This window comes from Megascapheus bottae, chromosome 13 (assembly GCF_031878675.1).
Source record: "Megascapheus bottae isolate mThoBot1 chromosome 13, mThoBot2.hap1, whole genome shotgun sequence".
Taxonomy (NCBI): Eukaryota; Metazoa; Chordata; class Mammalia; order Rodentia; family Geomyidae; genus Megascapheus; species Megascapheus bottae.
In genome coordinates, this window is record NC_143521.1 from 48,284,592 (window position 1) to 48,428,770 (window position 144,179).

Sequence of the window (144,179 nt, forward strand, 5' to 3'; positions counted from 1 at the left end):
AAATGGAGTTGAAAAATGTGAAGCAATCAGGTAAAGTAACAGAAAACAAAACCGTTCTTGCATAGGTTAACTGATAATTTCCTGTAGTTTTTAATTTTCTTTGCTTTTCTTGTTTCTTTTTGTTATTAATTCCGGTGCAAAATAGGAATTACCTATTACACATCATTGAAACTATCTCTGAGCTATTTGAAACTGGTTCTTGGGAATTATTATGTCATGAACGGATGGTAGTCTCCTTTTAATTTGATAAATTCTTGAGTAACTGAATCAAATCTCAGCAAACAAGGGGAAAAAAAGTAATTCTGGTTTTGGAAAATACCCCAAATCAAAAATGAAATGTAATTCCCTCTTTAAAGATGTAGTTGAACAACTGTATGAAGTTACATGTATTTGTAGAAGAGATGTTCATTTAAACAATTTTCTATTTTCTACCCCAGGGACTCATGAATCACAATTCAGCAAATCCAAATCCACTTTTCAAAGGATAAACTTTGGTACGAGGAAGGGGTGGCAGGCAGCAGATTAGATAGGAACATATTACTAGGAAAGTCTCCCTAAACACAAAATAATATCAAACAAGGATACAATGAAATTTAAGAAAAAGATGTCAACATGAGCTATTTGGGGCTAAATTGGTATAAAGGGTGTTATTTCCCTGTTAAGTAGGTTAATATTTAAATTCATATTTTAAAAAGTGTAGGGGAAACTTTTGAGGCTAAAGCCTGTTGTGTGCTCATCTCCACGAATAAGATTATAAAGAAGTATGCAAGTGTTCCATCATAAAATCGACTCTATTTAGAGGACCTAGATTCCTGTGAACTCCTGACAGCCCATGAGAGAAATAAAAGTTCAGATTTAACTATTTTTGTAGAGCCAGAAACATTTTCCAACACATTCCAAAAACCTCTTAATGATTCTTTACCCAGTTCCGCCTCCTGAAGTTTAGTGCATAATTAATGAGGTGGTCGACATTCTCCAGAATGAGTGCCTGATGTTTATCTGCAACCTTTGTACTCATTGTTGCCTTGAATATACTGAGCTTCCTGTTGGTACAGGGAACTATTGATTTGCTGACTAATCTTTTTATCTGATCATTATAGATTGTAACTCTCAGTCTATAACCTTTATGCCCAGTACTATTGTGGTTAAATAACAGACAATGCAAAATAATTAACATGTTCCATAACAATATTTCTCTCTCAGGCAAAAGTAAAATTAAGGCTTCAATTTGACAAGTGAATGTCTGTATTTTTAGAGAGAAGTATAAATAGAAGATGAATATACAATCTTTAGTTCCTTAATATAAATTACTCAGGAAGAATTCATATGTAGCCTTGGGGAAATCAACAGCTCCTTCAATTGGATTGCTCTGTCAGTGTATGGACACAGTCTTGTTTGATGTGCTCCTACCATTTGTCTTGTATGGAGTCTTTTATCTAAATCCAAAGCAATGCAGTCATCAGGGCTGAGATTCAATAATGGCTCTGCAGGAGCTGTCATCCACAGTTTGCTATTCATCTTGTAAAAGGCTTTGAGTTTTCAAAGTACCAACTATGGTTGGCATTTCAATGCCGCGGACAGATCACTTAAAGTTCCTTTATGCTCACAAGAAAGGGAGTGGAATTGAGAATGGGGGAGAGTAAATGGCCAACCTCTTATACTACCTGACAACCTCAGGGCAAACTCCAGCTTCCCAAGGGAAAAGGTACATTGGTTGAACTGACCTGCTCTGCCACGGGACTTGGTCATGAGTGGAGAATGAGTGCATTTAGTGGTGATTACTTCACAGCGAGTTTTGCTGCTTAAAATGAAGAGGTGAGTAGAATGCAGGAAGGGAACAGAGAAAGGAAGTTTAAGAAAAGGAAAAAATGATGACGAAGAAAATGTTTTCACAGTTGATGAGTTTAGGTATGAATAAACTGAAGGTGTGACTTAGCAATCTCAATTATTTCCTGTTCCCCACGGGGACACATTGGACAGGGGCTGCCGTCATTCAACCGGGTAAACATAATCCCTTGTTCAATTCTGACTCCTGTTCCTGGCCTTGTTTAAACATGCTATTCTAATGAAAATGAGCAGGGTAAGAAACAACGGTCAGGTGGCCAGATGTGGTGACATGCACATATCTCCCAAAACTCAGGAGACCAAGGCAGGAAGGTTGAGTTCAGCACCAACCTGAAATACTGAATAAAAAGCTATCGAGATATTATGTTGAAAAGGAACTATACAACATGTGGGTGAGGACAAGAAAGAAACTGGGAGAGAGGTAAAGATGCAGTGACATTGCCCGAAAAGAAATATACTCAAATTTTAGGATATGGAAACAAGAGCTTTATCTTGTATGATTGTTGTTCTTAATGTACTATATTATTTTTCTTATCTTCTTTTGCCCTTAGGTTAATCTCATACTGTTACTGTATCTGGCTTTGTTACCTGGTATATTGTCTATATGTTTGTTTGTTTATTTGAAAAAGAAAAGGGAAAAAACATGATAATTGGGAGGGGATGGAGAAGGGAAATGGGGACAAAAACATGAGAAAGGGTATCGTTGTGTGTGAAGTAATGTACCTTCTATCTGATGAATGTAACTGTAACCCCTCCATACATTATCCTGACAATAAAAAAATAAATAAATAAGATAATATATTCATTACCCAACTTATGAAAGGGAAATCCTTTGTATATCACCTTATAATAACCATGAAACAATTTCAAAGCCAAGTCTAAATAAAGGGGAGGGAGGCTGGTATAAAAGTCCCTTGAATCAGAACGCCGTTAAATTCAATAAAATTTACCAGCCTCCTGAGACTCAGTTACAGCATTTGTTTGACTGTCCTTGAACTCAGGAACATGATGACATTGACATAGGGTGGAGGCTATGCAAGTACTCTACTCCCCCAACTGCTGTGACTCCTGATAAATAGATAGCCACACTTCCAAATGAATTGCAGTCCTCCATTCATACTTTTGGAATGCGCTTGTTTGAGAAGAACTAAAACACAAAACAAAGAGTACCAGGGAGCAATGGAGACTCTGATTTGAAAGCTAGCTCTCATTCTGATTAAACAGATGGTCTTGGTCTTCAATTTCCTTACGATAACCAATTTTAAATCAATGATTCCAAACACATATTTCTTCCAAGACACAGTCAATTCTGTAAATATCATATGTGACTGTAGCCCCTATATAATCAGGGATGCATGTATTCATTTATGCATCAGCAAATATCAATAGGTATGCATCAGTTTGCCTTTATTATTTGAGCTTTAATGGTTCAGACTAGAAATCATTTATAAAAGCATATTTTTTCTTGACCTCATAGAACTTGCAGCAGAGTAAAGCAACTACACATATTATTAACAATGACATCAGTTTCCACCTTTGCAATAGTGTCAAATGCTTAGAACAGTAACCAATGCACAAGGCAATGCTATTTCACTAATGAGTAAAATTAACCTGAATGAAGAAGTCGGGGCTAGCTACCTTAGTTTTAACTAAGCAGAGTCAAGAACATTGATACATGTCATGATCCTCCAGCAAGGAATGAGGAAACCTTGACATCTGAACACAAAGAATTGTTCTGTCTCTGGCTTTAGAGAATATTCCTAAGCAAGGAGATTTGAAGAGACTAAAACCAGAGGTAAAATTATCTAGCCCATGAGTGAGGAGGACACAGAAGTTGATTTGTAGCAGGGCTGATGGGAGATGCGATAGAGCTTGAACTTTGGGTATCGAGAAATAGGAAACATATGGGCAGACTTCTGAATGATTGCTCTCTCAAGTCTCTCTGTCTCAGGACTCAAAGTTTGAGTGCAAGTTATAGAGACACCCATCCATTCATATATGTTTGCTTAAAGAAAAATAAGTTAACTTTAAAGCAAAGAAAAAATCATTACCTTCTACTCAAGCATCATTTAATGATTGGTTGCTAAGGGAAGAGATGTCAATACATGTGGCACTAATAAATAATCCCACTGCATTCCAAAGCTGAAATCCTCACACTGGTGACACCAAAATAGGCATTCCAGGAAGTTATGCCAGTCCTGAAGTATGGCCCACAATCTATTAAAATGTTATTTTATGAGCATGCTTCTCAGAAGGCTCATGGTGACTGATATATGACTAAAAATGAGAATTTCCAGGCAGATCATAACATATCATTCCCCACCTGGGTTTATGTGTTATAACAATAACATGACAAACATCTCCATATTCTAGTTCTGTGTAGGAAAGCATGAAACATTTTCTTTCTGAATCTAGTTTATTTTACTTATGATAATCTCCATTTCCCTACAAAAACTAATTTTACTCTTTTTTATGGGCAAATTATATTCCAATATATACTGTACCACTTTTTTTATCCATCAGTTGATAATTAGCTAGATTGCTTCCATAGCTTAGTTATTATCAATAGTGCTCTTGTAAAACAGGTGTGCAGGTGTCTCTATTATAAACTCTTACATTGTTTTCACTATAGGCCCAAGGATATTTTAGGAGATTTATATTGAGTTCCTACTAGAACCTCCATATTGACCATCAGATTGGTTGCACTAATTTATATTCCCACCAATCGTGTGTAAGGGTTTTATTTCTGACACCACCTCCCCAGAATTTGATGACCGGTGTGAGATGAAATCTCTTTATCATTTTGCTTTGCACTTCCTTTATAGCCAGAAATACCAAACACTTCCTCATGGGTAACTGACCATCTATACTTCTTTCAGGAATTGTCTGTTTAATTTATCTCATTAGTTGGATTATTAACTATTTTTGAGTTTCGGTTTTTATCTTTAGATACTCTGGTTACTTAGCTTGACAATGTTTTTCTTCCATCCTGTAGCTTGAAAGTTTAGTTCCACAGTAAGGCTTTTGATCGATTTTGAACTGACTGATTTTTAGTACAGGATACAAGACAGGGGCCTAGCTTCAATATTCTCCAGGTACATAACTGGTAGAAAGATTTAGCTTGGTTCACAGTATCACAAAGTTCTGTCCATGATTCCATAGGTAGGCCAACATGGCAGTGGAAGGTAACAGCAGTAGAAAGCTGTTCATCTCATAGCAGTTAGGAAGCAAAGAGAAAACCATGAAGGGCTTGGAAACCAGATACAAACAAGGACCTCTTCCCCCATGATTTACTTCTTCTTCCCCATCCCTAAGTTTCCCTAAATAGCACCGTAAGTAAAAACAAAGTATCTAATAAGAGCCCAAGAGTAACATTTCATATTCAAACCATAAGCCACAATAGATAGAGCATATGTCCCTGTATTCGTAAATTGAGATATTGTTTAAGGAACTGTGGCAGAGTTATTTACTTTTTATATATTCATTTAAATAGTTGGGGAGAGAGATTTATCTGAAGAGGTAGCCAATGCACATTTGACAATATCGTAATAGGTGATAGACAATTAGCCATTAAAATAGTGCCTAATAAAGATTGCTTCAAATTCTTCCAAGAAAATTTGAATGTCTCCGATATAAAATAAAGCTATAATAATGACATTGTCAAGGAAATTGGTGGTTTTGAGTTAATTTTCTTAACACAATGCCAAAGCCACAGGACAGGTTCTTATATAAGAATACATAAAATCTACAGTTAATAAGGTGAACAGAGAAATAAAAATAGAGTAGGGATTTTTACGTCCGGCAGAAAATATTATACTGCTACTCAGGGCATTCATGTAGTGAATACAGCCTTTGCTAAAATTAATGTTGTGGACAATTATGAGTGACTTTATGGGATTACTAGATATTAATAAAACTAAAGAGGCAGTCACATTTTTGTCTTCTTAGAAACCAACCAATAATTGTTTCCATGACTTTCCTTGAATATAGCAAGATGAAAAAGACAATGGGACCTCAAATTTATTGAAAGCTTGGAAAATTATTGTAAAGCTTGAACAGAGAACATGGAAAAATGCATCCACTGAGCTGTGTAGCTTCACCTTGGCTTGTGAGACTCCTGCATGATCGTGGAATTAGATTAATTTCAAATCTCATAAAGCAAATTCTACCTTGCTCCAGACTCCCTGCGTATCTTTTCTGTACTGCAAGCATGCAGAACTCCTGTATCATCTCAGTGTTTGGAATGTTCTTTTCAGAGGTACTCAAAAAGATGGGTGTGCTTATTATTGTCAGCCTATTCTGACCTCTCAGAGGGAGGTAAGGCTCTTCCTATGAATCTCAATCTCTGTCACCAAGATTTGTTTTCTTTATTCTTTGTAATATACACCAAAAAGCCCATATTTGATTCTGTGGAATCACTGACAAATCCTTTTCTTTGGAGTGTGAAATTTCACATCTATCTCAAATACCTCAGCTTTGGCCTATTCACTAGCTCTGTGGTAGTACATGCATGCAGAATTTTCCAAATTTCAGATAGCATTGAATGTGTCTTCTTCAAAATCTAGCAATGTCATATTTGGTTTATCAGAATACAAATAAGGCCCTTTCTGCTCAGAAATATTTGGAGAGAAGTTACCTTTCGTCTCTTCTTGAGGGCTGCATGAAGCTTCTAATTCATCTTGCTCTGTCTTTCTGATTGACCTATGGATGTTCAATATAAGAGAGGAGCTGAATTTGCTGTTGGCTCTTTGGATCTTCTATAAGTTTTATGTGATGCTTTGTCTCTGTTTTGTTTACTACTTGTTGGTAAAGTGTTGGTATATGAGCTCAAATCTTAATCAAAATCTTTAAGAATTTGTCACGCTGCAACATTATTATTAACTAGCACATTTTATTCTTAGAAAAGTCTTCAAAAATTCTAGTTTATTCATGAGGGAATAAGTGAGAAGGGTAAATAATATTTGTTGGCATGAAAACAATGTTTGACTTCATAATCATCTTCAAAGGGTCTTCTTGAGTACCTATTGACATTCTTTTACTACATTTTGACAACTGTAAAACTAGGTGGTAATAATTATTTTGACTTAAATTTATAGGGGACTTGCTAAAATGCAAATTTGAACTCTAACTTCTTATCAAACTTTCTCCTCAGGCAACTATTTATAAGGTCAAACCTTCATGGAATTCTCAGCTTGTAAAGTCAGACAAAGAAATTAAACTAATAGAAACAAGCAGAGAAAAAGCCTTTAAACAATTCACCACCTATTAGATTCCATGTCTTTCCTACTGTACTTTCCTCATTATGCGTGCAGATAATAAGCATTACAGTTTGTTGATGTGATCTCACCACTACTCCAACCTTTTTCTAGTTGCCCTCCACAGATCCTGCTGTCCTGTTTTGTAAATCACACTAGGAGATGTTGCAAGTCTAATCGTCAGTATACATACATAAAAATGGAACTAGGAAACTTGAGGGTACAGGTAGAGTTAGGAGAAATGGGGCAGAGAATGATGACCAAGGTGACCGAGGTGAATCATACACGGATATTGACATGTTGCCTTGAATCCCTTTGTTCAAGTATTTAAATATCTAAAAATAAGTTAATATTTAATAGGTTCAGTACCTTTGATATAGACAACTAATTAATTTATCTCTGAAATGTTTAACAGCTTATCACATTACAATATTGTTATTAACCAACACATTTTATTTTCAGAAAGTTAGAAGTCTTAAGAATTTATCCTCCAATAATTATTTTTGCTCTATTGCACAAAAAAATCATCACATAAATACATTTGAAATTAAGTTTTAATTTCGCTGAAGGAGGCTTGAGGAGAGAAGAGAATGACTCTTCTATTTAGAATTCAAAGTGTTTAAAATGTTTCCTAGAATTTTTTATGATAAAATTTCAAGATTAAGTAAATCTTCAATAAGGAAAAAAAACTATTCTTTTCCTCTGAATAATTCACAACTTAATAATTTTGGACAGTGGTACTTTCAATATAATTATTATAAAGATAAACAAATGTGGAATTTTCTCATGTTCTATGACCTTACAAGAATTATGTGCATTTTGTTTTTTGTTTTGCCAGTCCTGGGGCTTGAACTCAGGGCCTAGGCACTTCCCTTGAGCCTCTTTGTGCTCAAGGCTTCCATTTGAACTATTACACCATTTCCAGTTTTTTCTGAGCAGTTTATTGGAAATAAGATATCTCAGGGCCTTTCCTGCTATCATCAGATCTCAACCTCCAAAGCAGCTATAATTACAGGCATGAGCCACCAGTGCCTAATAGAATTATGTGCTTTTATGAAAAGAAGCTTAAAGTAAAATAATGGAGTGAAGTACATTTAAAAATGCCTAATGTTATTTTGCAGATAACATATATGAGTTATATTTTACTTAAAATATTGTATCAAACTGTTAGTACTCTTAAATATTTCTTCTTAGGTCTATCAAAATGGTATGTTCAAAAAAGTGAAACACTTTACGAATTTGTCACTCAGGTACAATTTTGTGGTGAGATTTTTTTTTTGTGTGTGTGTGTGTGTGTGTGTGTTTTCTTTGTATTGCTCTTAGGAGTCTATTCTCAGTATATTATTCTGCCGTTGCCTCTGTCCTCTTTGGGACACCCAGTTTTGGATGCTATCCTTGGGATCTGTACTGCTGTTATGTGAATGATAGGATGTAAGTGACCATTATCATAAGGGCTCTTTGTAAAAAATTTAAAAAATTGAAAAAAATACTTTAAAGAAGGATGTTGTATACATTTTTTTAGGCTGGCTATCAGTTTGATACCTTGCTGTCAAGTATGTTTCTCAATCTGTATTTATCCATCCTGTCAATAAATGTTAATGACAAAACATTTTAAAAAATGGTATGTTCATTATGACAAATTTCAAATACATTTGTCTGCCTTCTAATGTTTTTTTTTAATTGTAATGTATAGAGGGGTTACAGTTATATTTGCCACATAGTAGGTACATTACTTCTCACACATTGATAGCCCTTCTCATGTTTTTGTCCCTATTTTCCTCCTCCCACCTGTCCCCTCATCTTGTTTTTCCCCCTTCCTTTTCCTATTTCAAATAAACAAATAACCATATAACAATATACCTGGCAACAAAGTCAGATACTGTAACAACATGAGATCAACCAAAAGTCAACAAAAGAGAAGAGAAATAGCATAGTACATTAAGAACAACAATCACTTAAGATAAAGCTCTTGTTTTATATCCTGGAGATTCTTTCATTTAGCCTCATCCTATATGGCCTTATATATCTAGGTTTTGAGGTGCTTATTTTTTCTGTAAGATCACATATCCTCTCCTGGAAGGTATCACAAAATCACCACCACAATTTTTCATTCTCATCTAAAAAAGTAAGTAGTGTTTCATAGAATTCCCAATAGCTCATGAGAGCCATTATAACATTCAATATTTAGATGCATTTTGACTATTATTTCATGTTACTGTTGTATGATCACTTCTCATGAAACCTACCCACAAAAGTTTGAAATATGTGATGCAAGGATGGTTGGCCCCAGACTGTTAAAACGTATTTATTCTGCTGACTCCAATTTCAAACCTATTGACTTAATAATTCTCTGGCATCCTCTCAAAGTCATTTCCACAATTTCATGAACTTCAAATCCCCCTTTCTTCTCTCTCTTCCCTTCCCTCCCCTCCCTAGACCTTCCCTGCCCTTCTCTCTCTCCCTCTTCCTCTCCCTTTCTTTTTCTCTCTCTCTCTTTCCTCCTCTTTCTCTCTTTCTCTATCTCTCTCCTGCCCTCTTTCTGTCTCTCACTTTCTCCATCTCTCTCCTTTGATTGTTACTGAGGTATCATCCCTCTAAAAATGCCAATTGAATAACCCAAATATTTGGGGACTTCTTCCATATAATCTGCCTTACTTTTTAGTTATGGGCTATATTAGCATATCTATTATGTGAATATTTGACTTTGAGATGGATATTGGTCTAAGGATACAAAATTCAGACAGGATGGGAAAGACAGAATAAAATTTCCAAATAGTTAATGCCTAAATATATCATTATTATGTATGCTTCATCTGAGCAGCAATTTTCTTATTACTGAAACTATTACATATTTCCACATACTATTATTATACATGCATTGCATGATAGAAAAGCAAAATGATCATGTCATATTTAACTAAAATATTTTTAGTATTCTGCCATGCAATCATTGTTTGATCTTGAGTAACTAATACATCCATATAAATCTAAACCTTCTGTCATTTAAGAATGTAATTGGCACCTGGCATAAACAAGTATAAAATATTTTACTTTCTACTTTATAATTTTTTGTTTTACAGTATATAAATATTCAAATTTGTATAGTTTACTACACATTTAAAAATGTAATCTGGATACTGGTGGCATACTTTACATGTTTGTAAGCAAAAGTATGAATTCTTCACTAAACATTGTGAAAATTTTATGTACATTATAGAATAAACACACTGTAGTATTAGATGGAGAAATGGCGTATTATAAGAGTATAAATTCTTCACTAAACATTTATGGAGATCATTCACATTTTTAGGTATGGTGTAGCTGAATAAAGTCACGAGATTGTCTTGCCGGTGCTGAGATTACACAGGACCTGTCTTAAGAGCAGCATAAAGTAGCTAATCAATAGCTCTCTAGCAGTCTCTTCTTCTACCATGCTGACGGGATATATTATATGCTCCCGATGATATAGGTATGGAATGATGGAGCCTTCCTCAGGCTGGATGACTGCCATAGTTAAGTGGAAGACAGATGCCCTCCGGCACAGGCCCCAAGAGACAATTAAATTCTAATTTGTGAAGACAAATTTACTTCTCCCCTATGCATCTAGAATAATAATATATGTGACTCCATGGAAGAATTGCAAAAAAAGAACTGAACTGTGACAGGCTATGCTAAAACACTGCCTGACTGGTAGGTGTTTTGGGGTGAATAAGAAATAAACTTTATTGAGTTAAGCCACTGAAGTGTTTCAACTATTTTTTTTCTACAAAATTATTATGGCACCCTAATGAAGTACTGTTGTTTTAGGAAAAATCTTACATAGCCAGTACAATTTGTGTCAGCATGAAGAACAAGAAAGTCAAGTTCATTCATATGCATATAATTCATTGTAAATGCCTTGAAATGGATAAGGTACATGATTTTGCTCTATTCTCTGAGACCTACAGACTACACCTCTATGTTCTTATAACATTTAATTTTACTATTCTTAGTATTTGTATTACACTTTTCTCATGAAACACATGGAAATCTCTTAATACTCATGCTTGAAAGAGCTATGGTACAGGTTATAAATAGGGACTATAACTGCAATTCTATTCTACAAAATTTCTACAAGTACATGCATCCTTATCTTCATCAGGCAGAAGCCCAGCTTTTTCATGTGATTTGCTTGGCAGATATCCAAGCTGTGATAAAACCACTAGTGCCAGCCTCCTTGATATTTGCTAGTCTGAATCTTTTGCATTCTTCCTTGTGACTTCACCTTGACAATGCTGCTGAAATGTGACATTGCTACAATTTGCTGTCTATTCTCAGCCAACCCAACATTCCTTGCTGAATACCTTCCAGTATTACCAAGAATGATAGGATAAGCAATCTCAGTGGTCTCTGTGAGATAACAAGTGGAATTGCCCTTAATGTCCTTTCATTACCAATGACCTACTGGCTTTAGGACCAAGAATATGGTTTCAGCTGGATTTGGGACATAGATTTTTTTCCAGTACATAGTATATCAGGCAGGCTTATGTCACAAATGAACTTGAACTAGTGGACTTAGAATGAGAATTGGGGTCAAGAAGAAAATAGATGTGGGAAAAATGAAAGGAAGGAAGGGAAGAAGGTGAGATATATCATTTCGCACATGAGTTTAGTTTTCTATGGTAAATATGAAAATGGGAACCTTCTTTGTTGGGAAAGTTAAAAAAAGGCAAAAAATGTAATATAAGGGAATGTGAGTATAAACATAAGGCTACTGTCCATATCAGATTATATACAAAGGAGTAAAATAGTCCAAGAAGAATTGTATTCATAATGTGTAGGAACTTATATAAGTGAAACCCCTTTGTACATCTTCTGAATAATAACAATTAATAAAATTTATAAAGATAAAACCCTATTCCTTTGACAATATGCTTAACTAGATACTAGAAATGACTTCTGTACAATCTATGAACGTTGAACTGTGATATAATAATCATCTTTAAAAATATGTAATTTAATTTTGAAATTGAAAAAAGTGTCTCGAGGAAAGGAAAAGAAAGGAAGCCAGAAATCAGGTGATGGGTGGGAGAGGGACCAGAACCCTGTCTAACAACTTCATGCAGAGTTCCCTCTATTTGCTAGAAACTTGTGTTTTAATGAGATTAATCCTCACTCAACCTGAGTATTTAGACTTGGAAGCCTGAGCCCTCAAAGGCCATAAGTTTAATGAAAATATAGAAAAAAACTGTAATATAAAGGCAAACAAAAATAATCAAAATAATCATAAACATTCAACTCAGTGTTAAGTGAACATAAACATTTTTCAGAGAATTTGTAAAAATAGGTTATTCTACAAGACTTGAATTTTTTTATTTTATTATGTCTGAAAAACTACATGCTAAAATTCAAAACCATCTCAAAAAATTAAATCCTGGAGATGAGAGATAACATAGTACATTAAGGACAACAATGACTCATTGTATGGCTTTTGTTTCTATATCTTGGAGGTCCTCTCATTTAGCATCATTCTATATGGCCTTATGTATCTAGCATTTGTTCTATTGTAAATCTCTGCTAGGAGAGCCCATCTCTTTTGCTGTCCTTGGTTATCTCACATTGTTACAGTATTTCACCTAGCTATCTGATATACTGTATATATGCGTATTTGGTTATTTGAAGTCAGATAGGGAAGGGAGGAAAACAAGCTGAAGGGTGGGGGTGGGGGGAGGGAAATGGGGACCAAGACTTGAGAAAGGGTATCAATGTATGTGAAGTAATGCACCTTCTATCTGTGAATATAATGTAATCCTTCTATTAATTACAATAAAAATATATGAAAAAAATTAAATTCTGGAATTCTACAGAGTTATGGATCTATATATAAAATATATGTGTGCATATATAATATAAACATATGTAATATATATTATATGCATATGTAAGCATATATGTATATCATAGAGAATACATGAATATATGTCTATAAAATATATGTGTATACACATATGTATTTATAATGTATAAAATATAATAAACAATATATGCATATATAACAGTATAACATACACAATAATAATGTATTATATATTATACATAACATATATTTTATATATTTATATATGCTATAATATAGAGCAACTGTAAGATATAGAATATATACTAAATATATAATAGGAAAATATAATATATCATATATTTTACATTATTATGTATTATGTAGTATATAGTATATGGACAATAGCCTAATATCATATATATCATATATGTGATATATAGCATATATATCATACATATCATAGGTGATATATAATTATATATACTATATTTTAAATATACAATGTATTATGCTATATAAAATATATAAATATTATATGTATTTTATATGCATTATATAATATATAATATATATACTCCATATATTGAAAATATTGCAAAAGTTCTAAAGATAAAACCATAGTATTTTAATAAACATTCATGGACCAAAAATAATAACACAGAGTGAAGTTGGAAAATAGAATAATAGTAAGAATAGTTAACAATTAGTGGATTTAGAATTCCCAAGCATTTCTGATGCTGAAATTTATAGATACAGTACTTTTAAGCACTGTATTTTTAAAGATATGTAAAGTAAAAGTAAAACACAATGGGAAATTTGGACCATTGAAAGATATACAAAAATTCTCAGTAAAACATTAAATGTAGTATTACTAAGAGTTGAAGAGAGAATTAACAAAGTGGCAAAAAGATCTCAAAATAAAAAATAACCTAAAATCCAGTACAAAGAGACAGAGATATCTAATATGAAAGTTTCAGATATACACATACATCAAAACAGCTATCCAGATGGAGAAAAGAAATAGAGAGAACAGAAACAATGTCTGAAGGATTAATAACTGGAATATTCAGAATGTGGGAGTCCAACCCTCAATGTCGGAGCAGGTGGTAGATTGCTGTTAGCACAAAGATACACTATTCTGCTCCAGCCCCTCTGCCTTTAAATGAGTCACCTGATCTTCTTCGCAACATAACAGAAATGAAATAAATTGTCTCTCTTGCCCACATGGTTTCATACAGGCCTGTCGTCTGCATGCTCAATCTCTGCCTTCACGGATATGGCTAATTGTTGAGCTCATGCAAAATTAGAGGAATGTAAATCATGAAACACTGCTTATGTGATATTAAACAAAGGAAGCCACTAATGAGAGACCCGATGCACATCCAACTTTAAGTGTATTAAACCAGTGACTCTGAGGGTTATTTGTTCTAGGAGCTAGAATTAATTACACTTAACACACCGGTAAACACAGTCAGTCCAAATCACGAAAAATAAGAAATACTTATTTACATCAGACTAAGCTGATAAGTGTGCAATGGAATAGAGAAAAGTCTTAATAAGAAACAGAGTTCTGACAGGTTTTGGTGGCTCTCAGGACGCTGAGATGTAAGGTTTGCAGTTTAAATCCAGCCTGGGCAGAAAAGTCTGTGAGACTCTACTTCCTGGCTCTTACTGTGAAGGGATTAGGAAACTCTCTGAAGGCTGTTTCATAAGATTATGAATCTCATGTATGGCAGCTCTTAAATTGCCCATCATAGAAGATACTCAATGCCAAACTGGAGGAAGAGAAGACTGGTCCATGACACCTTCAGGTAAGGTATCTATCAATGTTGACTACAGTTTTGCCTACCTCCACTCCCATCCTATCTTTAATTTTTATCCTGAGAAAGCATGAATTTCAGCAAGTACGAATCCTTTGTTGCCATGTTCTTGCTGCAAGCCTCTGTGGAATCACACTTCTGGGAGATACATCAGATCTCCCTAGAAGACTTCCATGGAGCTCACTCTATGTACCTTGCCAGCTTCAGCCTCATCTCCAGCCATCCAAGTCTCATTCTGTAATGGGTCATCCATGTCTGGGTGTTAAATGAGTAACTAAGAATGAATTACTTAAATTCAGGAATGTACTTCTTTTCAAGATAGTAATTGGGCAACAGACCATTATTTCATCTTGTTCTTCAGTAGAAGAAAAATAAAAATTTTTCTGAATAAAGTTACAAAATTAAAAAAGCTCTTACCAGTCATCATGTTCTGTAATGTAATTTTAATGGACCTCAGGTGCAAAGAAAAAACACAATGATCACAAACCTTGGTTCGTTTTGAATTATAATAATTTGTGCGAGTATGGTTCTTATGTATTATTTATGTATGCATTGTTTTGATTGTTCATATGTTCATTTATTCACACACTCATTTGTTCATCCAATTGTGGTGAGATTATAATGAAGACACGCGAATACACTATTTAGCCTGATGATTAGAGCATTTTCCAACTTCCTTATACCCAATCACTGAGGTGAAGATTATCATAGAATTATACTTTTCTCCTTTCAGTGATGTAAAATTACCTTGTTAAGTACAAAGGTAGGCCTTAAATACATGCTTTTACTTTGGGTTCTTAGCTTCTCTTATGCATGGTGTATTTTCTGCCTGTTGCCTCACTGAGCTATTTCCTTTTTATTGTTCTATATTCCATTATTAGGATTTATTCAAGTTTTTGCTGCGAGCCAAATTTATTTATTGCTCCTACTTAATATTTCTTTATACAAATATACCACAATTTCTATCTTTCTCTTGTTAGTGGACACTTGATTTTTTTTTTCCATCATTTGATTCTTTCTGTTTGTGTGAACAGGTCTCACAGACATTCTTACACTTATGCCCTCTAATGATGCAAGTCTGTGAGATTTTCTCGAGGTCCTGTTTTATGGTGTTTTTTTTTTAAGCTTGCTTTGCATTCTAATATTACATAGTACTCAAAACTGAAAGAGCTTATTTAAGACTTGGCTTTTGAGATTGATTGAATATTCCTTGAATAACTCTCTTTATTGGACAACAATATCTTGCACATTTACAATTTGTACCATATTGGAACAAGATAAAGGGGGTTGTTATTATCTTGGAGCAAGAAAGACGCTCATAGTCACTTCTTAGGGTGGCTACTGTCAAGCAGAAATGGAATTAGATACAAAATAAATAATGGCAGGGTATGAGCTAGTTAAAAGATGAAAAGCATATAAGGAATGCGCCCAACAGGAAGAGATCACAAACAGCTTAAATGTAAATCACACATGATGTCGCCAATATTGTGAAAGGAGATTTGTTATATAATGAAAGAGACATTCGAAAGAGCAAATGTAGCCTTCCCTCCCACTAGAAGATTGCCTTAGATATGTGCCAATATCTTTGCTTTCTCGTGGCTTGAACGGACTTCTACAAAACAGAGCATACATTGCTGTATGAAACAAATTTTGACGCCCTCAAATTTTCCTTTCCCTATCCAGGACTCTGTTTTGACAAAGCATCTCAAATGTATACTGGATTCTAATTACCAAGCTGCACATTGATTTAGCAGCCACAAGCACATGGAGCCTCTCAAAGGGCATTCCCATGTCAGGTTAAAAAGCAGCTTTTGAGAATTTTGGAGGAAGAGTCTGCTCTTCAGAAAACAAGAGCTAAGAAAGAAGTCACTCACAGGGTAGAGTACTTGCCTAAAATACAAGGACCAGTCTCCCTTCCCCACAAACAAAGAAATCTATTAGAAGAAATAGATCTTGTAAAATATTGGCTCTCCCATGAATTTCCGCTATAAAATGAGAAATTTCAAAGGTGTTTCTCCATCAATATTATTTTTCAATAATATAATTATATACATTGGCTCTGTTTTCAAGATAGCATACTGTTGTCTTCATTTCTAAGTTATTTTCAACACAGATTGCTGAGAAATTTGAAGGCATAATTATGTATTATACAGTTTTTGTGTATCTTCACATCAAACAAAATAAGTAAGAAGTGATGTAATAATTAGTGGTCTAAAATAAATTAGATAATAAAAACCTAATGAGAATGAGGTAAAACACTTAAATAACACAATTACTGTCCATGTGGATATATGAATAATTCATAGATATATCGAGAATTATATATTAATATATGGGACTTGTCATTAGTATTTTTACATGTAATTCTCATCATTTCCTTCTGAAGTTTTAAGTCAGGAAATGGAATTTGTTCTTTTCCATTAGGAAACCTATGCATGGTCTTCTAATATTCTTTCTGAAAACTATTTGACAATAACAAACTCGTTCTCCTCTAATCCTTGGGACAAACAGTGATTTCTATTTATTTAAGTCTTAGTTTTCTGACTATTAATGTGCAAAGGGTCATGTTGTTCAATGAAGGCTTAACAAATGTCCTGGTTGGAATATCAATGAGTTACTTTTAGTCATCACAAAGAAAATGAAAGATTCTTTTGAAAGGTAAATACTAAACTGTTACAGAACTCATTTGGAGGCAATGAGATTTTATTTTTAGAAAACATTTGAAATCATTTGGCTTGCAACTGGTTTTAAGTGTAAGCTGTCAGTCCTTCACTTCCAAGGGGTAGCAGAGCTTCTACGATAGTGAAGTTTCTTACTTCCATCCCCTTCCACAGATAAGAAAATCAAGAGAATGGGAAAATCAGAGCTCAAAGGAAACCAAACAAGATATCAAGCATCCATGCCTGTTGACTACTATTCTATATTCTTTTCACCAACCTCTACCTATTCCTGATAAGCAATTTCATCCTAGGAGAGTGTTCATGCCTATCCTAAAGCTGGTGAAAGATAAAAGATATTAGGCTGGTGATTTAGGCTTTTTTTTCATATATTTTTATTGTAATTAATAGAAGGGTTACATGATATTTGCCAGATAGATGGTGCATTAATTCCCATACATTGATACCCTTTCACATGTCTTGGTCCCCATTTCCCTTCCCTCCCACCCCCACACCTCATCTTGTTTTCCCCCCTTCCCTATCCAATTTCAAATAACCAAATACAAATATATCCAATGTATCAGGTAACAAAGTGAGATACTGTAACAATATGAGATAACCAAGGGACAGCAAAAGAGATGAGAGATAACATAGTACCTTAAGAACAACAATCATTCATTATATGGCTTATGTGTCTGTATCCTAGAGGTCCTTTCATTTAGCGTCCTACTATATGATCTTTTGTATCAAGGTTTTGTTCTATTGCAAATCTCTGCTAGGAGAGCCCAAGGTTTCTACTGATTATGACAAATGAGGGAAACCATTGAGCCTAAGTTCCTTTGAGTTTGACTTACTTCACTTAATATGATCTTTTCTAAGTGACTCAGGCTTTTAAAAAATCTTTTTACTTAAGATGGCTATCACCCTCCTTTCCCAACACAGTGAAAACACACATTCTTTGTCTCTCACACACATACACCCAAGTTAAAGGACACGCACAAATGGTTGTGCGATACTTGAACATGAGTTTCTCATGCTTCTTTATCCTAAAGAAGAAAAATAGTTTTCTGAACAGGATTTAAGTGAAGCTTAATTTTCAAGGTATATTTCGGGATTCATAAAATATCTCACATAGCTATTCTATTCTGTTCACTTCAGTTACTTCCTGTCTAGCTTTGACTGTTGCGGTGGGTGTCTATGTGGCACAAAAAAAGGACTCAATCTGAACAATTAACTAAAATAAACAGACCTTGAAGGATGACTCAAGTGGCAGAATATCGCATGGCAAGCATAAGGCCCTCTGTTCAAGCCCCAGTACTTCTGACCTTGCAAAAATGTGCGTTTTAGTATATATGCTGTTTGTAGAGAACTTTAGATTACAACCATCTTAGGATATAACCTGGTGAAGTGTGTGCCTATGTGTTTGGGCTTCATGTTTCTGTGTGCTCCTGTATGACTTCTATTACACAGCCTCATCCTTTGGCTAAGGATTTATTCCAGAGGAATAGTAACTCTTTGGAAGGGACAAGGAGTTATCTCCTATCCACCAACTCTCCAAAACCCACTGGCAATCATTTCTCAGCCGCTGACTCGTGGTTGTTGCATGTCAGTCTTCTACAAAAATGTTCCATTGCCAATAGGGGCAACTGATGTGATGATATACTCTTCCTATTGATAGAAAGGTGATTGTATCAAGTGAACTTTAGGGAAAATGAAAACAACTTAAGAGGAAGGGGGGGAGCAGGGAAAGAAAGGGCCCGGAGGGAAAATCCAAAAGGAGTCTCCTTTTCGCATTGGGAGTTACAATTGAAAGCTAGCTTTGATGAGGCCTAGAGAAAACTTTCAGTATATAACAATAAGCATCTAGGACTTATATGGGTTGGGATAGAGAAAGCAGTAGAGGAAAGGCATGGGGAAATTGGAGGCAACTCCATATTGTTGGAAAGAGGAACAGGCAAGAAGAATGGGCTTTACAGAAGTGTCTGGAATGTGTGTGGATATGACTGTGCTTGACACCATGAGTGAGTGGCCCTAAATTGAAAGCTACTTGAAACATATTTTTATTTTCTCCAAATGTATTACATGAAAAAAGCATCTCTGTGTTAGTAAACTGGAAGAGAAAATTATAAAATAATCATTATGCTTAGTAAACTGTAAATTATATAAGCTATATAAATACCACATGAGTGGAGACTGTTGTTTCTATTTCTTACATGAAATTTGGGGTAAAATTTTGTATAAGTAACCCAAGAGCTCACTGATAATGACTGATAGAGTTATGACCCACGCAAGGGAGAATTCAGGCATGTGTTATTTATGAATCTATCCCTGTAACACCAATTTGTGTGTGTGTGTGTGTGTGTGTGTGTGTGCGTTTCAGCTCCTTTCTTCTCTACACTGACATCTTACCCCTCATATTTAAAAGGGGATTCCTTCAGAGTCAGCTATGAAAAAGACGCCAAACTGTTGTTAATGGTTTCAAACCAGCCTTTGTTGTAGTGCCTTTTATTTCCCTCATGCAGTTATGATCTACTTCAATTGTTTGATTTTAATGCTGAAATTAAAATAAATGCCTTTGTCTTTGTCAGCAGAGATGAATATCCTCCCAGGAAAGACATTGAGATGTTTTAATATTCACATCCATGGTTCTTTTGTCTATGTTTTCTCTTACACACATATACATATACATTCAGCGAGAAAAAGAGAGAGAAGTAATCTTTGTTAATCACAATACTTACATTCTATAGTATTTTTAAACAATGAAGTAATCAGTACCGAGTTGAACTATTCCTTGTAATGTTCCTGTCTGCCTCTGGTCTCTTTTCTGCCAGTTAATCAATACATAGCCATATATAAAACCATCTTACTTAATATTATTGTTGATTCATGAATTAGAGCTCTATAGAGACCAAATACCAATAGAATATATTTATATAGAAGCATGCAAAAGGGAATTTAGCAGGAGAATAGGTTTCTGTAATCATCACAGCCAAAATGACCAAAAGCCTGCTCACTCTCTGGAGTCTGAGATGCTGACCACATATCAACTTCAAGTCCAAAGGCCCCAGAATCTCAGATGCCAATCATTTAATTCTCAGTTACAACCTGAAAGTCTGAGACATGAGCCATTTGTGTGAGTCCTGGACTCCCAACACCTCAGATCTGGATTTCTTTCTTTTCATTTTTATTTATTGTAATATTATAGAGGTGGTATACAGAGGGGTCACAGTTACATAGATCAAATACTCAATACATTTCTTTCTGAACAGTGTTACCTTCTTCCCTCATTTTATCCGAATTATTTTCCCTCCTGGCTCCCATTCCCCACAAGTTATCTAGTTCATTGTCAACACTGTCTACTGAGTATCATCACTTTCTGCATCATCTTGGTGCTTCTCCTTATCCTCCCCAAACAGAGCAACTTATATACAAGACAGAAAGTACAGAAATAACGAAACACTTCATGAATCTGTGTGTGGTCGTTGCACAGGGTCCATACTAGTTTTATCTGTATTGTTCCAATTTTAATATGTATGTTGTGGAAGTGAGCACTGGAACACTAGATTTTCAATATCAAACTTTAGTCAAAGAAAAACAATTTATCACCCTGGGGGGGCGCGGGAGACAGACAGACAGACAGACAGACCAAAACAGACACAGAGAAATTATGAAGCATCTTTTGTCTGCTGTTTTGTTGTTGTTGTTGTTGTTGTTGTTGTTGCTGTTGCAGGATTTGGAACAAATCTAGGCACTTACAGGAGCTTTTCTACCACTGGGCAGGTAGATTCATTCACAAAACATGGAATCTGTGAGCATATGTATGTTTATGACAGAAAGAAAGAGAGAGAGAGAGAGAGAGAGAGAGAGAGAGAGAGAGAGAGAGAGAGAGAGAGAGAGAGGGAGAAACAGAAAAAGAAATGCTCTTTAATCAGTAGCTGGAAATTCATAGTAATGGGTCAGAAATATACTCATACATAGAAGAGTCTTAAATGAAATCTTAAGAAAGACCCCTTAGACAACAGCTAGCATTAGACTTAATGGCGGAAAGCTAAAGCCATTGCCTCTAAAATCAGGAACGAGACAAGGATGCCCACTCTCTCCACTCCTCTTTAACATAGTATTAGAATTCCTAGCCACAGCAATAAGGCAAGAAACAAGCATAAAGGGGATCCAAATAGGGAAAGAGGAAGTGAAACTTTCCCTCTTTACCATATAGTATGACACTAAATATAAGGACCTCCAGGATATAGAAACAAAAGCCACATAATGAGTGATTGTTGTCCTTACTGTATTATGTTACCTCTCATCTCTTTTGCTGTCCCTTGGTTATCTCATATTGTTACAGTATTTCATCTTGATATCCGATATATTGTATATATGCTTATTTGGTTATTTGAAATCCGATAGGGAAGGGGGGAAAACAAGATGAGGGGCAGGAGTTGGGGGAGGAAAATGGGGACCAAGACATGAGAAAGGCTATCAATGTATGTGAAGTAATGCACCCTCTATTTGGTGAATAAAATGTAACCCTTCTATTAATTACAATAAAAATATATGGAAAAAAAAGACTAAACATACAGCTACCCTATGATCCAGCCATCCTACTTCTAGGCAACTATCCAAATATCCAGAAACAAAGCCATACTAAAACAACCAGCACAACTATATTCATTGTAGCATTATACACCATAGCTAAGCTATGGAACCAACCCAGATGCCCCTCAGTAGATGAATGCATCAAGAAGATGTGGTACTTAATCACCATGGAATTCTGTGCTGCCATCAGAAAGAATGACATTGGCCCATTTGTAAGGAAATGAGAAGACTTGGAAAAAATTATATTAAGTGAAGTAAGCCAGACCCAAAGGAACATAGGCTCCATGGTTTCCCTCATTTGTAACAATGCATTTAGGATTCTCCTAGCAGACGATCACAATAGCTCAAAAGCTATGTATTTATGGCCATTTAGGATGAGAGTAAGGGAAATGAATTCCAGGATATGGAAACAAGAGGTATACCTTAGTGATTGTTGTTCTTAATGTACTATGTGAAGCTATTGTTTTTTCTTCTTTTCCCCTTAAGATTTATCTCATGCTGTTACTGTTTCTGACTTTGGTACTTTGTATATTGTATATATATTTATTTGTGTATTTGAAAATGGGAAGGTAAGGGAAAAACAAGAAGAGCGAGAGGGGTGGGGGGAGGAAAGTGGGAGAAAAATATGGGAAGGTGTAACAATGTTCAAAAATAATGCATCCACTATCTGATGAATGTAACTGTAACCCCTCTATACACCACTCCAACAATAAAATTAAATTTTTAAAAAAAGAATAAAAAAGAAAGTCCCCTTAGAAAAGCATGTAAAGTCTGTGAGCTACTGGAAATAACCTCTAACAGTTGAACTCATTTCTTTTGGTTGTTGTTGTTAATAATAAATCTCCTGTGAACTTCCTGCCTTCTTTCTCTTATTTTTTTATTTCTTTGCATTTCTCTCATCAGTGGAATGTCAAAACGATGTCTATATTCTATGCACATAAAACCAGTGTACAACCCCGAGCTAGAAATACCTCGAAATTCTTTTCAGAAGCAATGTGGCTTTTGCCAGAACACTGGAAAGTAGTTTTTGACTTTTACTCCTTAAGTACTGGTTGTCAGGCTACACTGTTATGTTCTGTTGGCCAACCTTTTTCCCTGTGGCACTTCAATGCCTTTCATATTTCGCCTCATGAACTCAGTTTTCTGAATCTGTCACTGCAGAACCAACAGTACATAAAAGAATAGCAGGTAAGAATTTGTCAGTAACAAATGCCCTTCTCTTGGGGGAAAAACAGTAGAGAATCTTGGAGTATATGTGCCTATGGGTTATAATTTTCCTAATTAATCATATTTTGTGTAAAATTGTAATGATTGTTTTGATGCTAGACAGTCACAGAAACGGTAAATGTTTTGAGGCTCTCAATGAGCGTTCTCATCACATACTCAGAATTGTTTTACTGTCTTCTAGAATTCCTGTTCTGCATGCCACTATGCAGCCAGATTCCCATCTTTTGTTCCATCTTTGGGGAGACCAGTCAAATTCCATTCATCACCTAAGTTGTTTCATGAAAGAATTACTTCAAAGAGGACTTGATATTCAAAACTCTTTTCCCAGAATACTCTAACCTTTAGCTATCTTCACTGAGTATATGTACTATGATTTTTAAAAAAATCAACCTATTTTTGAAACCCACATCATTATATGCTATCAGCTATTTCTGTCCCCTCCTCAGACACTGAGGTCTTTTTCTTCAAGAGCAATTCACCCTCTAGTGGAAAGATCTAGTAACTACAGTATGGACTCGGATACCTCTGCTTTAAGGATGAAACAGCAGTTACAGATTTTTTAATTATCATTTCAATGACCTCCCTTTTAATGCTGGTTTGTTATTAAATATAGCCCAATAGAGAAATCTCTTTAAAATGTTAATTTCTTTCTTATACATATACACGGAGAAATGCCCAGAGCTATAAAAAAGTCCTAATACTAATTGATTTTTTTTTTTACACTCATCTCTATCTTCCTCTTTTCTCAAGCCAGAGTAATTGGTTGGAAAACAAGAGTTTGGAGTATATTTTGCATAGTTAAACAATAATAGAAGGTTGTTTTCCCCCATATCCTTTGTCATAAGTGGTAAGGTTATTTTAAAATCAACTATTTATGACCAGAACAGAAAACCATTATTCACTCAAACTCACTCACACGTGAAAAGTACCCATGAGTACCGGCACTTATTGATGGGAAAGAATGTGGTACAAAAAAAAATCCTGATTTCAGTTTTGTTGTTATGGTGTTCTTGTTGTTACAGAGATGGAAGTTGAAAGAAAAAAAAATCTGCCTTCAAGATTTATTATTCAAAGTATGCTGAGAGGAGAAAAATAATGCACCCAGATGCACACAGCTAGTTAGTAACCTAACGCGGGGCTAGCTTGCTGGCACACACTCCTGATAATGATGGCCGCCAGGAGAATGAGCCTGGAATGGTGGTGGATGGTCCACCGTGGAAGGGGTCCTGGGTGACACGACACATCCAGCCCCTCTGCCCTTCCTGCTCTCTTTTAAACCATGGAGGGAGCTGGGACACCCCCCTTGGAGAGGAGTTTGCAAGGCTGAAAATAAGATGCTGTGCTGAAATTGCTTAGCATAAGACATGATGCATACATAACAAGTACTCAGTGTAGATTGACAATCATTCCTATTAGCATTATTATTACGATGAGCTTTTTTTTTTCTTCCTCTGCCATTTTGGGGGATATTCTAAAAACAGAACTTCTTTTCACTCCCAGGAGTAAATGAGTATGTAAATTAAAGGAAATTTAAGTCTTTGATTTTTATTCCATTACTCATAAGTATTTCAGGACTCAGAGAACATTGCTAATCTTACCCTCCATTTATGCAGTACTATAAGAGTGATAACAGCTGTTTTAAGAAGTGTATTTTGATTTCTTTTTTAGAACATCATGTTGCACTGTCTCTATTAAGGCAGATTTGTAAAGTAGTGCTAGTATCATTTAGATACTATGGCATATTAGAAACCAAAGAAAGATTATAAAGTACAAATGAGACTTTTTTTTCTTCCTTCTGCTGACATCATAAGAGATTTTAACAGAGCCATTATCATCTCATGGATACGGGTGTCATGTGGTCATTATCCTCAGATCATAACGAAGTGAACTATTAATGCCTCCTTTGGAGACCTTATGGTCTGAGATGTTAATGAGCCTTCGGGGAACCCTAAATCCTCAGATGGTTGGCAGGGTACTTCAGACCATAACAGAACCTTCTTTGCAATGACAATGGATCCTGTCAATTTCTATTAAGGAGCTTCTTAATTCCCCAATCATTAAAACAGTGGAAGGACTTATACTAGCCTATAATTAAGAAAGCTTTCAGCCATAAATCCCTTCTGAAGAATTTGTCCCTCCTTTCTTTCTTTTTTTCCCCCCAGTATGGCACAGACAAAGGCTAAGAGGAAGTATGGGGATGACCTCCTTATTTTGCTGGATGGGAGTTCTTCTGGATTAACCCTCCCCTCCATTCTTCCTGTAGCAACTCACTCATTCCCAAAGAGCCAGAAGATGTGACCTTGCTTTAAGTGAAGAGTAGAGGGCTCTGATGGCTGCCTCTTGCTAGGATAGCCATCTAAAGTGTTGGTGTCACCAAATGCCATAAACATGGCAGGCATAATGATAGAAAAACACAGCTGGGAAGTATTCTCACTGCCCACCAGTAAAGTTCAATTTATTTATTTATTTATCAAGAGAAGGAAAGTAAAAGATCAATCTTAGAGTGATTCCCCCACCCCCTGAAGAAACTGGTTTAAAGAGAATATATTCTGAATTAATTGAGAAAGTATTTCCAAAGTAGGTGGTTAGTGAAAATCATATGCCTTTCTCGAAAACTTCTTAATGTTTATGATTATTTAGTTAGCATTCATTAGCTGTTCATACCCTGATACTGCCATACATGAATACTATGTGCCCTGATCAAACTCACCCTCTCAATCATTTTCCCTCACTTCTCATTACTTTCCTAAACAGTTTCAATGATCTATTTCCATATATGCAAATAAACTGTGTGGATTATATTCATCCTTATTCACTCCTTTGGTCCATCTGCTTAGTTTTCTGATACTTGTTTTTCTTTCTTTCTTTTTTCTTTCTTTCTTTCTTTCTTTCAGAGTATGTTAACAGTAGCAAGGTTTCTCACCATAGTATTTCATGCATACATATATTGTATTTTATCAGAATAATCTTCTTCATTGCTTTCTCCTTCCTTGCCTCCGCCACCTCCCTCAATTAGCAGCAATTCTTGAGATAGCTTGTTCCATCTTCAAGTATGTGTCAAGATTTTTCATTATTTACCCTCCATCTCTCTTGTCTTTATTTTTTTTTTGCCAGTCCTGGGCTTGAGCTCAGGGCCTGAGCACTGTCCTTGGGCTTTTTCAAGGCTAGAGCTCTACCACTTGAGCCTCAGCACCACTTCCGGCTTTTTTTCTATATATGTGGTACCGAGGAATCGAACCCAGGTCTTCATGCATGCTAGGCAAGCACTTTAACCACTAGGCCAAACTCCTGGCCCCTCTTGTCCTTATTTTAGAAGAGGATGTGTCAATGTGAACTATTCACTACTGACTCTCCCCTAACAGTGAAATAACTATTTAACATCTCCTCCTGAAGAATGTGACTAGAAGTAGTATGTCTATTGTGTTTTACAAAGGGGGTAATCGATTTCCTGCTAAATGATGAATGCCCCAGAAATATTCAGATATAGAAACATACCAGCTAGGTTACAAGTAAGGCGTACTCTCCTAACCCAAAATTTATTGCTTTTTTTAAAAATATAAAATGCAGGGAGCCAAGGAAGAGCAGAAAATTATGTCCTGCCATAAAAGTCAAAAATGAAAGAACCCAACACATTGACCTTGAATATATAGAAACTTAAAGTTCCCTCATTCTTTTTGATAATCCTGGATTTTTTTTCATCTAAATTTCATTCGACCTCAAGCAGATCTGAATTGGGCTTATTACCAAAATTTCATTGCTGAATTTTTCCAGTGTAAGAAGTTTTCTAATCAGAAGTTAAATTATAGGAAAATCTCCACTGTATTGGGGAAGAAATAAATATCTGCTCCTGCATTTTGTGCTTTGGGAATTTGAGTTAGTTTTATTGTAGTGTTTCTAAATCAGGTCTTCAATCGTAAGAGGGGAGAGAATCACACAGGACTCCAGATCTGAATCAAAGCTCTGAATGATATGAAAATTTATGAAGGGGATCTGAGCTCTGCACTAAGTTGTTAATAAGAAATTCCGGAGTTTCCAATTCCCTCTGCTCAGATAATTGGTGCTTTAAGGGCACGCAGAAGCCAGGGGTCAATGTTATTACGTTTGAGATTTTGCATTTTTTGCTTGTTCTCCTTTGTTTATAATCACTTCCCTTTTGACTATCGTGTCAGGGAAATCTGAGAAGCTTCACTAAAACCCAAAGAAAGATGCAGTCAGAAAGCAGGGATGAACATTTTCAACTTCCTTGGACTTTCACTTGCTTTTCCTCCAAGTTCATTCATCATAATCCTCTACCCCTGGTTCTCTGAAAATGGAAGACCCTATAAAATACTGACCGCTCTTTGCTGCACTTCCAATTCCACATGACAGCACACAGCCTTAAAGTTGCTTCGAATGGAATGTGAAAACAATAACAACAAAAAGAAGAGTATAACACAAGGTAGCTGCTAGATCCCTGATCCCTGTGTGTTTCCTGGATACTGCCACAAGCTATCTCTCTGTCTCTCTGTCTCTGTCTCTGCCTCTGTGTCTATCTCTAACTCACACTCATACACATACACACTTCACATGTTGCTTTCTGTTCCCTCTGCTTATGTTTACTGTTCCTTTTGGGACAGCTCTGTTATGAAAGCCTTTTATTTAGAAATTCAGATGGTAATTGAGAGTTCCAGTGGATATGGAATATCCACCAGTTTATATAAGCCCTTGCTCAGGAACTATACATCTTCTTATAAAACAGCTTTGCAATCTAATAACTGCACAAGCAACTTTTAACTGCTATATCTTAGATCATTCACCCTTTACATGTGGGGTTCTAAGGAGTAGGTAGCAGAGTTGTGAAAAAAAATGATTTGACATTAGTCCAAGATCAAATTAGAGTTTAAAAGAGAGAGAGAGAAAGACAGAATTAAATATAAACCCTTGATGTAAATTGGATAAGCCTCCATATTAAAAGATGCAAAGGAAGGAATTGTGAGACAAGAATGAAAAAGGGAAATCTATGCAAGGCAGGCAGCTGCTGAAGAAGACAGTGTAACCTGGCTTCATCAGACACTTGCTCTTGGAGCTTTCCCCAGAAATGCCATGCCTGGGTGCTCATGGGAGATGACAGGGATGAACAGTAAGCGCTTTATCTGCCCCAGGGAGTGTCCAGTTAAACTGAGAACAAAATATGCTAGATCAGCAGCATCGACTTCGCAATGGAAAGAGAGCAAAAAATAGAAGGTGATCTCTGGTACAAGTGGCTTCTGACTTGGCTGTGAAGGAAGCTGTTTGTGTCCTGGCCTAGCTGTGCTGCCAGACAGAAATTCCCTGCCCCACTCAGGGATGGGAAATATGCAGCCCGAAGGCCACAGGCAACCATGGGGTACAGGACACACAGGCATCTCCTTGGATACTTCTTGTTTGCTGTGAATGGTCCATCTGCCTATTTTGATCATTTCAGGTGACAGGTGATCGATGTTATAAATACCCAAGTGGCCCGTGGCAGAAAAGTATTCTCCAGGCCTGTTAGGGACTTTGGGTCTTAGAACAGAGTATTTAACCTTTCTGGGTCCTGGATTTTTTGTCTCTAAATAGCTGTCATAATGCCTAGCTCTTGAGGTTGTATGGGTCACAAGAGGATACATAGGGGTTGGTACTCAGGTTCACACACACAAAGTTCCAATGCTTGCTGGAGTCTCTTTTGAGTGGTTCTTTCTCTAAATTGTGTCTTGCACTTTCTAGTAAGCCCTTTAGAATTTTTCTTTATTTCTGCTTGAGGAAAAAGAAACTACAATTCACCACGTTATTTGCCATTCCATAGAACATTTCATAAGTATGAACTTATCTCTGTTTCTTCTAAGAAAAGCCAATCACTTTTAAGTTACCAATAAGCTGAATATGTGGAGAAAAGGCAATGTGAATTTAAAGATGTTAAGATGCCCTCTAATCCCAAGTTCTTCTACAAAGATGATTCCCAATACATGGCAAAGTCAACTCCCATCTCCCACCACTGCAACAGAGTCCCCCCCCCCCTCCCACCTACCCCGTGGTCTCATCTGCTGTTTCCACAATTCAAACCTCAGAAGGAGATTGTCTTAGGATACTGCAGACCCATCATAGTTTGTCACAGATCCTACTTTCCAAATGTACTTATTAATTCTTTCACTTTCCAATTAAGAAAGGCATGCTCATTCAATCCTAGATAGCACAGTAGCACATCAGATATGGGGGCATCACCTTAGACAAGTTATGTTGCTATTATCTGCACTAATCTCAGGTTCTAGAAAGAGAAAACCTGAGTACCTCCCAGCACATGTGGAAAAAATGGAATCCAGGCCCACGGAGAACACTTGGGGAAATCCATCACAACACACAAGAAAAAGGAAAAAGAGCCAAGAAACCTGGATCTGAATGTCACATTACTGGTAGCTGCTAAAAATCTATGTGAGTTTTTCAGCTAAGCTTATTTATGGGGCATCCTGTATCCAAATCCCTGGAAATAATTTGCATGCAGTGAAACTTGGAAGACATAGTTAACAATAAATCATCATCCCCGATGCAAACTAAAGTTTAGTATTTGGGGCTAGCTAAGGACAATTCACAAAAGGTAAGGACACACCAGCAGTCAGATCTCATGTTCCTGTGTCCTTCCTCAGCTAATGGAATTTGCTGATTCTGGGACTGGAACAAGAAAGATGCACAGTGTAGTTGAAAAGTATTATTAGACTATGAAGTAAGGATAGACTCCAAAAACAAATGGATAATGGCATATTAAAGAAACACAGAGGTCAAACGAATGAGGTTCCCAGATGGAATATTCTAAGCAACAAATTAATAACATACTACTGGATTACAACCTAATGTACTAAACAAATATTTATGTGTCTATATTCACATAAAAATGGCTGAATAAATAGAGAATAATAAATCTCCCATACAATGAACTCCAAGTAATTTATGCACATGCATCACATTCTAAAATGAATGTTTGTTCTATTTTAGATTTGTGGTAGATTTGCTCACTACTATGGCTATTTGTGTTACTTGTGGCAGTGGGGTAAAGAAGTTGGTGTGGTATCACATTGGGTCTTTTTTAAATCAGGAGAGGTAACTGAAAATATGTAGATGAATCAACCTGAATTACTATCCAAGGTCCAATCAATTAAAGGGATGACTGCATAGAGAGAAAACAGAAATTAATATTGATATTGATAAAAATCATGGAATAGCAAAATGTTATGCTTCATCAGACACTCAGGTCATATATAAGACTTCAGCTATAGAAATGAGCTCGTCATTGGTGTTGCCATTTTCGGGACAGTAGTCAGTTTTCAGTTACTGTGACTACATGCCTAAATTTTTAAAGAAGAAAGATTTATTTTGACTCACTGTCTCAGAGATTTCAGTCCCTGGTCGCTGGATTCCATGGCCTTTGGACTGGTGGTGAGGTAGAAGAATGTGTTGGTAGACAGCACATGGAGGAACAAAGCAGTTCACCTCATAGTCGCTGGAAAGAACTTGAGAAGATAGGACAAAAGTCCCCTTAGCACCTTGAATGGCATGTCTCAAATTCCTTCCCTTCCTCTACTCTACCTCAGCTTGTCATGGTCCCATCACAGCCCCCCCCCCCCCCCCCGTGGTTTAAGCCTTCAAATCATGGCCTTTGTGGGCCTTGAAAGATTCAAGTCATAGCATTCAGCAAGGAAATACACGGATTTAAGAAAATCGATTGGTTTTGTTTTTGTTTTTGTTTTTTTGTTCTTAATTTTGTTGTGATTCCACTTATTTTTTAATTAATTTATTTCTTTTTACAATGGAAGAAGCAACTATGTGGAAGATTTCTTCCAAGAATATAAAATCTTTTCAAACTCAACTCCATTAATCTTCGCAGCAGCTTCTGGGTGAGAGGGCAAGGCACGCTTGCTATTTTAGAACAGCTACTGCCAGAATCAGGGTGATGAACTTGTTAGGGCCATCCCGGGGAGAGACCACATAGGTTCCAGAGCCTCCATGGAAGCTGTGTCTGAAGATTTCACCCCAGTAATGAAATCTGCTTTCATCTGAATCCTGCACTGCTTGAGTTTCATCCCTGGATTTTTCCTAATGAGTCTAGCCTGGAGAGAGGCGTTAAAGGAGCTCTCTCTGAATGAGTCAGCAGAGTTACAAGGAAAGAAGCTCAGAGACTTTTCTAACGTGAGAAATCCAAACTCAGGGAAGTACATTAAATGTGTTTTTTCACCACAGGCTTCAACATCCTCAGGCCTCCCTTGATTCTTCCCAAGTGTGAGCCAAAACTTCTGTCTAGATCAGAAAGATTCTTTGTGATCTAGAACTATCCCTGTAGACTCCTCTTGGCTTTTCCCACTTCCTGTGTGTCTCACAATAAACCCAGATGTCCTATTTTCCCTGCCTGAAGTGTACCCCACCCCTCACATGCTCCTCCACTTCAGCACAGCCTTTCAGCAAGTTCCTCTTACCACTTCAAACTCTCACCATGTCCGAGTGGTTGCTGATATAAGCATGGCAATTTCAAGGATAAGCCACCATCTTACAAGGCTTTACTTTAGTTAAGCCACGTGACCTATTCTCAGAACTTGTTTTACTGGAGCTGAAAGAGTGGCTCAAGTGGTAGAGAACCAGCTGAGCAGGAACCTGCTTTGGTCAAGTGTTCCGGTGTGAGTTAATGGCTTAGGTAAGCTTTTGAACTGTTTTCAACTAGTCACTGGTGCAAGATTGTCAATCTAAATTGTGGCCAATCGGGATGAAGAGCAGTTAGGGTTAAAACCCAGGGGGTGAACTGAATGCCCAATCATTTGCTTAATTATCTTCCTGTTAGCAACACACCCTTCTGCAGAGTTCTTGTCTTTTGGATTTCTTTTCCAGTTGGTGGCCTTATTCCTATGCAACAACTCAATATCCAGAGACATTTCTAACAAGCAGAAATGTCTACTAGCATGCAGAATGACCAGGCCAGCGTGATTCGAATGACACTGGAGGCTTCCAGTGGACTCTAATTTCAGTGACTAAAACCATGCAAATAGCAATTAAGCCTGGTCCACCTTACCTCAGTCCTCATGGACAGAATAAGTCCCTCTCTCCTTTAAGTCTCCTCTACTTTGGATGTTTGTTACTTGACTTGCATGCCACATAGCATTTAGTCATATCTTCCCTCTTCCAGTGTAAAATCAGAAGACCACGACCTTGTTTCATTTATCGTTGAAGCCCTAGGCAGTTTTCCTAAGCTTTTTGTTGTTTTTGTTTTGTTTAAATACTAATGTTCAAGTCTCCAACCTCTCAAGATTCTTATTTAATTGACCCAAGGTGAGGCCTGGGCATGGGTTATGTTTTGAAGCTTAACCAAGTGATTCTAATGTGCAGTCAAGGTTGTTAACACCTGCTCTAGGGTAATGGTTCTCAGCTGGGCGTAGTGTGAACCTCAGATCCATACATATCACCCTAGGCTCAACTACCCACAGACTCCAATTTAATTCATCTGGAATGGGGTCCAGGCAGCTGTATCATTAAGCATCGGGTGATTCTAATTCATGGCTATAGTTAACCACTGCTGAAATATGTGTGTATACTCTGACTACATTCTAAGCTGTATCAGTTCCATGGAGGTATTAATACAATGCTGATTCCACACAGCACCTGAAATCACTGCCCTCGGGCTACGGCTTGTGCCACCCTGGAAACTTGTTTTCCTCAAGCCTTTGGAAGCTGTGCCTTCCACACTCACATTCGCAATGTATACCCTTGGCTACTTTTAGATCCTTAGTGGATACAGATCTTTCCCAGAACTTTTTTTCCCCAATCTTTCTCCCTTTATGGTTTTGTTTTCTTTCCTTCCAGATAGCTCTTGTATAAATGTAGTTTTCAGCACACCTCTGTCATCCTCCCCTATATTCAGTATGAAACTTAACTGACATGTTTTCACACAGCCTGGTTCTTTTACGGTGCTTACATAGAAGCTCAAATCACCCCACTTCTCTTTTCCACCCACCTCACATTCACTTCCTCATAGTCCTCACTTTCTGCCATGCCATCTCCCATTCATCTCCCACTTACAATTTTCTGAAAGTATCTAGTTCTTGTGTTTGCTTTTTGTGTGCAGATCCCTCCTGCAAACATGTAAGTTCAAAGACGAATGACTGCTTACGTGTCCCATTTTTCTGCTGTGTCAACCAGAGCCTGCAACAATACCAGCCCAAGACTATTTCTTGAAATGAAATACATGAACATTCAGAACATAGCTACAAACTCTGTATTTTACATCACTGAGTCGTGCATTCTCAACTTATCTGCCACAAGTACCTATTAGGGGCATAATTTAGACACCTTACACGATCAAACAAATTTATGTCTCATTAGCCAAAATGTGTCTTTCAACATATTCAAAGCAGTGTGAGTCCATGAAAATAGAACACTCAGTGGAAAGAATTCTATCACTTTTCAACCATACCATCTTCAAAACTTCGTTTGGTAATCGGTAACATTAGGGATTACCTGTGTTGTTGGAAATGCAAAAGTTTAGATACCATTTATAAGCTGATGAGACAAAGTGTGTGGAGGTAGGACTCAGCAAATGGTGTAGTCAGCTCTTCCCATGATCTGCAACCTCGTTATACTTCGAGAAACACTGAGTAAAGTTAAACCAGAAAACTCTTTTTGGTGGCAAGAAATGTCAGAGAATGAAGAGGAAAAAGGCAATGATTATTAGTAGTTGGGATGTTCTTGAGACAATGATTTGCTTTACTTTTATTTTTAAGAAACCCATGTAAATGTAATGCTTTCATCTGGGCAGAATTATAACTATCTTGGTTTTTTTTTTTTCTGGATGTTCAACCCACTGGAAGAAGAGAGGGATAAGCCTGGGTGAAAACCGTCTCTCCATAAGGAAAGAAACAGAAGAGCTATCTGGGGTCATGGAGGACACGGCTAAACAGTCCTTCATACCTCAGTAGCTCATATACCACTACAGCCCCGTTCAATAATTGATGTCCATAAGGATGAGCTTGCATTATTAAGTAAAGCTGAAATCCTTCTCCAGAGCCTCTGGTCAAGTGTGTTCCAATTCTATTAGAAAGATTTCCATTTCAAGTATTTAAATCACCTTTTGCAATGGCCAAATGGGATATGCTTTGGCTATTTTGAACATTTTATTAGATAAAGTTATCGTATTATCGGAGGATTCCAGAGAAATTAGACCTTGTCAACATAGTTTCCTATTAGTTAGGGTATTCTCTATTGGAGGGTCGTCTTCTTTGTCCTTGGAAACACTTGTGCCCACCTTGCACAGTCTGATGGGTTTCAGTAGCCAGCATTTTCCAGTGGGAAGAGAATGGTCCATCGGTGCCCTCTTGGATACCCTTTAAGCTTGTGCTCTTGCCAGATAAGCTAAAGGGATAGCAATTCTCAAAGTCACTGGCATTTATTGAAAGCCAAAGAAATTAGTGAGCTCTGACATTTATAGGTCTTAAACATTAAAGAAGTTAAAAGTAGTTGGAGCAAGGTTCAAGTCTTAAATGTAATAGCATGAGAATTGCTGTTAATTCGCCAATAATTACTCTGTTTATTATTTCAACAGCCAGATTTACAGTTCCATTTCAACCTGAACTTTCACAATGTGGTCTCCTCACCTTCTAAAGTTTGCAATTTCCCAATGACCTTAATTGTCTTGGATTGGGTCATTTCTTAATAGTCCAAAATTTAGATGCCTTATTCTATGTCAAGATTTGTTACAGTTAGTTCAGCTATGTTAAATCACTCCATCTTCACAAGGACCCAATAAGGTCAAAACCCAGTTGATTGCTAAGGATTCAAAAGCATAAGGAGGCCAAGGAATGAATCCAAGGTTGTAGACCTAGTAGGTAGCATGAGAACTGGTTCTACTCAGGGTGTGTGTGTGTGATGAAGACCCCAGCCATTCTACAACTGGGGTAAAGGGTAACGAGTAACTCAGGATTCTCTCACCTTTTCTCAGCAGGCTTTGGGTCTGCATTTTCCAAGGACTGGGGTTCAGCTGACTCAGAATATTCCCAAAGCCTCATGTAGAGTGCATGGACAGGCACTGTCCAATAAATCTCCTCACCTTGCCTGGCGTCTTTCTGTGGCCTGCCAGACTGGAGGAATATTTGACACCTTGCAGCTCAACTTGTGATACAATAAGTTTCAACCTGAGCTAGAGGCAGTACATTCATAATTATTAGTATGTGGGAGAAAAGTCAGAAAACTGTGACTCAGGGTAAGCTAGAAAGCAGGGAAGCCTTTCCACCCTCTTCATGTTCTCCATGTGTCTTCACTCCAGAACCCACATGCCTACAATCAGCAGAATTCTGTTAATGGATAGAACAGATTTTGAAATGCATACTAAGTCAGTGCTGAAAAACTGCCTGACTTTGCTGTGACATTTCCTATTCTCAACTCCATTTGGTGATAATTCCCTGTTCAGCAGAGAATCTGAAAAAAAATCTCATTTTTAATGTGATTGAAATTATTGACATACAAAATTTGAAAAAATATATTTTTTTTTATTTTTGTGTTGTCAATCTCATTCTTTCTAAACATGATTCCAAGTATATTTCTTTTGAAATTACATAAGGCTTTGCATCATACACCTACATACAGAGAGACTATATTTACACTGACATAAATTCATATATAAAACCTCTATTCACTTAAAAACCTACATCACTGGAAGAGAGCAAGAAAGGGGGTAACATTGTCCAGACAAAAATGTACTCCTTATCTGATTTATGTAACTGAAATACATTTGTACGACCCCTTTATAATAACGGATTAAAAAAAACTCCATACATATACTTATGTCATGTTCAGACCTCTGTATATAGTACATACTTATGTGTGCGTAGCAATCTTTACAGTTATTGCCATACTCTGCCAGAAAAAGCAATGGAGGTTACCACTGGAACCAACCTAATTCAGAAAGGAGGTGGGCATTAGCTTAGTTATGTGGATCAAAGCAAACAAAAGCTGTCAAGCCTACTTGAATTCTGAAGAAAATAAAGCTTCTGATGAGAACAGCAGATTCTCCTCTGAAAGAAGCCATTTTTTCCTCGGCAGGTCTGAGGCTGAAGTCTGATGCCAGAGCAGATAGGATCAGTCTCTTTCACCTCTTCTCGGGAAGATGCAGGGCTCAGTCGGTACGGGTGAATGAGAAAACTCTTTTGGCTTTTCAGTGAATACAGAATAAATGTCACTTTCTTTGGAAATGACCTTTCTGCTATTCTCATCTTTGTACATAAAGTTGCTGTGTGAGAGAATCCAGGCCTATGAATTTCATTTCTGAAGGTACAGCAGAATTGTTCCATAGACATTTTCAAGATGGATGGACTAAAATGTATCAGAATCAGAGATGAGAGTGGATTTCTTCAGTGATCTTGAAAGAATCATCTAGTTCTCATCCAGAGTGTTTTTGATTCTCATCAGAGGAGTGGAGAGATCCAGACATTTAATACATTTCCTTAAAAAGGGATCAGGGCTTATTATCCAAAGGATATTCACCCCCAAGATCTCTTCTTTCACCTTTCTGTTTATAAAACTTGGGGACTCAAAAGAACTCTCTTAAAAATGAAAAGGTGGGCATATTCATGATGATCTGAAGGAAAAAATAGATATACTGTTATAGAATTGCCAGTGGGAGAATAAAGTACCTAGATCTAACATGGTTAGTGCTTCTAAGAAGTGAGTTCTTTAGCCTGTACAAACTGACAATGGCTGCAAATATGTTGCCTTCTCCCAGGACTAATAATTTAATGCCAAAAGCAATCAAGCTTTCAAGAAAATCTCAGATGTCCAGCATCATCATTATAGCAGATCACTGGGCACCTAAGAACAAATGAAGTTTAGCATTCAGTGTAATTCAGAGGTGAGTTTCATTGCCAGCTCTCCAGTGTAGCATCATCTCTCTTAGTAGTATACCAGGTAATTTCAGTTTGAAGAACTAACAGAGATCTAATTAAGCAACAGTTGTCATATCTACCCATTCATCTGTTCCCCAATCCTCCACTCCTAAAACACCTTCATCTTAGCGTAGTTATTTGCCTTAAATGTCATTTGCAGAGGGCTTCCACAGTTCTCATGCCTTCTTTTCTTTTTACCCAGATATTACACAAAGATACTTGTGGCTTTCAGAGACAAAAAGAAAAGTGCAGAGGTATGGTTTCTGGTAAGTAGACTCATTGAAAGAGCTGGATCTTTTTCACCAAAATGGAACCATTTTAGACCTAGTGCAATGCCTAGGTTATAACAATAAACGTATTACATAAAACAATAAACCAATGTTCTCAATCCAAAAATTTATTAATATAGGATTTGTGTTAACTCCTATAAGTCTCAAGTTTGGGTTCCCAGGAACCTTTCATGATGAAAAGCCAGATGTTGTTTATATATTTAAAAACTGATATATGACAGGGCAGGTCATAGGTACTGGTTGTAAAATAGAAGCTATTTTATAAAGCAGTGTTTTAAATGCAGTATTGATACACAAATAATTATTATGCTAATTTCACAGCATCTTGATCTACTCATTAACACAGCTACAAAGAATCAGCATGGTGTAGTGGAAAAGCATTCAAAGGGTAATTAGGTGCCTTGGGCTCTGATCCCAGCTCCACCACTCATTAGCAGTGTCACCTTGGCCAAGTCACTTAACCCCTCTGAGCCTGTCTCCTCACCTGTAAAATGAAGAGATTGAACTAGAACACCAGGATTGCCCTGGCCAGCCTTAATATTTTATGATTCTATGATCTTCATCAACACCTGAGTGGTAGCCATACACTCTGTTCAATGGTTTCTGTAAGTAATTCTCCCTGTGATGACAGGACTGGCTTTTACACATGCTTTTTCTTAGGCCTGAGATGCTCTTTCCTCCCAGTGCCTGTAAAACCCTTCTAGGAATTATCTCCTGCATTCTCCAGGAAGAGAGGAAGACTTTGATATCCCAAGTCAAGCTTTATTATGATCTCACTGAGCTATTCTCCATGCTAGCATGTATCACAATTCCTCTTTATTTTTTTGTCCTCTCTTGCCATTATATTGTTTGCTCCATGAAGACAGGGATGACATCTAGTCCTTTTTTCTTTATTATTTTTTTTAAATTTTTGTCCATCATGGGGCTTGAACTCTGTCTGGGCGATTTTCCTGAGGTCTTCAATTCAAGGCTAATGTTCTACCACTTGAGCCACAATGCCACTTCTTGTTTTTTGGTGGTTAATTGGAGATAAGAGTCTTAGGGATTTTTGTTCCCAGGCTGGTTTTGAATCAGCCTCCTCAGTAGCTAGGATTACAGTTGTGAGCTACAGGCTTCCAGCCTCGTCTTTCCTTTTATAGCCTCATTTACCATTGTGCCCGTCACAGAGTAGAGGTCCAGTGAGGAGTTATAGAATAAACAATTGAAGGAGTGAGTGATCCTCCCCCACAATGCACTGATACAAGTCTGAAAAATAAAAGAGAACCGTGCTGACAAGTTAACCAGGCTTTGATTTCTGTGTGTGTGATTTTTAAAATTAATGTAATTGTCACTGTTCAATTGTGACTCATTTCTTTCATTAGACCATTTTCAAATTACCCCCAAAAGATTTTAATTGGCTTCAGTCTCCATGCCAAAGTTGAAGTGATAGATATTGTACCAAATATTGTTTTAAATGCATTAGCATGATACCATTCTGGTGGGTGTATTGGATAGTCCTGTAGTTAGTTCCAACATAAATTTCAAACTATGTAATTTTTTCTTGTATAAATGCTGTTATTATCCTGTTTGAATATGTGTATAATTTTAACCTTAAGTTTTACTATCATGATTTCCTTCACATAAATATGTATAAGATCCAACTAAAGTGACTTAATGCCAGCTCATTCCTTTGATTTGATCTGGTGTTTCTCTTGTTTTTCAAGCCTGTTATGTTCATAAGCCGTTTTTTTCCCCTTTTTTATGATTTTAAACCTTGCCATTGGTAATGAGTTTTGATCATGAAGCACAGAAATTTTGCATTTGCAGAAGTTCACTGTATGAATATATTTCATGCTATTAACTTCAGTCTCAAATCATATGTAACTAAGCACAGGTGTTCCCCTGTCAACTTTGTCTGCTACCCTTTCTTTTTCTAGAGAAAAGAAAAAAAATGGGGATTTTTTACTAAATCCTGGCATTTAAAGAAATATTGCATATTCTTCCTTTGGTGATTGTTGTGGACTTGAAGGATGACACCTAATACTAAACAGCCGGCTTTAAAAAATGACAGCATAGAAATTCCAGGATGAGGATTGATGTATCAGATAGCAATGCTATTATAATTTGTATGGTTAAATAGGTGAAATCAAATTTATTTATTTTCCTTTCTTTGTATGGGACTCTCTGGCTATAGACCCCCTAACTGTCAATGGGCATTTTCCCAGAGAATGCAATTTTAACCCCTAGAATCATTCCGGATCCTAATGTCAATTCGCTTAGACAACACAGACTTTCATTTGTGATTGCTTTAAATTTCTAAACCTCAAAATGTTAGCACCCTGAATTTCATGAGAACACTCTTTGCATTCCAAGTCCTGTCTTCACTTAATTTGTAGACGTGATAGTCAAATTCACATGGAAACACAAATGAAGCCACAGAAATACTGGGGAAAATCATTCCTTTCTTTTTGTAAAATTTTTCTTTCTTCTATGGACATGAACTTTACAGCTGAATTAATTTTGATCCATCTTTAACAGTCCACATTGTTAATTCTGGAGTTTATAACAAATTCGATGTAAGTTAGTGAGGCCATTTATTGGTTGGCCTTTTCCTGAATAATTCACCACCCAAAGTTTTTGTGGCTCAGGTTTCATTTTGTCTGTGCCTGGTGTCACTTACATTCAGCTGGAGGCTCAACTGAAACTTGGTGACCTGGAATAGTTTTAATAACTCATCAGGCACTCGACAGAAATCTCAACTCCTGTGCAAGGACTACACTCATTTTTATTTTTCACACACACAAAAAATTGTTACCACTCTTATTGGCTTAATGAAATTGAGTTGTGTAACAAAGATCATGTGGGCCCCACAAAGAATAAAATATTTGTCATCCTTCTACTAAGAAGGGTATCTTCCTAAACAAGTCTGATCTGGTACAACTATATTTATCCTATATCAACTAGAGAGAGAGAGAGAGAGAGAGAGAGAGAGAGAGAGAGAGAGAGAGAGAGAGAGAGAGAGAGAGAGAGAGAGAGAGAGAGAGAGAGAGAGAGAGAGAGAGAGAGACAGAGACAGACAGAGACAGAGACAGAGACAGAGAGAGCTAATGTTTCTGTCCTTTTTCCTATGAATAAGTAACCAGCATAATCACAAGCTCATCAAGTGGCTTGTACAAAGGGTGTCAAGAATTTATTGCCACTTTTGAAAACTTCCAGCACATACTAGAAGGAATCGTTATGTTTCCAACTTATGAGTGCAGTAAAACAACATAAGCAGATCTGGTTTCCTTCTAATTTTCAGTATGTAACTATTAGGGTAACGAAGAATGGAAAAAGGGTAGAAGAGACACTTATGAAAGAAAAGATGACATTGAAAAGCAGGGAGCTTTCTGCAGAGGAAGAAGCAGGCAGCATGCTGTTCAGAAGAACTGGTTGTATCTTGAGTGATTATTTAGTTGATCTTTCAGTGGCATTCAATCAAGGTGGTTTCATCCCAGTGTGATTATACTGTCGTTTATCAGCAGTCCTTCACATGTTTGTTGATTTCTCATTTGGAGTACTGTTTCTTCGCTTCTTGGTTCTAGGTAGCTAACTCCTCTGGAATGTCACACATCCAATGGACCAACGAGAGAATGGGAACAGATATAACAGTGGCAGGTTGAAAAAGATATTTTTACTCCTTAACAATAGGAGAATAAACAGAAGAAATAAAAATCTAATCAGTTATTGAAACAACTCACATGATGCTTTTTAGGAACTAATACGAATATTTGTTTGGATTGGTGCATGCATAGCTCGTTAGTGAAGGTATCATGATACTTGCTTTCCTCTGTTTTCCTTTATTTACTCAAATTTATAATATGCTTTGATGCGAGTACTGTTATGTTTATTTACTCAAATTTATAATATGCTTTGATGCGAGTACTGTTATGTTTAAAATTTTATTTGGCAGCCTTTTCAAATTCTTTGGGATAGTTAAAAATTGGATTTAAGACTCACTTTCCAAGAATATGTTACTTACAATCATTATGTCATCATCTTCTAGCATGCCATGAGATGTGTTTATAGATCAGACATGCAAAAGGCATTTTATCACAACCATTTTTTACAGGTTTGTAGTTAGATTGTTTACTTCAATTTCTACTTTCATTTGTTAAGAATCTATATGGCTGACTTTTCTAATGTGTAAAATCAAAACGCAGACACAAACTTCTTGTCAGTGCTGAAAAGAAATGTGTTTGAAACAAATTTATGGTTCAGTCATTTGGAGAATAGAGGGGGGAAAATTGCCTAATCACCAGAAGAGCTTTTTCTCAGAGGCTTATAATTCTCTTTATAATTCTCTCCCAGAGCTAGGTGAAAAAGAGGAGGAAATCCCTGAAGACAATAAAAATGACAGGCGAATGACATTAAAGGGGAGAGGAGAAATAACAGTATGGCAGACAATATCCCAAAGCAGTATCCCAAGTCTGATCCAGAATGGCTCTTGCTAGATAAATGCATAATGAGCCTAGAAACTGTGGTAGCCATCACAGCAAGGTCTACCCATCACTGAGAAGCAAAAGGACCCAGAAAAAATGAAAGGACCAGAGAAAGAAGGACCTAGAAGGCCTAGTCTCCCCTACCCCTTCCTATAATATTTTCATGGCATTTGGTTTTGCATTGAGGTCTTTGATCCATTTAGAATTAATTCTGGTGCTCAGTGAGTTCTAGCTTCCATTTTCTGCATGTGGAGAGCCAATATTGACAGTACCATTTGTTGAAGAAGCTGTCTTCCTTCCATCCTGTGTTTTTGGCTCCCTTATCAAATATATGATAGCTATATGTTTGTGGGCTTATTTCTGGGTCTTCTGTTCCATTAGCTTTTGGGCCAATTCTTTTGCCTTGTGCTTTGGTTTTCATTTCCTTTTGTCTTGTTTGTCTTTGGGAAGGTAAGGGGGGTGTCACAGAAAAGGGGAAACAAAGTATAAACAAATGCAAGAGTGGTACTCACTAGATACTGTGTGGAAAATGAACTGTCCATTCTGGGAGAGGAGACAGGAGGGGAAAACTGAAAGAGAGCAAGGGAAGGGGAAATGTGCTTCAAAAAAGAATTGTGTTCATGTTTTAATCCTTCTATGAAGATCACCTCTACAATGACAATAAAATATTTTTTAATGCTCAGTAACATTTAAAAAAAGAAAGAAGGACCTGGTTTCCAGTACCATAACAGTTGTTTTGGAAAGCTGAAAATTCAAGGGAAGTGAAGAAAGGGAAGGAAGCACTGCTTTCTCCACTGTGATATAAAACAACGGCCACACATCCAATTTGCCATGTTCAAAAAGTTCCCTTTTGAAATGATACATAATAAACCCTCATAAATTTAGACTCTATTACAGGTTCTCTTTTCCGAGCAATCACAATAGTTTCCTGGGAAAATTTTATTGTCCCCTAAAAGTCAAGGAACTTGGTAGGAAAGAATGATATGACAGCCCACGTTTGTCTTGTAGAAGTGCAGTTCTATCCCGGTTTATTTTAGTCACAAAAACCTCCTGTTTCTTTTACATGCAGAAATGTAGGAAAGTCCGCCTTTTTTAAGGGACTTTATCTCATTTGGGTGACAAGATTCTGGGCATGAACAATCTCAGCTCAAAGTCAGCTCCTCATTAGTGACACTGACAACCCAAACTGCTTTCTTCATCCGTTTTATTTTACTATCTACACATGTCAGGCAACTTGTTTAATACTGGTTTCCCTCTTGAGAATGGAAGTTCCATGAAAGTGGGAATATATTTGGAACTGTTCAGTGATGCATTCTTAGGTTAATAGAGCAATGCCTAGAAACAGGCATTTAATAATAAACAGAGGGTGGAGAGGAGCTGGAGAAAGGGTAAATGAAATGGATTCTGAGGCAGAGGAGAGAAAATGCTGAATCCTACATGCCCTAGAAAGCAGTTTTATTCTAAGTAAAATGAAGATCTTTGGTTTTCTACAAAAGGAGTTATTTTCCTTATTCACTCTTAACAGCCTGAATGTGGTTGCATTCTTGATTCTTGTCAATCTGAGTCATTTCATATATATATATAATATAGATAGATAGATAGATAGATAGATAGATAGATAGATAGATAGATAGATAGATAGTGGGTTGTGAGGCTTGGACTCTGGGCCTGGGCACTGTCCCGGAGCTCTTCAGCTCCAGGCTACTGCCCTACCCCTTGAGTTACAGGACCACTTATGATTTTCTAGTGGTTAATTAGAGACAAGAGTCTCAGGGCACTAACCGTTATCCTTAGATCTCAGCCTCCTGAGTAGCTAGGATTACGGGTATGATCCACTGCACCTGACTCAATCTGAGATATTTCTAACTGCTACTTTTCAATGGCTAAGTAATTCAAAACCTTAGATTTAATACCTGATGCTATAATTTGAAGTTAAATGCCCACCCAATTATGCCTATGTGTTAAAAGGCTTGGTTCCCAAAGTGTGCTATAAAAATCATTAAGAGATGGACCCTAACCTGTGCTGGTAGCTCATGCCTGTAATCCCAGCTACTCACAAGGCTAAAATCTGAAGACTGTGGTACAAACAGAGCAGGAAAATCTATGAGACACATCTCCCCTTAATCACCAAAATGCCAGAAGTGGAGTTGTGACTCAAGTAGTTGAGTGCTAGTTTTAATCATAGAAGTTCAGGGACAGTGAACAGACCGAGTTCAAGACTCAGAACTGGCAGAAAGAGGGTAGGAGAGAGAATCTGGTCAGTGGACTTTAAGTAATTGTACTCAAAAGAACATTCTGAGACCTCCAGCTCCTGCCTCTTTTGCTTTCTGATCTTGAGATAAGACAATCTGCCCACCACAAGATGTGCTCCTTCAAACACAGGTTCAAATCAACAGAATTAATCATCCATGGACTAGAACATCCAAAGCTGTCTGGGCAAATAAACCTCTTTTGTTTATAAACTGCTTGTCTCAGGTACTTGTTCCAATTGTGTCAGAATAGTATCCTCACATTGAATCCATTCAATCTAAAATTCCCCTAAGCAAACTAAAAGCTGTGGCATGCAAGCAATGCTCACACCATTTGTATTTCTTAATTGTCATGTGAAATATACACCATTTCAAAGTCAGGCATTAAAACGGGTCTCCCAAGGGGCTCCGCTTCACAATACTTCAGTTGGTCTAGTTTGAGTAATTGCTCGTATTCCAAAGCAATAAGGCTGTGTAATCTATGCAAAAGCTATTATTTCTTGATAGTATTTAAACATGGTAATTTTTCACTAAGTCAGTCTTCCCTCAAATCAGTGAGGATTGTTTTTTATACAACTGTGGAGATTCAAGGAGGACTCTTGTGGCCTTAAGCTCCCAGAAAAGCCAGGATAACTTCAAGCTTCATACCTTTCAGATCTGAAGATAAGGGCACATCTGGTTTCATTGCTAACAACAGGGGCAATCATTTTTTCTTTTTCTGTTCCAAATAAGTTTTTCTCTGATTCGACTTTAGACAGTGCCCTCCAGCTTTCCACCTTCTCTACCGTTATCATTGACAAAGCCTCTTCACTTTTCTGTAGTAATTAGTAGGCTTCTGTTCCTTCTGTCCCCAAAGGGGAAATGCTTTGCACCAATTTCCTCCTCTGCTTCTTTCAGAGTTCTGGATGAAATTCTGGGGAAGGCATGACAAAAAAAAAAAAAATGTATGTGGGTGTGGCTTCATCAACTACCCACCCCTTATCCCAGAGCAAACCTCTTCCTCTCTCCCCAGAGAGTGTGAATCTGTTTAGCAACACCTGCTAACAACTGAAAAAAAAAAGGAGAACTCCCTCCTAGAGGGATAATCCCACCGATATTTTTTTTTAATCTAATGTGGCAGCCAGAAAGAAGACTTACCATGGGGCCTGAAGCATTGCTGTTCCAGGCACCACCCGACAAACATCATCTAAGCCTGAGGGACAGAGGAATGATAGAATTGACAGGAGACTCCTGCAAAAGGCTGCTGAAGCATTGTGATGGCTGCTAGGAGCTATTCTTGCCCCTCTGAAATACCGATTGGAAAGTGCCCTTGCTTCATTTAAAATATCTGATTGAGAAAGAAAAAAGCAGAGTAAACTTAGCAAAGCCTTCCTGGACTATTGCCTTGCCAAATGACAATGTCAATGGACTGTCTGCAGAGCTCACTCTTCAGACGAGGTCATCCTTTTGAGGGAGAAGTTCTAAGCTTTGTGCTAGTGTCTCCTGTCCTCAGCGTAATTTTCCAGGTGGCTATCAGTGAAATCAGAGGATTTGTCAAGAAGTAAACAGACCAGGTGCAGAGTCCCCAGGATACCAGACACGGCCTGCTGCTAAAGGATTCAAGCACTTAATGAATGGGGGGCTTTCCACAGACCCTGAGGGCAGAAGCCACGAGGAATGGTTTCACCAACATCTTTATTAGGCAGATGTGTACAAGATGTGCTTCTCTAAAAGAGTCTGTCTCACATGTGTTCTCTTCTATCGAAGGATTCTAGGAAACAAAAGAAGAAGAAAAACAGCCTTTAATAAATTACTCTAGGATAACTTGCTTAAAACCGCTTGGCTTTGAGGCACTACCTTTAAATAACCTCCAAAGATGATTTGACCTGTGCAATTTTTTTTATTTTCAATTAAGGTCAATTTCTGGGTGTACCTAGAAATTACAAATGCAGGGATACTTAGCATCTGTTGGAGAAGGACTTGAGCATGGCCAATGTTATTATATCGTGTATGAATTTAAGAGCCAAGTTTGCAAACAGTTTCTAAATGACTCAGTTCCAGTTGTAATTGGCATGTAGTAGCTTCATGTAACCACATTCTGACTGCTGTGAAGACATCTAATCATAGAGAAGAAACGGACTGTCAGCATTTAACAAGATACAAAAAATAAAGACCAACTTATTGCTAGACTTATAATAACTATTATCAACAATGAGATCAGTAAAAATGGAAAGTATAAAATATATGAAATATATAGCAATTGACAAGAGCTATTTTTAGTACAAATGATTTATCAAAAGTTTCAAAAACAGCAATCTGCAGGAGAAAAATACCAAAATGCACATCCATAAAATTATTAAACCCATGAGAAAAAAATGGAATCAGAAGATGTAGTTAAAAAATAACTACCCTGAAGAAACATTAAAAATTGTATCAATGAATAAGGAAGAGTGTTAATATACAATATTCATAGAATGATAAAGTGCTTCTACAGGATAAATGTACAATTGTCATGATTTAAAATTATTTAAAATAATGGTAAATAAACTTTTAAAAGAATAAGAGACAGGAAATTAAAAAGATATGTGATAAAAGCTGTAAGATATAAATACCTAGATTATAAATACCTAGACTAAATACTCTAAAAGCAGACAGCTACAGAAGAGAGCACATGGCATTAAAACTGGCAAGAAAATTAATAAAAAGAAAACCACACTAATTAATGCACCATCTATCTGGCAAATATCATGTAACCCTTCTATTAATTACAATAAAAAGTATATATAAAAGAAAACCACACTAGACTTACCATTGTAAAAATTAAGATCCTAACAGTAAAAAAGGTTTCAAACATCTAGAGTAAATTCATATGTCAGGGTACTAATACCTAGCATATATAAAGAATTATAAAGAACTCAAAAAGCTAAACATCAGAAAACATGCAATCAGATCAGCAAATGGGAAAACAAATTGAAAAGCCAGTTCTCAAAAGAAGTGCACATGGAAACAAATATAAGAAAATAGAAGAAGTTATCTAGCCATCACCAAGAGGAAAGATGAAGATGACGGCACAGATCTATGCCCTTAATCTCTACAAATAAAGAACCAGGGATGAGGCAAAGATGAACAACATAGATTCTTTTGGTTTTCATCTTTCAATCCCAGATTTATGACCACCATCTGACAAGAAATCATTCACATGAAGCATTGTCTATATATGGCTTGACATGGCATGTTCTGCAGAAGATCCTCAGACAAGGTTGGGATGCATGTAAGGCTGATAGGAGAACATACCAGGATGCTATCACCAGGGAGAGAGAAAGTGACAAAAGGGAACTAAGGCTGCTGAGAGGGATATGGTAACAACCAAGCTGTGATCTGAAGTTCTGATTCTCAGACCTTCTGTAGCCCTCTATGAGAAAGAACAGGACATGTCTTAGAATTGGGCAACTCTCATTCCACCACGGAGCTACTCCTGCAAAGACTACTCCCAGGAATGCCAACTCTACAAACTTTTGTAATGACCCTAAGCATACCAAAGAGAACCTTTATGGATAGAGACCTAAGAGATTAAAGTATGCCTCATAATGTACATGTGAAGGGATAGGGATAAGGCAAAGATAACACTATGTATCTATTTTTAAAAAAAGCAATGAGATGACAAAGTCATTTAGTACAAATTCAGGCTGTCACCACAGATATGTTTTGGACAATGTTTTAAGAAAAAGTGAAAACAATAAAATTTTCATAAACAGGGGAGAAGGAAGAGGAAAAGGAGGAATAGAAGGAGAAGGAAGAGGAAGAGGAGGAAGAGAAAGAGGGGGAGAAGGAAGAGGAAGAAGAGGAGGAAAAGGAATAGGAGGAGTAAGAAGAGGAGGAAGTGGAGGAGGAAAAGAGGAAGAATGAAAATGAGAAGGAGAAGAAGAAAGGGAGATGACCAGGAGGACAAGGAGAGGAGGATGAGAAGGAAAAGAAGGAAAGAAGCCTTGAGAAATCCTAATATAAAATCTAGTGAGGCTGAGCCTGGACTATGGACCTGCAAATAATATAGGGCAATAACTCTTTTGCTTTAAGTTGCTAAGTAGTAATTTGTTACCCTGACAGAACCTAATGCAGGGTTAAAAGACTTGGCAACTTGCAGCCAAAGAAAAGAATAAGCATGTTTATTCTGGAAGAATCTTTGTATTATATATAGGCAGAATTTTGGTATACAAATGTGAAAAAGAGAAACAAAACCAGACAAAAAGCTTTCCTGCATGTATGAACAAAATATACTAGATTTAAAAAAATAAACCTAGACTGAATTTCTGGGGTCTATGTGGTTTCAGCTACAAAGATGACGAAATTGGGTAAAAAACGTTTTCTAGCATACTTCCAGAATTCTTGCAAGCAAACACAAAAGCATCATGATACATATTCAAAGGCAATGAAGTTATTATTGGTGTGTGATATATACATATTCATATATGCATACACAGAGATAGATTTGTATGCACAGAGACAGATGCATTGCATGATCTAATAGTTTCTGAATTGTGTCTTTAGATATATGTATATTTGTATCTAGGTATATCTTAATAGGTATATGTACTTGTTGAACAAAATGAATACATCAGTGGTGACAAAGTTTAGCTATCAAAGGTTGAGATGTTTCTTTTTAAAATATCCACCAATCCACTAGCTGCCCTGTGTACCTCAAAGTCTTAAAAAAGAGCAACGATTTATATGACTAATTTGACTGCATTAGTCCCAATAATGAGTCTGCAGGAATACCTAGGCATAAATGATATTTCACAATATAATCCAGAAAAAGTCTAAATGGAAAGAATTTCATTGTGATTCATTATCTTTAATCAGGAAAACAACCTGAAGTGGATAAAATAGACTTTTAAAATTCTCATGTGCATCATCGGTTTTTGAAATACAGATAAATGTCATCCCAACCTTTAAAAAGCCAAATAAATGTTAGCTATTCAAGAGTAGGGGCTGTAGGATGAACATGAGAGTGAGAGAAGAAGGAAATACAAGTAAAATTTCAATGTAAAATACATTTGCTAGGGGCTGGGAGTTTGGCCTAGTGGTTAAAGTGCTTGCCTAGCATGCATGAAGACCCGGGTTCGATTCCTCAGTACCACATACATAGAAAAAAGCCGGAAGTGGTGCTGAGGCTCAAGTGGTAGAGCTCTAGCCTTGAGAAAGTCCAAGGACAGTGCTCAGGCCCTGAGCTCAAGCCCAGGACTGGCAAAAAAAAATACTTTTGCTATTCTTGAGGAAATAGAATACTGCATACTTCCTAACTAAAAAGAACATATGTAAAATTAATAAGTTTTTGTTTAGGAAATTTCTTTAAACTGAGTACCAGAGGTTCATGCTTATTGAGAAGGCTGAGAATAAGAGGATTAGAGTTTAAGCCCAGTTCTTGCAATAAACAAACAAACATACAAACAAATTAGTGACACCACTTGTCAACAAAGAGCTGGGCGTAGAAGTCCTTATGCCTCTGATCATAATTACCTATAACAGAAAACCTAAAATACATGTATTTTGAACCAGGTATGCATCCAGGCAGGAAGGAAGACACTACCTCACACACAAAAGTAAAAGATATGGGTAAGTGGTAGAGCATTGCAAGCTGCTGGTCCTGGCTACAAGCCCCATTACTGGAATAAAATGAATTGAAAATAAATAAAACAAATTGAAAGAAAGAAGAACTAGAGAAAAAAAAGAAGAAAAGAAACCTTTGGAAGAGAAGAAATCCCGAGAAGATTAGGTTCATGCAGCAGCAATATACTATATGGTATTGATCTTGTTTAGTTTGAATTCCTTGGCAGCACAGAATTCTCTGATCCTGTTTTCATATAAGGCTATGGCGATATGACTATGTTCCTGTGACACCTTCCAGCCCTAAGGTACCTGCTTTCAATGCTCAAGAAGGTAAGATTCTTCTTAAAAATAGTTTTATCAGGGGCCTGGAATTTGGCCTAGTGGTAGAGTGCTTGCTTAGCAAGCATGAAGACCAGAGTTCGATTCCTTGGTACTACATACATAGCAAAAAAAAAAAGCTTGAAGTGGTGCTGTGGCTCAAGTGTTAGAGCTCTAGCCTTGAGAAAGCCCAAGGACAGTGCTCAGGCCCTGAGTTCAAGTCCCAGCACTGGCAAAAAATGTAGTTTTATCATCCAGACACAAGTAGCTCCCACCTGTAATCCTAGCTACTCAGGTGGCTGAGATCTTTGGATCATACTTTGAAGTCAGCCCACTCAGATATGTACTTGAGACACTTATCCCCAGTGAGCTACCGGAAGCTGCGCTGTGGCTCAAAGCCTGGAGTTCAGTGCCCACAATGGACTAGACAAACAAACAAACAGACAAATAACAACAAAAATCCCATCACATGCCTGAATACAATATTCACTAAATATTGACAAAATGAAACCTCAGAATTGATCTTTCTTCCATCTCATGACCCTTAGTTTAAACTATGAAAACACCATAAATTCTTATACTTGAGATAATAAAATATCCTGTACACCCCCTTCTGATGAGGTCTAATACATTTTTCTTTAAAAAAATTATTGAACTTTGAACTTTTCTTTCAAAAAAAGTTGAACTTTGTTGGGCAGTGTTCTTCTTCTATGAACACCGAGCTTTTATATAAAACAGTCTAAAGTCCAAGTAAACTAAAGATAAATAGAATTATTTATACAATTGAGCTAGTAATGTGCTTTTAGGAATTCATGCTAAGAAAATTATTAGAAATATAGTCAATATATGACGCGGGATTTAGCACAACATTATGTATCATAAATTTGGATGAATTCTTAAAGGAAATTAAGGGTTGGGTTTGATTATGGCAAATTAGTGGGCAGATACATATCACAGAAAATTAAAAAAAGAAAGAGAAAAAATGTATTTTATCATTTGTTTTCTTTAAAACTATTTTAATGCATAAAAGCAAATAAAATTATGACTTAACTCTATTTTTCTTTTTTTTTGTGTAACAATTTTATTTATGCCTTGTGGGAAGCTCATAAAATAGAGAAATGTAAAAAGAAATAAATTGCCTATAATTTACCACATAGTGGCTTTTGCTGTTGACTAACTAGCTTTATCCTGTTTGCTTTTAAGTAATAAACATAGTTGTGTACCGTTCTCATTTTATTGAGTAGTTTGCCAAGTCTAAGTTCTAGAGTCAGAATGACTGGGATCAGATTCCACTCATACCAAGTATGAGTTGTCACCATCACATCTATGGTTCTTTATCTGAATAGTGGAGCCAATGACATTATTTCTTCATACTGACAATATTTTGCCAAGAATTATTACAAAGAATAATTGAGAAATAAATATTCAGTACTTAAAAAAAGACAAACCTGAAAGGACAAAAATAGACATATCCATACAGTTATTTGTAGATTCCAATATTCCTAGGAATATCTTTAAAAACACAACTGGATTAAGAATCACTGAAAAATTAAAAGACATTTGAGGAACTGCCATACTGCTTTCCATAGTGGTTGAACGAGCTTGCACTCCCACCAACATTGTAGTAGTGATCCCTCCTGGCCACATCCCCTCCAGCATCTGTTGTTATTAGTTTTTCTTGATCCTGGCCATTCTAACTGGAGTGAGGTGGAATCTTAGCATTGTTTTGATTTGCATTTCTTTTATGTCCAGAGATGTTGAGCATTTCTTCATGTGTCTATAGGCCATTTTTGTTTCTTCTTCAGAGAAGACTCTCTTTACGTCTTTGGCCCATCTTTTACTGGGATGGTTGTTACTTTGGAGAGTAGTTTTGGAGTGATTCAATTTTTTGAGCTGTTGATGTATTTTAGATATGTCTGTTGTATGGTTGGTGAAGATCTTCTCCCATTCTGTAGGCTTCCTAATTAATTCACTAACTATGTCCTTTGCCATACAAAAGCTCTGCACTCTAATGCAGTCCCACTTATCCATACTTTCTCTGATTTGTTGTCTTTCTTGGTCTTTATTAAGAAAGTTTCGACCTGTGGAAGGAGGCCTAGTGTATCTCCTATTCCTTCTTGTAAAGTTTTCAGTGTGTCAGCTTTTACCTTGAGGTCTTTGATCCATTTGGAGTTAATTCTAGTGCAGGGTGACAAAGAAAGATCCAAGTTTAGTTTTTTGCAGGTGCTTAACCAGTTCTGCCAGCACCATTTGTTGAAGAGGCTGTCTTTCTTCCATTCTATTTTTTTGGCTCCTTATCAAAGATTAGGTGGCCATAAGACTGTGGTTTAATATCTAGGTCCTCAGCTGTATTCCATTGGTCTTCAGGCCTGTTCTTGTGCCATACATAGAGCTCCCCTATGACCCAGCAATTCCACTACTTGGCTTTTACCCAGTCGTCCACAAACAAGCCCATACTTAATCCACTAGCACAATGATGTTCATTGCAGTACTATTTACCATAGCAAAGATATTGAACCAACCCAGATGTCCCTCAGTTGATGAGTAGATCAACAAGATGTGGTATTTATACACAATGGAATTCTATGCTGCTGTCAGAAAGAACGACATCGCCCCATTTGTAAGGAAATGGAAAGACTTAGAAAAAATCATATTAAGTGAAGTAAGCCAGACTCAAAGGAACATTGGCCCAATAGTCTCCCTCATTTGTCATAATCAGTAGAAACCTTGGGCTCTCCTGGTAGAGATTTACAGTAGAACAAAATCTAGACACATTAGGCCAAATAGTATGACACTAAATGTAAGGACCTCCAGGATAAGGAAACAAGAGCCATATAATTAATGACTGTTGTTCTTAATGTACTATGTTATCTCTCATCTCTTTTTTCCACCCCTTGGTTATCTCATAGTGTTACAATATTTCACATTGTTATCTGATATATTTTATATGTGCCTAATTGGTTATTTGAAATTGGATAGGGAAGGGGGGAAATCAAGATAAGTGGGGGGAGGGTGGGAAGGAAATGGGGACCATGTCATAAGAAAGGGTATCAATGTTTGTGAAGTTATGCACCTTCTATCTGGTGAATATAATGTAACCCTTCTATTAATCACAATAAAAAATAAAAAAAGAATTAAAAGACATAAATTTGGGCTGGGAGCATGAATCAAGTGGTAGACCAATAACGTAAATAATTAAAAAACAAAACAAAACTGAGCTTGAGCTTAAAGCCCAGTGCTAGCACACACACACACACACACACACACACACACACACACACACAGACACACACACAAATGTTAAAGAAAATTAGCAAGCAAAATTTTTGGCCAGTCCTGGCCTTGAGCTCAGGGACTGAGCACTGTCCTTGGACTTTATCAAGGGTGGAGTTCTACCATGTGAGCCTCAGCTTCACTTCCGGCTTTTTTCTCTGTATGTGGTACTGAAGAATTGAACCTGGATCTTTGTGTATGCTAGGCAAGCACTCTACTAGTAGGCCAAACTCCAGGCCCAGTAAGATTTTTTTTTTTATACAAGGAAGAAGGTCAATAATAACAGAGAGAGAATTCAATGAACATTAAAATAAAAAATAAAATGTGAATATTATGATCACTGCTTATATGACAGATTAAATATGATGGAGGAATGCCTTGAAATATATAAAGGACCAAAGTTTATTCAGAAGAAATGTAGTATAAATAGACATGTATTTATTGATAAGTTAAAGAGTGAACAAAATTATCACTCATATATATAAATGAAGGACGCTTCCCTGGTGGAATTTAGAGAAAAATAACATCAACTTTGCTATAAACCCTCAATATAAGTGGACAAAAATGGAACACTTCACACGTCATAATGTTCATGCTATCCTGAGAGTTAAAGCAGATAGAAATAATACAAGAAAAGGAGTAAGTCTTAAAGCATAAACAAAATCTTCATTCCCAAAAATGAATAGATTAACCCTAGCAAAACATAGAGATAAAATGAATAGTGAAATTTGTAGGAATTTGTTGGCTTCCTTTATACCAACAATGAGAGGAATGAGGCAACAATCAGGAAAGCAACTCCTTTTGAAACAGCCTCAAAGAAAACAAAGTACCTAGGAATTAACTTAACTAAGAATGTAAAGGAACTTTTTTTTTTTTTTTTTTTTTTTTTGCCAGTCCTGGGCTTGAGCTCAGGGCCTGAGCACTGTCCTTGGACTTTCTCAAGGCTAGAGCTCTACCAATTGAGCCTCAATACCACTTCCGGCTTTTTTCTATGTATGTGGTACCGAGGAATCGCACCCGGGTCTTCATGCATGCTAGGCAAGCACTTTAACCTCCCGGCCCAAGTAATGCACTTTTTATCTGGTGAATATAATGTATCCCTTCTATTAATTACAATTAAAAATATATGAAAAAAGGAATGCAAAGATGGTTCAATGTTTGAAAGCTCACTAATGCAATCCATTATATCAACAGACTCACAGAGAAGAAAATTATGAGACTCTCATCTCTGTAAATGTAAAAAAATAACAAATTTATCATTCAACATGGTAGAATTTATAGTGATCTCAATTGTAAAGGATCTTACTGATGACCTATGTAGAAGCTAAATATCACACTCTGATACAAGACTTAATGAGTTATATTTTTAAAGATATAAAACTATAGCATCTCCAGACAAGCAGCTCTTCTGTTTAAAAATATCATAAGAAAATGTAAACCCAAACACTAATACTTGAGTGTAGAATAGTTGCAGAAATAGCAGAACCAATATTTTGAAACAAATTACATCTTTGTATAATAAAAATAATCATTTGGAAAAAACTTCTAAATATCACATATATTAGCATCAAAATCATGGAAAATGTAGTGAGTAAAAACGAAAGAGGTGCAAAACACAGTTGAGAAAAATTAAGGTCTATACAATTGTGGACAAATGAACATTCAGAGATTGGAAGAGTTGGTTCTGTAGGATGTTGACTCTTCCATAGAGATTCACAGATGCAGCTTCATCTCTCTCAGAAACATAGTACAATGGATTTCAAAGTACATGTGGGAAACAAGTTCTTATATGCTAAAATAATTTGGAGAAGAGAAAATTGAAAGCTCATGGAACTTGTCTTCAGGATTCACTGTAAATTGATACAATTTTTTCATATAAGGATGGAAATATAAATCATTAGAATACAGAAGTTAATTAGAAGTCTGACACAGAATACTTGAAAGTTCAAGTCCAGCCTTCAGAAGTAAGATCCTGACAATAAACAAACAAAACAACAAAGACCCATCAGAATTCATAGAGTTCTAAAAGCACAACTAATAATTCCTTTGAAACCAAAATTGTAATTCAGTTAGGAAAATACAGAATTCTAACAATGAAGATAGAACCTATGGATGAACATATGCTTACGACTCTTTCCTTACAGTATATACAATAAAATAATGCCTCAGTGAATCAGGCCTACATGTAAGGGCTAAATCTATAAAATGGGGCTGTTGATTTTAAGGTACTATGTGAAATTATTTCTTTCGTTTTTGAAAAAACAATTCCCTATGGTTTATCTTCTATTGCACTGTATTTGATTTTGAACCTTGTGTATTTTATATACATTTATGTGAATTAGGGAAGGGACAGGGAACAAGAAAATAGTGAGACACAGGACAAAGAGCAAGCATTGCAGCAAGGATACCCATAAGACAATACCTTGGAAATGAACCTTACAACTGAGGGGAGGGGAAATTTGGGGAGAGGGGAAGTGGCAGGAAAATGAGGGAGGAGGTAACCATGTTCTACAAAGAATGCACCCACTACTGTAGGTGTGTAACTGCACCTCCTCTGTACATCACCTTGACTTAAAGTTTTTTTTTAAACTATGAAATATCTAGAAGAAAAGATAGAGAAGACATTTACAAGTTTGAGTTAGGGAAAATTTCCCTTCATATTTCCTGAAAAGTGGACCATAAAAGAAAAAAAATATAGTAGGTTTTCATTTGAATTTAAAATTTGTCTCTTAGAGTCATTAAGAAAGGGTATATACACCCTACTCAGAGGAGAAAAAATGTTTGAAGGCAAACCACATATAAAGGATTTGTGTCAGGGGATAAGAAGACAATCTTTTTCTCTTCACTGAAACACTCAAAATATTTAATGAAGTATCTGGGCATCACTAATCAGCGATGGATTAGGTACCTAAAATTAAAGAGCCTGATAATGCCAAGTGTGATTAAATGTGGAGGAACTCTTACTTTCATATGCTTTCTGGTAAAGTGAAACCAACATTCTAGGAAACATCCGGCCCATTTGATAAGTTATACATACTTTCATTACATACTTCTGCAATCCTACCCCAGAAGATCTGAAAGCATTTGTCCATTCAGAAAGCTGCATGAAATTATACATAACATACACACTCAGAACCACTAATAGACGAAATAAAATATTTTCACATATCCTCATAATCCAACAATTCTTCACAGTAAAGCAAAGTACATGAGGCTATTTATTTGACATACTAGCAAGGATAAACTATAGGAACACAAAACACATCACCACCAGTAACTGACCTTGAAGGAAAACTGGCTGCAAAAGAACTCAAGAAACTTTTATGACAGAAGAAATTGTTCCAATTCTTGATTAGGAGTATGGGTCCATGACAGCACACACACACACACACACACACACACACACAGAGTCATGAGTCATACCTCACCAATTTCCCACTTCAAGAAGATGTATTTTATTAATGCAAATTATAGTTCGACAAACTTCACTCTTGAAAACTGACCAACAAATTCATGTATTAATTACCCAATTAGTTACAAATATTTAAACAATCATGTTCATGTAAAAACATGAGATCGATTGGAGTTTCAGAATCATTTTTTTTTCCTGTAAAGAGATATTAGAGCAAAAGTAAAGACCCTAAAGCTGGCAGGTAAGATGTACAGCAGTGTCAATACCAGCCATGATGGCAGGATTCTTGGGGAGCAGATGCAAAGCTGGAGAAATGCAGCCGTTGCCACACAGAGATGAAAATTACACGTTCAGGATCGCTCAAGAGGAAACCCCCAGGGTCTTCCATAAATAGTTGATAAGATGCCTTCTCTTCCATGGCAGGTAGGTATATGCAGGAAGACACATTTGACACTAACTCTAATGAGTGCCCAAATGTTTCAAATCCTGATGTTTTGATCTTTGATGTAACAGAAGCTGTTCCTACACTCAACCTTCAAACAATCTGAGAGCAAAAGGATCTGTGATGTTTATGAATGCATGGGAATATCAGAGCCACATGTTTATTTTAAAGGCAGAAGACATTGTCAACGTTTGAGGAATGAAATGATTTTCATAATGGCTTGCTATTCGGAAGTTTTGTTTCTTACTCTGCCCTTGCCTCACTGGATTTGTGCAGGGCATTTGGGCTTTGTCTTTATCATTTTTTCCCTACTGATAAAATGAGGTGTTTTAAACAAATCAAAGAAAGTAAAATGGTAGAAGTTAGTAACTAGAGATACTTTGAACATTTGAGAAAAATCAGACCTTACATGACATACAAAAGTAGAGCTGTTTCAGAACACCTTGAAAAGATTGAACCTTCAGGAAGCATGATGCTCAAGGCTGCTCAGGCATGGTATACTCTGAATGAACCACAACCCCTCTTGTGCTTATGATACCACCTATTTGGCTCTGGAAGCATGGGAGTTCAAGGTGCCCAGGCCATCATTTAGAACCTTAATGTGCTATGACAGACATTAAAGTACAACAAATAACAAAATGAGAGCTATTAACAAAAGGCTAAATGTACCAATTGTTTATTATGCTCACTAGACAATACCCATGTTGGCTACAGTATCTTAAATATCTTTCTTCTGATCAGAGTAAACCACCAAGGAAGCAATTTGGGGAAGGAATAAAAAAAACCCAGAAATCCAATATAAGTTACAGCACAGTTATGCTGGTGACCAATAGCAAAATACCATTAGCTTAGCAACTGCCACACTGTACCTTCTCCGTTCAGAAAGATTAGCCTTATCATTAAATTTGAATGAACATTAGTCTAGTCTTCATGAAAATTAGACTGCACCACATAATGAGAATACATTAATGAATAAGAATGTCTGCCTTCATAAGCTTAGACATTTAAACGCAGAATTCAAAAATATCTGACTTATAAATGCACTTAACTTAAACACTTAAGAATTATTAACTAAAATGTTTTTTAATAGACATACTGATAGAAATAGGTATGGCGCCCTGAGAGTATAAAGAAACATGATTTCTAGTGCCCTTACATATGCTCATTTCTCTGCCTGGACAATATCTGCCCAGTTTTCCAGTAGGTCTGGTCTTATATATTTGCTCAAATATTGTTTTTCTGTTTATCCTGTTAAAATTGCAGGCCCCCCCTGCAACTCAAGGGTTCATATTCTGTATCTTTTTACCTTCCCTCTTTTCTCCACTGATGACTGTCTCTAATTCTACATATCTTCTTTACTTTGATTTCCATCCATGTCCTCTAATAAAATGTGAGCTCCATGAAGGTAGGGATTTTAATTTGCTTTGTTTTCCTTACAATAAACTTTCATTGACAACCATACTTATAGCTTTTGGAATAACAACTCGTACTTAAGAAACAATGAGTAATATTGGTTGAGTAATTCCACTTATAATGTGATCCATTTTCCTCAAAAGATAAGGGCACACTTTCCGAAGACCTGGTGTTTGAATCTATAAGTTTTAAAGAAATAATAAAAATGTGTTATGTAAGGAAATAAACTGAGAGGGCTTATTTGGGGAGGGGAGAGTGATATATGCCAAGCTAAGGAAGTAAGAGAGATTGTCACATATTTGAGAAAAAGCATTTACTTAATTATTGTTTCCATGTTATATCCAGTAATGGGAGAAATTGCACACATGAAATTCACAATTCTCAGTGGCAAATACTTTCTTATGTCCTTTGAGGACACTGTTTCACTCCACTCTCATAAAACCCTTTCAGAGGATTAGAATTCACCTCCTTCTCCAGAAGAGAAAATTGGAGCTCAGACCAGTTGCTCCTTGCCTAAAGCCAAGTGGATAGTAACAGGCAATCTTAATAACGTATTGAAAAATTTTGTAGTCATTTTAAGCTGTATAAAAAGCCCAAGACAGTAACTTTGAGCTGAAGAGCTCAGGGACAGCGACCATGACGCTCCCCCCCCCCCACAAAAAAGCCCAAGAATCTTTTACTCATTCTCAACATTTTCCTAAGCTAAACAAGTGTTCATCTGTCCGAAGTGCAGAGACCGTTCTCACAGTTTTGAATTTGAGGGTAATATTTTCTGAAGGTCTCCTCGTTTACGGAAGCGCTGGGGGGCATTACAATTCTCTACTTCTTTGGTGTAAAAGGAAAAATGTGCGCATGAAAGGAATACTTTCCTTTCCAGATTTCCTGGGTTTATATGTTTGTCTAAACTCACACATGCAATCTCTAATAAAATGCCAAAAGTTTCAGCCTACAGTCTCTTTTGTTAGTTGCAAGAATCTTTTTAAGGTGCTTGCAAAGAAAAAAGAAAAAGGAAAGGAAACTTAGAGAAAGTGGGAGAGATAGCTTCTCATTTCAAAACATACTAATCTTGTGTCTCTAAAGACTGCTATTTGGAATTTGTTTAGCTGGTGCTGATTTAGAAACCAATTGAATATACAGTGTTTATTTCAAAGCACTATTTTCCTCTGCCACTCTGTGATTTTTCTGGGGAATATTTGCATTTAGATGCTATCTGTATGAAGTGAGGGATATGACCATAAACATTTTGAAGACAATGAGAAAAAAATAGTTAAATAAAAGTGAAATGAAAGGCAGGTGCAAAAGAAGAGAGTGTAGAGATAAAGATGAGAAAAAGGGGCTCATTGATTTAGCTTTACATAAAATAATGAGAAATTGAGAGACATGAAATACTAAGGACAAGAAAAAATCAAAAGCAATGAGAGTGCTATTTTTGTATATTAAAACATAATTAATATTCATCATACTCTTTAAAGGGGAAGTAGAAAATTGAGGAAGACAGACTAGCAAAAGAAAGGAGTGACTAAATGGTTCAAGCAAATAAAGAGAAAAGCAGAGCAACAGAGATAATTTGGAGGACTAGGCAAAAGAAAAGTACAAGAAGCCTAGCAAAGTGCTGTATTTGTAATCTTATGAAATTCATTCAGCCAGTATTAGGCCATGTCTAGTATATATCCAGTCTATTTTTGATACTGGAAGTATTTAGATCAATAAGTAACTTTGTCTTTTTCTCAAGAAAATTAGAATTAGATCTGTGACTATTATTAAATCTTCTGAATGAAAGTCAGAAATTTAAAAATAAATTTGTATTGCACCACTTTTAGCAAAAGGTATTGCTTTTATTGCTCCACACTAATCAGCACAGTTTTCATATCTTGCTCAAAATTACATTTATAGACCTACCTGGCATTCTGGGTAATTATTCTACGAGGGTATCATGGATTTAAAGGACAGAAAGAGAGGTCACAGAGAAAGAAAAAAATAATGAAAGGCAAATTTTATAATATAACTAAATTTTAAAAAAGATTGCAGATGTAATTTAAGCCATGTTTCAACACAATAAATGATTGCATACCTTCCGTGAAATATTCTCAGTGCTAGAGAAAAGTGGATGAGTATAAGCATATTTGCATGAATATATGCATGTCCCTATACAAACACTTTTAGAATATACATTTCAACACGGAGCACAGCTGAATACATCTGTGTGCATGGAGATCTGAATTATGTGTATGACAAAGGAAATTAATAAGACACTTTAGTCATAAAATCAGTCTAGAGCATGAAGATACACTGGGCAAAGCAAGCTGTAGTAGGCAAAATGATTCTGAAACAAAGTCAAGATTACTGTAATAGCTTCTTAATATGCCATTCATTTTCAGTCTTTTGATATCTCATGCATCTTTTCCTTAGTGATGCCTAACTACCTCTGTCAGGCCCATGGATCTAGTCTGGTTCACAGAGAACCAGGCATTCAAAGTCTGCTAAAACTTGACCCTCCCCTCCCTTTCCTAGTCTCTTAGTTTATCTCTTGACAGACCAATCATTCCTTAATCTTAGAGGTGATTCCACTTTCTGCTACTAAGTTTAGCATGTTCTGTTGTTTCTGCCTCCCTTCCCTATCTCTTCATGTTCAATTGCTGTCCATTCAAGACTCATTTCAAATGTTGCTTCTAGAAAAATTTCCTTTATGTTGCCAGATGGAAATAAACACTTCCATCTCTGAACTCCAGTACCATACATTCTGCTTTTTCCCCATAATCCCTACTGGTTTTTTCCCATAATTTCCTGCTCTTTTTTCTAGATTATAATATTCTTAAAGGAATCATCTGTTTTTGAATCAGATTTTTATTGCCTAAGTCATACAACACAAAATATGCCTACATATGAATAAATTTGAAGTCAAAAGGTAGAACTAGTTGAAAACCATAAAATGGGCCTAGAAATAGAGAGAAACAGAAGTTAATAAAATCTAACAATACTTAGGAGATGATCAGGAATTTGGAGAATACAAATATGCAATTTGCTTCCAAATAATACTGTAATATTTAACTATAAGACCCAATGCATTGAATAAAAATGTGGCATTAAGCTGAGAATACATATCCCACTTACCTAGTCAATTCATTAAATCGTATCCAATTCAAAATTCATGTTTTTCACTTATTATATATCTGTGTGACAACATACTTGTTGACGTTATCAAATGTGTTTATCCATTCAGAATGCATCAAAAACTTTTTTTTACCACACAAAGGATATGTTTAATCATATTTTTCATGACTAGTTTTATAACTGTGTTTGAAAAAATTTGCAAATAATTATACCATGTGGAAAACCTTTACCATAAGCTTAAGAATATTAAGATCCACTGACAATATAGATTTTATCTGTCTATAGAGCTTCCTCTGTATCTTTGAAATATTCTAGAATCTGAGGCAGTTAGCCTAGCAAAGGCCACTAATCATACCTGAACTCCTTTTTCAAGAGGTTCATTCCCAGAAATGCTGTTGTGTCACTTTCAGTATTATATAACTGTAGCACCATGGTCTTGCAAGCCTTGTAAGCCTTGTACATATATACATACACTCTTTCATACTTGTGATAAGCATTTACAGTGATTTTATAAACAGATATATGATTTTACAGTACCTGATTTACAGTACATGATTTTATAAACTGTTATTATAATTACCATTGCTTTTCTAAATGCTAAACTTTCCTCCAACAGCTAAGTTTATCCCTTTTGAATTGTCATCTGGAGAATGTCTACCATTCTGGGATTGATGTCTTTGCTCATGACCTCTCTGCCTTTTGAGCTTTTGAGGGTATTAACTTAAGGACCTCTTTCCCCTTGGACTCATGTTTCCTCTGAGGCTATAGTAGCAGAAGTAAAGCATCTAATTGCTCATCCCAGTGCAAGATCTCTTAGGGAAGAGGAGTGAGCTTCCTGTTTATTAGATACCATTACTTGGTCCATGTTTCTAATTTGCTTGTAATGAATTTACAGGTCCTAGAAGCCCTGCAAACTGTCTTCTCATTCTTCTTTCTCCTCCTCAGATTATTTCAGGCCTGTCCAAGATGGACATTTGTGTCAGGTCACCACCAGACAGAATTCTGCTCCTGCGCAGAAAATGATGGTAGGCGAATAGTGTGATTGTTAGACAGATCATTCAACCTTATCCTGGGTTTTACAGATTCACAACCCTACATTTCCATGGATTTCAATCAGCATTAGCACTGTAAATGTGGTAAATTCTACAACTACACAGGTCACATATCCACCTCTAGATGAGTTCTGAGTTCAGCCAGGGAAAGTAGGTATTACCTGCTGTCACCCTAAGATTCCAATAATATTGCTTTGATCATTTTTATTGGCACTAAATTATCTAATTTATATTTTGATATAGCCAAAGGTTATTTGGTTATTTTTTGGATGATAGGAGTGCAGTGGTAGGGGAGGTTGGTGATAAACTTCAGTGATGGGATTTATGACTACAGAACAGTGATAACAGTAGTGCTGCCGGAGTCCTCAAATTGACAGCAAATGCTGGTTTTCAGAAATACTTCTGAGTGGCAGTAATATCGTAGCATCATTAACACAATAATGATTTGGTGGGGGGAAGAATTTGCGTTTGCCTACTTCCAATGTCCTTAGTAACAAGCTAATTGTACTACTTTATAATTACTGCTTTATAATTATAATTACTTTATAATTGTGTGACTTTTTCTTGTCACTGTGTTTGGTTTTTATATCAAAATTTATTCTTGTCTATACCACAGAGTTAAGAAAAATAATGGAAAGTACGGGTCAAAGGGGGCCAATTCAGATCAAAATGCATTGTATACATAAAATGCTTTGTTAGATGGCAGAAAATGTATTAAAATATCCTACAAAATTAAGGAAAGTGAAAGAAGGGATGAGTTGGAAGGGAGGGAGGAATGAAAATGCTGAAAGGGTGACACTGATCAAGAAGCATGGTACTCATAAACTGTTTTGTTGAATATCAACTCCTGTTTACAACTACTTAAAGACAATAAAAATACTTTAAATATTTATCACATATCATTTTTAACCAAATGGAATAGAAATAATTTAAAAAAGATGGGAAAATCATTTTTAGTTGAAGTATTTATTAACATTATTGAACGGGCTTAGAAGAAAAACCTTTGAATATAAGCCTCTGGGTGCAGAGGCAAGATCTAAAGACTATGCTCAAATATTAAAAAATGCAACAAGACCATTAGTGAAGCTGTGTCAATGACTATTAGGTATGTGTAGGGTAAGTGTGTGTGTGTGTGTGTGCGTGTGTGTGTGTGTGTATGTGTGTGTGTGTGATAGTCTTGGGACTTGAACCCAGAGCCTGAACGCTATCCCTGAGCTTTTGTGCCCAAGGCTAAGGCTCAACCATTTGAGTCACAGACCAGGCTTTTCCAGATTTTTTAGTGAACTGTATAACTCCATCTCTCCCAAAATAATACAACATGAAACTCCCCCTTCTTATTGCTGAGAATAAATGAGTTAAAAAATGTACAGAACGTCTGTCACTTCAGTCCCCCGGGATGGGGGATATTCATTCATTTTATAGACAAGTAAGTCAGGGTACCTGAGCGTTATGTGCTTGTATAAAGTCATACATTGCAACTGGTAGTCAGCAACAAAAAATAACTGCAAAAATGCATCTAAAGGAAGAAGAAACTTTAAGAAATAGGGTTTGGATATTTTAGTGGAGTTTTCTCCTTTGAACTAAGAAGAGAGAGTTGGTCAAAGCAGTTAGTAAGATACTGAGAACTATAGGGGAAAAAGACATGTGCAGAGGGAATCTGACAGAGGACTATCTGATGAGAGACTCGGAGATGGTTTGCTCTAAGAATGTGACCTAAGTCCTTTCTCCCCGCAGCATCGCCAATTCATATATGGAAGATGAACCCTGTTCTCGATTCTTTATGCCTCCTGTGACACAACTGCATCTTGACATCATTGTCATGTCCTCCTAGGAGGAATGGATTTACATTCCACACATTAAGTTTTAAATTTTTCATATTCAAATGACATAAAACAAGAGTGTAAAAAGTACTTGTGAAGTTATTCTCTTCTCCACACCATCTGTGTCATTGCCATGGAGAGAACATATCCAGGTGTCTATGGCCCCTGTAGCCCGGGGTCCAGGATGAAACCCAGGGTTGAGATCAACCGTTTGGCACTGAGCACTACCCACCTAGCCTGTGGCAGAACTGTCTGATTGACCAAAAGGTCCAGGTTGGAAAAGAAATGGAAAGACTTGTATTTGTGGGTATAATCACTTTTGACACCAACTATCAAATTGATCTACATTAGGCCAAACGTCATAAGTGAAAGGCATAGGCCTTGTTAGACAGCCACCATTTCACAGGATAGGTGTCCCCTGGCCACATTCATTTCCATCCACCAGCTATGACGTCAGCCCTAGGATATAAGAGAGCAGTATAAACATAAATACAGGCTTTTACTCTTCATGGCAGTGCTGAGATTTCAATTCAGAGTTTTGCATTTGCTAGGCAAGTACTCTACAACTTGAGCTATGACTCTAGAGAAAATATATAAGTTTTAGTAAAATAGTATTATAGTCAAATGATACAAATCAGAACCAGCCACAGGTATTGGTTCAGAGAAAGGATGTGGAGGTTCACAAGCATGTAGCTTGTTATCAAACTCCTCTGCAGCCCGGCTGAGTTACCTTCGTAGTCGTTTGACGATACCGGAATATTACCAATCTGCAGGAGTTATTTATCAAAGTTTCAGTTTCCATATCTATATATATTTTGAGCTCTTATTGGAATACAAAAATTTGGACCTTTTTCGTCTTTTGTGATATTTTATCTGTGTGTCTTGCTTTGAGGTAAGATGTGATGTTTCTTGGAGCTATAGACAAAATATTTGGCTTTTAAGGGACCATTGCCACTGCTTACCTCTATCTTAAAATAATTTTAAAGAAATATTTGATTTATTTCAAACTCAAGGGTGTGGAGGGCCATGTTATCTAGCTGGTGCCAGCATCCTCCAGTCAGAAAAGACTTTATTTGAAGGCTCTCTCAGAAAATGCCTTCATTCATTCTTCTCTTTTATGTTAACAGATATTTAAATCTGGCTCAATTTTAGTATTCAAAGCTATGGAAATGGTAGACAAAGACCTACTTAGCCACAAGTTTGAAAATCTACCATAGACACTCTGCTCAGGCCCTGAGTTCAAGCCCCAAGACTGGCAAAAATAAATACTTCAACATATATTCAGAATTCCCCACATAGTTCATCAACTCTATGTCCTTATTCATGTCATTAATTGTGTCTGGCACGAAACATTACAATATCAAAATTATTATCTTGATATTTTACATTATTCTTATAAGTCAAGTTTTCATATTCTTTTTTTCTGAACTGGACTATTGTGAAAAACTCTTTAGTACTCTTCTTAGGTAGCCCTACCATTGTTCAGGCACTCAGCATTTGGTTAATAGTGATTTTTTTATATAGCACAAATCTAGACTCAAAAGTACATTCTCCAGTCTAGCAAATGCCCTGACTTTAATGATGAAAGGAAGCTTATCTATGATAGGAGATTATCAATGACAGCCCCCCTGCCCCTGCTAGGATCTCTCACTTTATGTCCCATTATTTGAACTGATCTGTTACTCTTCTTCAAACCAGTACTTATTGCACTTTTATAGTGAACACTCCTTTGATATATTTATAACTCCACTAAGCAAACTGTTACTGAGCTGTTGTTATCACTCTCTTTTTTCCTAGTCATTTCTTTCCATATGCTGGCGATGGATAATTATTACCAAAATGTATCATGGATAACCAATGGTAAAATGAACCATGATGTTACAGTTGAGCTACCTGCGAGGCTAAGAAAGAAAGAGGAGAATTTAAGACACAGATGTACATTTCGTCTTGTCCCTCATACTTTTGCTGCTTATACATTATGTGATTCTCTTGAGGACTTCGCAAAGTAACAGATTCTTCCTGAAGTGCAGAGGCAGTGGAACCCCTTAGATAAAAGGCCTACCTATTTCCTGCGTGACTTAAGTGAGCATTTGATTGCAACTTCCTTTCCAGTCACTAAAAGCTCATTGCGTTTTCTACATAACAAGAGCCATTGCACCTAGTTATGAAGCATAACACTCATTTAGAAATATTTCTCCTAACTCTGAGGTTTCATAAGCATTGGATGGTGGAATTTGAGGGGATTCTTAGAGATCATACAGTATTCTCATTCAATTAAAAATGAATGTGGGTCATGAATGGTGAGTGATTTTTCTAACACCATGAAGTTATAAGGGAAAGTACTTATATGATACATTTATATTTGGTGTTGATTTTTTTATTTCTTTGGGCAATGAAAATACTGAGTGATTTCTCTTTGTTCCTTGGTTCCTGCTGCTCTGAGATCTACATCTTATTGAAGAAATGAAACATTCCTATCCTAAAAGTAGACATTATACTCAAGTAAGCAAGTAACCTCCCAAGGGACAGTAAAGTTTGTATCTTTCCCATAAGCGTATGAGAGGTTGAGAGGTCAAGAGAAAGGATGTAAGTCTAGCCACTGGAGGGCACCAAATTATTTCTTTTAACTGGAACTGTCTATCCACTTCTGGGGAAGAGAAAAAGGCTTCCATTGACTAGCCTTGAATACAGAATTGCCACAATGCTTGCCTTTAAATCATTAAGCCAAGAGCAATAAGAAAGTGTAACGTAGGCCAAGTATCTACTGATAGGTCTTAGTTTCTGGGATCAGAGGCCTGCTTGACCAAAGCCAGATCTTCAGGTATTCACTACCAAGGGAATTGTCATATTCTATATTTTCAGTGATTCTTAGAACCAAGAAAAGGTGATGTCTGTAGGTTTGACTAAGCCATGATGATTTTTCACCTTGGTTTGCAAATGTTCAGGCAGAGTCACTTGCCAATAGCCTCAGGACAATATAAGATGAATGTCCATCTGCTCCAAACCTACAGAATCATCTGTTTTCTTAGAGATAGGACTCTTGCCAACATGATGTCTTCCTTTTTATAATTCACCCTCTTTGTCCTCCAGTTGATTTGGGTAGTACTTTTGTTGGTGACACTCAAAGTCCGTTAATGAGGTTGCTATTCCTTCTTGCTATACTGGTGCCACTTCTATTATCTGAGAGGCACAAAGAGCGATGATAAGTTACCTGGCACCTCTTTTCTATAGCAAGAGGTGAGGCTCCCATGCAAAACCACAGGCTTGTTTTGGAAGGGAAATAAACTTCAATAAGATGTATATACTTCCGAGAGTCACACATTTCCAGCACCCTTACTACAAGTCCTTTGTTTCCAATGGCCAGGTTAGCCAAAGAGAACGTCCAGTGACAGTCCAGTCAGATGACCACAGTGGGTGACCAGAACCATGACAGTCCACCAAGTGGAACATTTGCCAAAGCTCTGGAACATGCTATGTAAAATAAATCCGTGTAAGACCAAATATAATTTGTTCTTCCATATTACTGCCTTGTAAACAATATGGTTGACCTCTGAGAATAGAAATCATAGGAACACAGGCTATTATCTTCATATCTCAATATTAAAGCAACCAGGAAGTAGACCATCCAGGATTAACTGTTACTCTACTATTGGATCCATCACAGGGAAGGTAGGGTATTAGGCTGTGATTAGATTTAGTTCTACCATGGGCTTTGGGAGTCTTCTAATAACATGCTCTTCCTTTCAGCCAAGAGGGGTTAACCAACAGAATAATAGTAAAGATTGCCTAGTGTTAGGCTGGGAATGGAGTTCAGTAGTAGAGTGCCTGCCTGTGCACTGGCCCGCAAATCAAAGTTTTGATGTTTCGTGTGTATATATACATAGTTGTACTTCTCAGGGCCTTCTAATAATGCCACCTCCTATGAGTGTGTATATCCCTGAAGGTCTGGGCTACTTTGCTCAGGTTTGCTTTGGCATTTATGTTCATGGTCCTGTGCGTTAACCACGATGTTCTGATTCTATTCCATTGTGAAAACAATGCGCTGTTGAAATTTCTGGTTTTAAAACTTGTCTGTGCAGTTTGCGGCTGGATTGTGGCAAAGTCTTTAAAACCCAGAAGGTTCTGACAAGTTCACACCCCATTGTTCACCAATATTTTCCACTAGGGGCTTGTGACAGTAGAGACTTACACATTTTTTGTTTCGGAAGAGAACTGGAAATACAGAAGGAATGTCATTCATCTTTTAAAAATCAATTTAAAGTAAATAAATATAAGAAAACTTCAAAAATGTTGCTTTTAATTTCACTTTTTTAGGCACATGTGGCTCAAGCCTGTAACCCTATCCATTCAGGAGGCTGAAATCTCAGGATCATAGTTTGAAGCAATTTGACTCTTATCCCTACTAAACCATCAAAAAGCCAGAAAGGGAGCTGTGACTCAAGTGATAGAGATCTAGACTTGTGCAAAAAAAGCTCAGAGACTGCACCCAGGCCCTGAGTTCAAGCCCCAAGACTAGCACAAAAGAAAAAAAAAATCAGAATCTAGAAAACTTGAGAAGTATTCCTGACCCAAATTCCTGTATCTTTGTCTTACACAAAACAGGAAGAAAGTAAATATCACTGAGTTTTCTCTTCCAGGACCTTGCAGCCATAGAATTATGTAAGATATGCATCTGGTCAGTTGCAAGAGGAAAGAAGCACTGAGCTGATGTTTCCTGCGAAAGGTGGAAGCACCTTAGCCCTTAAACACCTCCAGTATTCTCCAATGCACAGTTACCCAGCTCAAAAAATGCTACCCCTAACTTTCACCAATGCTCTCAAGTTGCAAAAGTATGCCACCAGCAACCATGGCTTCACTGTGTTTAGAAATCACTGTCCCTCTTACTGAAATAGTAATACCAACCTGCTCAAGATATTGAAGTACCTGTTGTTTCTCAGATAGGGTCTCATATTTTGGCAGGTATAAATCTTCCATAGGCCTCTTCTGTAACCAGGATTACAGAGGTGGAAAGCCATGCCATGCTTGTTTACTGACATGGGGGAGAGGGTGGGCTTACTCCCACTAAATGTTTGTGGGGGCTGAGCTCAAACCAAAATCTTTGCCTTGTGAAGATATGGTATTAGAGATGTGATCCACCACATCCAATCACTGAATTCATTTTTGATCATTTTAGAAATTTAACAACAAACAATGACTTTAAGCAGAAAAAACATCAATAAAAGGAATTCTGCATTACTAACATCTCCATACACTTATCTTGATTATTCCCAAAACTTCTTGAACACGTCAGTTTCATGGTATTTATGATGCTTTTGGTCAATATCTTATCCCATAAAATTGGCCAAAACACTGCAGAATGCCTGGCATATGTCAGTCACTTAATAAAATATTTGTCAAGTGAAACAATAAGTTGACAAAAATTTAAGGACAATGGAGTAACATGTGTCTAGAACACAAGTCTCCTGAGCTCTATTCCATTGGCTGTTATTAATGCTATATGACCTGGGAAAAGTCACTTTACATCTTTTTTGTCTATATTCATCAGCTGTACAATGGGAATGATAAATTAAGTGACTCCTATGGGCTCCCAGGTAGAGGATGCTAAGATTTCTTGCCATATAAAATAGAAGAACAACTCTCAGATCTTATTACAGCCTCCTATGCCTTCTTGTGACAGATTATTATAGTAAAAGCTACTATGGTATTGAGTAGAAGACTCAGCACCTCTCTAGTTTCTCACAACTGCATTTCCCTTCAACACACCCATTCCCTTAAGGAAAAAATAAAGGTTCCTTTGGCCTAGCTCAGACCTCTCTTCTCTTGAGAAAGCTCACTCTTCACACATCTTTTCTCTCTTTTTGGCAGTATGCTATTTCTGGTGTTCTTTGGTCAGTTAGTTTCTCCAAAGATGCAGGAAACTTCTGGAAGTTGTAGTTCATGATCCTTGATATTCTCTTCTGATAGTCTCTTTTCGTCCATCAGAAGAGAATATCCACTTGTCTTTTTATCCACACTCCAACGCTGTCCTTTTTCCTTTTCAAAATAGATCGTGATTCAACAGTTCAATGTGTCACTCAATTTTGATGTTTTAGGCAAGGGTTATAAATATATCTGTGATGATGGAAGGGTTTTCTAAAAGAAAATCCATTTCATTGTTCAAATTTAGTCCAGCCAGTGTTAATATTATTTCTTACTACCTAGCATATATATTTTTCTCTCTCTTTGTTATCTTATCTCTTCTTGTCTTTTAGGAAACACTTCATGGTAAACTAGTTATGGTAGATGGAAAAGAAAATTTGAATGGCCTTTTTTCAGAATTACATTTAACACAGTAACCAATGGGAATCTATACTTATATATACTGATTAACACTGGACAGTATCAATCACTTTCCTTGAAACATGTGATTAGAAGATCATCTAAGTAGTGACCAAAGTCTTTGACCCTGTCCAGTATATATGAAAGGTCAACTAATAACTTGAAAGTCTGTCTCCAGATACTCTACAGCTGTGGCTTAACACTACATTTGCAGATGTAGAGCTGTATTCAAAAAATGATTTCCTGCAAATCAGAACCACGTTGAGATTCCACCTCACTCCAGTTAGAATGGCCATGATAAAGATATCTAATAACAACAGATGCTGGCAGGGGTGTGGCCAGGAGGGATCACTACTACACTATTGGTGAGTGTGAACTTGTTCAACCACAATGGAAAGCAGTATGGTGGTTCCTCAAAAGACTAAACATGACCCAGCAATCCCACTTCTTGACATTTACCCAAATGTCCAGGAACAAGGACATACTAAAGCCACTAGCACAACGATGTTCATTGCAGCACTATTTACCATAGTAAAGATATGGAACCAACCCAGTTGTCCCTCAGTAGATGATCGGATCAACAAGATGTGGTACTTATACATAAAGGAATTTCATGCTACCATTAGAAAGAACAACATCACTCCAATTGTGAGGAAATGGAGACTTGGAAAAAAATCATATTAAGTGAAGTAAGTCAGACCCAAAAGAATATAGCCTTAATTGTTTCCCTCATTTGTAATAATTAGTACACATCTAGGACTCTCCTAGCAGAGGATTACAATAGCTCATAATCTAGATACATAAGGTCATATAGGATGAGACTAAATGAAAGGAACCCTAGGACATGGAAAGAAGAGATTTATCTAGTGTGATTGTTGTTCTTAATGTACTATGTTATTTCTCTTCTCTTTTTTTCCCCTATTTTTAATCTCATTTTGTTATTGTATCTGACTTTGTTACCTAGTATATTATATATACATATTTGTTTATTTGAAATAGGAAAGGAAAGGGGGGAAATAAGATGATTGGGAGTAGGTGTGATGAGATAAATGGGGACAAAATCATGAGAAGTAATGCACCTACTATCTGGTGAATGTAAGTGTAACGCCTCTGTACATTATCCAGACCATAAAATTAAGATGAAACAAAAAAAAACAAAACAAGTGATTTCCATCAAAATTAAAACATGAGTTAGTTTAGAAATCCACTGTATGACTGTGACTAGACCTAAGGGAAATAATATGCTGGCCAGGAAGTGGTGAATCTCCAGACCATGACCGTGAAGTACAAAATATAAAGACATTCAGCTTTCTTTCACATGCAGGCAGATGACTACAATGGACCAGATTACATGGGACGTTACTTCAAAAAATTCACTGAGATCAAACAGAAACTTAGGATCTCATCTCAATTTATGGTGCCAGGAGAAAATACATTAATATCTTCTTCCTCTGAGAGATGCCTGCTAGAAGGATGTTCTTTTGAAGACTAGAAGGGTTCTGTTGCCCTTCATATGTAGAAAATCTGTATGTCTGGGCTGGAAGGTGGAAAGTCTGGTTCTTTCTGGGGAAAACATCATGACTCCAGTTCTCATGTGATATGGGAACAGGGGCATGCACTATGAGCAACAGCACAGAAAATAAGGCTAGTACTCATCATTGGATACTTGGGGATGTACCAAAGTAACTTAATCCTTCTTAGTGCCATTGTATTTGTCTATATATAGAAAACAAAACACCCGCTTGCTACCTCAAAAAGCTCAGCTTTCCTGGCCCATTTCTATAGCTTCTTCCCCTTCTTTTGCAGTTTCCATTATGTGTCCCTCCTTCCATATCCTAAACTTGACATTCAAGTGTCTGAATTCATACAAGGCACCCTGCGAAGCCCTCTTGGTTTCTCTACCTGCTTGAGTTCACATTTTCAGCCTTACATTTTAACACGTGCTGCTGGATCCTTCATGAGCCATCTCCTCTCACAAGTTCTGGTCACTGGAGCCTATTTCCTCTTTGCCTGTGTCCATATTAACTGGCTTGTTGTAAGGACTCAGTAACTTTGTTGAATGAAGAGTGAATGAAATCTGATGCCTAAAGTATCCAGCTATACCCTTCCTTCCTTCACTGATGAAGCTCTCAGAGGTTTATTATTCACTGTTTCCCAAGGTCCCTATCTCCTTTGCATTATGAGAATGAAGTTCAGGACAGTGGTTTTCAGGTTAGCTTATTCCATCTTAAAAATCAAAGAAATTGGAGGCAAGGGAGTAAAAAAAGGTCATTAGAATATCTCCATCCCTGAGAATGATCTTCCTCAATTACTGAAATCTCCCCTTCTCTCCTCAACTCTTTACCTCAGTGCCTTGACACCTACACAACCATAAGAATTGTCTAGACAGATTACTCAGGATAGATATCCAAGTCCTTTCTTATGCAAGCTCTGAATGAAAGATACTCAACTCAGACATCTGCATTTTAAATAAAAGTTTCTGTCAAGTTTTTCTGGTCTGGATCCAAGTTTGGAGACTCACTGCATTAAAGTAGTTTTCCTTCTACGATGCTGAAAGGAGCAATCTGAGGCTGTTCAACATAGAAATTTGAGTCTTCCTATCAAGCTTTACAAGACAGGGAGATTATTTTTTTTTTCTTTGAGCCTGTGCCTGTACTTAAAAACAGTCTTGTCACAGAGGTGAGATTGGTTTTCTAAGATTGTCAAAACAAAACAGCACTAACAAAGTCACTTGTGAACTGTCATATTGTAAAGAGGGATGCTTCTGTTTCATGTGCTCATGCACTGCTAATCCTTTCAGCCGATGAAGTAAAAATAGGTAAAACGTTCATGGCTCTAATGTAAAGAATGGGCAAGATGGTGCCCTTCAAAAGCAAAAGCTACAGAATGGAAGATCAGCTTTAGAGACAAGACAGACTGATGGATGTATGAGGGATTTGCAATATAATTGACAATAAATTGTAGCTTGAGCTAAACTGACAAGTGATTAAAGGAAACATCGGAGAAAATAAGCCTAAAATCATACTGTTTAGAGGGGAAAAATAACACCAAGAAATTTCTAACAAATGTGAACATGGGATCAAGAGAGAGCAAGAAAGAGTGTGTGTGAGGGGGGAGGGAGAGCTTCAAAGCAGTGTTGTGGTGACAAATAACAAATGAAAGAGGATTCAACCAGAGAAAGAGAAAGCAATATATTTCAGAGTTTTTGCACTGGAGTTATGAGGCAGAGTATCTGTAAAACTGGCCTGGTACACAATGTCAGGGCATGTGACCAAGAACAAGGGATTTCCCAATTAAAAAGCAAAAACAAAAACAAAACGCCACAGGTGCCTTCAACCCCCTGGGTTCTATATGGTTACCTTGAAAAACCTAAGTATTCACATGTAAAAATTTGAGCTTACACAAACTCAACATTAATGAGGCCTTTCCCCTCTCTTATAGCACACTCTTAAATGATCTGCAAACAAAATCCCACATAATTTATGCAAATAATAGTAAGATCTGTGTCTCAGAAATTCAAATCGTGCATTAAAGTATACTATCCCAAGCCATTTTGGTGTAGCCATACAATAACATTTTGCTGATCCAGAACTCAAAATTTGATCTGTATAAAACATGGCTCAGAATAAAAACATTAACACTGGAAGTACTACATTGAGTGGAAAAAGGTGTGGCTCATGTGTGTCATTAAATCTGGTGTAGTTTCCTTTTAGGGAGTCACTTGTCATCTGGAAGCAGTTGTACATAGCCAGGGCATGTTGTGCTATCTGCTTTCTCAAGTATGGCAGATGAGCAGCAAAGGATTGAAAGGAAAGTATATCATTTTAGGGTGCTGCACTAAGAGCTGTGAGAAATGACATCTGACAACAAATGGAAATGACAGAGATGATAAAAACAAAATTCAAGAACAAGAGTCACAACAAGGATATGAATTTGTTTAACCAAGGGAAACAGTTCCATGTATCTTAATTATTCCAGGAACATCTTTGAATGGTAGCATGCTCTTTGGACAGATGATGATAAAGATGACCACGAGCTGTCAAGAAGAAATCAATTTGGTTCTACTTGTGTCATTTAAAGTGGCTGAATAATTTATGGTAATGTTTTAGGAAGATCTCTATCCAAATGATTGTCTGCTTTTCTTTTGATGTCTATGGTAGTAAAGCCACATTATTTCAAATTATTAGCTCTTGAAACCTCTCACTGTTTGTGAGATTCTGATTTACATTTTAAGTTCAAGTCCAGAGTTCAAGAAGTTCATCAACAATAGTTATTTATATATCTCACTAGTTCTTCTTCAGTCCGTCCCAAGATGGAACGCTACACACCATCAAAGCTTCTCCATTCATAAGTTGAATGCTGAGATCCATGAGGTCCTCTGTGTCAGAACTTCACTACATAATTTTTATTATTGTATTTGCTTCTCCTTACACTTGATTAGTTAATTTTAAAGTTTTCTCTTAACTTAGAAGTGCATGTTATATGTCCTCCAATTTTCACACTCTATTATTAATTGTGAAGCTGCATTCTAGTCTAGCACCAGCCTCTCATAATCATTCACTGCTGGAGTCACTCAGATGATTGGCTATTTGCAATCCTGTGTGTCCCCTTCAAAATTCAGGTGCTGGAGCTGTTGATATGGTGATATGAACACATTTGGGCCTTGAAGAAATGATTAAGTCGTGCCAGAGAAGATCTCACATGAATGGGATTAAAGCTCTTAGAAGAATAAGTTGCATGTAGGCTCTCTTGCCTTTTGTCTTCCATCATGTAAGGACAGAGCATTCCTCTCCTCTGGAACATGTGGCAATGATGTCTCTCTTAGAAATAGGAAGCAGGTCCTCCCCAGATAAGGAACCAGTTGAGTTATACTTCCATCTTTAAATTCAAGCCTCTGCAAGAGTGAATAAAAAACACGGAGGCTCTCTATTATCTACTCTCTGGAGGTTTTTTTTGTTGTTGTTGTTCTTGTTGTTATAGAGACACTAATAGGTACCATGAGCAATGACCTAGTGGTCTAGTGCTTGCCTAGCACTCATGAAGCCCTGGGTTCTATTCCTCAAGTACCACATACACAGAAAAAGCCAGAAGTGGTGCTGTGGCTCAAGTGGTTAATACCTAGCCTTGAGAAAGCTCAAAGACAGTGCCCAGGCCCTGAGTTCATGGCCCAGGACTGGTAAACAAAAAAAGAGGAGGAGGAAGAGAAGGAGAAGAAGAAGGAGGAGGAGGAGCAGGAGGAAGAGGAGGAGGAGGAGAAGGAGGAGGAAGAAGGACTGTTAAAGAATCATTGCCCTCTGGGCTCACAATGGCAATGTATTTAGGGAATTTGCTTTGTATACATATATTTGCCAGTCTTTTCTAGGAAAGAAACATTTCTTAGGTCTTGAATAAACTCTTTGACTATTTACTGAGCAGCTAGTATCTGCCGGCTGTTTCTAAGCTCTAGAGATATAGTAGTAATTACGATAGTCCTCTAGACTTTTGGAATACATGATGTAGAGAATTAAATGGCCCTTATAGAAGGTTATTATAGCACTTCAACATCTATTACTGATTAAAATACACGCTCTTTGTGAGTAATTATTCAAGATTAAATATTTCCTACATGGCTCTATTGAATATGTTTTTTTATTGGATCATCTAGCTTGTTCCTCATAATAAGTTTCTCATAAGCATCCTTATTGTCACAGCCCAGTTAAAAAAATGTCAAGTTCCACTAATATTGTGTGGAATTTTCTGACACACTTCAGGAAGATATAGCCTACGTAAACACCAACCCAAATAATTTGAACTCAATTTAGTATTCTTTTCACTGTTGCTTCTTCTCTGCCCAGTTGCTCAGACATCAAAACATACTTTGATCAAATATATTCTTAATGCACAGGAAAGCAAACATTTAATAAACAGAACCTACATTTGATATTCCCTGCATCACGGGCAAGTATTTTCATTGTACATGTGAAGGAAAAACTATGTCAGCTACTTGAAAGAATTAGAAGGACTTCTCCAAGGGTTAATTAAAGAGATTTCAGTGAAGGCATTGTGAAATGAAAAGAAGGTCAAAGAGAGAGAGAACAAACGGACCAATGATAGTGAAAATCTGTAGGAAGCTGAGGCCTGAACTAGAGAGTTGAGGACAATGTACTTGGGATTCAGAAAAAGTTGTAACATGAGAGGGAGAATTCTAACTGTGACCATAGACCAAGAGAAACACTTACTGCTAAAAACCAAGGCCCAGTGAAAAGAACAGAGGTAGAAAAGATTAATATCTGTCTTCATCTTTCTACCAGTCTGTCACTAGTACTTTCCATTGGCAGAACCCAAGTGTAAGCTGGAGAAAAGGGGGCTAACATGAAGTGCTTGCTGGATTCAGATATCAAAGGTAATGAGCTAGAGTACAGGGCAGAGAATGGGTCTGAGAACAAAGGGACTATTGCAGAAGTTCCTAAAGTGCTGGAGGAAAGAAATATAGTGCTTTCCTGTATCATCCTTGGAATTCCTATGGGAATAGGCTATGTGTTATTTCTTCAGTGGCTTCTTAATAAAGTTAATTATGTCAAGAGATCTCTGGCTTAATGAGGCCACAATGAAGATTATGAACTTGAGATTCATGCCAAGGAATTTCCTACACTCAGCAATATTATAGATCATCAAGTTAACTTTCCTAAGCCTCAAATTCCTCATCAGACAAATCAGAGAAACAGTAGTATTCATCTCATCGGACATTCTGAAGAATTAAATGAGATAATAGCAGTAAAAGGGTGTTGCTGACACACATGGTAAGAATCCACATGTGTGATTTTATTATCTAATTAGAAAAAGTTAAATAGATCTCAAAAATTCCATAAACTATCATCCACACCATTAGGCACTGAAGATATGTGGAAAATTGAAATAAAGGGTTGACCTTATTTTATGATTTTTTAATTCAGTAGATTATTGATTTTTCAGTCATTTTGGGGCCATCCCCTTGCCAAGCTGATGACATTAACAATTGAGGGAATTAATGATTAATTAGCAGAGATTATTGGGAGAAAAAAAACCAAGGACAAAGCAAAACAAACAAACAAAAAGTAGTCCTTCTCAAGATTCCAGTGGTTTTCAGGATCTACAGAATGCCTTTCTAGAATGCCTAGCAAGTGTCACCATGCAGAGTCAGTATAACTGTGTCTTCAGTATCTGCCGACTGTCAGGCAGATTGAGGCATGAGCTTGCACACCGTGGAGAGAGCTGAGGCAGCAAGCTGTAGATGAAGGGAATCATGCAAGGTGCGATTAAGGCAGGCCGAGATGATGCATGTGCAAGAGCAGAGAATGGTCAAGTAAAGTCTAGTACACCTGAAGATGGCTGTATGTGGTTCTTGTTCATGCCCTTGAGAAAATAAGTATTTCTATGCTTTAAGCTGAAATAGGACAAAACATTTACATTCCAAGGCAAGCAACAGTGTATACAGATAATCAAGGTGAATGATACCTAATAGGCATTAAACAAATGATGATTTTTTTTCTTGCAAAGTATGTTACAGGCAGCTAAAGTGGAGGTATGGAAGATTTGTGTCCCTGAATGAGACCTGTTGTCTATATGGGTTGGGAGGTCTAGACTAAACCTGGGGAAAGCCTCATGAAGCTAAACTGTACCCTGGAAATTTCTTTAGGAAATTGCTGACCTTATCATGTCTCTAGAAGTTAAATACTCAAATGTAGAAATATGTTACCATTGCTTCTACTAGTGTCGTCTTGTCTGTGCCCCCTTCTTTTGTTTGTGTCAGTCCTATTGAAGGACTATAGCTGAATTCACATAAATTGAATGAATATAGAGGTTAAAATCTTTAACCAAAGGAGAAGGTGAATGATGTACTTTTAATTTGTGAGAAGGTAAAAGCATCTCTGAATTAACTAATCTATCATTAGCTAAGCCAAAACACAGACCATCACATGTGTACATTACGTGTGCTGCATTTTAAATTCCAGATAAAGTCCAATCATACAAAAGTTATTTCTCATTCATTATTTCAAAATTTATTTCAGACCCTGGAAGCTGCTCCATTGTACAGAAGACAGAGCATACTTAGAACATGAAATTGACTTATTAAACGAAGTGGATCGAGTCAGGATTAAACCCAGTGATCCTGCCATGAAAAGTGGGCTATAGCCCCCTGTATCTTAACAGCATCCTCTCCATTACTCTACTTCCTACAGCAGCGTTGGTGCAAAGACATTGGGTATTTCAGCATATTCCTTGTAAGAGTATTGATAGGAATGAGTCATGAAGACTCTAGAGCTAATAAAGAAGAAAGTGAAAGAGACATGGATAGCAGGAGGCAATAGATGACAATTTATCCCAGACCAAAAGCTTTCATCGGGAAGAAATCAAGGAACCTTAAATTCAAGAATCAAACTCAGCAAATGGTCAGAAAATACCACTGAACTATTTCTTTCCCATGTAAATGGGCTGGTATAAACAAGAGAGACAAGCTATATAAACAAAGACAGGATATCACAAGAAGGTTGTGATAAATGGCCGATGGTGAGGAGATAGGAAACAACCCATCTATCCCTCCAAAGATGTTCCTGGTGGACTCTTGGGAGCATTTGAATGTTTTGTTTACTTTTTTTGACTAAGTGATTAGATCTATAGGCTGAGAATGGAGTTGAGCTGGTGCACTGTTGATAAAAATATTTCACACAAAGAAATAAAGCTTGGAAATGTCCTTCATTTAGTATTTGTAATGAGGCTATTTGAAATAAATCAGAGTTTGGAATATGCTTAAATAATTTTATAGGGATTACAATGTACACACATTTGTCTCTAGTGAAGGCAAAATAGAAATTGCAAGTAAGCCAAAGTATTTGCTGTGTTACCACCCTCAGAGAGGCTCCAGGGAACTTTCCTGGTCAATCGTCATGCTGCAAGCAAGTCACAGAAACAGGGTTGAAAGCCAGATCTAAGTCCCTCAAAAACTTCTCTGAACATAATACTGCAAAACAAACAATTGGCTTCAGTTTATATAAGAGGATGGGGAAACAAATATGTTAAGAGTAAATTAGTAAATAAACACAAACTCCTATCTGAAAAGAGAACAGGACTAAAATAAAATAGAGTAAAGGCAACTGTCTTAAGGGACAATGTATTTTTCCTCATTATTTAAACTATGTTTTGTTTTCTTAAATCCCTGTATCCAAAGAATATCCCATTCTAATGGTGTCAGAGAGGTATTAAACCCATATTCCACCGGCTTACAGACAGATCGAGTTCTCACTGAGTTCATATGCTACTGTGGTTTGAGGCATGATTCCATTAGCAAATTAATAGTTAACCCCTTGTCAAACCATACATTTCTCAAGCATTGTCTCAGGGAAAAGAATAAAAAATATCAGAGGAAATTTGAGATACTTCTAAATGGTTCTACTGGAGTATAGCCTATATTAATAAATTCCATCAGTGGAGGAAAATATTAACATTGCTACTGGAAGGACCAAGGATTAAGGCTGTGAAATCACTGCATAGGAAAGAGAGGTTTGAGAATAAAATCTATTCAATAACCTATTCTCCTAATCACAAGTATTTGCTTCCTTGCCGAAATCAAATTCCCTCAACTTCTATCTGTGGAATAAACTCAGAAAGGCTCACCCAATCACAACACTGGCATGAAATCTAGAGTTGTGTGATTATAGAACAGGCATAGATATAGTTCCCCATAGTTCTAAAAGCTGGAAACTTAGTAACTAAGTACAGAAACTAGATTACTCACCACATATCTGAATCAGAGATACCTAGAAGAGAGATAAACAGCAAATGTAATCCTAATAGGCTGGACATCAGTAGATAACATCTTGGGAGGCCAAGATGTGAAGGACTGTAGTTTAAAAATCAGCCTGGGCAGAAAAGTCCCGGAGCCATTATCTCCAAAATAATGAGTAAAAATGCAGACCTGAAAACACAGTTCAAGAGCTAGAACTTCAAAGCTGATATGCAGCAAGTTTTGGACCCTGAGTTCCAATCTGAGTACCAGAACAAATGAACAGGTACGTACATATGCACATACGTTTGCAAACAGTTCAGTCTCATCAGAAAGGGAAGTCATTGGACCCACACAATCTGACATTGATTTAATGCAACTCTGAAGTCAGGAAGGTCCTTCTCTCATTATCCTTCTATCCTTCTCATTTTTTATAACTAAATAAGAATATATTTTGAACCATTTCTCTAACTCCACAGAGAAGCACAGAGAAAAGTCATTTGGTGTTTTGAATGGTAAGTCTCTGCAAAACTGGAGTCCAGACCATCAGCAATTTTGAAATTTGAACTTGCTGCAAAATATTGCATTGTTTTGACTTCAGCCATCTCTACATGTCAGTAGCTGCTCTGCATCCTGTTCCTGACCTTCCTGTCTCTAGACAGAGGGCTAATTGAACCTTCCCCTAATCTCTTTCTTCCTGTATCATTTTATGGCTCCGAAGGAGTTACTCTTTAGCCCATTCAGAGGTCTTGAACTAGACTGCCACTGTGAAAGCTGTCAATTTACCGTTGTCATTCAAATCATCATCTATATGTTTTCCTTTTACCCACAAGAGACACCTGCTTTCCCAAGTTCTTAAAATCAGTACTTATATTTGTTTAGGACTGTTTAACTTAGTTTTTCCATCTATTTAGGAAAAAACACATTATAAAGTACGTAAGGTCTTATTTCCATGTGTTTACTATAATTATTTTCTGTGCAATGAAAAAAATGAGTTGAAGCTGTATTTTCATTTGTACTGCTTCAACTTTAGGATTTAGTAGCTTTATTATCCTATTCAACATGGTCAGTAAAATTTTATGTACACAAATTAGATTATTTGGAATTAAAAGCAATCTTAAATCCCCCATCTGTTGCTTCTTTCACCCCTTTTTCAAAGCAGATAATCATTTTCTGACCTCAGATTTCTTCAGTATATTTTGTATGTGTGTGTTGGCAAATGTAGTTAATTGCAAAGAAGGTCCTTCATGTACAATTTTTGAATTTCCTTGCCAACAGGAACAACATCATGGCCCAATAACCTGTCTGTTCAGTCATGATAAAGGAGGATTGTGCCAAATGTTTTGCCTTTTCACAACAGATGAGGCCATTTTTCTAGCCTCTAGTAATAATTACTAGAGTCAGTTCGCACAATTTAGAGTTTTATTGTTGATGCTGCCATTGCAACACTTGACTTCTGGTAATTTATTTATCAATAACTTTTCCAGAAATAGGAAGTAGCTGTAAATGACAGTGTCTTGATGAAAGAAATATGCATTCCCTGCTCAGTTTACATCTCAATGACCATGGGTCTATTGCTATAGGTTGACTTAAAGAAGTCTTCCCATTGCAGGTCACAGGGTAAAAAGACTAGCTATTCTTTGGGACATGTCATTTTGAAGGGACAGAGAGAGAGACAGAGACAGAGAGAAACAGAGAAAGAAAAGAAAGAGAAAGAGGGAAAGGAAGGATGTGAAATCATGGGACTGCTGGAAGCAGTAGTGACTCCAACTCAAGGCTCTAGAGCTATGATCAACACCATCCTTGGATCATCCAATCAAGCTGCAATATAAATTCAGTGAGTGGAGCTGGAATTCTGTAGAATTAGTTAGAAACACACCAAAATGTATTGGTTATATCCTATATACTCAATCCTGGTGACACAGGGATGTCTAAATTACAGCTTTTCCCTATTCCCTTAGACCTTTCATCTAATGTCAAGCTAACCCTGGGGAGTTAGCCACAGCTCAACTCCCAATCATCTTTACAATAGCAGGATGGTATTTCTACACTGACTATTTCACCCTGAAAACAACAATAATTCATGGCACAACTGTCAAGTAAAAATATAAATCCTACCTTTAGATCACTCAATTACTCTTTCTATACCAACAAATCAAAGAGGGGTATTGACTTTAATCTTGAATTTCTTTCATTCATTGTGTCAGAACCTTAGTCTTATTTAACCTTTCCTTTCTGTGCTTAATGGACAAAATGTTTTGATAAATGCAATTCTGTGGTCAATAACACAGGAAAGTCTGACCATAAATGGGCTAACTTAAGATGCTGAGAAATACAAGAGTATGGCTTGCTGAATCATCTATAATATAATTTGGCAAGTGTGTACATAATTAAAGGTATGTATGTGTTCAAATATCACTATTGTTAATGGGAGTTATAAATTATCTCCTCACTGGCTGGGAGTTTGGCCTGGTGGTAGAGTGCTTTCCTAGCATCAAGACCCAGGTTTGATCTCTCGGTACCACATACATAGAAAAAAGCCAGAAGTGGTGCTGTGACTTAAGTGGAAGATTTCTAGTCTTGAGCAAGGCCAAGGACAGTGCTCAGGCCCTAGCTCAAGGTTCAGGACTGGTAAAAAAAATTATCTCCTCACAACCTAGTCTGAAAATGTATTAAGAACTATTCTGAACTTTCTGTTTCCCTCAAAATTTTTTCCTCTTTCAGAGTATAATCTCAAAAATATTTTTATCTTGGTTCATTTACAATAAAATAGTTTTTATAAAATAGTGCACTATGCATGGTATTCAACAAGGCAAATCATAAGATCAGAGATTTAAACATTATGCTTAAATTATGCAAAAATAGTATTTCAATAAGTCTAAATATCCAACAACTTACAGTTACTTTTCCTTGGGGGTAATGATATCTGAGTATAAACTCTGTTTGACTTCATGAATAATTAACAGAGGCCATTTAACAAATATTCATGTATCTCCACACAAAATAGCACTGTCAACTAAGCATATAATGGTAAAAGCTTGAATACTTCACTCAAATGCTTCAGCACAGTATTGCGATATCTCCTGCCATAAAGCAAATAAATCTAAAGAAGCATATGTTATTGTGTCAGTTTCATGTGGAATCTGAAGGAAAAAATTCCTTAGAAATCTTTAATACATGAACATAGGAAGACAGAGAAACTTTCTCTCATCCCACACAACATATCAAAGCATGACTGCCTGTGCAGGTCTTCAAGGAATAATGTGTGTAAAGAAAAGCTATCAAACCCCTAGAGAGATTGATCCATACTAAAGCACAAAGTACTGACCAAGAAGACTTTTTCAAATATCATAATAGAAACAATCCGCATGATATACACAACAAATGAAGACTTTTTCAGCAGACAAAGGTGTACTTATATCATAAACCAGTAACTAGAAATCAGAATCCCATGAGTTCCAACAAACATCAACAGATCACATTAGTTCTTTCTCCCTCTCCTCCCTACCTCTCCTTTTTTCTCCTTCCCTCTGCTGCTCTCGTTTTTCCTCTTATCCTCTTCTCTTTCCTTTCCCCACTTCTGCCTTTTTTCTTTCATTTTCTTTTTTTTTCTTTGTGTTTGTGGTTTTGGTGACCTCACACCAGGCCTTGCACATGCTTGGCAAGTGTTAACACATTGAGCTACAACTGCAGACCTAGTCAATTCTTTTCAAACAAGATATTTATGTCTATACTGGCTTCTATATATCTGTGTCTATGTCAACTTACATCATCTATATGTATGACTATATATCTATCTTTATACACAATTAGGAGCTACTATGTGTCAGATACTGCTGATAAAGTCAAAGTTTAAAGACATCAGTCTGTAAAATGGACAGAAAATGCCACATACTAACTTGAAATACGAACTTATATGATACTACAACACAGTGGCTAAAACCAATGGACTTTTCAAAAGACCCAAAGACTATCTGAGCCTAGCTTTAAAAATATCTTATTTCAGCTGCAAGTTTGGCCTAGTGGTACAATGCTTGCCTAGCATGCAGAAAGACCCAGGTTTTCCTCAGTACCACATACAATGAAAAAATCCAGAGGTGGTGCTGAAGCTCAGGTGGTAGAGCTCTAACCTTGAGAAAGTCCAAGGACAGTGCTCAGGCCTGAGCTCAAGCCCAGGACTGGCAAAAAATATCTTATTTCTGGTTCTAAAATATGGACTTAGTGGTGATGATCAAGATGCATTTTATATATATACATATATATGCGTGTGTATATATACTGCTTTGTTAACTGGCAAAAATTCAATAAATATCCTATAGAAATAAGAAAAGAGTGAGGCAAGATGTGAGTTGGGCAGGTAAAAATGCGAAAAGGGGTGACACTGACTAAGACACACTGTTTTCATAAACTGCTTCATTGAATGACACCTCTCTACAAGGCCAAGAAGTTCTTCTTATTATTATTAATTTCTTGTCAGTCATGGGTCTTGAACTCTGGGCCTGGGCTCTTCAGCTCAAGGCTGCTGTCCTACTTCTTGATCCACAGCACCACTTCTAGTTTTCTGGGGGTTAATTGGGGATAAGAGTCAACAGACTTTAGTGCCTGGGCTGGCTTTGAACCACGATTCTTAGATCTTAATCTCCTAAATTGCTAGGATTACAGGCATGAGCCACCGAAGTCCAGTAAAAAGGTTTTTTTTTTTTAATCTTTTTTTTTTTTGCCAGTCCTGGGGCTTGGACTCAGGGTCTGAGCACTATCCTTGGGCTTTCTCAAGGCTAGAGCTATACCACTTGAGCCATAGCACCATTTCCAGCTTTTTCCTATGTATGTGGTACTAAGGAATCGAACCAGGCCCAGAAGTTATTTTAAAAATGAAAAAAGTACGTGGGGCTGGGAGTTTGGCCTAGTGGTGGAGTGCTTGCTTAGCATGCATGAAGACCCGGGTTCGATTACCACATACATAGAAAAAAGCCGGAGTGGTGTTGAGGCTCAAGTGGTAGAGCTCTAGCCTTGAGAAAGTCCAAGGACAGTGCTCATCCCCTAAACTCAAGTCCAGGACTGGCAATAAATAAATACATAAATAAATAAATTAAAAGTGATAAAAATTGCTGTCAAATTTCACAAAGGATTAATTTAACATCTAGAAACAGAAGACTGTCTCATCTTCACTCATCATGAAATTTAGAGTACATACACACGTTTGATTCCACATTTGCAGATTAGATTTTCTTGGTTCAACAAAACCTCTGATATGCACAATGATGGCTAAGAATTCAGAGTGGACTTTAAACGAGGTGAGTAATGTAGAGACACATACTTCCAAAGTCCATTACAAATATCTTCCAGGAATTTCTGTAGCCACATAGATTTAATGAAAGACTTTAGGGTACTCAGTATGTTTGATTATACTATAAAATGATGGGGGAGGGGACTTAAACAAAGGCCATGTCAAGAGCCTATGAAAATCCTGTCAGAGGAGTTGGCATTCACAGAGTGATTCTTTTGAAGATGAGGGTACTAAGAGTTTGTGACACTACCCACATCCATCAAAACACAGCCTTTCCTAGATACAACGTCTGGAAAATTAGTGACATGATAGCCAGGGGTTGGAGGGTCAGGAGTGCATGCCAGAAAATAGAAGAGAGGGCCTTGAGAAATGTGAATTTGAGAAAAACTCATATAAGAACAGGAGGGGGGAAAAAACCTAGCAGATTTCTAAACAAAGAGATGATAGTATGAGACATACATTTTGGGAAGACATTTCCAGGGCATCGTGAACAATGATGGAGTGAGCTGTGGAGCATGGAAACCCATCTGCAGTCCACAACAACAGGAGATAGACAAAAGATGGCAAGAGTCAAAGATCTCAATGTAAGGAACATGTCGCCTCCTGAAAGGTTCCTTCCCTGCTCAAAGCCTTCAATAGCAATTCTGAGGAAAGAATTTTTGGAGTGGGATCTTTGTGTCTATGGTGTGAGTTATTTCGTGAGGAAGGACACAGCACTGGGTAAGCAGCATGACAGGACCAGAGGAAGTAGCCAGGTGGTTATCATTCCAAGCTGGAACATGGCATTGGCACTAGGTTTTTTTTGTTTTGTTTTGTTTTGTTTTTACTACAATCTTGTCTGTTCTCTGTACTTATGTTGACTTTTTTTTCTTCAGCCAGTCTAACTCTCATCTTCAAACAATCCTCTTATCGTGAGCCATGCTTACTGGCCTCTACTTAACCCACTTTCATTTCATTCTCCTGGCTTCATGGGTCTGTATCAGGCTGGCCTACCATCTACCTCTACCATAACCTGTGAATATCTTCTCTTCCCAGGCCTCACATCTCACTTTCCTTCCAGCCTTCTCTTGCCTACTTTGCTACATTTGCAGCTATCTACCTTCTTCTTTTAATTCTTAAAGTCTAATCTTTCAAATTATATTATAAATTGTCCCGATTCCATTGTTTATAATCTAATAATATCTAAACATATTTAATATGATGATGACAACCCCTGCTATTCATTACTTCTTTTTCCTAGTGATGATAATAATAAAGAGAAGGAGATGTGATTTATATGTCATGAGGTATTGAAGAACCTGCTTATCCTACCAGAGATGGTGAAGAAAGATTTTATTATTGCCTTTGAAAAAAACAGTGACTGAGCTAGAAAGAGGTTAATCAGCTATGGTTACTCATTATTCAGTTTCCCACTCAAGATTAAGTTCATGCTTCAAATCCATTTTCCAGCTCTCTATTTAGTCTTTTTCTGCCTCAATAATCTCTTACCACAATAGAGGCCATGAACAATTTCTAGGTCAGTGTTTGTCTCACAAATTGTTGTTTGTCTCAGTGTCTCAGTTTTACTTGAATTGGTCTAAGTTGCCTCCTAGAAGATGCAATATTATTTATTACCCTCAAGGAGGGAGGAAAAAACACAATTGGTTTTCTTCTTTCCCTGTCTCCGGTCCTCCATTTTCATCTCACATTGCTAAATCTTGTGACAATACAGCAAAATTAAAGAGAAAGTTAGAAAATGAGAATGAAGCCCTGAAGAAAGCTCTCGCGTTAGCTATGGAGTCAAAATGGCCTTTGTGTGATGTTCTCTAGCTGGCTGAAATTTTTTTTTCCCAAACAACTATCCAAGGATATTTGTAGCAAAGGCAATGCTTCATGAATTCTAAGCTTTGTTCCTGAATTACAGTGTATTCTATTGAAAGATTTCCCTTTAATTCTTTTTCTATAATGCAAAATTGTATGATATTGTGATTGTGTGAAGACCATCCATAAACCAACATGTTTTCCAAATTTTAATTTTAGCTCAATAGTAATTGTATTTTTCAGAATGTTGCTGATTTGAACATCTGTTCCACCCAGTCTTCAGTTTGCTGAACATTTCCACATAACCAACATCTCTAGATTTTTTTCAGGTTGTCTCTTTTGAAATACATGCAAAGATGGAAAATTGCTGTTGTGTAGTTCACTTGAATTTTCTAGGCAGGTAATTCACTAATCCTCCTTCTACAGGTTTCCTTTGTTCTTGGCTGAGATGTGTATTGACTGATTGTTTCCAGGGCTTTCTTGTTTAAAGTCAATGAGAAAATGGAATTCCCTTTGAGAAACCAAACTTGTAGATCTAATTCTTTCCGGAATTTTTAAAAATCAATGTATAGATATAGGTTGATGGAGATGGTTGTGTCTCTTGGCAAAAAGTTGTAGCTGCCTGTCTTCCTAAGAGCTGATATCGTAATAGAAGCATAACTTTCTGTTGTACTTGTAGTCATCCAAAGAGTTGGGCAACGTCGCAAAAGAAGAATATGTTGAAAAATGTTGAATAAAAGATTAATAAATTGTATCTTTTTCACTTCCCCCTTATTATGTAGAATCTACTCTGAAACAAATAATTTTGTTCCTGGAATTGTTTATAAAACTCCTGCAATAGAGTCTTTCTCCCCATAACCCTAATCTGGCTAGCACTGATGTGCTTGGCTCTTTTCTTTACCTCCCCCCGCCCCCACAAATTTCTCCATTCTTTCAGTGAAATGAGACACTCTGGAGAAATAAAGCAGACAAGTAGAGGTTCTGTAGTCACACTCTGTCATTTACTCTCATTTCCAGCAAACCATTGAAGATCAGCATCATACTTCTTATCCATAAAGTAGAGATCACAATATTTTATCTTCATAAAAGAAGATGACTTCTGAGTTGAAGGCTTCTATAGGAGAGCATGGAGACTTTAATTCTTACCTGATAAAAATGTCAGCTGTTAGGCGTGGGAGTATATGCTTCACATATGTTATTAACATATGTGAGACATTTTTATATCATTCCTGTTTCCATGTAGCCCCGAAAAAAAATAATTTGGAGCGAGCCGGAGTTAAAAATTGGGTGAAAATGAGGGAAGGGGTGATACTGTACAAAAAGAAATGTATTCAATACCCGATTTATGTAACTGAAACCTTTCTGTATTTTTATATAAAAATGTTAAAAATATAAATATTTGAAAATAATCAAGTCTAAAAATAGCTACTATAGAAAAGCAAAACAACTATCCCAATAACTCCAAAAAAGTAACCCACCTAAACAAACAAAAATAAACTGTCTTAAGATAGAGCAAAAACATCTCTGTTAGAAAAAAAAAACTACCTTGAAAGACTGCTTGAAGAGATATGGTTATCATGTGTTGAGAAAAACCAAGTCTGCAAAAAATCAAACTTTTGGCTCCATGGTTTCCCTCATTTGTAATAATTAGTACACATCTAGGACTCTCCTAGTAGAGGATCACAACAGCTCAAAAGCTATGTACATATGATCATATAGGATGAAACTAAAAGAAATGAACCCTAGAATATGGGAACAAGAGGTTTATCTTTGTGTTTGCTGTTCTCAATATACTTTGTGCAGTTATTCTTTTTCTTTTTTCCCCTTATATTTAATTTCAAGTGGTTACTGTATCTGACTTTGTTACCTGGTATATTGCATATTCATTTATTGGTTTATTTGGTATAGGGATGGCAAGGGGGGAAAAAGATGATTGGGAGGGGGTGGAGGGAGGGACAGAGGGACAAAAACATGAGAAGGGGTATCAATGTTCAAGACGCAATGCACCCACTACCTGACGAATGTACATTACCCTGACAATAAAATAAAATAAATCCTGTGAGTGATCAGAACGTTTAGATCCACATCAGAATTGAACAAAATGAGACCTTATGGGAAGGCAAAGAAAGGAAAGGAGAGAAGAGAGGGAGGGAGAGAGGCAGGGAGGGATGGAAGAGAGAGAGGACAAATACAGGAAGGTGTAGGAGGGAGAAAGGCAGAGGAGGGAAAGAACATAGTAAGATAGCATGATACCCTTAGAAGCCATAAATGAATCTATACTTTTCATTGTAGCTGGAATATAAGTCCCTCAGTTATATACTGGAAAGCTTCTTTTATATGTGAAATCTTAAAGTGAATGGGGATTTTATAGCAGAAGTTGTGAAGAAATGATTGAGGAATTTTTTTTGCCTCAGCTCTAGGCAAATTTCTAGAAATAAAAAAAAATATTCTCTTAATCTTAAACACATTAGAAATAGTAGGACCTCAAAAACCAGTATTAGGTTTGAGGTTAACTTTACTTTGACTTGGGGTCTACAACTTTTTCTGGGTACCTAGGGTAAGTAACACTAACCACCCCCTGTAGCCTCCATAACCTTGACGTGAATTAAAATGATCTTGATTGAGGAGTGGTTTGATTTCCAGGAAAATGTGCTTAAAAGGAAGGAAAAGTTATAATAAACCATAATTGGATGAAAGGAATATTACTGAAAATAAGAGCTTTCTAACCAATATTCTTAGTAAGAACTCTAAACTAAAGAAGGCAGGGACATTTATAATTGAGAAAATAAGTAGTGACAGGAGAAGGGGAATGTTCTAGAAGAGAAATGTGATATTTTAAGAGAGATGAGGTGAGGTTGGACATGTCATCACATGAACAATTAGCTATCAGAAAATTAGTGTTGCTTTTTCAATCATAATTATTCTAATAGTAAAGGAAATAATTGGAATGAGTTAGTAACCTTCTTCAATAAAAGTCTTAGTGACTGTTTCAACAGATAAATTTCCAAAGTTCACTTTTAATAGTAAGATAAAAAGCCATGTGATAGTGGAAAAGAAAAAAGCTGAACCAAACCCGCTTTTCTTTGTATTTGGCCTTTTTTATATTACAGTATTATAAAAATAACAAACATGATCCATCTTTGGCCAGCAATGGACTAAACAAATGAACTATTCCATTTTATCAATGCTTCTTAGATATTTGAACTGTTCATATAGGGTAATTTTTCCAATCAGAATCACTTATGCAGAAGACAGATTATCTGAATGCAAATTCTGGCTCCAGATTTTAACATCTGTGTGATTTTGAATGGTTTATGCAACTCTCCACACCTTTGCTTCTCCAGTAGGCTGAGATCTGAGGAATGTGGTTCAAAGACCCCTGCTTAGGAAAGTCCCTGAGACTCTTATCTCCAATTACCACCAAAAGTCTGGAAGTGGAGCTGTGGTTCAAGTGGCAGAGCACCAACACTGAACTCGTGAATAAAGCTCAGGTCCTAAGAGCAGGCTCTAGATGTGGTACAAAAAATAACTAATATAATCGCTTTTTAAATGTTGATGGTGTTTTTATAAAGATATTATTAGCCATTTAATTTTCATGTTACTACCTCCTGAGATTATGGCAAAGATTCAATAAATCAAGATTATAAAAAAATATTTAACACAGTGGAACAGAGTCATGTTTCCTATGGTTTTATTTTTTACCAGCATCATCATCACCATCATCATCATCATCATCATCATCATCATCATCATCATCATCATCATCTGCATTACTTGATTACAGAAACACTGAATAGAAGCTGATTTTGTTCAGAAAAAAAAACAAACAAACAAAACTGGAAAAACTTCATAGAGTAAATGGCCCTTTCTATGAAACGTAATGAGTAAATAGGAGTTTTCCAGAATAATACAAAGCATGCCAAACAGAAAAGATCATAATCTAGTTGTGCATAATCCACTTGAGCACTGTGACTGTGGAGTACTTGCCTGAAGACAATAAAAACAAGGCACTGAATAAGGCAGTGTCAACCACAGAGGTGATACTGCCTATGCTGATGAATAATGTCATACAATTTATTTTTTAGAATCCTAATTTTGGTGGCTCCATAGATAGAATACCCTAAGATCTACTAGCTCCTAAAATGAAGGGCTATTACTTACCTGCATTGTATGTTGCTGTGGGCCGGCTGCTGCTCTGTTCCTTGCCTCCTTATACTGTTAGCCAGGAAAAAAATGAATGTTACTATTAAAAAAAAGTAGCCAGATCAGCTCACCAGAACATTGCATTATGACATTTCCATACATGCATACAATACCCCTTAATCACAATCACCTCCTTTTGTTCCTTCTTTCTTAAAACAATTTCAACAGATCCCATTCATACTTGTACATAAAATACTTTTACCATATTTCTCTCCCATTAATTTTCTTCCTTCCAATAATGCTTACCACAAAACAAGATCTACTTTGTATTCCTGCCCTTTGCTTTTTAAAGTTCAAAGCAGTTGAACTATAGTATTTCATATATGCATATAATGTGCTTAATTCATATTGACCCTTCTCACTTACTTTCTGTTTTGCCACCTTCCTACCCTTTTATTATTCAGCTGCTTTCAGTGAGTTTGTTTATGCTATTTCCATATATGGATGGAACATATTTCACTAGTATTCATCTTATATCATCCATTTTTCCTCTCCTCTTTCCCTCTAATCTTCAGTCCCATAAGTACAAATCCCTCTCTATGTATCTTTTTATATATAGGTATTAATTTATGGATATCTTTATGTATACATATATAACATGTATATACATATCTTTATGTACATTATATATAGCTGACATATATCTTAAAAGATATGTACATAGGCCGGGAGTTTGGTCTAGTGATATAATGCTTGCCTAGTATGCATGAAGATCCAGATTCAATTCCTCTGTACCACATACATAGAAAAAAGCCAGAAGTGGTGCTGAGGCTCAAGTGGCAGAGCTCCAGCTTTGAGAAAGTTCAAGGACAGTGCTCAGTCCCTGAGCTCCAGCCTAGGACTGGCAAAAAATAAAGATATATATATATATATACACACATTATATTATTTCATTTATACTTAATATTAGTAGTGTATACTATATGATGTTATATACTATATAAGTATATAGCATATAAATAAAATATATTATATACATATATACACAATGAGGGTATATGTAAAATATATATGTACATTTATACATACCTATTTATCTTTATATTTGCATGTGTACATTATAAGATCCAGCTTCCATATTAGACACAAAACAGAATACTTCTGTCTTTCTGAAACTGACTTACTTTGCTTAATATCATAATACACTGTTACATGCACTTTTCTATAAATGATACAACTCTACTCTTCTATATTACTGAATAATATTCACTGTGAATATAAATCATGTTTTTAAAATTCATTCATGAATGTATTACATGAAGGTTGCTTCCATAGCTGAGCTTGATGCTGTAACAAATAAGCATACAAGTGCCTGTATTGTATCCTAATCTACATTTCCTTATATGTATATCCTTAGGAATAGTTTCACTGGATTACATCGATATTCCTATTTTTAGGTTTTGGGGGAACTTTTCATACTACTTTCCACAGCAGTTGTGCTAATTTATATTCCCACTAACAGTGTATCCAGTTTTTGCTAAAGTCTTCATCAACATTTGCTGTTGTTTGTGTTCTTGAAGATGGCCATTCCAGCTGGAGTGAGATAAAATCTCAATGTTGTTTCAATTCTCATTTCCTTGTATTTTCTCAAAAGAGAAACATCTCCTACATTGAAGTATGCCATTGCTGCTTTTATTTTACTCACTAAAATAAATCTTATGGCCAAGTACAATGTGAAGAATAAGGAAGCATAATCCTGTCCAAGAGATGAATATCAGAAATCAAAGGGCAAGCTTGACCTCCCAAGTCAGAGGAACTATGAGTTTCCCTGAAGAAAGGACAAACTGCCTCTCTCTCATTTATATGCAATACATATTATATATTATATAATGTTACCTCTCATATTATCTATGTCTATTATATATAATATGTGTGATATATTATACACACACACACACACACACATATATATATATATATATATATATGTATCTGATGGTATCCATTTATGCTATTGGAGCTAACATCCCCGCCTAGTTTTGCCAGCCCTGGGACTGGGTGCTGTCCTTGGGCTGTTTTGCTCAACACTAGCACTGCTTTATCACGTGAGCCACAGTTCCACTCCCAACTATTTTTATTTTGGTGGTTAATTCAAGATAAGAGTCTCCCAGACCTTCTGCCTGGATTGGCATTGAACCACAAAATTCAGATCTCGCCTCCTGAGTAGCTAGAAAGATTGCAGGGATGATCCACTGGTGCTTCGCATGACAATACTTATGAAAAAAATCACATTAGCTGTATACTGCCTCTATTAAATAATTGCATAATGTATTAACAACAACTTATCAGAGTTCAAAATCAAAATTCTAGGGATATTTGGGCATAAACAGAGTGGTAGTTCTCTTGCTAGAATATTTTGCATGAGTATTCTGTAAGTTAGTTCACCTTGGCTTCTCCAGCATTTCCTATATTATCCTCCATCTGGGTTTTCCAGCAGAGTGAACTGTAGGAATTCTTAAAGGTAACAAAACAGCTAAAGGATGTAGCACTGAGTCTCTGGGAGGTCCTGGTGACCAGGGAATTTTGTTGTTCATATTAGTCACAGCCAGTCCAGTTGGAAAGGGACGGGAAGGGACGTCTTGCTAGAAGGAAGCTAAAGAACCCAGGATCGTTGAAACTTTCTTAATAAGGACCCAGAAACACAACAAATCAGAGGAATTTTGGATAAGTGGGACTGCATTAAACTTCAGAGCTTCTGTATGACAAAAGACATAGTTAGAAAACTAACTAGAAATCCTACAGAGTGGGAGAAGGTCATCATTAACCATACAACAGAAAAAGGCCTCATATCTAAAATATATCAATAGCTCAAATAATTGAATAATTCCAAAACTAATCTCCAAAGAAACAACCATCCCATTAAAAGATGGGCCAAAGACTCAAAGAGAGTCTTCTCTGAAGAAGAAATAAGAATGGCCTATAGACACATGAAGAAATGCTCAACATCTCTGGTCATAAAAGAAATGCAAATCAAAACAACTCTAAGATTCCACCTCACTCCAGTTAGAATGGCCAGGATCAGGAAAACTAATAACAACAGATGCTGGAGGGGATGTGGCCAGGAGGGATCACTACTACACTGTTGGTGGGAGTGCAAACTCGTTCAACCACTAAGGAAAGCAGTATGGCAGCTCCTCAAAAGACTAAACATAGAGCTCCCCTATGACCCAGCAATTCCACTACTTAGCATTAACCCAATCATCCAGGAACAAGGACATTAAATCCACTAGCACAACGATGTTCATTGCAACACCATCTACCATAGCAAAGATGTGGAACCAACCCAGATACCCCTCAGTTGATGAGTGGATCAACAAGATATGGTATTTATACACAATGGAATTCTATGCTGCTGTCAGAAAGAATGACATCTCCCCATTTGTAAGGAAATGGAAAGACTTAGAAAAAAATCATATTAAGTGAAATAAGCCAGATTCAAAGTAATGTAGGCTCAATGGTTTCCCTCATTTGTCATAATCAGTAGAAATGTTGGGCTCTCCTAGCAGAAATTTACAATAGAACAAAACTTAGATACATAACACCATATAGTATGACACTAAATGAAAGGACCTCCAGGATATGGAAACAAAAGCCATATAATGTGTGATTGTTGTCCTTAATGTACTATGTTATCTCTCATCTCTTTTGCTGTCCCTTGGTTATCTTATATTGTTACAGTATTTTATCTTGTTATCTGATATATTGTATATATGTTTATGTGGTTATTTGAAATCGGATAAGGAAGGGGGAAATCAAGGTGAGGGACAGGGCTGGGGGGAATGAAATGGGGACCAAGACATAAGAAAGGATGAGAAAGGGTATCAATGTTTGTGAAATAATGCACCTTCTATCTGGTGAACATAATGTAACCATTCTATTAATTACAATAAAAATATATGAAAAGAAAATAAAAGAACCCAGGATAATTCTTCATCTATGCAAAGACTATGTTGGTGAATGCATTAGCTGCTATTTCTTAAACAGAATCAGTGAGAAATGTGAACCAGATGAATGTGGAATAATAATAATAACATAATAGAACCAGGAAATATACATTGTCCAGGTCATTGGCTAACTGTGTCAATAGTCAATTATTATAATGGAAATGATACATCAAGTAGGAATACATTTTATAAATCTTAGCTAGGATACAATATCAAAAGGAAGAAATTTTGATCACATCATTTATTTCAAGATGTTATTTGTGTATGGTGCTGGTAAAAGTGCTACAAATACACACACAAAAGCATATGCTAAATCAAAATAAACTTCATTTTAGAAAGTCACTTTAAGTATGTGGTGATATAATTAAGCCTTATTAATATGCTGTTTATTTAACAGATTAAAATGCATAAGAAGCATGTCCCATTCATCTTAATTAGACAATATGCTTGTCACAATTATTTGCTTTGTGTTCTCATTTTCCATGAACATTTTGAAGCCATGCATTGATGCTTTGGGGGCTGGCATTCCCCTTGGTTTGTAGTTTATGTTCTCAGTGCCATGGCTCTCTTGGGAAACTATCAATCTAGAACTTCTCATCTGACCCTGCACAAACACCCAGCAGTTGGGTTTATGCCAAAGCTGAGAACAGCTACCAAAACAACAATATACAAACAAAAAAACAAACAAATAGAAAAATCTCTGCATAAGTGAAAATTAAACTAGGAAATTTTATGAGTGGGATGGGAGTGATGGAGAGTTATTAGAAAGAATGATTCTGATCAAAATGCACCATACATGAAAATGATCGTGTTCAATTGAACCCCCCCTTTTTTAAACAGATTTGAAGAAAGCAAATATAAAATGAGTGAGAACAACTATACCATGAAGGGAGATTGTTGGCCCAAGTTAGATGACTCTAGGGTTTAGACATCCATTTCAGTGGCTTCAAAATACTAGATTATATAGATGCTATTTCTTGAATTTTTATGCAGCTTTTATTTATTCAGTTACCAAACTTCCTGTGCTTGGTATCATTGATGGTGTGATGTATCATTGATTATTCTTTCACTGAAATATTCAATCATTTCAACAAATGTTTTTAAAGCATCTTAACTATCAGTTGACTTTGAAACAAATAACAAATAACTCTTCTTTTTACACCCCTCAAAAATGAATGCAAAAAATTTCAGTGTTCTCAATAGAGTACCCTTTCTCTATGAGATTCCAATTTCAAAATATTTCTATTCTAGAGTATTGCAGACAACAGTGGATTTGAGCTAGGAGATACTGATTGTTATAGAAATCATATTATAGAATTACAAGAGATTTTTGAAATTACCATTTTCAGTGTCTTAAAAACAGTCTTATTTACTGCTTTACCAACATTGCACCAATAACTGACATGGTATTTCTTTCCTGTGCTTTGAATGTGTCCCCAAATAGGCTCTTCTGGAAATGTAATATTCCATGTAAACCTGCTGGGAGGATGGACCTAACCTCAACCTCATGCTTTTACATCACAGTGGCTCCATTCTCATGAATGAACTAAAGGGCATGGGGTTGTGAAGTTGCTTTCTTGTACTCTTTCTCTCCTCTTCTCTCTCTCTCTCTCTCTCTCTCTCTCTCTCTCTCTCTCTCTCTCTCTCTCTCTCTTTCTCTCTCTCTCTCTTTCTCTCTCTCTTTCTCTCTCTCTCTCTTCTCTCTCTCTCTCTCTCTCTCTCTCTCTCTCTCTCTCTCTCTCTCTCTCACACACACACACACACACACACACACACACACACACACACACGCTTGATGTTATTTGCCAGGATATGGATGGCTATATTGATATTTTATTGGGAAACTAGCTGAATTGGCAATTAATCATAAGTGATAATATGTATGAACACAATCAAAGTAAGACAAAATTTACATATATATAATATATATATACACATATATGTTTATACACACACACACATAGGTAAAAGCTCCATGACTGAGGCTACCTTGATTTATAATCTCAAGCTAGAGATTAACAGAATCAAACTGGTTTTCTTTTTTGAACCAGAGAGATTAGAAGAGTATTATGAGAGGATAGATGAATATACTTTCCATGCATTCCATAAACAGGATCTGTGATGCATCATATGTCAATTTCTTGTCTTTCAGTAGCATGAGTTCTCTTTAGGAAATAGTTTCAAGTTCTTCCTCTTTATTAAAGACATACTGAGTGAGTACATTTTGTTCTTATGCCTAGTTTCTAATACTTCTCTGATTAAAGGAACCATTCTACTTGGAGACATAATTAATTCTAAGACTGCCACAGGAACTATCTTGTAGTAGCAGAAAGTCAGGAGGTTTTAGACAAGCAAATAAACAACAATAAAGCACATGCTGCCTGGCATACACAACAATGAAGGGATGATTTCAAAGGGACAAAGGAAACTAATAGAGCTAGTCAAAGATCAAATTAGTCAATGATCAAATAATTTAAGTAGTACTGGTAATAAATAAAGTAGTATTGGTTTATAGCCTAAAGTATAGAATTAAGTACCCATAAATCTATACCACTAAAAATAAATAATTGAGTAAATGAAGAAAAAGTAACAAACCTCTCCTGAAGAAAATTTACCAATAATTTATCTGGATTTGCCCCACTTAGGGAGGTAAGACAGAAAACAGGATGGTTCAACTATAGACTCTTATCTGTCCTACTCTTTCCTGTGTGTTATCAGTATTTTACCTAGGTTCTAGCATTTGGCAAGCACTTAAAAAATCCAAGTAATCAGTAGAAGTTGACAGATTCACGTGCAGAGGAATTACCATAGCATGAGTCATGTCGCTATGGATAGTCAATCATAAGCACAGAACTGATAATCACATGAGTTTAAATGACTGAGAATTTTAATTCTGGAGACCAGAGAGATCAAACAGCAATGATAAAGGCTGAGAGCTTCAGACAATAAGAATAACAGTAATAACAGAGAAAGGAAAGCTAGGAACACTAGTGAAATACTAGGAAAAGATTTGAGATTTTTCACACAGATAGATGTTTGCTCTCATCCATGAGACTTTGGGCCCTCTGAGAGTAGCAGATAGCCAGCTATTTAGGCAAACGTGATTGCCAATTTGCCAGAGGGGTTTTTCTGGGATATTGGCATACGAATCTGTAGACTAGTAAGCAAAGTGCCTATTCTAACACAGGTGGGCCTCATCTAAAGAACTGAAATCCTGAACAGAAGAAAAAAAGCTGAATAATAGGAGTTATTCCTGCCTAAATGAGAAGCTAGGACAATGATGGTATCTGGACCCTTCAGGTTCAAACTGAAGTCTCAACTTTTCTAAGCCTCAGTTAACTGGATCCACTGACCAGGTTCTTAGGCTTACAGGTTTTGGCCTTGAGTTTCTGGGGCTGGCAAAGCATATAGTTTGGGTGTGTTAACTTCTTCTGCAATTGTATGTGTAGGGCTCTTGGAAGTATATAGGTAATTTGCCTGTTTGTTCTGTTTATCTGAAGAAATCTAAGGAATACAAAGAACACCAGGGCCTTGATTTATGAAATAGATTTTTATCAGCTAAATTAAGTGAAAAGAAAATCTATTCAAAGTAGCTGACACTTAGTAGGCTCTCAGTGAATGTATTTGCTCCCTTTTGATTGGAGGGATTGAAATTGTAGCCAGTAGAAATAAAATAGAAAGCTATCTTTCTAATAGACATCCTTTCTGCCTCTAACCTTTAATAGGCTCCATTAATATCTATCAAACATTCCTGGGAATGGAAATATAAAATCATCATTGCTATATATGTGGCAGTCTAATGAGCCAGCTTATCCCAGTGAGGCAATAATTTACTCAAAGGTCCCAAAGTGGCCAGCATGTGTTAAGACAGATTTCCAAATTGACCAGTTCATGCACAAAGAGACTGCATTATTATGCTACTCTTTCTCTGTGATTTGTTCTACAAAGCTCTATGCTGGATCAACCAATGTGATATTTGCCCTCTAGGACATCTCTCTGCAGGGATTTCAATGCCAGCTTCAATCCTTTGGAAATCAAGCAGTCAATTCTCTTTGCTCCAAGACGATGGGGTTTTCCTAAACCACGGGGCTCTTCGACCAACTCATGCATATCCAGCCCCTCCGGGAGGGACTGGAGAATGACATTGGACAATTTCTCAAGCTCCATTTCTCAATAAAATGTCTCAATATTTTTGCACACAGGAGCTTTTTTATGTTGGCCAATCCATATTGGATGATGATATATGTCACTTAACAGTGATGAAAGGCCCAAACACAGCAGCCATTTTTTTTAAGTCAAGGCTTGCAGCCTCAGTGCTAATTTGGCAGGAGAGATATTTATGACCTTAACAATGATACCAGAAGGCTTTTCGTCTCCCCCTTCTAAATCTAGACATTACTTGCGGAGAGACTGGATTGTGTTTTCTTAGTAGTTTCTTCAGTGTTTAAACACACTAGGACTCCAGTAGACAAAATGACTGAATACAATGATTTGGTTAAGACAGCCCTAGGAAACTAATCCAGAATCCTTTTAATAATTTACTATTTAATTCTAGGATGAACTCTCCCCTTTATTTTTTCCTTGAGTACAAGCAACTCTCTTAATTTCTTTCTATTTTTCCAAAATATCCCATTGATATTTTGATTTCTGATTAAATGTAGCTTTCCATATTTCCAAAAAAATAAGTTAGTAGAAACTGCAGTAGCTGAGAAAACCTTAAAATGAGTTATTCTCTTTCTATCCTAACAAGCCATGTCACCCTGGGCAAGTCATGTCATCCTTCTGGAATATAATTGTTCTGAACTGAAAAAAATGCATTAATGAGACAATACTAACATTACAGTCTAAAGCAGGCACACTTTTCTGAAGTTCCTTCTATCTCTGGTATATCTAACCTTGTGTTCATAGAAGAACACAGGATCACACTTCGGGGATTCCTGTTTCCAAATGCCTTTGCTTTTACAAAGGATTTTTAACTGCATTGCTGAAATCAGTACACACAACATTCCTCTTCCAAGATGGGTAAAGCAAAAGCATCACTCCTGTTTGACAAGTCGAAACAGGAAAGGCCTGGAAAGGGCAAATGGCAAACCTAATGTTATTTTTCAAAAAATGCAGGCAGTATCTTCTGATGCTCTGAACTCCTCTACCACAAGGCTGCTGCTTCAGCTGCCTCTTGCATATATCTCTTCTGTGCTTGGATCAGGTCTGTTCCCATGATAACTTCTTAGAAAACTTCTCACATATCACCCTAGATAGAAGAACATTGCTATCTTCATTTACCTGGCTGTTTGTTTGTTCCTTCAAAGAACCTGTTACTTCAATGTGAACTCATCATGTCTATTTTCCTTTGTGGATCAGTCCCACTAGAAAGAGAGCCCACTTTCTATCAATGTTCCTAGCTCCCAGGATCGTTTCTGCTATAAAGTAGGAACTCAATAAATAAAATGGTAAATTATTGAACAAATGAGGTGAAACTGGAAGTGACTGGAAACTTGTTTTTATTTTTTAAGTGAAAATCATCTTTATCCTTTAGCAGTTTGAGTTTCAGTTACTTCACTTCTTAAAATTTATCTGATATATACTTCTTACCTCAGTTTTTCAAGAAAAAGTTAGGAGATAATTCATAATTTTTTGGCAGTGCTAGAATTTGAACTCGGGGATTCATATATACAAAGCAGGCACTCAACCACCTCCAACTATATTTGATATTATTTAAACCCATCTTAAAAAATCACATCAAGGGAAAAAGTTCTAGTTCTATCAGTGTGGTCATTCCAGTAGGGGGGGAAAAACAGCTGTAAAAATGTAAACTAAGGGCCTGGAGTTTGGCCTAGAGAGAGAGTGAGGGACTAGCATGCACAAAGTTCTGGATTCAATTCCTCAGTATCAGAAAAAGCTGGAAGTGGTGCTTTGGCTCAAGTTATAGTGTGTTAGCCTTGAGAAGGCTCAAGGGCAGTGCCAAAGCCCTGAGTTGAAGCCCCAGGACTGGCAAAAAAGTAAAATAAGAACCAGATATCAGTGTCTCACATCTGTAATCCTAGCTACTCAGGAGGCTGAGATCTGAGGATCATGACTCAAAGACAATCCAGGCACAGAAGTCCAGGGAGACTCTTATCTCAGATTTACCACCAAAAAACTGGAAGTGGTGCTGTGGCTCAAAGTGGTAGAGCATTAGCTTTGAGCTGAAGAGCTCAGAGACAGTGAACAGGCCCAGAGTTCAAGATCCACAACTGACAAAAAAAAAAAAGTAAAGTAAGAATATAATTATCTTTTCCTAGGGCTTGAAATTAGGTTCTGGGCATTGTCCTTGGACACATTTTGTTTAAGACTAGCACTCTGCCACTTGCGCCACAGCATCACTTCTGGCTTTTTCTGTGTATGTGTTTCCTAAGAATCGAACCCCCATCTTTGTGCATGCTAGGCAAGCACCCTATCACTAGGCCACGCTCGCGGCCCTAGAATATAATTGTCGTAAAGGAAGTTGCATGAAAGATGGAGAAAGAATGTCTTCAGTGTTGGAGTTGCCCCATCCTAGACTTATCTGGGTTTGTACCTGTATCCCAACACACTAGGGATACTAAAATACTTATTATCTGTCTGTTTCAGTTCCTGTATTCTACTGAAATACATCCAACTGAACTGTATTAGGAAGAAAAAAGGCAGAATGGTTCTGTCTGGGACTGATCCTACTTATATTGGAGAACAAACAAATCACATATTTTTGACAAATGGTACAATTGAAATCAGATACTGATGTGGATATAAGCCACCCAAATGTTCTTGCCGATCCTCAATGGCCAAAGAACCTCAAAAATAATTATATGACTGACAAGCAAATGAAAGGTTTCAAGTCATGATTAAAATTTTATTTTAAAATGAGGTGAGCTTATTATCTCTTGAAAGTCATATATCTGATAGCAATATATGTTTTTGATTTATTTCATTAAGATCTTATAAATCTCTTCTTGACCTTGTTTGTGAATGATTTATAAATGTAAAGGGCGGGGATGTAGCAACTGGAGGAAAGTATCTATAATCCAGGTAGATCTGACAAGAATAAAAGCCCAGTAACACAGAGAATAGACCAAGATCTGAATGGGTTAAGAAAAGTTAGAGTATGTTCTCACTCAAAAAATGTATAAATAAAATAAAAGCTTGCATTTGGGGATATTAAAAACTGATGCATAAAAGAAAATAACAACAACAATGACACACGCACACACAGAGTATGTTTAGAAAATCTAGTTTTAAGAAGATGGTTCTATAACAAAGGCAAAGTTCTATTATACAAGATTGTACTTTACTTTGGGCATTTAATTTTCTTCTCAATCATTCCAAGAGCTTTCTTGTCTCCCTTCTTCAAGTCTGGCTTTATCTATTTCCTGTACTCAAGCTACATTGGAATAACCTTGATCTTGTGAGTTGATTTCTAAATGTGTTTTCAAAGTAGGTTCATCTTCACCACTTAAAAAGAGGTTTATCTACTTCTTGCCAGACAAGCTGCTTGATCAAGTCATTTAATATCACATATTTGAGATACAGGCATTATAAGTTGTTGAGATAAAGCAGAGCTTTGCACTTGAAATGAGTATGTAGCTGTTGACTGACCTCTAAGAAAACACAACATCCTATTTTATTTAGTTTTACACTTATTTTTATGTTCTGGTTTCAAGCTTTGTCCACTATATTCCATATCATCTGCAAAAAATATGCATATAGCCAAATAACACATCCAAAAATTTCATGTATATTCAGCCAGGGCAGCTACAAATAAATAAATCAAACCCTTAGCAACAAATTTAGTTGTTGAAAAGTATATGTTAACTTTAGAAAAGCTAGCTGTGGAAATATAATATTAGAATCTAGTATGTTGTGAAAGTGGTATTACTATCCAGATTTCTTTGAGCAACCATTCCAGTAAAGAAGAAAGTTTCATATAAGTTGTAACATGGCAAATTTGAAATTTGGAATCACCATACCTAATAAGTACTAGAAAGAGAAGTGCAAGTGTAATCAATACATGTATAATTATGGAATCTGACTTCCAAATAAGGTAATGTGTTAAACAGGAAAGGAATCCAAATAGAGAAGAAGTAAAACTCTCCCTCTGCAGATAACATAATCACAAATGTACCAATGTCTTACTGTAACTGTAACCCTTCTGCTTATTACCTTTACAATTAAATTAAATTGAAAAATAAATAGGTGACTGGGTTTATATAACCCTAGATGGAATTATGAACTAAAATGGAACCCTGTAAAGATGTTATTCAAAAGAGATGACTAGGGGCCGGGAGTTTGGCCTAGTGGTTAAAGTGCTTGCCTAGCATGCATGAAGACCCAGGTTCGATTCCTCGGTACCATATACATAGAAAAAAGCTGGAAGTGGTGCTGAGGCTCAAGTGGTAGAGCTCTAGCCTTGACAAAGTCCAAGGACAGTGCTCAGGCCCTGAGCTCAAACCCAGGACTGGCAAAAAAAAAAAAAAAAAGAGATGACTAAAAGGAATAAAAAAACGCAAGAGATAAACTTCACAGTAGAAACTTGCATTGTAACTTATTTTCTCTATTTCCTAATACGACTCATCTAAGCCCACTCTTTCCCTAATCCTGCTATAGTCTGGAGATATGAAACCACCTCCCAGAATCCCATGTGTTAAAGCTCATTATTATGTCAGGTCCCAACATTGGGAAGTAGTAGAACATTAGAACCTTTTTCTGGTGGTTATTTGGAGATAAGATCCTCATGGACTTTTGTGCCTAGGCTGGCTTTGGACCATGATCTTCAGATCTCAGCCTCCTAAGTAGCTAGGATTACAGAGATGAGCCACCACGCCCCACAGAGCATTTAAGAAATGAGGCCTATGGAAGAAATCTAGGCTCCCAGTGGTAATCTCCATGAGCGGATACTGAGATCCTGGCCCTCTTCTCTTTCTCACTTTTCCTTCCTGGCCACCATGAGTTGAGAGGCTCCTCTGCCACTTATTTCCTGATGTGATATTTTGGCCTTACCACAGGCTTAACATGAACTGAGATCTCTGAATCTATGAGATTCCACTATGAAATGTGCTGTGAACTAAGACAATACTCTTTTTTTTCCCCCACAGGACAAAAAAAAGTTATTGTAATTAATAGAAGGTTACATTATTTACATTATATTCACCAGATAGAAGGTACTTTACTTCACAAATATTGATACCTTTTCTCATGTCATGATCCCCATTTCCCTCTCTCCTTACCCCCCACTCATCTTGATTTTCCCTCTTCCCTATCCTATTTCAAATAACCAATTAATCATATATAAAATATATCAGATAACAAGGTGAAATATTGTAACAATATGAGATAACCAAGGGACAGCAAAAGAGATGAGAGATAACATAGTACATTAAGGACAACAATCACTCATTATATGGCTTTTGTTTCTATATCCTAGAGGTCCTTTCATTTAGTGTCATACTATATGTCCTTATGTATCTAGGTTTTGCTCTATTGCAAATCTCTGCTAGGAGAGCCCAAGGTTTCTACTGATTATGAAAAGTGAGGGAAGCCATTGAACCTATGTTCCTTTGAGTCAGGCTTACTTCACTTAGTATGATTTTTTGTAAGTCTTTCCACTTCCTTACAAATGGGGTAATGTCGTTCTTTCTGACAGCAGCATATAATTCCATTGCATATAAATACCACATCTTGTTGATCCACTCATCAACTGAGGGACATCTGGGTTGGTTCCATATCTTTGCTATGGTAAGTAGTGCTACAGTGATCATTGTTGTCCTAGTGGATTTAGTATATCCTTGTTTCTGGATGGTTGGGTAAATGCCAAGTAGTGGAATTGCTGGGTCATAGGGGAGCTCTATGTTTAGTCTTTTGAGGAACTGCCATACTGCTTTCCATAGTGGTTGAACGAGTTTGCACTCCCACCAACAGTGTAGTAGTGATCCCTCCTGGCAACATCCCCTCCAGCATCTGTTGTTATTAGTTTTCTTGATCCTGGCCGTTCTAACTGAATTAAGGTGGAATCTTAGAGTTTTTTTGATTGGCATTTCTTTTTTTTAAATTTTTTATTGTAATTAGTAAAAGGGTTACATGATATTTGCCAGATAGAAGGTGCATTAATTCACATACATTGATACCCTTTCACATGCTAAGACAATACTCTTAAGAGTCTGGAACTGAAATATCTCTTTTGGGGGTGGTGAGATTTCTTTGTGTTATCTTGCCTCTGTTAAAAAGGAGTGGATCTTGACTTCGGTAAATTTGATCCTAGTGATTATACTATCTAGCAGAGAACCCATAGTCATTTACCACTTAAACACTCCAGTTCAGCAAATTATTTGCAGGACAGAAATAACTGGAAAATGTAATAACTAAAGTGCTGGACCAAAGATTTAAAATACCTATTTTTTCAGGGGCTAACATTTTTCCTATCTGTATTTGTTAAAATACAATATTATTAGGAAAGAGTAAAATTATTTCTAAATTTCATTTTACTTCAAAATACTCAGCCTTTTTTTTCCCTAAAAGTTTCTCCTTTGGTATTCATGGAACGTAAAGTAATTAAACTGCTCTAAGACAGTAAGTATACAGTTCAATCATTATCATTTTTTATTTCTGCTTTCAAGTGATGCATAAATATCAAGTTTTAATGCTAAGACTAATAAAACTAGCTTTCATTAGAGGGATAACAACACATAGTTGGATTAACTTTTTGATAGACTAACACTTAAATAGAAAGTATTTTCCATTCCAAATTCTAGCAGTAAGTGTGATTAATTGAACACCTGACTTGCTAAGAAGGCAAAACCAGAACTAATAGGGACAACTAAACTCATTTCCTATGTGAAGCATTTGGTAGTTGCACAAATAGTTCGCTGCAGAAGAAGTTGGGATCAAGATTTTCAGTCCATCCCAGTGTCTCTCTCTCCCTCCCTCCCTCCCTCCCTCCCTCCCTCCCTCCCTCCCTCCCTCCCTCCCTCCCTCCCTCCCTCCCTCTCTCTCTCTCTCTCTCTCTCTCTCTCTCTCTCTCTCTCTCTCTCTCTCTCTCTCTCTCTCTCTCTCTCTCTCTCTCTCTCTTTCTGCCCTGTGCATGGCAAACAACTTTGACAGAATTATGGAAGTCATAATCTTTTGTAAGGATAGACTCTTAATAACCTATCAAAGACCATCCTGTTATTAAATACGATAACTGAAGTAAAACATTGCATAGTGAGCAATAAGTCTGTCAGATGCTTCCTAAATTTAAGCCACCTTCTTCATCGACACTTAACAAGAGCTCAAGGAACAGGATTTAGGTAGGTGAAAGGCTCACTAGCTTTTCCTAAAGTTGGGATACTTACTCATCCTTTGAAGGAACTAACTTATTAGCATTTCTTCTTGAATTCTTTGGCAAATATTAACACATATCCACAAGTCAAGATCATACAGCTTTCTCAGAATAATTGCTTATGTCTGGAAGGAATAAGTGTCTGAAGAAGCAATGTATTTCTGGTATGAGATGGACTGAATACCTTCCCTAAATAAACTGTTCACCTGGAAGAAGCATGAAAGAAGGATCAAGCAGCCTCTTCAGAAGAGATAGCCACTACGCAAAGGCTCTTTGTATTCATGGATGCTTTGGGTGAAAAAGTGCCATAATTATGACATTTCAATATTGAAATAAAATTAGTTTTTATTCCTCATTCTTTTATTTTGCCAGTCCTGGGGCTTGAACTCAGGGCCTGAGCGCTGCCCTTGGGCTTTCTCATGGCTAGAGCTCTACCACTTACACCACAGCACCATTTCTGGTTTTCCCTAGAATTGAACCTGGGTCTTTGTGCATGCTAAGCAAGCATTCTACTACTAGTCCAACCTCCCTGCCCCTATTCCTCATCCTTGAGAGGAAATCATGCTCCATTTTTAGCTATGCAGCACAATTGCTCACTCATCTGTGGAGTGATGAGCAGGGCTATTTTTATGAGCAGAGGACTATCTGTTCTCAGGGTTTCTCTTCCTGCATATCCTTAGTATCCTGACTCCTGCTTCCAGACGCTTTACCAACACAAAGCCAACTTGACACTCACATTGCTTAACTCTCTTTACCAACAATGAATGGAGCCTTGTAGAATGGCATATTCCATTCATATTCCACGTCTGTGGCTAGCTTTAATGGATCAAACTTAAAAGGATTAAAGAATTATCTTGTCCCATTTAGCCTAGATATTCTCAATCCTAAACATATAATGTGAAATTTTATAGCATTGCTAGAGTACACATAGTATATTAATTTATTGCTTAATATATTAGATAGGTTTAAAAATCATGTAATGAATTAAACATTAAAGACCTACATAGCCAGTGAAGTTCCCTTGCTCTTTAAATGCCTGTGGCAAGGATTTAATTTAGATTTAATAAAAGAGTTATTATATTATTTATTTGATTATAAATATGCAAATATAAGTGGCATGCTATAAATACTTCTGCTAATTTAATTCTTGCTGACTTATGGAGGTTTATTTAGGTGCAACTAGCTGTTTATTAAGATGTATGAGTTGAAACCCAATAACTATATCCTCAATAATCCATCGATATTTAATAGGTAATAACTGCATTATATCCAAAGTAGTACATTTATATGATTCTTTAGATTGAATGTTAGCTTAAAACTAATTATTAGTAGCATATTTACTAAGCTTTGGCTGTTTAAGAGGTATTCATCTTAATAAAAAGGTTGTTATGCCCCAATAGATATTCATAATAATCAGTTGATATTTAATTAACATATAATAACTCCCTCATTAAACTTAAATTAAACCCTTATCTGAAATACTTAATTTAAAGTGCAATGGAAATATTGCTATAGAAAATTACATAGCTTCCCTACACTGATTTCACTAGCAGAGTAAGAGATGGCCTACCAATCTAAGCCAGAATTTCACATGACAAGGAAGGATGTCTAGGGCACTCTTTTACTCTACATAAATGAATCATCAACTATGGCAAGTTTGAATGGAGGCAATAGCTTTTTACTGAGCCCATATTTCAATTTGTTTCAGCAATCACTGAAGTCTAATAAAGCTGAAACAAACTGAAATGCTGAAACAATTGATTCTTCTAAATCAGATAAAAACAACTAAAGTGGAAAAAGAATTGTAAAAGTATTCTTCATTTTCCCCTTGAGACCATCTTCTTTGCACTCTCCCCTACTCACCTCAGTGACTCAAGAAGCTGTCCCACCACACTCCCCAGGAAAAAATGTACCACCACCAGAGTGCTTTACCTTCTGGATTCTTGTTGGGTTTTACAGTAAGAAGTATCATAAAATCCAAGGGAAAGACCATGGTTGGATCCTCCTTTCCTCATCCATTTTGCTGAGCTGTACTTCACCAATGTTTCTCCAACATGCCAGACTCTTGTCTGCTAATACTTCCTAAAGCTCCAGTTCTCAGTCCATTCTGTAATTCTTCCTTCTCTTTGCTCATTCAGGTTTGGGAGCGGTATACTTCCTAATATATAGTATTATCCTTTTTTTTTTGGTCAAGGCCTGGACTTATTTGCAAATTAAAGAAAGAAAATAAATAATAATTGGAGAAAAAACATCATTTACAATATACTTCCAGTGGCTTCTAACAAGTTTTAATTTCAAGCAATTAGAAGGATGAAACCAAGTGTCAGATTTTCTGCAGAAATCCACACAAAAAATGGGAAAAAAATTAAACAAGATTTTGACATAATATTCTAAATGTCTGCAATTACATGAAGTAGAAAGCAAACTTAAATTTTCCTTCTTTTAATATCGATATTTTTCTTGGAGATCATTTCATGGCATATTATTTTATATGATAGTCTATTCATAACCATCTGCCTTTGTCCACCACTCCTTTTCATAGCCTCTTTGGCCTTTGTATGTTAATGACTAGGGTCATGTATAATTTATCATGTCCTAGTGTTATTTCAGTCTTGTAAATGGAACCCATCTGTATATCAACCAATATTTTTAAAAAGTGATAGTTTGTAAATTTTTTTAAAGGATGGAGCCCTTCCTTGAAATAAAATTGAAAACATTTTAGTTAATAAAAGCAGAGGCTGAAACATCTTCAGTAATCCCATTTAGACTGATGACATCTTGCTCCTTGCATGTCCCCCAAAAAACATTCCTGGTCAGTGCATGCACTCTGTCTCATTGGCTACAATGATTAGAGAATCACATAATCTAAGCTGGGTTCTTAAGAGTCTACCAAATAAGTGTTCCCCCCACCCCAAACACACACACACTGTGATGGCAAGTTGAAGATAAAATGAAAACTGGATATGTGTAAATGGTAACCTTATCAACCAGCCTGAGAATAAAGGCAAATTGGAAGGAAGCCTGAATCAAGAGATTGTCCATAGAAGTATAATGATAGCCCTTCAACCCATTAATCAAACAAACAAGACCAGTGGTAGGCAAGTATGATAGCAAGTCAATTCTCTTGTGCATGAATCTCTGTGATTTGCAACCATTGACAGAGATGGGCCAAAGTTAAGTAGTTCTTTTTGTGTTGACTTAATTTATATTGGAAAAAAAATCATGTTTGTACCTAACTTGGTAGATGTACTTATTACAATATTGCCTTTTATGGTGATTAGGTTATACATGCATAGAACTAATTCACTGGAAAACAAGTGTAAGTTTTTGGTTTTGCCTTGGGGACAGGGAAGAAAAAAAGTGTGCTAAAACCTTCAACTACAAATGCAACACCTCCTCTGAACTTCAGTACCTCACTACCAATACATTTATATTATGAGGCTTACTTGGCTCATGGGGTTATTCTGAAGTTTAGGATTTTCTTTTAATTTTTTGTTTTGTTTTTGTTGTAGGGCTTGAACTCTGGGTCTGGGTGATGTCCCTGAGCTCTTCAGCTCAAGACTAGTACACTACCACTTGAGCCACAGTGCAACTTCCAGTTTTCTGGTGGCTAATTGGAGATAAGTCTCATGGACTTTAGTGCCTGGGGTGGTTTTGAAATGCAATCCTCAGATCTCAGTGTTCTGAGTAGCTAGAATTATAAGTGTGAGCCACCAGTGCCCAGCTGAAGTTCAAGTTTATATTAATAGTTTTGAGAAAGTATAAAAGCTTTGCATTGTACAAAATATAAGACAAGGTGTCAGCAGTTTATCAAACATAAATTTTATTTTTTTCCTCAATATCTTAAAATATAAAAACCCTACCACTATATACAGGCTGACATATACAGATATACATACACATATGTTTTTAAAGCACTACTCCAAAGGAGATAATGTGTTTAAAAGTAGGTGTCATTATGGGTTTCCTTTGGACTGTAGTTAAGGTTTCCAAAGCACTTTACCAATATTAAATTATTCAACTTCCTAACAGCCCTCTGACACAGGGGTGTTATAAAGGGGAACACTTCAGTGCTGGAATAGACCTGTATTTATTTTCTAGATTGTAAAGACCCACTTAGGGAGACTCTGGGTATTAAAAATCAATTTAAAATACAATTAAACTATTAGTGTCTCCAAAAGAGACCAGTAGCAACATTATGCTCTGCCTGTTCTTGCATCAAAGGCGTGAGGGTTAAAGACAAACATCCAGAACATAGAACATAATGCTTGGAACATGAACTGTGGGAACAGATAAAAAAAATGAATGGAAGGCCTTGAGTTTTCTAAATTGATTCTGTCCAGTGAAATGTAGGTTTATTCTATGCATATCCACATGCCCGGTAAATCCAACCTCGTATTTTTTTCCTGCTTTATTTTATTTGGGATTTAAAAATTCAGACCACAGATAATAATCATATTAAACTATAGGTATTGCATCCAGATGCATGACTTTTGTTTAATTTTAAAAACTAAAGAGTTTCATACCAAAACTGAATTTCTGCTGCTACCTCTGCTGCCCATGGGATAGGAACAAAATTGCAATTTGTAGCTACCCTTGACTCAGTCTAGCTCACATAGGGTTACCAAGTCTTTAAAAACCACAACTTTCCATTCAACATCCAGACTACAAAAAGCACACAATTACTTGTGTTTTTTTCTGGCTTTTCCTAACACACACACACACACACACACACACACACACACACACACACACACACAAAACAACTTAGTATCCAACTGAAAAATGTCATGTATTTTTACTGTATTTGTTTATCATAGCTAGAATACATTATCCTACCTGTATCAATTATTTAGGAATAGAGTTTATTAAGACTTCTGTAATTTAGGGTATGAGATCAATATTTTTATAGGCTCTAATGAGAGTCCCTCACAACCTACTCTAATCCTATGATTTAATAAGTTACATGGTCTACTGGAATAAATAGACTAGTCCCATTTTTACCTAGTATGTAGAAAGCATTATAAGATTTGTATTCATTTATTTATTTTGTAGGTTATGGGGCTTGAACTCAGGGCCTGGGCAATGTCCCTGAGCTTTTTTGCTCAAGGCTAGTGCTCTACCTGCCTGAGCCAACTTTAAACCATGATCCTCAGATCTCAGCCTTCTGAATAGCTAGGATTACAGGTGTGAGCCATAAGTGCCTAGCACATGTTTACTATTGGGCCCAGAATTCATATTTATAGTCATACAATATTATTAGACTGTTGAATCCCAGACCTAGGAAAATAGAGTATAGAATACTGACTTCCAGAGTTTTAGTCCTCTCATCCTTCTTTTACTTGAATTTAACTTCTTTGTATGTACAAGTCAAATAGAACATGGTTCAAGGTTACTTGTGCCTCGAATATTCTAACTGAACAACCAGCACCAACCATTGGGAAGCACTGCTAGAATCCTACCCCTGATTAAACCCATACCCTTAACCTACGTCAGTGTCCTCCCATGCCGATTTTAAGTTTCTTTCTGCAACATATATCTCAAGCTGGATAGATAGAATCATCTTGAACTTTTCTTTCTGAGATATTGGTACTCTTTGTACGTTAGTCATGTTTCTTTGCTCTGATAAAATGTCTTCACTTAATAACTTAAAAGGAGGAAAGGTTTATTTTGGCTTACCCGTTGACGTTTTAGTCCAGGGTATCTTAGCCTTATTTCTTTAGGGTCTGGGGTGAGAGAAAACATGTGGCACTATCAACCAGAGAAGGCTTCTTTGTCTGGCATCTGGAAGGCAAAAGAGAGAACAAGGAGCTGAGCCCAAAATTCCAATCCAAAGTGCACCTAAAGAGGCCTACTTTCCTCCATCTACATCTGGCCTCCTAAAAGTGTCACCATTTCACAATAACACTGCAATCAAATCTTTAACATAGCTGTTCAGATCCAAACTACAGCGACTTATACTTACAAATTCTATTACTGTTAATTAAATAGTTACACCCTCTCTATGTTGTGTGAGGAAGAGACCATAGTTTTCTTAAAATTTTATTTGAAATACATACCAATGTGTGTCACATACTAGATCCTCAGCCAACATTTGTTAAGTGAATAAAGAAATAAGTGAATGCGTATATTGTAAACCTTAATTGTATTTCTTCTTTACTCCTTACATTTCTTTTTGTTATTCTTGACACAACCAATGCTTCAACAATATACCTGGCTGTTACTCAATCTATGCCCACAATGCCACCTGTCTCATTTAAACTGTTGAATTATTTTTTCATTATGAGGATAGTCAAGATCATCTCAAAAATCAGCCTTTTGTAGGACTTACAAAAGGTCTAAACTGAATGCTATTAATGAATTTTCTGATAGTGCTCCTAAGCTGATTCTAATTTAGTCTCTTTTTCCCCTGCAGCAATGTAAAAAGACTTAAAAGTTTTACTTAAATCAATCAATAAGTATTTGTTTTATGCCTACTGTGGCTTAGGCTTTGCAGCAAGGTGTTTTATTTATAACAGATTTCATACCTGTTTTAATTGTTTTCTTTAGCACCTATGTATGTAAGGACTCAGTGATAAATAAATACATCTCAGGTCAGTGAAATAAATTGGTGTCCACAAACCAGCACCAATGAAAGAATACTGAAGCCTGAATTTCAGAGTTTATTGCCACAAGGAAATGAAATGACTTAGAAGCTCCACATCAAATGTATGCTAGAAATTAAAAATGCAGTGGGGATACTAGAGATGTCCACATCTGAGCAGAGTCATCACCATCTCCATGGAAACCATCTCCCACCCAGTTCTTGGGAGAAAACAGCAGCTGTTCAACAGCAAGCAACCAAAGGAAAATGCAAATCAGGGAAAAGTAGAAAACTCAGGATCCACTTAAAACTGCAAAGGAAGAGGAATTACAGGTAACAGAATGAGAATTAATTTGGTCAATAAAGGTATATCTGCTTCCTGTGTATCAGAAAGAATGTCCCCAGAAAGGTAGAGGAACAAAGTAGTCAGTAATTGACTTCAAATATATGTATATCAAAATATCTCCAAGATGGGCTTATTATCACAGTGTTTGTGGAAAGTAAAACTGTAAAAAGAAAATTCCTTTTAAGAAGGGAAGCAAGGGTAAATATGTTTGGGGGTTAATTCCAAAAATGAAGGAAGAAGGAAAGCTAAAACATTAATACAACAGGAAAACTTGGAAAGGAAATAAAGAAGACTAAAAGTCTGTAGTTTTATTATATGAGGTCTCATGTGAGGATTTTATATGTGATGCTTTACACAAAGGAAGTGAGAAAAAGAGACCGTGAGGGAAAGTAGAAAGAAGGAGAGAAAGAGAAAGAAGAGTGACTTAGAATAACAGAAAAATTCTAAGACCTGTTTATAGTTCCTGTTTCCTTTCCCATTCCAAGTTTCAACTGCATTCATGCACCTAGTTGGAATGAATCCTTGCTTTATTTATCTTAGGATAATTTCTGTTATTGTTTTGTTTTATTTTCTATTAGTCCTGGGACCTGAACTCAGGGCCTGGGTACAATCACTGAGATTTTTTTTTTTTTGCTCAAGGCTAATGCTCTACCACTTGAGTCACAGCTCTACTTTTGGCTTTTTGGTGATTAATTGGAGGTAAGAGTCTCATAGCTTTCCTATCTGCGATGGTTTTAAACTAGGATCCTTGGATCTTAGCCTTCTGAATGGCTAGCATTATAGGTGTGAATTACCAGTGCCTGGATTAAGATCATTTTAAATGATAAAATTTTCCATTACTGGAAACTTAAGGGTCAGGATTTTGAACCCAACCCACATTTTAATTCTATGTTTGAGCAATGTGCTTTCAGAGCATTTTGGAAGCTTTGTTCAGACATATTTGGTTTAAACAAAATACATAATTAATATATAAACATGATCAAGGGGCTGTTTGACCTAGTGGTAGAGTGCTTGCCTAGCATGCATGAAGACCTGGGTTTGATTCCTTGGTATCACATACATAAAAAAAGCCAGAAGCAGTGCTGTGGCTCAATTAGTAGAGCTCTAGCCTTGAAAAACCTAAGGACAGACCCCGAGACAAGCCTGGGACTGGCAGAAAAAAAAGATCAATTTGAATATATGTATATACTTTTGTTATTATCACCATAAGGAACAAATAATAAACATCTATTATGCACACACATTTCCCCTTATCCATTTAGATTGCTTTCTTTCATTTTGTCTATTTGTTCTTTTCATTTTTAAGAGAAAGTCTTCTTCTTACAAATTCCTAAGAATACTGTACCTTATTCTTATTATTAATGCTGGGTAACATATAGCAAATCTCCAAAATCTACTCTTATCTAACTGCCATTTTATAGAGGGTTAGATTATTACAGTCCTGAACCACACTATTCAATACATGTGGGAAAAAGTCCTATTTACTTCCCTAACCTATAAATGCAAATGCAAACATTGCACAGACAGGTAAAGGGATCAGATATTTTGTTTTTGAAGAATGATTCCAAATTTTAGACTAAAAATCTAGAGTAAGCGTAGATTACAGAGTTGTTGGTGTCAAAACACGTCAATTGACTTCCTTTCATTCCCTAGCCATTCTATTAGAATAATCTCATCCTTTGAGCTTTTCAGTCTTCTGTTGAGAGCCCAGGGTTAATTGTATTGATGAGAACTGGACAGGCCACTGCAGAGTCTTCTATCAGCTCACAGAAGCTGTGCACAACAGTTTCTTCAACCAGTTTATAGGATATTTCAGGCCTGCCATTGGGATTTGGAAGCATTTAGAAAGGTGAGGAGGCAGAAGCCTCAGGTATAAACTCAACTTCCTAGTCGGGTTGCATGCTCAGAACAGTATTAAGGTGTGAGCATGGGACCACATGGTTCTCCCTTCCTCACAGCCTCAGGAAGTCATTTTCCAGATTAAAGTCAGCACTCTGTCTGTCATATGTCCATCTGTCATTTTAATGCATTCCACCTGCGAGTCATCTAGGTTTGCTGACTTGTCCCATTCTTCCTCCTGGGCTAATATATGGGGCCAGCCAGGTGCTTAAATATGGAGAAGATGGAAATGAAATCATAGAAAAAAGAACCTAATTCACCAAACTACTTTCAGTCCACCCTCCTGCAGCTTCCCACTGATTTTTTGTTGAAGTATTGCTCAAATTCTTAGTAGATATAAGACAAAACTTGTAAGAGTATATAGAAAAATTTCCACATGAGCTTTACGAGGCTCAAAGGCAAGAGTCCTTCAGACATAACACAGAATAATAGGGAAGGTTTCATGATGACAGGATTTCCAGGGAAAACTGAGGGTCAGTTTTAAAATCCCTGAACAGTAGCAGTGACACCAAATATCTCTCAAAGAACATTATGTGTATCAAATTCCATTGCCCAATTGACTTTAGTGAAATAATGGAAGCAAATACAATTGTGCCTCAAGATATCATAAATCACATGTAAGGGTACAATAAAGCACTTCAAGTACATATTTAAGAGAAAAATGCAGATTTCCTGATAAAATACTGTGACTCCAGTTAAGTCACTAATGCAAAGTAGCCAGATAGCTTCTAGCTCTGAAAGAAAAATAGCAACCATGCCATCTATTGGAATTCCAGGTATGTCAGCATCTCTCCAGCCCACACTGGACGGTTCTCAGACTTCTGGTCTTGCTCAGAGGCCTTGAATGAAGACAAGGAAGAAGGACAAAAAGAAAGGACATGTACAACAAGGCTCTTAATTCCAAACTTGGGGTCAGGTGGATTTTCAGAAACATATTAAAATGTAATATAATCTTAAGTATGACCTCCTAGCTCCTTTTTGATTATTTCACATCATTTTATCAAGTTCAGTGTGCAAAATAAGTGACTTAACTATGGGATTCATATGTCAAATATAAGGATGCTATAATGATCATTCATAATATTTTTTCATATATTTTTTATTGTAATTAATAGAAGGGTTACATGATATTTGCCAGATAGATGGTGCATTAATTCCAATACATTGATACCCTTTCACATGTCTTGGTCCCCATTTCCCTCCCCCCACCCCCACCCCTCATCTTGTTTTCCCCCCTTCCCTGTCCAATTTCAAATAACCAAATACAAATATATCTGATATATCAGGTAACAAAGTGAGATACTGTAACAATATGAGATAACCAAGAGACAGCAAAAGAGATGAGAGATAACATAGTACCTTAAGGACAACAATCATTCATTATATGGCTTATGTTTCTATATCCTAGAGAGTCTTTCATTTAGCATCCTACTATATGGCCTTTTGTATCAAGGTTTTGCTCTATTGCAAATCTCTGCTAGGAGAGCCCAATGTTTCTACTGATTAAGGAAAATGAGAGAAACCATGGAGCCTAAGTTCCTTTGAGTCTGGCTTACTTCACTTAATATGATCTTTTCTAAGTATTTCCATTTCCTAACAAATGGGGCAATGTCATTCTTTCTGACAGCAGCATAGAATTCCATTGTGTGCAAATACCACATCTTATCGATCCACTCATCAATTGAGGGACATCTAGGTTGGTTCCATATCTTTGCTATGGTGAATAGTGCTGCAATGAACATTGTTGTGCTAGTGTATTTAGTATGCCCTTGTTTCTGGATGGTTGGGTAAATGCCAAGTAGTGGAATTGCTGGGTCATAGGGAAGCTCTATGTTTAGCCTTTTGAGGAACTGCCACACTGCTTTCCATAGTGGTTGAACAAGTTTGCGGGAGTACATTATTTCTTGAACATCAATATTAAGTGTCATATATATTCTAGGTTACTTTTTCCAGTGATTTGCAAATGGCAAGTTAAGGATTTGACCACTGTGTATTATAATGCATTAAAAACCAAATTGAATTCAATTGTCTTTTCAACTACAAGAGGTCCATAGAAGGATACCTGAATGAATGCGAACAAATATCATGTTCCAAGAAAAGAAGGCAAAATATAATGAGTAGTCATTTTTCCCACATTCAGTAGAATTCTATTCAAATAACTATCAAAACCCCAATAGCATTTTTTTCACAGAACTTGATGAATTGATTCCATTTCTAGAAGATAAAAGTTTTAAGAATTTCCAAGGGAAACTTTTAAAGGTAAAATAGTGATGGAGAATTTAGATAAGAAGATGTCTTGTATGCCTGTAGAAATGATAATAGTGTGATACTGATGTGAAGATAGAAAAATAGACCAAGGGCATTTTTTTTATTTATTTCATGATTGCCATTCTTCTTTGGGTGTGATAAATTCTCAATCTAATTTTGACTCACATTATTTTTTTTATCGCTAGGAATAGTGATCATCTCTATGTATTTATGAGTCATTTGTATCTCATTAAGCGCTGTTTGAGTCATTTGCTTTTTTCAAATAGATTATTTGTTCTTTGGGTATTTTCCTTTTTGAGCTCCTTATATACTCTACATATTAATCCTTTGTCTAATGCAAAGATTTTCTCTTCTTTTATAGGCCTTCTCTTCTTTCTAGTAATTGTTTTCCTTGATGTGCAAAGCTTTCTAGTTGAATGCAATCTAATTTGTTAATTCTAGTTCTTCTTTCCTCAATTGTCAGAGTCCTACTCAGAGAATCTTCGGTTGTATCTGTATTTTTTGTTTCCTGTAGTTTTTCCAATACCTCAGGTCCTACAGTAAACCTTTGACCCATTTTAAATTGTATTTCTGTACAATCTTTAAATTTATATGGAAATGCTAAAGACTTCATATAGCCAAAGCAGTTCTGAGCAAAAAGAGCACTGATGGAGGAAACATAATGGCTGATTTCAAATTACCTGGGAGCAAGTAACAAAAGCAACAAGGTATTGGAATAAAAACAAGATACACAGACCAATGGAATTAAAAACTCAAATGGAAAACCACCCAGCTACAGCCATCTTATTTTTAACAAATTTGTAAAAGAAAAAAAATCCTAGGCTGGGGAAATGTCAACCTTTGCAACAAATGATGGCAAGAAAACAGGATGGCTACATGTAGAAGACAAAGGGCACCCCCGTCTCTCATCCTGTAACTTGATTTGGACTTGTGGCTAGCAAGTTCAGGATGTAGTTCCAGATAAACTAATGGATTAGAGGGATTGTTATAACATATGCTGAATTTAGACGTATTAAGTCTAATAATGACACTATGAATTTTATTTTATGCTTACAGTGGAATTTATTCTCTCTAACAAAAAGGGACAAGTCCTATGGAACCAACCCAGATGCCCCTCAGTAGAGGATTGGATCACAAGATGTGGTATTTATACACAATGGAATTCTATGCTGCCATCAGAAAGAATGATATTGCCCCATTTTTAAGGAAATGGAAAGACTTGGAAAAAATCGTATTAAGTGAAGTAAGTAAGACCCAAAGTAACACAGGCTCAATGGTTTCCCTCATTGTCATAATTTGTAAAAACCTTGGACTCTCCTAGAAGAGATTTACAATAGGGCAAAACCTAGATACAGAAGGCCATATAGGATGAGGCTAAATAAAAGGACCTCCAGGATATGGAAACAAGAGCTATATAATGTGTGATTGTTGTTCTTAATGTACATGTTATTTCTCATCTCTTTTGTTGTCCTTTCGTTATTCTCATATTGCTACAGTATCTTACTTTGTTATCTGGTATATTGTACATAAATTTATTTGGTTATTTGAAATAGGATAGGGAAGGGGAGAAAATAAGATGAGAGGAGTGGGTGGGAGGTGGGAAATGAGGACAAAAACATGAGAAGGGGTATCAATGCGTGTGAAGTAATGCACCTTCTATCTGGCGAATATAACTGAAACCTTTCTATTAATTAAAATTAAAAAATAAATAAAATAAAAAAAATTTTTAATGGACAAGTCCTATCCTAAGCTTCTCTTGATTTTTCCATTAACACACTCACAACACTAATTACTGTCTATACATTATTACATATTAAAAACCCAATATACACAGTATCTCTATTCATATATAATATCAGGTAGAGTGTTTGATTATATTTTATAACCCAATTCATGAGTTTACTACTTTTATGAGTTAGCATTTGTGATTTTCAGATTAATAGGTAAAACTAAGTAATGTACCAAGAAAAATAATGCTGTACAAAAAGTATTTTCCTTTACCTGAATTCTAGGTAGTCACTTTCATAATATATTTCATACATATATATATAAAATGGATTAATTTATATTGCTAATGCATGCATGTACATGTAAAGGTGTACATATTTTCTATAGCATTTTTGTATATTTTATTTTTAAGGAAACACCATCCATTTTTATCATGTATGCATATATGTTAAATAATAATAACAAACAAACATATACTCACAATATAAACAAGTTGCGTATGGAATATATAAGCTATATATTTGCAATGCATTTCAATAAAAGATTTGGGAAAATGATAGATAGATAGATAGATAGATAGATAGATAGATAGATAGATAGATAGATAATTTATGTATGTTATAGTATACTCAAGAACAAAAAGCCCCCACATCTTCTTCTTCACTAAAGAATCACCTGAGGCCCAAAGAAAATAAGAGAGCCAATCAATATCACAGGAAAAAAGTGACAAATTCCCAAAGTGTCATGATTTGAGCCTGGTGTTGGTCTCACTTAATATTTTCCTTTTAAACCTCAGTTTTAGACATACAGCATGAACATAGAAGGTGCCTTTTCAACCTGGCTTTTGTTCACACACCTTATCTGCTGAGATTCACCTTCCCTGAGATTTGGATTCTTATCATAAGGCCCTGTTTTGGAAGCACAAATTGCCATTTTAATGCAACTTACTGATCATGCAGGCAGGCAGCCTCTCATAAATCATGTAAAGTACCTGAAAATATGATTTATGAGCTAAGTTATGGGAAATGGGGTCCCTTAATATTCTTAACCCTTAGGATAACGTTACCTATCACAGTTCCTTTGGGATTCAAATGAAGGTGTATCCAAAGGATTTCATTCCACGCTGCCCCATCCCCACCCCTACCCCCAACCATTCACCTCACTTTTGTCCTTAGAGATATCCTGGCATCAATTTCTTCAACTCACAGGGAATTCTCAACTCAGATTGTTTATTCCTTCTCTCCTGGCTGCTGTGGAAACGTTCCCAAGGCCTGTATTCACACAGTAATTAAATAACTCAACTTAATAGCATCTTCTTGCAGAATCAAGGAGCATGAGTATCACAGTTTTCTGTAAAAGACAGTTGGTAAAAGATTCTAGAGGAAACTAATTTAAAGCCTATGCTTTGTTGAAAAGAAATATGGAAAAAAATGTCTGTAATATACTGTAAATGAGGCCCATAACTCATTGGAACCTCCAATGAGTTATGTGTTAAATTCCTATTTCATGACATGGTCATGCTTTTTGTTTAAAAAAAATAACAAACAACTTTCTATTAACCCTTTTCTTTGTACTGGAAAATTTAAAAGAACAGCAAACCTCAGTATGCATTAATATGTTTACATATGCAAATAGAAATTGTATACCAATAAGTTACTCTTTTCCCCCCTCCCTTATGGCTCAATATATTATCGCTTCACCAAACCAACAAATTAAAAACAATTTCCAATTTCTTCCCCAAATATCTAGTGGCTAAATGTTATTAATGCATTTGTCTGAAAGGCACAAATTCAAACATTGCTCAGTTATGGAAGAAGAATGTACAATCCTGATTGCTAGCAATCAGTTTCACTCATCTGTATTTCCTGCACGGAGGTGAAAGTTGATCTCGCCATGGAACAACAGTTATAATTTTACTTGTACTATTCATCAAATCTGATATTTCAGAGCCTACAATCATCCCTTTCCAAAGCTAAAGAATAAGCAAGCTGTTGACTATTTTCTTTTTAGCATATTCTTTGGGGAAAAAATGTTTGTCTGCACATTATGGGTTTTTCTTCTGTCTGTGAGGGACTCTAATAAATCACATTTGCTTTCAGCCATCATAGATTATTAGGCCTTTATAATCACGAAATAAACCCAATAGACTATTGCTATTTTGAGAAGATGGAAAATCACTAGGTATTTGCTCCTTTGTATGATTCCTTGATTCCCTCATTTTTCAGGAGGGGCGTGTTACATTTAGACTCTGTCAGCAGCATGCTTGCACAATAATGCTTACAACAAATTGTGGTCTGAGGGGTGGGAGTGACTGGTGGGGGCAGAGAGTTGGAATACCACAGGGATTCAGTTTATCTCACAATGCGAACCTCTCAAATTGTTCCCTTTTGCCCTTTCTCTTTTTCATAACCAGTAATTGCTGATCATCTGTTATAGAACAATGCTTGGAAATAATTTCAGTTTTAAGGATGTTCATGAAATCCATCAGACAGAATGAAGCCCCTAAAGGAGATTTATGCAAATTCTTTCTCAACACAATTACTGCAATTAGATACACACATACCTTTCTGTCCTTAATACTGTAATTTTCATGGGGCGATGATATGAAGGAATTCCTTGCTAGAAATAGATCTGAAACACAAGGTTTTGATGACATCCTCAGCTAAAGTAATTGTGTGAGCTTGGAACAAGGTAATTCACACAGATGTTGAGGTCAATATAATCACTAATTTCTGGATCTGGGTTAATATTTCTGAAGACCTTCAATATAATTGGCAACATCTAAGTGCAAATGACAGAAAATTTAGCTTTGATTTCTTTCTGGTGTGTGTGTAATATTTGGATTTTATTCAAAGGGTGTCCCTGAATGAACTTTATTTGTCAAAGGAACAAAACCAAATCTCCTTTCTCACTGACTCTTTCATCATATCGAAAGATGCAGCTGTGAAAAACAAAAGAAACACTTGGTGGAAAATGGGTATATTCCAAAACACAGCTCATAAAAATCATATTTATTCCTTGGAGAAGAGGCACGCATAAAAAGGGACAAACATAAGAAGGGAATGGTGCTATTGGGTTATTTACATTTCAGATAATCCTGGAATTCTTAGATAGCTCTTGGATCTTTACTCCCTATCAGTCTCAGACTGTCTGTGCCTCTTAAGTCATAACCGCTAAAAAAGGTTCTTATTTCAAATGATATTTATTTCCACTTTTTTTATGCTTATACTCCTGGGTGAACCTTATGTTTCAAAGTTATGATATAAGACCTTTCCATAAACAGTGTTTCAGAACTCTGTCCACTTATCTTGCCTCAGATAAATAAACATCGGTAGAAAGGTGTTGACTGAAAGGCATGCTTCAATGGAAAATTATTTCAAAGCTTACACGAATAGAAAACACTCAACTAAACAGATTGAGGAACCTAAGGGGAAGATTATTATTCACATAATATTACAATGCAAAACTAATAGAATCTTTTTCACACACACAGATACCCACACAAATATAATAATAATAATAATAATAATAATAATAATAATAATAATTTATATTCTATACCTCTGGTAGGTATTGTTTCATTCTAAATCTTTGTTTTTATTTTAGAGAACCTTTCAAATTTAAATCATGTAATTTCTTTTTTTTTAATTTTTTTAATTGTAATTAGTAAAAGGGTTACATGATATTTGCCAGATAGAAGGTGCATTAATTCACATACATTGATACCCTTTCACATGTCTTGGTACCCATTTCCCTCCCCCCCACACCCCCCACCCGTCTTGGTTTTCCCCCCTTCCCTATCAAATTTCAAATATCCAAATACAAATAAATTCAATATATCAGATAACAAAGTGAGATACTATACCAATATGAGATAACCAAGGGACAGCAAAAGAGATGAGAGACAACATAGTACATTAAGGACAACAATCATTCATTATATGGCTTTTGTTTCAATATCCTGGAGGTCCTTTCAATTAGCTTCACATTATATGGCCTTATAAATCATGTAATTTCTTAGAAAGGCTTACAGTCCAACAAAATAAATACCAGGAATCAATTGTTCAAAAGTGGATATGAGTTTTTAAATAGAGAGGGGATAGAAAAAGAAAGAGATAAAGGTAGATGATATGGTTATAAAAATTCAATGCCTATTCTATAAAATTAAGAAAATTGATGGTTGGGGTGGAGAGATGAATGATGAAAAGGGTGACACAGATCAACTGTTTTATTCATATGCTACTTTGTTCAATGATATCTCCACTGCACAACTACTTAAAGATAAAAACAGGTTTTTATTTTAATCTTGAAAAAGTTTTCATTCATTTCATCATTAAGCAGTTGTACCAATGGGAAATATTCCTTCTCTTACATTACATTGTTTGACTTTTACATAAAGAACAATGAATATCATGGCTGCGTTTGCTCAGCCTTCCTTCCTCCTTTTGTATATCCTCCGATAATTTTTTTAAAAAATACATTTGCTGAATCAATATTATCTAACATGATACATCCACATTCCATGTAGGATTTGGATAGCAAACTCTTCAGATTGTAATACTGTCCAAAAGGTTTCTGGAGATAATTGGCTCATTCAGAAAGTTGCCTCCTGTCTGAGGCTTGATGAATTCTTCCCTGTGAACAGTGTTGTATCCTACTGACACTGCACTGCTGCCTGGACGCCTCACCACAGAGACTTCCTGCAAGTTCATTACTGAAAACCTTCCCTTCTGGAAACAAACCTTTAAAATTCTGATTTAAAAACAACTCTAAACTTCAATCAAAATAGGAAAGAAAAGGAAAAAAGAAAACAGAAATCTCTCCTCCCCATTCCTTCTCCATCCCTGACACTGACAGCTTGTCTCCCTCTATTTTTCATCCAAATAAGCAGAGCTCTGTAAATCTTGTCCAGACGACATGGGCTGAAAGAATTAATCAAAGTGTTGTTTATGAGCTGCTCAGAGCAGATTAAATGTTGTGTTGACAACACAATTTGCAAATTATCTATCAACATCAACAGACATACAGAAAGGAGCCAAGCCAATTGGATACCTTTGGACACAAGAGGATCATGTGTTTTCTAGACTTGCTTTCAAAATTTAGTCCTTTTCAAAGAGTTTCTCCCCCCTCCCCGCACTAGCATTTATTTGCAGCCTAATTACTGCACATGAGTTCCTTTATGATTTGTTTTGGACAGTGTTTTATTTCTGCCATATACAAGTCAAGGGGCAGTTACAATCTGACGACAACTTTTCTTTTCATCCGCACCTACCAACCCTATACCATACACCTCCTATGGTAGTTACCACTGGATAGTCACTAAATCCATACCTCTACAAAACATTTGTAGTCATCTGGGCACAGGTGGTTCACCCCTGCAATCCTAATTAGTCAGAGGCTGAGATCTGGAGATCATAGTTCAAAGGCACTCTGTGATGGAAGATCTGTGAAACTCCTATTTCCAATTAGGCAGCAAAAAGCCAAAAGTGGAGGTGTGGCTCAAGTGGTAGAACATCAGCCTTGAGGAGAAAAAGAAAAGCAAGAGGAGCTCTGAATTTTAGCCCCAGCATCAACACACACACCCAACTCACACACTCCACACATACTAATAAATAAAGTAAAAAAAACACTACACTTGTATATGCCAAATTCCAAAATAATGCCAAATATCTGGCATGCCCAGCTTATGTTTGTTTTAGTCCTCTTACAAACAATATGGCCAGTTGTGGTCAGTGCAATGAGTGCTGTGCTATCTCTCGGGTTGTCTAAGTCTGTAATCTCTTCCCATATATATACTTAGTCATTGATGACTATGAGAGTAACTTACAATTTTGACAACTATGGATAAAACTGGTAATGTGATATATCTAGTTGATTATTTAGGAGATATATCTAGTTGATTAGGTATCACATTAGGTAAAATATATAATATTCCAGGCACATGACTATTTTACCTCGTAATTTATTGTCATAATATTATTCAACTTATTATTTATATTTCTTCATTATCTGTAAGATGCTTAGTGAGTCTCTTCTTTCTTTTATAGTCATGATAATTTTTTTTGTTCATCATGGAGCTTGAATTCTGGGCCTGGGTGTTGTCCCTGAGCTCTTCATCTCAAGGCTACTGGCCTACCCCTGGAGCCACAGCACCACTTCCCTGTTTTCTGGTGGTTAACTGGAGATAAGAGTCTCTTGGTCTTTAGTGCATGGCTGCCTTTGAACTGAGATTCTCAGATCTCAGCCTCCCGAGGAGTTAGAATTATGGGCATGAGCTATTGTGCCTGGCTAGTCTTTACAATTTTTATTTTAGTCTTTGTTCTAATCTTTCTAGTCTGGTGTTTTGCAATGTTTGTTGCCTTTTTCAACACATAATCCTTCGGTTTTGTAATTCATTTCCATCAGTAGCAGATTCTACTTCACTTACTTATATTAGATTTCCATTCATTTTTGTAGTATTGAATTTACTGTTTATGTAACTTTTGGAGGCAGAGGACTAGATCATTGCTTTTGAAATTCCTACATTTCAAATTGACACTTTATCCTTAAAAACTGTCCTACTAGCTCTACTTAAAAATCTTCCCCCTCAAAATCTGCTCTTTTCATCAACTTCCAGTTAAAATTATTTTCTGACACCTTCTGACAATTATTTTTTGACATCTTTATTTTCCATGGAGTATGCAGAATATGGTTGTATAATTTCCAGATGTTTATTTTGTAATTTTGAACTGCATTCTATGGTTGTATAATATAAGATGTCATAAGATTCTAACCTTTCAAAATATAACAAAGTTAAGTGCATGCCCCATTACAATACATTTGCATGAACATAGGTTAAGATGAAAGAGTATTTGTAATGTATTTGGGTATAGCGTATTTTATAAATGTCAATAATTAGGTCCATAGCATTGCTCTAATACTCCATGTTTTTAGTTTTATTTTATCTACCTCTTCCATCTTAGTGAGAGAGGAGTTATTAAAATTTTCAACTATTATTGTAGATTTGGCTACCTCTCTCTATCGGCTAAGCTGTGTTTTATGATTTTGAAAGTTTGCAGTTCTACATATATATCTTTAAGATTCTTATTTCTTCCTTATGGAAAAGTGGTCATCTTGGAAAGGAGTGATATTTCTTGCCCTTAAGTCTGTGATTGTCTAAAATTGAGATATACCACACAGTTATATATTGTCTCTATGGTTATATGTTTTCATAACCCTTTGCTTTTATCTACATAGTTCATGGTGATTAAAGTACATTACTTCTAGACGGATTCTAGTGGTGATTTTTTTTTATCATCGCTTTAAATTAAATATTTAAATCACTTCTATTGGATGTAGGCATGGGTATGAGTATGGGGTAGGAATTTGGCCTAGTGGTAGAGTGCTTGCTTAGGATGCATGAAGACCTGGGTTTTATTTCTCAGTACCACATACACAGGAAAAAGCTGGAAGTGGCACTGTGGCTGTAGTGGTATAACTCTAGCCTTGAGAAATCCCAAGGACAGTCGTCAGTCCCTGACTAGCAAAAAGCCCCAGGACTAGCAAAAAGAATAATGCTCAACATATACCACATTCATCATTAGCATGTCAATGTCTACTTAACATTAATTATCTATAATTTCACAATTCATAACTCACCCATCATGTCTAAATATCTCCTACAATCTACTTCTCCTATGACCATCACCACTGATATATTTTCATTTTTACATTTAGTGATTCCCACCTAGAAGTTGCCCTGTTTTGCCTTTCCTGGGCCACTGTGCACATTTCTTTACCTTAAAACACAATATCATTATTTTAAAATTAATCTGCCATTAATATTTGAGTGACTTGTAACAAAGAAATTTTCTCTCACTATTCTGCTTCTCTGTGTTCTACTTTTCCCATCTAGCATCACATCTGGTATCATTTCCTTCACCTTGAAGAGGATCAGTGTATCTCATCCTTCATTGGTCTGCTGATGATGCATGACCTCAGCTGTTGTTTATCTGAGAATGTCTTCACTTTAACCCATTTCAAAGCATATTTCTTCCAATTCAATTCCAAATCGAGGGGTATTTTGGTGCCTGTTTGTTTTGAACATTGACTTAATCCTTAATTGCAACCCTGGGAGGCAACAGAGAGAACACAGAGTTAAACAATGCCCTGACACCTTGACACTCAGAATCTTCAAGGTAATAAATAAATATAAGTTGATTTAAACTGCCGAATTCTGGTTATTTATTAAATAATTAGTAGCTGATATAATAGGTAAACTAAGTTGTTTAAATAAGCCAATTCAGAGGGCCGGATGTTGGGCCTAATGGTAGAGTGCTTGCCTAGCATGCATGAAGACCCAGGTTCGATTCCTCGGTACCACATACATAGGGGAAAAAAAAGCCAAAAGTGGTGCTGAAGCTCAAGTGGTAGAGCTCTAGTCTTGAGAAAAATCCCAAGGACAGTGCTCATGCCATGAGCTCAAGCCCAGGACTGGCAATAAATAAATAAAATAAATAAGCCAATTCAGAAGCAGCAGCAACAACAAGAACAAACAAGTTATGCTTATTTGAATTCATAATGTTTGCTCTTCACAGATATCTTTTTGTTGTTATTATTTTTGGTCCTGATGCTTGAACTCAGGGCCTGGGCTGCCCCTGAGCTTCTTTTCATCAAGGATAGAGCTATACCACTTGAGCTACTTCCAACAGGCATGAGCCAAGGGCACTCAGCTTACAAATATCTTTTTTTCATATATTTTTCATTGTAATTAATAGAAGGGTTACATTACATTCGCCAGATGGAAGGTGCAATATTTCACATATATTGATACCCTTTCTCATGTCTTGGTCCCCATTTCCCTCCTCCCCACCCCCACTCTCAACTTGTTTTCCCCCCTTAACTATCAAATTTCAAATAAACAAATATGCATATATCCAATATATCAGATAACAAAGTGAAATACTACAACAATATGAGATAACCAAGGGACAGCAAAAGAGATGAGAGATAACATAGTACATTAAGGACAACAATCACTCATTATATGGCTTTTGTTTCTATATCCTAGAGGTCCTTTCATTTAGCATCATACCGTATGGCCTATGTATCTAGGTTTTGCTCTATTGCAAATCTCTGCTAGAAGAGCCCAACGTTTCTACTGATTATGACAAATGAGGGAAACCATTGAGCCTACATTACTTTGAGTCTGGCTTACTTCACTTAATATGATTTTTTCTAAGTCTTTCCATTTCCTTACAAATGGGGAGATGTTCTTTCTGACAGCAACATAGAATTCCATTGTGTATAAATAGCACATCTTGATCCACTCATCAACTGAGGGGCATCTAGGTTGGTTCCATATCTTTGCTATGGTAAATAGTGCTGCAATGAACATTGTTGTGCTAGTGGATTTACTTTGCCCTTGTTTCTTGGGTAAATGCCAAGTAGTGGAATTGCTGGGTCATAGGGGAGCTCTATGTTTAGTCTTTTGAACAACTGCCATACTGCTTTCCATAGTGGTTGAACGAGTTTGCACTCCCACCAGCAGTGTAGTAGTGATCCCTCCTGGCCACATCCCCTCCAGCATCTGTTGTTATTAGTTTTCCTGATCCTGGCCATTCTAACTGGAGTGAGGTGGAATCTTAGAGTTGTTTTGATTTGCATTTCTTTTATGACCAGAGATGTTGAGCATTTCTTCATGTGTCTATAGGCCATTCTTATTTCTTCTTCAGAGAAGACTCTCTTTAAGTCTTTGGCCCATCTTTTGATGGGATGGTTGTTTCTTTGGAGATTAGTTTTGGAGTGATTCAATTTTTTGAGCTGTTGATATATTTTAGATATGAGGCCTTTGTCTGTTGTATGGTTGGTGAAGATCGTCTCCCATTCTGTAGGCTTCCTAATTAATTTACTAGCAAATATCTTATATTGTAGTTAACACCCCACTTCTGATATATTATACTCAATTTCTCACCTGTAACAACTTGGTAATGCAAAGATCTTGCCATTGCAATGAGTTTCAAATAACTTTGAAAATTGTCAGTAATATCTGCTTGTCTTTTGTATGAAATGATGGCAAAATTTCAACATGAGATTAAATATAGCTAATATTTGATTGAACTTGCCTTGTGAGGAACTGTTCTTAAGGATTTGTGTGCATTACCTCATTTAGCTCATCAACACTCTTCTGTGGAAAAGACTACATTAATTCTCTATCACAGAGCAAACCACAAACCATAGAGGTTATGCACTTTGATGCAGATCATATAGATACTGAACAGCAAATCCCAGACTGGGCAGCCTGATACTAGTGCATGGAATTTAGAGGCAAAAATATATACAATCTATAGATAGAGATTCATATCTGGGCTAAATTGCTTTCTTTAAAAATGGAAGTTGCAATTGCAGTTTGCAGGATTGAATGTGATGTGTCTGCAGTTCTATAAGAGAGGCTGGTACCATTTATTGATCACATGTCCATCATACACCTGACTGGATACCCCAATAGTATTAATAATTATAAATTTTACAGATCTATTTCACATTTACTTGCTGATTAGCATTAGAAATGTAAAATAATCTATCCATTTTATTCAAATAATTAAATAGAGAAGTGCACATATTAGTGCAAATTTAGGATGTGTGTGATTTGAAAAAGATGCTTTGTTTTCCAGAAAGTAGAGATCTATAGTACGATAGTAATAGTCTAGTAGAGTACATGTATCTGGTTTATTCAAGTCTGATGAGCATAAAAGCACGTGATCATTAATATTAGTTTCAATGATAAGAAAAAGGTACGACTCTATCTTCAGTTCTTTGAGTGTGACAGCAGAATTTGAAAGTTCTCCTCTTCTCTGACTTATGGTAGATTTCTTTCTTGTATTTTGAGGTTTTAGAACTTGGGGTAGCAGTGGTTTTTGAGGTGCCAAAGAAAGAAAAGAGCTGGTTACATGAAGAGAGCAATCATGTCTTTTAATGAACAGGTGGTGTGTAAATTTGGTTCTAAACAATCCTCAGGTAAATGCTAGGAAACAGAAATTTAGGTAGTGTACTGAAGAGAGTGGAACGTGTGGTAGCTATAGTGGAGTTGAGGAAACAATAAGCCACAGAATATTGACAAAGATTTCCGTGGTTGAGAGGCTGCAACTTGCTTCAAAGTAACTACATACAGTGTAAGTACAGGAACTGAGGCTGTCTTTAATAATAATATGCATTGTATTCATATATTGTAATATAAAACATGTTCTGTGTTCTATATTCTATATGAATATATATTAGTATTGACACCTTTTGTATGTACTATATATCATTCTACATAAACTGTTAATTGCACTTTTCAGGCTAATTTTTCCAGTATAGGAAAGATAAACCTTTGTCATACATTCAATGACTTGGGACATCTAATTCCAATGATTTCATTAAGCTATTAGATTGCCTCTGATTAAAACCAACAATCAGTGTTACACCACCTGACAATGAAAGCTCTTCCTCATAGCCGCCCCTTACAGTACCACAGCGCTGTCTTTCTTATCAGGGTTTCCATATGTAACTCCTAAGAATAGGACTTCCTCCCTCCAGCAGCTGGAAAAAACCTCATGCTGGAGATAACAGACATTCTGTAAAAGTGCAATGTTACGGAGGAATTTGGAGAAATAATAGGATCTACATGGAAATACTGAGGATGATTTAACAAATGTGTCCAGACACTGACTTATGTTTTAAGCTCCTCTTCAAAACTGTGCTGCATTTATAGCTTCTATCTACCAGGTGCTGAGCTTTCAGCTTCAGATAATCGCATGTAACTATTCTTTCTCTTTCCTTTTCCAGCAACTAAAATGACATTTAACAATGGGAACTCAGAAAAAAAAAGAAAGAATTGATGGTAGTCACATTTTGTAAATCTAGTAGTGATTCTTTCTTCCCTCTACATTAGGACTCAAGGTTTCTTCTTAGCAGAAATAGGAAAGGCAGCCTGTTGTGTCCATCTTGTTTCATGACAACCGGTTCCTGTGACTGGCCCCATTTCACAGGTAAGTAATAGCTTACAAAGATTCTGTGGAGAATAAACCTTCCTCTCTCTCTCACACTCTAGATTTTAGTCACATACTACATGATATACTGTAATATTCCTTCACTTTTAATGTGAAGACCACCTAGGGGTCAAGACTCAGTGCAGAGCTGGTTTTCTTTGGGGACTACATGGATATAGTTTGTTTACAGTCATACTGGGTTTGAAGGCATGACCGGCTGGGTGCCACTCCTGCCATGATCTAGCTTTGGTTGTGATCAGTTATTTTTCAGAAAAGGATCTTGCTTTGTTTCTGAAAGCAGCTTCTGACAATGATCTTCCTACCTACAATCTACTATAAAAATGAGATGGCAGGTATGTGTCACCATACACACCTATTTTGTCGTTGTTGCTGATATGAGGATCTTGCTATTTGCACAGGCTGGCTTTGAACCGTTATACTCCAAATGTCTCTATCTACTGAGAAGAAAAATGTCTACCACTGTATTCATTGCTGTTATTTCATCATAAATAAATATTTCATGGTTAGACATTGTGTCACATATCTATAATCCTTGCACTTGAGAGTCTGAGCAGACATAGGGAATTTGAAGTTTATTTGAACTCCATAGCAAGATCCTGTTCCAAAACATCAAACCAAATAAATAAAAGTTTCTAATGTGTGCACCCCTCAATTAGTTAAACATATCTTTAAGAGGGTGTTTACAAATCCGATGCTTTTCTACAGTTAATAGCGTTTGAAATAAACTAAGTGATCTATTAAATTATTTTTCAAAGTAAATTTACAAATTCAAATTTCCAGAATTAGGGCATGTTTAAAATATATTATCAAAAATTATAGAATATATTATCTTTCACATGGGTATCTTTAAATTCTTCTTAGGTAAAAATAAAGAATCAGGAAGAATCATAGATGAAATGTAAGAATACCAGAGAAAATTTGTTTTCTAAATATTTTTCATTTTCTAGTTTTAGAAATGAATTCTCTCATTTATATATAATATTATATATCATATAATAAATTATGTATATGCTGATATGTATATATGTATGCAGGTAATACACACACACACATGTGCGCGCTTGCACACACACACACACACACACACACACACACACACACACACACACACCTATTCTGGGGATTGAATTCAGCATCTGGTCACAATCCCTGACCATTTTTTACTCAAGGCTAGCACTCACTTTAGCCACAGCTCCACATCAGCATTATTGGTAGTTACTTAGAGATCAGAGTCTCACAAACTGTCTTCCCAAAGCTGGCTTCAACTCACAATTCTCAGATCTCAGCCTCTTGAGTAGCTATGAGCCACAAGTGTGTCCTAACTCTCTCCCTATGTATGTATGTATGTATGTATGTATGTATGTATGTATGTATGTATGTATATTGGTAGGTAGGTATATGTATATATAATTGCCTTTTTCAAATTATCTTTTCTAGTTGTACTGAGGGGTTTAAAGTCTACATGTCAGTTCAGTACAATTCATCTTGATCAACATTTACCCTTCCATTTTTCTCCCACATCTGTCCCAAATTTATACATCCCCTCAAGTTACCTGTTCCATTTTCACATGTTTATCACATATTATGATTATATTTTCCCAACCTTCTCTGCTTATCTGCTCTCTCACCCCACACAACACAAGTTTCAGCTTCTTGGTGTTCATTTTGTTAAACTACATGTTGGTCATTCAAAAGAGTAAACCACTGCAACAACACCCCCACCCCTTCCTCCATCGATAATTTTTGAGAGAATAGACAATGTTCAGAAACTAGTGCTTACAGCTTCATAGTGTTTAAAATAGTATATTTATGCACTTTAAATTGTTTTTAAAAGCTGCAGTAAAAATAATGCTGATATGTACTGAATTTCAAACTATCCCATACTAGATAGTACCAATTCAATGAGTCACACAGGCCCATGAGCAACTTTTAAAGACTGGCTTGGATGAAATGTTTTATGTCATTTTTATGTATTCATCTATTCATTCATTAAACTGGGCAGAATAATTTTCTCTGCCCCAGGGACCATTTTGATACTTGATATATATGAGTAAACTACACATGGGTTTTTTGTAAGGGAATAAAGTTCTAGAAGATGAAGGAGTATTTGCAGTGGGGGCAGAGATTGTAACTTTGATTAGGATGACCAGAGTAGGCCTTACAGAGAAAATGACATAGAAGAAAGACTTGCTACAAGTCAACAAGCAAGCCAGGTAGACATCATAGAAATGAATTGGAGTGAATTGGATGAATGCATGGTAAGAAAATGAAACCATAAGCCAAAGTAATTTGGGGAAGATTAAAGGCCTAAACATGAGATTCAAGATAATATAAGAGATAACTTCGTAACACTGAGTCAGCAGATTTTTAATAGAATGCAAGAGTTTGAATCATAAAAGAACTACTGATAATTTAGATACTACTCTATGGATCAAAGTCACTATTAAAGACCTGGGTACCGTGGTTCATGCCTGCTATTCAGGGGACTAAGGTCTGATGATAGCAGTTCAAAGCCAGCCTCGGCAGGAAAGTCCATGAGACTTATTTACAGTTAATCACCAAAAAGTTTTGAGTGGGGCTGCAGATCAAATGGAAGAGCACCAACCTTGGGGACAGCATGAAGTCCCTAAATTCAGGCCCCCCAGAACCAGTACACACACACACACACACACACACACACACAAACACACACATACATACACACTCACATACACTCACTATTAGAAAAGTAAGACAAGGATAAGCTTGAAATATATACGTATGTATGTGTTTATATGTATATATGTATAATATATACACATATGTATATGCATATATTTGTATATACCTATATGTATGTGTATATATACATATAAATCAGAATCATTGGTATAGAGAATCAGGAGCATGATTACCTATTGGAAAATACAAGGCTTGTAGTTTGAAAGAAACAAATGAATTTTTATGACAGAAAAGTTCAAAAAATTGACATTGGTGGTGGCATTTGTGAAAGTACCAGAGACAACCAACGTAAATTCAAAGTTTGGGTCAGATATTTCAATCATGCTGGCTTGGATCTGAACATCACTGAGCAAGGAATATGCAGTAGAGTAAAGCTCCTCCCTTCAAGATTGCTGGGAAGCAACGGGACAGAGAAGAAGGGTCTAGGAGACACCAGTAAATAAATTACTTCAATAATGCCATTGGCTGGAGACCAGCCTTCAACCTATGAGCCTCTGGTAGACATCTATTATCCAAACCACAGCCATGGTTTCCATAGGAGATTTTTTATACATTAATAATTTATGTCTTAGGCAGGTTTTCCATGTGTAATGATTTACAAAAACATTTTGAAGTCATTAGAAAAATATCAAGTGTCAATTTGAAAATGAAAAACACTGTGGAGCAATTCTGATTTCAAGAACCATAAAGAAAATGAGGTGGTAGATAAGGAACTAATATCAAGAAGATTACTGATTGGAAAAGTTAATCTGGAGGCAAGCAAATGTAAATGGTGAAATGTAGCTCATGGGTAGAGCACTACCCTGTTATAATAACTATATTGGGTTCCATTTCCAGATAGACAAAAGGAGGAAGAGGTGACAGAAAGAGGAGTGGGAAAAGAGGGGAGGTGAATGAAGAATGAGAAGAAATGGAAGAGAGAGGAAAGAGAAAGACAGAAGGAAGGTAAAAAGGAAAGAAGGGAGGAAGGAAAGAAAGAGGGAGGAAGGGAAGGAAAGACGAGAATTAAGATGAAAAAGAAAAAAACATTGTAAGAGAAATGAAGTAAAATTCTGAATACAGACATTGAGTAAATCTAAAAGACATCAAGTACAAGGGACTTGTGACTGTGTTGGACCCAGAAGTACCTCATGTATGCACCCAGGTCATCCATAAGGCAATTTTGGACAATGGTATTCTGTAGTGCTTTCTTCAGAAGTTTCTGCTTTTTCAGTGAAACAGACATCACAGTTTTCCAGAAATCAACCCAGAGACCAATAGCCACCTAATCTTGGATAACGGAGCCAAGAATATAGAATGGAAGAAAGACAACCTCTACACTATGTGGTGCTACCTGTAGAAAGCTAAAGCTGAGTCCTTCTATAGCACACTGCACCAGGATTAATTCCAAATGGATCAAAGACCTCGAGATAAAAACAAACACCCTAAAAACTTTACAAGAAGGAATAGGAGATACACTAGGCCTCCTTGGCACAGGTCAAAACTTTTTTTTTAGAATGCTTCAATGTTTGAATTTTCATATATTTTTATTATAATTAATAGAAGGGTTACATTATATTCACCAGATAGAAGGTGCATTACTTCACATACATTGATACCCTTTCTCATGTCTTGGTTCCCATTTCCCTTCCCCTACCCCGACCCCTCATCTTCTTTTTCTCTCTTCCCTATCTGACTTCAAATAACAAAATACACATAAAGACTCAGAAACACAACAAATCAAAGACAGTTTGGATAAGTGGGACTGCATTAAACTGAAGAGCTTCTGTATGACAAAGGACATAGCTAGCAAGTTAAATAGAAAGATCACAGAGTGGGAGAAGATTTTCACTAACCATACAACAGACGAAGGCCTCGTATCTAAAATATATAAATAGCTAAAAAAATGAATCTCTCAAAAACAAATCCTCAAAGAAACAGCAATGCCATTAAAAGATAGGCCAAAGACTTAGAGAGTCTTCTCTGAAGAAGAAATAAAAATGACCTATAGACACATGAAGAAATGCTCAACATCTCTGGCCATAAAAGAAATGCAAATCAAAATGGCTCTGAGATTCTACCTCACTCCAGTTAGAATGGCCAGGATCAAGAAATCTAATAACAATAGATACTAGCACGGATATGGCCAGGAGGGATCACTATTACACTGTTAGTGGGAGTGCAAGCTCATTCAGCCACTATGGAAAGCAGTATGTCAATTCCTCAAAAGACTAAACATAGAGCTCCCCTATTACCCAGCAATTCCACTACTTTGGCATTTACCCAACCATCCAGAAACAAGGACATACTAAAGCCACTAGCACAGTGATGTTCATTGCAGCACTATTTACCGTAGCAGAGATATGGAACTGGCCTAGATGTCTCTCAGTAGATGATTGGGTCAACAAGATGTGGTATGCTGCTGTCAGAAAGAATGACATCGCCCCACTTGTAAGGAAATGGAAAGACTTAGAAAAAATCATATTAAGTGAATTAAGCCAGACTCAAAGTAATGTAGGCTCAATGGTTTCCCTCATTTGTAATAATTAGTACACACCTAGGACTCTCCTAGCAGAGGATTACAATAGCTCAAGCCCTGGATACATAAGGCCATATAGGATGAGGCCAAATTAATGGACCTCAAGAACATGGACTTGTTCTTAATGTACTATGTTATTTTTCTTCTGTTTTGTTGCCCTTTGGTTAATCTCATATTGTTACTGTATCTGACTTTGTTTACCTGGTATATTGTCTATATGTTTATTTGTTTATTTGAAATAGGAGGGAGAAAAAGATTAGGGGAGGGAGTGGGGGGGGAAATGGGGACAAAACCATGAGAAGAGGTATCAATGTGTGCAAAATAATGCACCTTCTGTCTGGAGAATGTAACTATAACCCCTCTATATATCAAAATAAAATAAAAAAGAAATCACAGTTATGATTACAAAATGAGGTTGAGATAACAAAGAAATGGGTAAAGAAGAAAAATATTTCTCTAGGAAATTAAAAGAAGTAGTCTGGGGAAATGTGCAAAAATCATCAGGCAGTAATAAAAAGTCTCTTTCAAGTTTCTTACATAAATACAATGAACTTTAATGCAGTTGCTCTCCCTCATTATCTCTCCATCTTACACAAATTCACGCAACATAGACAAACACAACATAGCCTAAACTATGTTCATGTGCTTACAAACACCTATATATACATGCAGATATTGTTTCTTGTTTTAGTCTACTATATTCATGTGTATATAGTTCTTTTTTTCATTCTACCATAATGTAGGTTTCAAGGGCCAATATCTATTTCTCTCATATTACTGTATTCTCATCACCTAAAATAGTGATCAAACAGGAGAATATCAAAAAATAATTGCCACACAAGTAAAAGAAGATTTAAAAAAGCCAGGTGTTGCTGGCTCACACCTCTAATCCTACCTGCTCGGGAGGCTGAGCTCTGAGGATTGCAGTTCCAAGCCATTCCAGGCACTAAAGTCCATGAGGCTCTTATATCCAATTAACCAGTAGAAAACTAGAAGTGGCACAGTGGCTCATGGAGGAGGGTGGTAGCCTTGAGATGAAGAGCTAAGGGACAATGCCCAGGCCCAGAGTTGAAGCCCCAAGACTGACAAAGAAAAAGCTTCTTAACATTTCACTCAGACTTTGCTTGCAATTACAAGGACAATGGAGTTCCCACAGAACAAACTATTGGAACCAACTACTGTAGCTACTACTGTTTCAGTTGTACATGCTCAATACCATGCGACACAAACAAGATATTTGAGTAAATGAGATAAGAGTGATCTGATTTCTGCTGTCATCCATAAAGAATGATTTAAAAATTCTGTGTTCAACAATAACTGCCTCATTTAGTGAATATGAATGACTTCATCATGAATAAACATTAAGGATTTAACTTGCAAACTGACAAACCCTAGATTTCAATGTTAGGGTATTAGGTGCTAGTTTCCTACAAATCTTTCTGTTAATGTGAATTTTAAACTCACTACCTTAGATAACAATTACAAAAACAGGCTCAGCAAAGATGAAACTGGCAGGGGGTAATGGAATGCACTGGATTCAGAATTGCAAGTATTTTTGACAGAAGCATTGTGTTAAACATGTCAAGTTTAAAGTTAACAGAGAAAATGTCTGTTTTTACTCTTAAAGTTACTCTTAATAAATAACCACCTAAGTGGAATGCAGGAAAAATTTAGCTTGGTCAAGCATAAGGAAGAATAACAATTATTTTAGTTGGTAATTGACTCAGTGAGTACCTATAATGAGAGAAAAATTTTCTCTGAAAGAGATTCTATGATTTTAAAATAAAGCAATAAAATATACCTCCAATAAATGAGATGGCAATATTCTTTACTCTGTGCTACTCAGAACACTTGTAGTGTACGTATTCCATATTAAATACTACAATTTAAGGCAAATTAGAACGTTTTCAGGGCTGGGAGCATGGCCTAGTGGTAGAGTTCTTGCCTACCAAGCATGACATTATGGGTTTGATTATTTGGTAATATGTACACAGAGAAAGACAGAGGTGGTGCTGTGTCTCAAGTAGCAGAGTATTAGCCTTGTGCAGAAAGTACCCAAGGACAGTCTCTAGGCTGTGAGCTCAAGCCCCATGGCTGGCAAAAATAAAGAACATTTTCAGAAGATGTTTTATAAGAAGATGTTTAAATCCTAATGATTTAAAATTTTAAAAATATTATTTTTTTTAAAGATGCAGACACATTTTTAAAAGATGTGCCCAGGAGTGGAGAAAACAGGAGAAAGAGAAAACAGGTAGGGAAAAACAGATTTCTTCAAATATTTTAACCTTCCAATGTACAAGAGGAGTTTCTTTACATTATTATGGCTCCAAGAAGAAAGATTGGGGCAATAGATAAAATATAGGGAGACACATTTTGGTTTGATGCGATAATGCACTAGAGGAAGGGAGTCTCGATCACAGCACATTTTTTTTGGAAATTAGAATACTGTAATTTGTGAGTTTGTCAAGGATTTTTTGGCATCCTGCATTAGAAAATGGAATTCATCTCTGGATCAGAGCCACCCTTTGTTCAGGGAGAGTTCCCTCTGGTGAATTCCTTTAGTCATGCAGAACGAGACACAAATCTGCTGATTGTTCCTGAGGGAAGCCCGATCAGTTGAAATATTCCAGAACCATTGAACAGAGGTATTTGATCTTTGTGTTTCTGAGCAAGTTGCTCACAAGAGAGGTAGATACGGAACCTAGCTCCAAGATGGGATCTTCACATCAGTCTAGGTACGAGGAGCCAGGCTTATCATTACATATCTGTGTCTCCATTTATTTGGTATGTCCAATGAGCCAGGGTTGGGAATGGCACTGCTCCAGTTTGTAGATATAAAGTAGAAAACAAAATGTTCTTCTCACAAAAAAATCTGTAATATACTGTCTTGACTCAACCCCTACATTTTCATTAAGGCCCACTGAGACCACACCGTGGAATATCTCTTTCCTTCTCTCTTTTCTCTTCATCTGTCATTGGTTTTGTTTCTGCATGGAATTTGTCAGTTTCTACTATATATTGTATTTTTTACGAGTTTCTATTCTATTCTCCAAACATATTTCTGTTGGTTTTTGCTAACTGCTAAATCCCAAGCACATAAAATATGACTAGCACAGACAAACTGTGTTTGTGAATCAACTTTACAAATAAACCCTAAATCCCTGCCAATCCTGACCCTTTCTGGAAAGTGATTTAATTGTCACTAATTTCCACTGGAATTGCAGGAGATTTCCCATCAATGTAGTTGCCAGGCTCAGGCCATGCCTATTATAAGAATAGATCATATAAGTTGCCCAAACTGAGCAGATATTGAATAGAACGTTGTAAGCCCCCATCAGTAATGTTTACAAAAACATGGACTATGTGGGTAAGAGGACATAAGTTCTTGACCATCTTGTTCAGAAAACAGAAACATCATTAGAACTTGAAATGTTTGACTTAGGAAATGAGATATAGTGAGGAGCAATGTTTGACGAGGAATGATGGTAACAGATGAGCAATCATATATTTCTGTGCCATCTAAAATGCATTAGAAATATGTTTTGTGTCTTAGGACTGAATCTCAATAACTTGGGAGGCAGAGATAGTAGGATTGTGGTTTGAGGCTAATCATGGCAAAAATCTGGGGAGATTCTCACCAAGAACAAGCAGCAGTATGACATGGAACTGTAATCTGAGCTATGCAGGAGATGTACACAGGAAGACCACATTTTATAGCTCACCCCTGGTAGAAGCACAAGGGTCTGTCTACAAAAATCTTAAGCAGAAAGGTTTAGAAGTTCAAGTAGTAAAGCACTCAGCTAGCAAGCACAAGGTCCTAGGTTCAAACCACAGGGCCATCAAAAATAAAACAGAATAAAAATAGACATTAGTAAAGAGTCTCATTCCACAGTGATCCTAGCAGCTATTTGAAAACATTGGCCCTCTAAAGATTTACTGAACTAAAGAGACTTTTTGATACTAGGTAGTATTAGGTCCCTTGAATTGGAAAAGTTGAGTTTATAGTGGAAAATAGTGGCTCATGGAAAATGTAAAACTATGCCAAAGTAACATAAACATTTTTTTTTGCAGTTCATAACACGTTCTTGGAAAATTCTCTGGGTCTTAATATTGAAATGAAGAAAGAACTTATCAGAACATATCTTGATAATGAAGTCCAACAGCATTGCTGCTGTGCAAATTAAACCCAATAAGCCATAGAGTGAAAATCTTGAGCCCCCAATCAGAAAAGAATATGGGTAAAGCTATGGCCTTGACCAGTCAAGCAAGAGGTTACCAAAACCAAGGTAGATGTGGAGAAAGATAACCTCATCATCCAGTGAAAAGTACTTTGTAGGTTGTGAGCACAGGAATTGTGTGCGTGGCCCAACTATGAGTTATTGCTGTAACAGTGAAGACTGGAAGCTCTCCCTACTAGTAGCAGAGCTGTGACTTCTCCACAGTTCCTTTCTTCTCATCCCTTTCACCCTGACCTTGGCTCTTTTGAGGATACAGGCTGGAAGATCCAAGATCTATTTCCAAGAGAGATTGAACAGCATACTCATTGAGTATCCAGTGAAACTTTGGAGCAAAGTTCAAACATTTTAATAACTTGTGGCCAAAGAAACCAAGTCCATCCAATGACCTAGTCCCATGGTGTTAATGAGATCCCATTGATTAAATTTAAGTTTGGTTCAGAATAAGGAGGGAAAGTGAACATGATCTTGTGGATAGATACTCTGAACCAATTTAATGCACTACTTTTGTTGCTTCTTTATCTAAGTACATAGGAGAAAGTGATGTATTATTTGTTTATCCTTCTCCATCTCCTAGGTGCCAAAAGAGATTCTTCTGATTGAGAAGAACCGCATAGAGAGAGAGCTAATAACTCTGGGGACCCACAGTTCTAATGATCTTTTTAACCTAAAAGTCTCTGTAACTGATGAGTTTGTCAAGCAGAGCCTCAGGCAGAAGGTAGTAGCTGCCCCCCAGAGGAGCCCCTTGGGGTTGAGATTCATGGCCTCTGAAGACTATCAAGTAGACTATTCTTCAAAACTATCTTTCAGCTTGCTCCTGTGTCCTTGACATAAATGAACTCCTGTCTCTTGGAATCTTTGTGACTCTTCAAGGTGATATTCCTATTTTAGAGTGGGCCAACTTGGATCAAAGGGTTGATACAGTAAAAGAAAAAAAATAAATATCGAACAGAATTTTCTTGTTAAAATCATATCTTCAAAAATACTAGAAATCTAGCCCAAGCATTATTTTAACTTCACATGAAAGAAGTGATAGTTACAATTTGGGAAAAGTGCATGCTCAACAATACTGTTGACTTAATAGGGTTTTCAATACTTTAAAGATCTCATAATGCTTGGACCTTCTTCACTAATGGTTTGAAAATCTGAGATGAAATGATTTCCACCGGCTTTTATAATTGCTCAACCTTAACACCGAACCAAAAGTATATGTAGTCAGTTGAGTTACTGGAAAAAACTTGCAGTCATGTACATCTCCTACTAGCTTTTCAATTTAAGATTCTTGTTACCAGTAGACTAGCTGTTTAACCTCTCACTGCTTAAACTATAGATTGGCAGGCTTGAGGGAGCACTCTTCAATGCCATAAAATGTAGAAGAAAACCTCAGCTGCTGACCAAAGACCATCTGAGTCACTCATGAATACCCATGGTATGGATCAGTTTTCTGAGACAAACTGGGTTCAAGCTACAGATTGAGCCTGTAGTTCCCTGATAGGCATGATCATAGCTTGATCCAATGTCACCCTGAGATGACAATGCATCTGCCATCCCTGGCTGACACAAAATAGAAGGTTCCCTGTTTACATAGCAGAGGCTACCAATTGTACACGCAGAAACATGCAGCCTTGTGGATCTTGCTAAAAACCCAACTGGCTAGTCTTCAAGGAGAGAAATCTCCCTGTACAGGTGAGAGCTCCCACCCATTCTCTCTAGATGGAATATGCTAAGAGTTCCTTCTCAGGACATCTAATGATAACTCATCAGTACTTTTACCAGCCCAATTATCCACCTGCAGTCATACCATAATTATCAACCCAATTAGGTAATCAGCCACACCAACAGTAATCTCTACTATGATTCAAGATTTCTGGACCATTTGCAGTCTGACAAGAACACACATTTTAATGCAAAATCGACTTAATAATGGGTTTGTTGTCTACTGTCTGACATGTTATACTTGCTAAAATTAAATGTATCTGAGGCTGCTGTTGGTTAGAATTGAGTTTTTAGAGATTGACTCAAAAGGATTTTTTGACTCTCAACTCCTTGAATTCTACACAACTTGTTAAACCAGTTTGGCCACTAACTGCTCCTTTGTCCTAGAAAAGGATTTTCTTATTTTAATACACAAGTGTTCTGAAAATGTAGAGTTCCATCCTGACAATTCCCCAGTATGATCCTTCTTTTTTCCACTTAAAAGCAACTCCATTGAGTTGATATACTTTCAAGATATATCACCTAACAGAGTCCTAAACTATTCCCAGTTAGCCTGGGTCTATCTCCTTGATGCTATTGTTGGACTGAAATGGTGCTCTGAATATATGATTTTTCCATTCCTTTATGGTAACCTATGTGTGCTAAAATGCAGCAGGTAATAGTTGTCAGCATGTTACAAAAATGAGTCTTGGCAATAGACAATTAAAAGGAAAAAAACAGTTGGTTGCAACTAGTATAATTAGATACAAATATGCGGTTACAGCTATTGTGATGAATACACTGGTTCTAGAGTAGTGGATTGAAAAAACAACAACAAAACACGCAACATTTAGACCGTAAAGGTACAAGAGAGGGGAGAAGTAATGATATTTTGTCTTTCATAGATTCCCCCCTAGAACCTTTGTGAGTCAGAAAAACACTGGCATGACTCAGGGTTTTGCAAATGCAGTGTTTTTGGCAGGCCATCCCTTACA

General features: G+C 36.5%; 1 long non-coding RNA gene and 1 other non-coding gene across 2 annotated transcripts; both read right to left on the reverse strand.

Moving 5' to 3' along the window:
• Window positions 1–20,840: 20,840 nt before the first annotated feature.
• Window positions 20,841–20,947, reverse strand: LOC150055927 (U6 spliceosomal RNA). Its single transcript, XR_016537527.1, has one exon. It is a non-coding gene; the product is annotated as a U6 spliceosomal RNA (small nuclear RNA).
• A 24,705-nt stretch (window positions 20,948–45,652) lies between these two features.
• Window positions 45,653–112,912, reverse strand: LOC150055928 (uncharacterized). The gene is made up of 3 exons (XR_016537479.1): window positions 112,842–112,912; window positions 91,851–91,904; window positions 45,653–45,871 (listed from the first exon to the last, which is right to left on the reverse strand). It is a non-coding gene; the product is annotated as an uncharacterized LOC150055928 (long non-coding RNA).
• Between the last annotated feature and the right edge of the window lie 31,267 nt (window positions 112,913–144,179).